Source organism: Anastrepha ludens, chromosome 4, assembly GCF_028408465.1.
Source record: "Anastrepha ludens isolate Willacy chromosome 4, idAnaLude1.1, whole genome shotgun sequence".
Taxonomy (NCBI): Eukaryota; Metazoa; Arthropoda; class Insecta; order Diptera; family Tephritidae; genus Anastrepha; species Anastrepha ludens.
In genome coordinates, this window is record NC_071500.1 from 129187535 (window position 1) to 129323021 (window position 135487).

General features: G+C 39.0%; 2 protein-coding genes across 2 annotated transcripts; both read left to right on the top strand.

Moving 5' to 3' along the window:
* The first annotated feature begins 16075 nt into the window (after positions 1 to 16075).
* LOC128861183 (limbic system-associated membrane protein) lies at positions 16076 to 80438 on the top strand. The gene is made up of 8 exons (XM_054099116.1): positions 16076 to 16195; positions 32547 to 32631; positions 34675 to 35013; positions 54096 to 54365; positions 63285 to 63382; positions 69007 to 69309; positions 69956 to 70126; positions 73234 to 80438. Exons 2-8 carry the CDS (start codon positions 32547 to 32549, stop codon positions 73387 to 73389), a joined length of 1422 nt encoding a protein of 473 aa, XP_053955091.1. The 5' UTR covers positions 16076 to 16195; the 3' UTR covers positions 73390 to 80438.
* Positions 80439 to 127656: 47218 nt separating this feature from the next.
* LOC128862002 (uncharacterized) lies at positions 127657 to 130266 on the top strand. Its single transcript, XM_054100376.1, has 2 exons — positions 127657 to 127712; positions 129687 to 130266. The coding sequence occupies exons 1-2, from the start codon at positions 127657 to 127659 to the stop codon at positions 130264 to 130266; spliced, it is 636 nt and encodes a 211-aa protein (XP_053956351.1).
* The last annotated feature ends 5221 nt before the right edge of the window (positions 130267 to 135487 follow it).

The following is a 135487-nucleotide window of genomic DNA, read 5'->3' on the forward strand; positions in this document are numbered from 1 at the left end:
GTGATAGGACAACGAAGACTCGAGGAGATGGCATTGCTTTATAATTTAAAAGTAATTTTAAATCGAAAGAGATCTGCAGGTCAGATTATTTCCAGGAGGTCGAATACAATTTCGTTGAATTTTATGATAATAATATCAAGTGTCTTGTTGCTTGCATTCACAGCCCTAGTAATAATTAGAAATGTCTTAACAGTGATATTTGATAAATTATCGAAATTCAACATCTTCTTTTTATATGGGGGCGGCACAAAGCATTAAAAGCCGAAAAGTGTGAGACTTTCCTTTCGGCTCACCCACTAAAAACCCACCCCAGCTCCGTTTCTCTATTAAGTTGATTGAGAGTAGTCCTGCTATAACCATAATGGCATCTTCTGATACTGTGCGAAACGCGCAGCACACTATGAGGGCACTCAATCGGTACACTGATTACATACGATTAACATATGAGCTGTAATTTGTGACTTCCCCAAATGCACCAGTATTAAGTAGTCTCCTGCAGCTTTGCCTAGGGCCTCTGATATTCATCATTCATCGTGTTAGCGCAGTTACTGCTTCTGCGCGTAGGCCAAGTGCTTCTTAAAATTAATCCTGCGGTCGATTATTACGCCCAGGTACTTAATGAATGGCTTCGATTCTATGCTATGATCGTCCACCATTATATTGGCCGACTCCACAATCTTCCTGCGCCGAATTAGCAGTGCTAGCACAATTTGTGACCCAGACTGAGCCTTGTGGAACTCCGCCAGTTATTTTGTGCTTTTTTACACCAACATCGGTTTTATAGCGCAGGGTTCTGTCAGAAAGGTAACTGGCGACAATCCTACGAATGTACATTGGAATCAAGCGCGATCAGAATTTTGCTCTATTTCGCCGTATTGAAGGCGTTCTTAACGTCCATTGTTGCAATTAAGCAGTACTCCTTGCTACCGTATAGCCATCATGTACCTTCAATTGCCTTCTGCGCAATGGTATTGACTGCAGATACAGCATCTGTTGTTGAATGGGCTTTCCGGAATCCGAATTATCGGGGTGATATACCGCCTACATCCTCCAGACGAACTGCGATCAGTCGTTCCAGGATTTTTCCAGCGGTGTCGAGCATGCACAGGGGGCGCTAGCCTGTAGGATTTCCCGCTGGCTTTTGGAATTAAAACCAGTTTCTGCAACTTCCACTGGGCTGGAAATGCACCTTCCTTTAGACATGTATTGTAGAGATCTACAAAAATATCAGTCCGACTTTGAATAGCAACTTTGAAGGCCTCGTTAGGGATTCCATCCGGTCCTGGAGCTTTATTATTTTTGATCAGTTTTATGATCATCAAGTGTGCTTCTTTGTTTGTTAACTGCAAATTTTGATCGCCTTCACAGAATCTTACCAATTCGTGGTCTCGTATAGTGTCTTGCACGAGGAACAGAGTTTCTACTACATTACGCAGTGTAGCTGGGCATGTTGTTGAAAATGGCTTAAAGACTAAGTTTTTTCATAACAAGCCTGTTCCTGAGGCCCCAAGGATCATTATCGGCATCGTCGCATGGCTGGAGGAAACACCGGCGTTTACTGTTTTTAATTGTCTTTGTAGGAAGGCCCTACCTTCTTTGCTTATATTGGAACTGGTTTTCTTGGAAACTCTCCGTACCCCTAGATCATTGGTAGGCTTGCCTTGCTGTTATACATTCGTTGCGCAATTCTGCAAAGTCTGGCCCTCGTTTTGGACATAGCTGCGTCGCATGCTTCTGTAAGGTGCCTCATGGTTTATGTAGTCTTCTCAGATGCATCCCCTGCCAGAGTTACATCTACCAGTATGATTTCAATAATCTCTGCATCCATTGTTTTAACTTTGTATCTCGTGTCGTAGTTATTTGGTAACCTTTCTGCGCCATGCTTCCTTATTTTGCAAATTATTGCGAGGTTATCGCTCCGAGTATAATGCTGGCTGACGAACTATTTCGTGTAGCGAACAAGACTAGAACTCACGAAGGTAAGGCCGATTATAGATCCCGTTCCCACCTTTTGATACATCTGTTGATATCCTGTGTTCATCAAGGCGAACGCTTCCTCTAGGGTTTGTCCGTGGGCATACCCAGTTAACAGTCCAAGCATTGAAATCACCAGCTACTATGACAGGTCTATACTCCTTTACATCCTGGGCGGGATTCTCTAGGATGCCTGCTGCTTTCAGCAGAGTTAAGCTGTGAGGTAGATAGCAGCTTTAAATGTATGTGCCGTCAACGCGCGCACGTACAAATCCACGGGCTACCTTCACGCTCATCAGTTGGGATATATTTGTTCCATAGTTCCAGATCGGTGCCTTGCGTGTTGTGTCAGAGGCCCAGCCGTTGCTGTTTTGTATTTATAGGGTTCACTGAGTATAGAAACATCTATTTTGTGTTCCCGAGAGTCTGCTCAAGTAAGTCCTGAGCGCTTTCACTTGGTTGATATTTAGTTGCAAGATCTTCATTTCTGCCGAATTTCTTTAAGATCTCTCAGATATTGAGGGTATTTGCTGCTGATCATTGCATGCGCTGTATCGCTTGCCTTTTTGCTTCTTGCACATTATGCAGCTGCTGTTTGTGTGCAGTTTTTCGCCTGGTGATCCTTATTGCCACATTTGAAGAAAGTGTTACTAAGATTAGCTGAGCTTTTACAGCTTACTGCCACATGCCCATATTCCATGCATTTGTAGCACCTTTTTGGTTCGATCTTCTCCCGTATGCGACAAATTACAAGGCCTACTCGGATTTTATTAGCTTCCGCAGGTTGATAGCGATTTCCGGTGTTACTTTTAGCGTCGCCGTTTGTGTTCCCCGTAAACTTTTCGCAAACCCAAAATGGCTGAGATAGGTACAGCAAGCTTTTGAAATTGTCTTGCTAATGCCTCGTGATCATGGTCACGAATTTCCACTTGCTTCAGCTCCGTACGTGCACTGACATCTACAGTTTCTCCTAGGGCCGCCTTAACAGCTCCATGAACCTTCGAGGTATTTGGGTCGAATGATTTTTCCAGCAGCAGCAGTAACTCTCCTTTGGTAGTTTTTTTGACTCCTTATATGTTATTGCTAAGCTCCAAAATTTCGGCATATGAGATGCTACCAGCACTTTTGACTACGATCGCCTTTCGTGGTGGTTTTCCCCGACTTCGATTGCTTTTAGCGTCGCTATTTTCCGCTTTATTTTCATCTTGCTTGAGAGTATTCTGAGTAGTACCCTTTTGGTTCTTCTTAGATTTAACTCCCATTTTTCTGTTCTTGTTTACTCGCTCGTTGTAACCGGCGTATTCCTCAAGACCGCGGTTCGTTTTGCTTCTTTTTGGTGAGCTTGCAGCGGTGTTAAAAATTGCCCTCTTTGGCGTGCAATCCGTGGTACGCTTAATCAGAGGTGATGTTTGGGTACCTTTGTCTTGTATAGCAGTTTTCGCTTTATTCGTCCCTCTTTGGGGCCTGGTTCCTCGGGGTAAGGATAGATCCTCCTAGTTTTTTATGGAGGTCCGTTATGTTCGCGATCAAATCTCGCATTGGTTGATTAATGTTTTGCTTCGGGAGCTCCATCATTTCCGCTTGCTCCTTAACTTCATCGCCGATACACGGTGACGCCGACGTACATGCACTATTGACGATTCCACGGTTATCTTTGCATGCAGGTAGGTCATGCTAGAGTTGACAAAGGCTCCTTATGGGAGCTAAAATTTAGAGCCGAATTAGTTTTCACTAGGAATATTACATCTAGACCTACGCCGACACTTAATGGCGACGGAATATGTTGCGTTCCTAGATATTTGTCATTATTTTAACGGGTCGGGGGCAACTGAACCATTAGTCTGAATGGCTTTTCTGCTGGATACCACTCCGCATACTAAGAAAACAGAATAGTGCAGTCATCAGTTCGAGGAAGTATGTCCAAACATTTAACAGTATACCATAATTAAGACCTTACTGGGCTCAGTTTTAATGTTGTTCTTGATGGTTTAACAACCGCACCTAACATGGTGAACAGAAGCTGGTCAGGAAACCGTCCATTATGGAGTCGTCGCGCCTGGTTTTTTGTATTACTCATCATGCCTACACATGATGAGGGGGACACCAATATCTAAGAGGCGGCGTCTTCTCACCACTGTCACAAGAACTTCATCAGATTTATGCTGGCTTTTATACTGCATCCTCCGCTCCTGGTCGCTCAATTGTTGGGGTTTGCTTATTTATTTAAACTTATTTCGCAACTGGCTTGCTACTAAAGGCTTTACGGCTATCCGCAACCTGCCGATCCCCATGGAAGATTAGAGCCCAGCTGAACAGTCCGCTGTGATAATTTAAATATAGACCTTCTGTGTGATGATTTTCCTTCCAGGAGTTTAAATTAGTAGGAATTTCAGTAATCAATTAATATGCTACTCGCCTTGCACCCCGCTGCAAACCAAGTCTTGTGGATGTATTTTGCGTCAGTGACAGATATTATGTTAGTCATATTGATCAGCTTCCTATGGCGGGAGTTCCTGACCACGAGTTAATATTCTTATCCTACAACATCCAGACAAACATCAACAGACAAAATCTAGTAAAGGAGTTATTTTTTAGAGATGTCAAGCTTATTCAACATGATCTCTTAAATAAGGAGGCTGCTGAGCTTAATTGGAATATGTGTTGGTTATTCACAACAGTGGATGAAAAACTGCAACATTTCAATGCTGTAGTCAGTCACCTATTTGATAGGTCTGTTCCGTTGCGTAAAGTTAAAGTCCATAGAAACAAGTGAGGTATTGTCTTTAATTAAAGGAAGTAGTAAAACATATAAAATATGGAAAAATTATTGAATGAAATACTCAGTCGTGGCAAAAATATCGTGTTGCAAGAAATAGAGTAACCGCTACAAGCACTACAGATGCCAAAAGGGCATATCTACAATGGGAGCTCCATGATAGTTTACTTTCGAAAGTCTTATGGAAAAACCTTAAATGCTTAGATGGAGGAGAGGATAAGCCCGTGTGCAGTTTGGATCCAGAAATTTTAAATACCCACTTTCTAGCATCTAACAGGCTTCCTTTCGATATACCTGTAAAAGTTCCTCTGCGAGATCATGCTGATGACGGTGAGTTTGTGTCTGCAATAGAGACGGATTTAATACAGTGTGTACATACTGTCAAATCTAATATAATACTATAGAGACCGACGGCATTTGTCTTAAGTTGCTTAAAATTAATCTACCACCTTCGCATATTATCTATTCACTTCACCTACATTTCCATATCTCTGGAAGATAGCAAATATAATACCTGTGCCAAAAATAAAATGTTCTACCGCTCCTCAGCATTTCAGACCAATAAGCATTTTACCTGCCCTATCGAAAGTATTTGAAAATTTTTTGGCGCGACAGACTACCTGCTACTTGGATAAAAATAATTTGCAGAGTTCCAGTCGGGTTTCAGAAGTCTGCATAGTTGCTTCACAGCTATGCTCAACATTTTTGAAGATATATATATATAATTGGCGCGTGCACCCTATTTGAGTGTTTGCCCGAGCTTCTCCTCCTATTTTTGTTGTGCGTCTTGATGTTGTTCCTCAAACAGAAGATGCTTATGACAAAAACTGTCTAACAGTGTTAGTATTACTCGACTTTTCAAAGGTTTTTGATACTATTGATCACATTATTTTGCTGCAAAAATTGTGTTATCACTATAAGTTTGAAGCATTTTCTCTACAACTAATAAAAAGTTACCTTTTGAATCGGCTACAACAAGTTAAGTGTGGGGGTAATTACTCTAGCAGGGTTCTATTTTAGGTCCCATTTCATTTTGCATTTTTATTAATGATATTGTTAAATGTTGCCAAAACTCGTCGATTCACCTCTATGCTGATGACCCTCAGATCTACCTGTCAAGGACAATAGGTCTTATTCAAGATTTGATAGCAAGGCTTAATGAAGACCTCACTCGTATTTCTAACTGGTCAAAATCTTACAACTTGATATTAAATGAGCCAAAGACGTAGGCATTTGATATTTCTCATTCAAAATACTACCTTAGCTCTTTGCCGCCGATGTTGTATTGTATTATCTAATATAGGTTTCAGAATAAATACAAGATTATCATGCGTTGACCACGTTAACTTTATTGTATTGTTTACTAGAATCATAAGAAGATGTACTACCACAAGACTTTCTCATACTATGTACAAAACCAAAAAAAATAAATTTTTAACTGAAATCTTTCTCTCAAAAACTCCATGGGACGCCTCATTGGATGTTGTCATCGTCCAAGCTTTTGCGCATACGATAGGGCGATCTCATGATGAGAGCCTTATAAAGTGTTAGTTTTGTTCGTCGGGACGACTTTACTATTCAATAGCCTACTTAGTTCAAATAGCATTTATTGCCAAGAGAGATTCTACGTTGGACTTCAATGCTAACATTATTATCGGTGTTAATGCTGGTTCCTCTTCATCATATTGGTCTCCTTCCCGCGGGGATGAGGCTTAAGTGGTGGTTTGACCCCAATATCATGGGGACCAACTCAACACGAACTAAGAGGGAAGCTCCATATGGGCGACGAAGAGCCCTTGTTACTCCTTAACCCCCGGCATCCCATTATTTCCTCCCGTAGCCAAGGGGTTTACCAGACCGGCTGTATCTTAACGGCGCCTCCCTAACACCGGTCCGCCTTAGGGAGTAACTGTGACCTTGCCACGGCATGGGGCGCTGCCGTGGTGGACCATTTAAATTCCCCTTTATGCCACATGGACCACTGTGCTTGCCTTGTCGAGCAGATGGTCGTACGCGAAGACTCGGATCCGGAAAGTGTTGCAAGCGTGAATACTAACGAAGAAGAAGCTTTACTTCGCTGTCCGGTGAAGCCCGATAGTGCCAGTTCTGTGAGTAAAAAAGGGCCTAGAGTTAAGCCAACCAAAGAGGGGATGAAAGCGAAAGCTCGCTACAAGGCTGCGGTCAAAATCAGCGACCGGTTTAGTCACATGACCAATTTGACTCAAGCTGGAGCGGAACGATTGGAATGAGCTAAAAAGGAAGTTGAAAAGGGTCATGTTCACTTTGCAAATCGCGCTGGGTGTGCTGCATCAAACCCGGAGTTCGCCAATAAGGTTGAGGGAAGACTGGCCGAAAAAAGGAAGCGACCGACTGAAAGTGAAGGTAGGACGCCCACCACAAAAAGAAAGTGCAAACCCGTTGCTGCAAAGCCAAACGTGAAGCACAGCAAAAAGGACGACGAAAAATCGACAACGTCGAAAGCAACGGCGGTGGCCAATGAGATTACCAAAAAGCATCTGACTGTTGCACTTATTGATCGTGATAACCCGCTGGGGCAAATATCGTAGGAGCACTGGAAAACAGTGGAAATGACGCTGTTGCAAGCTCTCTTCGCGAAAATGGACGCGAATCCGAACGCATATATGCCTACATTTGATGGAGCAGGATGATTCAGCGGCGTCAAAATCATAAAGTGCAAGGACGACTCCTCTCTCACATGGGTTAAGGAAGCTGTGAAGAAGCTTCAAGGCCTATGGGAAGCTGCCGCACTGGAAATAGTGGATCGCAGCTGTGTACCGTCGATACCAAAGATGAAGGTGTTAATACCGCGTACGCTAAACCCGATGCATGCACTGCGTCTACTACAAATGCAGAACAAAGATGTACCTACCGACGAGGAAGGTGTCGAAAGTGGCTAAATCAGCGAACGCAGATGGAAGCCAGAACTATACCCTCCAGATAAATAAAACAAGCGATTTGGGAAAATGGCGTGGGGCATTGGAAGCGTGTTTCTTCGTCTCAAAAAACGCTCAAACCTGGGGAGGTGGAGAAGGATCTCGACATTGAAGATATCCTCGAAACCTCTCTTAACATCTTGAACGAGAAGGTGGGTGAGCTGGAGCAGGTATCCAACCGCGTGAAGGCACCAAAGCCTGAGGCTGAAGGTCCTTCAAGCCTCAATTGAGCTCCTTCAAAATTTAGAGGTAGTCAACTACGACGTGGCTCTAGTCCAGGAACCATGGATTGGTTCGGGAAACGTAGTATCTGAACTGGACTCACCAAACTACAACACATACAATCCGAACTCTACGAACAGGGTAAAAGCAATAATACTTGTTAAGAAAAGTGTATGTTCGTACTTTACTTTACCAATCTCTTCACAGTTGACCTGACAGTGGTGACTATTCAGGGCTGCAGGAATGAAATACTGCTTCTTGGGTCCTGCTATATGTCACACGAGAATGAAGCACCGCTAGATGAGCTTCGTAGGATGGTTAAGGAAGCCGAGCGAAGAAAGCTAGCTCTAGTTATAGGCTCCGATGTTAACTCTTATCACTCTCTCTGGGGAAGCTCCGGCATAAGCCATAGAGGTGAGTACCTACTTAACTTTATTTTACAAACTAGCAAACCGGGGCGAGGAGCCAACATTTATTGGACCCACCTCAAAAAATATTCTACACTTAACTCTCTTTACGAATAACTCTACGATTGTGGAAGATTGGAGTGTATTAAAACGCCATCTTTTTCCAACCACAAATACATACAATTCAAAATTACATTCTTGCCCAAGCTAAAGAGCAAAAATGCAATTTCACTTTGGTGGGGCTGGGGTCAAAAGACCGTGTCAGGCGCAGCGTAATAGAATTCTATAAGCTGGCTCGAGTAGCCGATAATGAATCCTGCTGGGAAGAGTATAATGATCTACGAACATACAAGAAAGAGGTGCGTAGAGCCAAGATAGAGGTGTGGAAAGACTTCTGTGGCAGTATAGAAAGCACAAACGAAGCGGCTAGGCTCAGGAAATTGTTATCAAAACACCCGACTATGCCCAACTTAATTCGTAAATTCAACGGGGACTAGACTGACAGCTGTGAGGAATCACTACAAGATCTAGTCCCCACGTATTTTCCAGGATGCAAAGACTACTTAGGTCAGGAGCCTGTAAGAAAAAAACTTAATAAACATACCGAAAGACATTATTAATAGGACTATGAATAAGTTCGTGCGGTTTTTTTCGAAATTTGAAACTTTATTGACGTAAAATGGTTACAAATTTAATATTCAAAATATTGTCCATCGCTTACTACTACTTTTTCCCATCTTTCTGGCAATTCACGGATTCCCTTTGTGAAAAATTCGTTCGGTTTTGCCGCAATCCACGAATCGATCCATTTTTTGACTTCATCGTAATTACGGAAGTGCTGGTCAGCCAGGCCATGTTGCATCGATCGGAAGAGATAGTAATCGGATGGCGCAAGGTCTGGACTATACGGCGGGTGGGGTAGGACATCCCATTTGAGCGTTTCTAAGTATGTTTTGACCACTTGTGCAACATGTGGCCGAGCATTGTCATGTTGCAAAATAACTTTGTCGTGTCTATCGGCGTATTGCGGCCGTTTTTCTCGCAGTGCTCGGCTCAAACGCATCAATTGTCGTCGGTAGACATCCCCCGTAATCGTTTCATTCGGTTTCAGTAGCTCATAATACACAACACCCAGCTGGTCCCACCAGATACACAGCATAACCTTCAGGCCATGAATATTCTGCGCCGACGTCGATGTTGAAGCATGGCCAGGGTATCCATACGTTGCCCGACGTTTTGGATTGTCGTAATGGACCCACTTTTCATCGCCAGTCACAATTCGATGCAAAAAACCCTTTCTTTTGTGCCGTTGAAGCAGTTGTTCGCATGCCATAAAACGGCGTTCAACGTCTCTTGGCTTCAATTCATACGGCACCCAATGGCCTACCTTTCGGATCATTCCCATGGCTTTGAAACGTTTGGAAATGGTTGATTGATCAACTCCCAAAGTTTTTGCAACCTCTTCTTGCGTTTGAGCCGGATCTTGATCGAGCAATTCCTCCAATTCGGTATCCATGAACTTTGGCGGCGCACCCTCGCGTTCTTCGTCTTCCAAGCCAAAATCACCACTTTTAAAGCGTGCAAACCACTTCTGGCACGTTCGCTCAGATAGAGCATGCTCACCATAAACTTCCACCAAGATACGATGACTTTCGGCTGCTTTTTTCTTCATATTAAAATAATGAAGAAGAATTCCCCGCAAAAACACATTATTTGGCACGAAATTCGACATTTTCAAGTGTGGTAAAAATATTGTTGTTTACGCTTCAAATAAAAAACTTATACTGACGTTTGTGCCTTACGACAGTAGCTCTCCAATGAATGTTTGGAAATGTGGATCGATGGAATAATAATCAAGTTACGCCATCTGTTGTAAAACCGCACGAACTTATTCATAGTCCTATTACAACGCAAAAAATAGAAAGGGCAATAAGCACTTTTTCCACACAAAACACTTATGCAAAATATTCAACGTGTTGGTGCACTCTGCAGTACAGAGTAATTAAAATTACTCCTACGGCAGCACTTGAAAGAATACTCAACCTACCACCGACTGACATTGCGGCAGATGGTCTAGCAACTACACTTAACTCAACGGGTGAATTTACCTGTAAAATATTTGGACATAGTTCAATAGGTATGAGCTATCGGACCAATACGGACTATATGACTCCAAAATACAATTGGGTGAAGAGATTTCGAACAACAATAGAAAAGAGGGGTGGAAAAGAGGTATGAATCCTAGCCCCAATACGCTTAATATATTTACTGATGACTCGATAATGATGGACGGAGTAGGTGCAGCGATTTATTGCGCAAAGCTAGACATCAAGAGGCCAATTAATCTCCCTTACCACTTCAGTATTTTTCAAGCAGAAGTCTTTCCGGTAGGAAAGTCTGCGGAAATAGCACTAGCAAAGGCATCAAGCAATTCCAACTTAACTATATACGTTGACAGTCAAGCGGCAATAAACTCATATGAAATTTCATCTAAAAACCTTCTTAGGATCAGGGAAACCATAGAGTAACTAGACGCTAGACGGTTATACATCTTTTGGGTACCTGGACATAAGGGCATTGCAGGAAATTGCATGTAGATGAGATTGCCAAAAGCGTTGTTTACGTACGTGCGTTAGTTTCGTACTAGCCCTGTCTAGAAAGGAAAGCAGAACTGTCGAAGGTATACTGACAGGCCTCAATTTGTTAGCGGCACACGCATACAAGATGGGAGTTGCATACAATGATAGCTGAAGGTTTTGCAATGAACTAGAAGAGAGGGAAAATCTTGAACACTTTCTATGTTCCTGTCCTGCATTAGATAGAACCCGAACGAAATATTTAGGAGCGGTAAGAGGTTAGAATTTCTCTCGGGGTTAGAGCTTCAGAGCTTAGTTTGATTCGCAAAGGACGCAGGCTTATTACAAGAAGCCTACTACAAGGAAACGTAAGGGTCAAGCTCCATCTGGTACCACTAAGGACCAATAGGTTTATGTGGTGGCTTTCAGCCAGCCAGGTCAACCTAACCTAACCTAATGCTAAGTTCCTAAATAAACGAAGTCTGTAACAACCTCGAAATCATAACTGTCAACAGTGACGAGGATGCCGATATGCGAGTGCGCCAACTGTTTCTTTAATGACAGGAGGTACTTCGTTTTTAGAGCTTCAGAACATAGTTTGATTCGCAAAGGACGCAGGCTTATTACAAGACGCCTACTACAAGGAAACGTAAGGGTCAAGCTCCATCTGGTACCACTAATGACCAATAGGTTTATGTGGTGGCTTTCAGCCAGCCAGGTCAACCTAACCTAACCTAATGCTAAGTTCCTAAATAAACGAAGTCTGTAACAACCTCGAAATTATAACTGTCAACAGTGACGAGGATGCCGATATACGAGTGCGCCGACTGTTTCTTTAATGACAGGAGGTACTTCGTTTTGTCCTCGTTCACCACCAAGCCCATTTGTTTGCTTCTTTATCCAGTTTGGAAGAGGCAGAACTAACAGCGTGGTTGTTATCATCAGCATACGCCAATAATTGTACGCTCTTATAAAAAATTGTACCTGTACCTCACGATGTCTTCCAACATCAGGTTAAAGAGATCACACGATGGCGAGTCGCCTTGTCTGAAACCTCGTTTGGTATCAAACGGCTCGAAGACGGCGCTGCTGGCGCAACGTCATTTTGCATAGCCGTTTGCTAGGATGTTATACGCGATATTTAGAAGGCTAATCCCGCGAAAATTGGCAAAGATTGCAGTATTACCCTTCTTGTGGATTAGACAGAGCACACTCAAATTCCAATCGGCAGGCATGCTTTCAGCCGACCATATTTTGCACAGGAACTAATGCATGCACTTTACGTGTTTGAATGGGCTCAGCCGGCAGTTCATAGGATCCCTTGTTTTGAATCATTCTTGAGTATTTTTCTCGAAGAATTTGCGAATTGTGTAAACCTTTGTACATGAAGTAAACAAATTTATGTTTTTCTTAGATAAAAAGACTGATACAGATGGAAAACATTTTAAATTTATAAAATGAAATCTGATATGCAAAACATTTAAGTGATTTTATTGAAAAAAGTTTCATATGGAGAGAACTGTGTATCGTTCTTAAGTATTTTTCAACGGCTGTAAGTCCGCGCTTCTCGCAAGCCAGTCCAAAATAGCCATTTGGCTTGAGCAAAAGAAGTCCTTTGAATACCGGGAGACATGTATAACTGCATTGACCTGCTGGAACCGTATACATTTTTAAGTCCGTCTCTGATGTCAATAAGCACAAAGTAGTACATGAATGCATCCCAAACTATAACTGAGCCACTGGCAAATTTTCTACTCACCATGGGTTATTATTTAATTTCGTCGGAAAAAATAACTCTTTGCCAATTTTCCATCCAATGCTTGTGTTGTTTTGTGAATTTTATTCTTCGATGTTTGTGTTCATAGTTCTTCATAGGTTTTTGCATTTAATGTTTGGATCAGCTTTCAAAATATGTTGAGCACGCTGGTTTCCAATCCGGAGATTGCATTCCACTCAGTCTAATTTTTGTGGCTTATTATTTCAATTAATTGATTCGCCGACGACTAACCTTTTGATCCCGTTTGTTTTTCTTTGAATAAAGGCCATATTTTTCGCCCAGCCAAAAGAAATTTCTGACCATGTGAGCCGTACGCTTGATTTCCCGAGCGATTTCTCAAATTGGTTTTTTTCTTGTTTCTAAGTTTTTACTTTTTCTTCTTTGGTGAGGAGTTCACCTTTCCCATATTGATTTCCAACAAAATACTAGTTTGGAGGAAAACAAATCCATTATGTTTGCGTAAAGTTTTTCCGCAAATGGCTTACAACTGTTTTATGGTCGATTTTCAGCTCCTAGGTGATGCTACGACTACTAACATACTAACATGCCGGTCAACTTCGATTATTTCTGTGATTTCATCGACATTTTCAACATTATCGATATTTTCTTGACCATCAAAAATTCCTGAATGGAATCGACAAAACCAAAATTGAACGTAATTAGCTATACAGGATCGGCACAAGAGATTAGATTAGGTTTGGCAGCCGCATCGTACATAGGGATGCGATGCCACTTAGACCACGAAATGGGTCCGTTGTGAGCCGCAGGGGTTGGGCTGGGCTGCATGTCCCCTTCCAAATTAAATCATGAATGTTTAAGAAGTAGGTTTTTAAATATCGGTCTCTGCTTCTGGCTAGACTCGGGCATGTACAAAAAAGGTGTTGAATTGTTTCCAACCCCTCTTCAGTCCTACAGCTATGACAGAAATCATGCATGTAAATCTTGCGTGATTTTCTATGAGGCAATGTCCTGTGAGGGCCCCTGCTATGGGCCTAATTTGAAGTCTATATTTGGCCATGTTTGCCTAGCAATTTCACAGGTATTGGCATTAATCCCTCTTTGATTTACAGAATTGATTCGTGCGTTCATAACAAGAAGCTTACAAGTTGCGAGAGGTATCTTCATAAAATTATTTATTTTTGGCATACAGGTACCTTCTCTTGCAAGTTGGTCAGCCCGACAGTTCCCTGGTATATCTCTGTGACCTGGAACCCAGCCTAAGATAATACGATACTATTTAGCCATCTCATTAAGAGATTGGCGACAATGTAAGACACTTCTTGATGTTATTTGGAATACATGGCGTGGTTTTTATGACGCCACATATTGCTAATTCCGCTGATCTCTGCACCTTACTCAATAAATTAGAATAGGTATTTTTCTGCATAGCACACCACCAGACAACATTTCCATATAAAGGAATGGGTCTGATGACAGCAGTATAAAGCCAATGAGGAACCTTAGGTTTAATTCCCCAGGTCTTACCTAAAGCTCTCTTACAGGCATAAAGCTAGGTTCGTTTTCCTAACTCTTTCTAAGATGTTTGACTTCCAAGTCCATTTCCTATCTATGGTTAGTCCCAAGTACTTTGTTTTTTTTCCGAAATCACAAGAGTTTCCCCCTTGAGCATAATTATACTTGTGTTTTGCCTGGATTGACTCCTAGATCACATTTTTCTGCCCACCTAGACAGTATACTTAGAGCAGTTTGTATTAGGCCTCTTAATTTATGATAGATACAAATTTACCAGAGACCGCAATAACAGCATCATCGGCGTAAGCTATCACCTCACAACCTGCGTTCCATAAAAACGGTGAGAGGAATCCGCCTTGCGGTGTATCTCTACTCGTTAAACTCCTGAGTACCAATTCTCCTAGATTCACTTCAAAGATTCTGCTATTTAGCATGAAATCTACCAAGCCCGGTTTTACACCAAGATCAGTGAGTGCTGCACCGCCACTTCTGCTGTTGCCAGGTATTTCCTCAGCGCTAGCTTCCGTCGTACGAAATGGGCTAGATTGTATTGTAAGGGTAAGGGGTTAGATGTACTAACACTTTTGCTAGTCTGGGTTATCCAGGCTTACGTCGTACTGATAGAAATCTGGCTTGAACCAGATTTGGGGGTGGAAGCTATAGCTTCCTTTCCGTTTCAGAACTGCTTGTCCATAGAAGTTATATTTGTGAGAGACTTCATCAGTTTCTTACGATCAGCGTCCACCGTGGCAGACATGGTGATCTCATGAAAGGGAGGGGAAACATAATGGTCGACGGCAAGGTCATGGTTATACCACGAGGAGGCCCGGTATCGAGGTAGTTCCGTAGAAATACAAACAGTCGGAAACCCCCCTGACTGCAAACCACCCAAAAGGCACAGGGCTTACGACCCGTTTGAAAAACAAGCCGCACCCACTTCCAATGCACAATTGTTTCCAGCCGTCACCACGTGGAGGTGATAGATCTGACTTCCACCGAAACTCAATTACCCAAAAGTAATATGTTCATCCCCTTGAGTAACTAGTGGCACCATAAACACCATTCACAATTTCAGCGCCTGGCTTATATTTTCGCCTACACAGTAACCTATTTTTTTAGCGTGAAATGTCACCTTGACAATGAGGTTAAGCTTTAAATTGTTTGATGGATACTTTACGAGATATCGATCACTACAGCCATATACCATGAAAATAATGGATTTATTTTTTTCCAAAACTAATATAAAAATGTAGTAATCGCTCCTAAACTTACAAGTAATACTTTTGGGCCACATTCGACCTATCTTCGCAAAAAATACGTTCTTGTAAGACGCGCTGTTTTAAAAATGTGTCTTAAGGACAGTTATAACATGACCGTTATTAATGCCCTCTCATACACTGAACCGCTATATTTTAAAAAAATCCATGGTAAACGATGCAATGGTCAGTTGTTATAAATACAAGACAACAACTAATTTTGAGAAAAAATGTATGTAATTAAAAATGTTATTTTAAGAAAAATCCACATATTTAATGTATTTAAAACTATAATGGGCTTAACAAAACTTTCCTCCATAAATTTTATTTATTAACGAAAATCATACGATTCCTCATATTTTTAAGGGACAAAATTATTCATTGTACATGTGTATGTATGACACACTAAATAATTCATTGGTTTTGAATTTTACTTCTATTCTAGCTGATACAATTAAAAACGATTGGTGTATGGTTTTTTTTCTAATAAATTTTTATTAAATTAATATAAGGAAGATATAAGCGAACTCTACATTTTAAGGGTTAATATGGATAACAAATCGTTACTTACATATGTATGCAAAAAAGCTCATCAAAGCTCAGAAAATGCCGAGTCTGCGTAAAAGTTTCTAATTCTATAGAAGGAAGCTCAAAGAAATTTTTGTAAGTTATTATTGAAACTGTTGTATTTTTTGTGTCGAGCTATTAAAAATATTAATTATAATTAAGTGAATTTTAAAAGCCTCAAGAATCGGTGAGTGCTGAATTGTATCTATTGAAGTAAGTATGGTTGGAATGGTACGAAATAGTAAGATTGCAGTAAGAGAACAATGTAAATGCATGCAATAGGTAATGGTATTGATTTGTTCCTCCTGGGTATACTTTTATTGTGCGAAATATAAAATGCTATTAGCCTACTATATGACAACTAATTATAAATAGACCTGTGGACATATATACATACAAAATAAAACACTATTTCCTAATATCCAAAGAAAAATAAATGCATCATATGTATATACGGAAAACCCTTAAAATCCATACCGTTCAAGATACATAGATATGTATGTAGGATGTTGCTTATATATATACATGTGTACATGCACAATAAGTATGTGTTACCTGTTAACATTAGTGTACATTTATATTCATAGCAAGTGTAAGTGTAAGTATAACTGCAAGTATAAGTATAAATAAAAGTATCAGTAAAATTATAAAACATAAGTATAAATATAAAAATAAATATAAATATAATTATTAAAATTCCAAGTTGAAATGACAAGTGCTCAGTTATTCATTCAATTTTGTAAAATATTTGATATTTGTAAAATCATAATAATTTTGTAACATCATCTCAGAATTGCACTATGACAACACAATTAGCATACATGTTTTTTTTTTGTTTTTTGAATGTTTTCAGAACTATAATTTTATTTGAGCGTAAATGCTGTTAAAAATCACAGAATAGGAAAGGAAGGAAATAATTAAATATTATTATTTATTATCTTAAACGATTGGAATTTTTCGAACGGATGCTCTCCCCCTTAACCGAATCTAAAGGGCAATTGGCAAAGGGCAATCTGCAATTCTTATTTTATAGAGAATTGTGGAACACTATTTTTGTTTTAGAAGACCTTGTCATCCTTGAAGAGCGATAAGATATAGTTGAACTCTTCGATTTGACCACCTATCTGATTTCACCACGTACCATCTCATAAGTTCTTTTGCTATCGTACTGATCCTTTCTGTCCAATCCTGTGTTTTCGGCACATAAAAATAAGTTGATCGTAGAATTCCAAGTGATTGCGAATTGTTTATAGTAAAAGTGAATGTAATATTCTCCTCATTTTCATCGTTAGCCATGAAAAACTACTACAATTGTTTGAAATCAATACTCCCTTGAATCATCCGTTTAATAAATCTAACGCATTTTGGAAACTTAGTCCACTTAAAAGTTCTCCTTTTTCAGGGGTATTCGAAATTTTAATATCGCATTGAGAAGTGTATGCGGCTTCACAGCAAATATGAAAATAAATAGGATAACTTAATTGATGCAATGAAGAAAAGATCATGCTACTAAAATACATATTACTATGATTTTACAACACCAACAAAGACACAACGACACAATACAACGCAACATTTTCTACCCTAGACAAAAAGGACGGGCGAGCGTTGTGCAGCTATTTTAATTTATCAGTGCATGCAAGTTCATAAAAATAGTAATATGAAAACGATAATTATTAAAAAAACTGAAGTTAATCGTTAAATTTTATTATATTGAATATATATTTATACTACTCTAGGTATATGTATATTGAAAACCGTGTTTTTCGGTCCGCAAAGCTCGCGATCGGCTGTACCGATTTCTTTGAAAATTTGGTTTTGGATTTTGGATTGTACCATACACGACCACGTAACAGCGCTGTTCACTTGTAAATCACAAATGGCAGCGCTCCACTCCTGATAATGCGTTCGGTACACAGTGCAAAGCAGGAGTTATTGGTAGTGTTGACTTTTATGTTAAATAATTAAATGCACAAATATTGGAGAAGCACTGCAATATAAGGAATTATGCTAAGCCGTTTAGGTTACCACAAATGACTAACGCTGCAAATATCACTTACTTTTGTATGTACATGCATACACCCCGCGACAAAATGACGTACATCAACATTTTAACCAATTTTGCTCTTTTTTTGGAAAGCTTATTTTTTTTTGTATAACGGTTGGCTAACAAAAACCATATAAATTCAAAAAAAATTTAATAAATGAAATCAAAATAAAATTAAATTAGAGGTTAGGATAAAGACATCATACCAAAAGGATAAAATAAAGCTTTAATTAATCTCTTTATGTATGCCGTAACCCTTGTTCAAAAGAATTATTGCATATAATTATGGAAAAAAAGACGGAGATGAGGTGACGTATAATTCAAAAGATCGCCTGTTAAACAGTTTATGAAGACATATTTTTAAATATCTCGAGAGCTTTGGGATTACTAGATATCTAAATCACATCAAAAATCGGGATTCCGATAATATTTTTCGGAAATTTAAAACCTCATAGGTTGTAGAAAGGCACACACTTGAGAGTTAAAAAACTAGATAAGAACTCCAATTATCCCGAAAAATTATTCAAGCAACCTCAATTTCCGATTAGTTGTGTTTGTGTACGATCTGGCTTAGCTTGGTGCATCTTCTTGTGCTGGAGTTTGGTGCTACAGACTATCATGTTTCGGGCACTAGCGAAGTCGATCAGCCTCTGTCCGTTACCGAGTGTTTCGTTGTGCAGGCTGAATTTTCCGACTGTGAGACAAAAATTCCCTCCTTGCCGAACATTCCATTTGCATACCCTTAAATCATAGTCCTTAGTTCGTATGCAGGGTCGTCATTAGTATAGGAAGTTCTCATCCGAGACTTTGTTTGTATTTTCATTGGGAAGGATTTTTACGTGGCGGGTCCCAAACCCAGCGCACTCTCTCAAAAGCGACTCAAAAGCTAAGCATAGAAGTCCAACCATCCGCTTATATAAATTTAGCTCAAGAATTCAAATCACATTTAAATTGTTTAAAACAGTAGACATGATTGGCGTATGTTACTTGAATGAAGTCGCAGCCATCTCAAGCAGAGAGTGTATATATAGCCCGCCAGGTGGACGCTTCCCACTCTTCCCTGCCTTAAGACGTTAAGAAATTATAAGGATTAGTTGAACCAGGAACAAAATATTTCAATCGAAATTTAGATTTTCATATTTTTTAATTTGAGCTCATAATTATTCAACATATTTTTAAAATTTGTCTGCTCTTAAAACACATATTATTTTTCTTTTTTATCTGCCTCTTGACTGGCCTCGCGGATTAGCCTTTATTGCTACAGCGCCATCTGTTTTGTTTTTAAGTAGACGTGGGTTGTTAATTATATTTCTGGCCTTGGGAGCTTCCAGTGATAGTCAGGCGCCATCTGCCGTTTGATGTGTGAGCCATGTTAGTTTTGTTTACAGTGGCTTTCAAAAATCTCGACAAAAAATGGAACTAAACCGTGAACATTTCCGTGCGATTATCTTTCACAATTTTCGACTTGGATCAACAAATCAAATAAAATGCATCGATGAACTAAAATAATAATAAGCACAACCTCCCATATTGCTACCAGCAAACTGGTATAATGTATTTTCTTGGTTTTGAGGAATATTTGAGCATTATTATGATGAGCATCAATAAGGTTTTGGCAGGGCAAAATAAACGCTACTTGGAGTTGAGTTTTTGCCTTTATTTGTCTTCCTTTTTTCAACTCAAAAATAAATAAATTTTAATGTTTTCTTTAAATACCTGACTTTGACAATTTTTCGTGTTTTATTAAGTAACACTGCATTTTTCGTAATGCTCACGTCATCCTTAAGTTGGGAAAAACTCTTAATAATTATTAAAAACAGTGAAGAAAATTCCTCGCATTACGCATTTATACGAATATTTAATTAAAAATAGTTTGATTCATTTATGTAACTACTTAGTATCAAATAAAGAAAACAAAAAAATTCGAAAACAATTTGGTGGGAAATTAAAATTTGTTTAAGGTTTTTATTTCAATACCTTATTTTTACTTAAAACTTACGCCAAGTGACTTTCATTGAAAATTTGTACTTTTACTGTTTTAGGACTGAGTAATATATTTTTGGTGTCTGTTTCATTATAAAAGCAAGTAGGTATACTAAGCATAAAAATACAAAAAACATAAAATGAAATTGAAGTTAAAAAACAAAATATTTGTTCTCCTTTGAACCAATAAATTTACATCATTATTACTATCTGCTTTACTCTCTGTGTAATTTCCATATACGGAGATCCGGAAGTGTCAGATTGTACAGTTTTGTGTACGAGTATTTCTGGTTCTTCAACAGTAGTTCTCTTTAGCCACCTGAATGGAATATTTTCTTTTCTCCGTTGCCTTTATGTAGTTTCCATGGTTAAAACTACGTGGCGTTTACCTTGTTTATCTGATTCATTTGGTGCTTAAACCAATCTATATGGTGATGGGGGAAAATGGCCTTTACAGGGTGACAAAAAATAACTATATACAAACTTCTCTGTGCAATTATATTAGATGAATGTAAAATTTTTTTAGCGAATGCTCTTATTTTGTGATTATTCTGTGTGTTCTGAAGTACAAAAAAAAGTATTCGTTTCTGTTCCAGCTCTTTTTAAAAACTTTGTGTAATGATGTCAAGTAGTCGCTCAGCTATTATAGTCCTGCATCAACTAGGAGCACGCAACTACGAGATAGCACGGAAGCTTGGAATTGCACGATCATTGGTTTCTCGTGCAATCAAACGATTTAAGGAGCTTGGTAAAGAAGGTGATCGTACTGGAAGAGGAAGAAAATGAACTGTTAACACTTCCAACAACCGAAAAATCATCAAAAAAAGAGTTCAACGAAAGTCTATGGTATCGATGAGGAAAATTGCTCGTGAGACAGGCGTAAATCGTGAATCAGTTCCCCTTATAGCAAAAAAAGAACTTGGACTTAAACCTTATAAACTACAAAAATGCCAGTTGCTCACGGATGAAAACAAGAAAGTAAGACTCGAAAGATGTCGCTTCCTCCAAGGTACGGGCTGGGAAAAAATCGTCTTTACGGATGAGAAGCTGTTTACCGTTGAACAAGCTCACAATCATCAAAAAAATTGGTCTACAGAAGCCCCTGGACCTTCGTCGATTGTTGAACATCGTCAAAATTCGCCAACAGAGCAAAAACAATAGTGCAAAGCCAATTTCCCCTCTTTCATTACTTCCCAAGCTTTTCCACCCTACTCACCGGATCTGAATCCGCAAGATTATAGCGTATGGTCGATTTTGGAAGCAAGGGCCTGTACAAAACGCCACAAAACTTTGGAGTCCCTGAAGCAAGCGTTGCGTCGAGAGTGGGATCGCATAACGGTAGACGAACTACGGCCTATAGCTCAAAATTTTTTGAAACGTTTGAGCTTGTGTATTCGTGCTAAGGGTGGCCACTTCGAAACTGGCTGAAGATAATGTTACTCAAACATTGTCTATTAAAATTTCACAATTTGTTTTGAGCTACTATCAATGATACATTTTTTCCATTAAAAAACCCACCCAGTTCTTTAAACGATCTCTTCTTCTTCTTAATTGGCGCGATAACCTCTTACGCGATTTTGTATATTTGTATATTTATTTATATAAGTCTATGAAATACAATCTTTACAGACTATGATACAAAAGTTGCTTAGATTAAACTACGGATATATTACATGTATTTAAAAGCAACTATAATATAGAATTCAAGAAATTTAAAAATGCAACTCTTGAAAGCGAAAAATCGAGAACAACATCATTATGAACTGAATTTAATTCCCGTAAAGCACGAGTAATGGGAGCATTACTGGCATACTTAGTTTTAAAGTTTCCCCCCTAAAAGGGTAGAAGCTCCTAAGAGATCGCTGGAGAACATGAAATCGAATCCTTTCCAACAAGTAGGGACCATCAATTACTCCAGTAATAATATTTTGAGTAAAAGACAGACACAGTATAGACGAATTTCTAAGGACTTGAGAGTTATAAGCATGAGACGAGCAGAATATGATGGCATGGGATCAATAAAATTCAGAGACCGAAGGACATATTTGAGGAATATTTTTTGCACACGTTCGATTCTATTGATAGCTTGCTGACTACAAGGTCTCCAAATAAAAACAGCATATTCTAAATGAGATCTAACAAAATATGTATAGAGTAACTTAATGGTATAGGGATCAGAGAACTTAGTGGCGTTCCGCCTGACGAAGCCCAACATCGAAAAGATATGAGTTTATAAAAGAGAATTTGTTATCAAAGATAACGCCAAGATCCTTAAACTCGCTAACACGCTGCAGGACACATGTCGAGATACTGTACTTTAATTTTAGATGTTTTCGAGTAAGATATTTGAAAGCACTTAGATAAGTTCAGCGAAAGTCGTGAATTCTGGCACCACAAGTAAAACCTATTCATATCGGCTTGAAGTGTAATGGCATCCTCTTGAGTCTTGATCGCTGAGAAGATCTTAAGGTCATCAGCATAAAGCAAAAATTTAGCAAATAAGAAACAACTTTTAATGTCATTAATAAATCGTCAAATAAAAGCGGTCCCAAGATACTTCTTTGCAGAACACCAGAGGTGGCAGCAAAGTGGGTGGATGAAAGACCATCAATTCTTACAACACAACGTTTATTGTTCATTTTTTAACTAAGATTCTATGAGAAAATTTGTCGAAGGCTTTTGAAAAGTCGGGTAAGCACAGTCGACATGGAAGCCAGCCGAGAAAGAATCAATGCAGTATTCACTAAAAACAGCCAGATTACGTTAGGTTAGCTTGACCTGGCCGGCTGAAAGCCATCACATAGACCTATCATTAGTGTTACCAGATGAAGCTAGACCCTTACGTTTCTTTGTAGTAGACATCTTGTGATACGTCTGCGTCTTATGTGAATCTAAGTAAACTTTGGAGCTCTATCCCCGAGAGGTACTCTAACTTCTCATATTGTAAAGCTCCTAAGCATTTTAATCTGGTTCTAGCTAATGCAAGGTAGGAGCATAGACGTATTTATCTGCACTCTCTTTTGCAAGTGGCTAGATTATTCCACCTCCTATCTATCCGTATTTTCATGTCCGCAGCGATTTCATTGTATTCCGTATTTAAAGGTTTCAGTATGTCCTTTTCTTGTTCGAATTGTCTGTAAACAGCGCTTTTGGCAATCTCATCTACAATGCCTGATGTCTGCAATGTCCTTTTATCCGGGTACCCTATAGATATGCAACCGTCTGTCTGCGGCTAATCTCTCTATGGCTTCCCTGCTTCTTAGAACATTTTTAGATGAAATTGTATATGAATCTATTGCTTTTATCGCAGCTTGGCTGTCAACGTATATATTTATTTTGGAGTTGGAGACATCAAGTCTTTGGGAATGCTATTTCCGCATCCTTATCTACAGCAAAGACTTCTGCTTGAAAGATACTACAGTGGTCAGGAGGCTTAAATGGCTGCCTGATGCCTAGCTCTGCGCAATAGATCCCTGCCCCTACTCCGTCTAACATTTTCGAGCCATCAGTAAATAAGAGTATTTGGGTCAGATTTGATTCCTTTTTTTCATCCCTCTTCTTCTATTGTAGTTCGGAATTTCTTCACCCAATTGCATTTCGGAGTCATACAGTCCGTTTGGACCCTATAACTAATGCCTATTGAGCTATGTCCGAATGTTTTACAGGCAAATTCGCCTGTCGCGCTGAATCTTACGGCGGATTTAGCTGATAGGTATTCCGCCGCAATATCAATCGGTGACCAGTTGAGTATTCTTTCAGGCGCTGCCGTTAGAGTAGTTCCCAATGCAGCTGTTGTGTAGAGTGCACCAAGACGTTGAATACTTTCCATAGGCTCTTTATATGTCGCTTTTCTTAGCGCAGTCCACCACACCAGAGAGCCGTATAGTAATATTGGCTTTACTATAGCTGAGTAGCACCTATACATTATAGCAGGAGATAGACCCCATGTAACTCCCAGCATCTTTTTACATATGAATAGTGCGTTGCTGGTCTTTTCCTTCCTCTCTAATATGTTGTACTTCCATTATAGTTTACTATCCAAAATTACTCCAAGGTACTTTGTGTGGTTTTTAAGAGTTAGTTCCACATCGTTTAGCTTCGGGGGCTGCCAAAAGGGGATATTGTACCTTCTAGTAAAAAGTATCATATCCGTTTTATCAGCATTTATCCTTAGGCCTGCCTGTGTTGTCCATTGGTGCACTGCTGCGAGTTTATTATTCATTATGTCGCTCACGGTGTTTAGGTATTTGCCTGTCACTACTATCTGCATATGCCACTAGTTTCGATGCCATACCTTCAAATTTCTTTAGTAGCTCATTAACAGCGAGTAGCCAGAGAAGTGGTGATAGAACACCACCCTGTGGCGTACCCTCGCATGCTACTTTAGTGAGTTTAGCTTCGTTTCATTCCGCCCTTATTATTCTACAACCTAATAGGTTCTTTATCCATGAATAAACAGCGGGATCTGTATTCGTTGTATTTAAGCCCCTTAAAATGGCTTCTCTCGACATATTGTTGAATGCACCACTAATGTCTAGAAATACTCCTAAAGCATACTCCTTGTACTCTAGAGCTTTCTCTATAACTAACACTAGTGAGTGTAACGCAGTCTCTTTGGATCTGCCTTTAGTATATGCGTGTTGTGCCTTAGACATGAATTCTGACATCTTATTTTCTCTAATGTGAGAAGAAATAAGTTCAAACTAATGGGAGAGTATCAGCTTGTTCTTACCCGCTTTCGGTATAAATACAACCTTTGCTTCTCTCCAGATAACAGATAACAGACATCCTGTGTATATCGCTTTTAGCCATGGTACCAAAAGATCGCTCATCTTTTAGAGGATGGCTGGAAAAATTCCGTCTATGCCTGGCGATTTAAAGGTGTCAAAAGTGTTTAATGCCCATTCTATTTTTTGGATTGTAATAAACTCTTCCGTGATGTTTGCTACGTTATCTCTCAAGGGATCGTGATCTGAGTAGTCTATGCATTCTGGAAAATGCGTGGTGACTAGATCTTGTAGTGATTCTTCAATCCTATCAGTCCAGTCTCCGTTAGTTTTGCGAATTAAATTGGGCGTAGTGGAATGTTTCGATTACAGTTTCCTGAGCCTAGCGCTTCGTTTGTACTTTCTATACTGCCACAGAAGTCTTTCCATGATTCTCTTTTGGCCCTACATATCTCTTTTTTATATGTACGTCATACATCGTTATATTCCTCCCAGCAGGATTCATTGTCGGCTGCCCGTGCCAGCTTATAGAATTCTAATACGCTTGAGGGAGTGCATGGTGCGTGATATGCTTTATTAAGTGCCCTTGTCACCGTTCTAACACTCTCTTCCAGTTCAATACAAGAACTGAACCTGCGAGGTCTCAATGGTTTTTGCATTTGCAATTTCCTAAATAGATCCCAGTTTGTATTTCTAGGATTTCTGAAGGTATTGCTCTTTAGCTTGGGCGTGAATGTTATTCTAGAACATATGTATCTGTGGTGGGAGAAAGAAGGCGTTAAGAACACTCTCCAATCTTCCATCAGAGTAAGGTTATTCGTATATGTTGGTTCCTCCCCACGGTTTGCTACTTCTAGGCTACTTTGTAAAATGAAATTGAATAGGGACTCACCTCTATCATTTATGTCGAAGCTTCCCCAGATGGTGTGATGTGAGTTTCCATCGAATCCTACGACAAGCGCTAGCTTCCTTCGCTCGGCTTCCTGCATCAAATTGTGAAGCTCGTCCGGCGGTGCCTCCTTTTCGTGTGACATGTAGCAGGACCCAAGAAGTAAAGCTTTATTCTTGCAGTCCTGGAGTGTCATCACTGTAAGGCCATCTGTGAAGATATTAGTATTAAAGTAAGAACATACACTTTTCTTAACGAGTATCACTGCTCTTACCTTGTTTGTAGCGATCGGGAAGTACGTATTGTACAATAGTTTGGTGAGTCTACTAGTCCAGACACCAGGTTTTCCGAATCAATCCGTGGTTCTTGGACCAGAGCCACGTCGTAGTTGGTCCCTTCTAGATTCTGAAGGAGCTCAACTGAGGCTTCCTTACATTTGTGAAGATTTATTTGAAGGACCTTCAGCATCTGGCTTCAGTTCTTTTACGGGTTTGGATGCCTGCTCCAGCTCACCCTCCTTCACTTCTTGTAGATTTAGAGGATGTCTTCTATGCCGAGATCCTTCTCCACCTATCCAGTTTCCAGCGTGTTTTGATTAATGTTTGCCAGATTAGATACTGTAGATCTGTTAGCAATAAACCCATGCTAATTAGGGCAAATTAAAGATTTAACGGCAAAGCTCAGCTTTGCACAGACCGCGTGCTCAAAAATTTTGGATATGGTTGACAACTTTGAGATATCCCTATAATTTCTAACGTCATTTTTATTGCCACTCTTAAAAAAGGGGGGTAATGAAAGAGAGCTTCCATGCGTCAATGAAACACCCTGCCGATAAAGATTTGTTGAAAATAATTTTCAGGGGACAGGCCAAGGCCGGACAATTTTTTATCAAATCTGCTGAAAGTCTGTCAGCATCAGTTTGAGAGGATGATTTCAATTTTAATTTTGTAATATCCTTAGGAGAGAGGCAAATACCTCCAAAGTTCAGGGCATATACTAAGTCAGAAGAAAAGTCGGACGGAGGATCAAGTTCTTCGTCAACAAAATTAGATTTAAAAAACTCAGCAAATAAGTTTGCCGCTTCACTTGGGTTTCGCGCTTGACTATTATCGAAAAACATACCAGTAGGAACACAAAATCCTTCTAGATTTCATGTATTTCCAGAAGATTTCGGGATTTGCTTTAATGTTTAATTCCATGTTGTTAATATAGCTGTTACAGAGAGATTTATTTAAATCGTTGAAATCATTTAAAGTTTGCTTATATTTAACGAAATACAAATGATTCTTCGTAGATTTAAACTTCTTGAAATAATTATTTTTAAGATTTTTAAGCTTTTTCAAAGTCTTAGAATACTAGGGTAATTAATTTCTGAGCGGAATGTTATCTAAACAGAGTTTTGACAAAATGGACTTAAATGCAGAAAAATTACTAGATGTGTCAAGTTCAGGAAATAAATTATCCCAATTAATGTTCCAGTAATAAGTTATTGAAATTGGCAAAATCGCATAATGAATAATTGAATGATAGTCTGACATCAGACGGAATAGTAGCAAAACAGTAAAAGTCGAGTTTGACAACTAAGGGCAAATGATGCTTATGTTTAGGAGTTATGGGATTCAAACATTCATTGATCTTGCAGTTAATGTTATCACTTAGAAATATGAGGTCCAAGATGCTATTCAGAGAATTAACAAAATTATGAATTTGAAATAAATTAAGACTAAAAATATTATCAATAAAATATAATTCTTGATTTGGTGTGAGAATAGAGTTAGAGTTATGAGATTCAAACATTCATTGATCTTGTAGTTTATGTTATACAATAACTTACAAATATGAGGTCCAAGATGCTATCAGAGAATTAACAAAATTATTAATTAAATAAGCTGAGTTTAACAAAGCGCTCCAGTCGTTTCTTTTTCGTGCCAACCGGCGCCAGTTGGAAACATCAAATCAAATACTTTCAGAGCCAGAGCGTATTCATTCGGACGCCATGACTTTATTCGCTGCGCTATGTCTATGCCGTCGTAAAGCTCATACAGCTCATAGTTCCATCGCTTGCGTTATTCGCCGTTGCCAACGTGCAAAGGCCCAAATCTTAGGCAGAATCTTTCTCTCAAACACCCCAAGCGTCGCTTCATCGGATGTTGTCATCATTCACGCTTCTGCGCCATACGTTGGGGGGCATGATGAGAGTCTTGTAGAGTGTTAGTTTTGTTCGTGGAGAGAGGACTTTACTACTCAATTGCCTACCTAGTCCAAAGTAGCACTTGTTGGCAAGAGAAATTCTACGTTGGATTTCAAAGCTGACATTTTCATCGGTGCTAATACTGGTTCCTTATAAACCGCAAAATTATAACTGTCAACAGTGACGTGGGTGACGATACGCGAGTGCGCCGACTGTTTGTTTGAAGACAGCAGGTATTTCGTTTTGTCCTCGTTCACCACCAGACCCATTCGCTTTGCCTCTTTATCCAGTTTGGAGAAGGCAGAACTAACAGCGTGGTTGTTAAGGCCGATGATGTTGATATCAATGGCATACACCAACAATTGTACGTTCTTATAAAAAATTGTGCCTGAGCGATTAAGTTCTGCGGTTCTAATGATCCTCTCCAACATCAAATTAGAGAAGTCACACGGTAGAGGGTCACCCTGTCTGAAACCTCGTTTGGTATCAAGCGGCTCGAAGAGGTCCTTCCCAATTCTGACGGCACTGCTGGTATTGAGCAACGTCATCTTGCATAGCCGTATTAGTTTTGCGGAGATATCAAATTCAGACATCACGGCATACAAGTAACTCCTTTTCGTACTGTCGAATGCAGCATTGAAGTCAACAAAAAGATGGTGTGGGTCGATTCTCCTTTCACGGGTCTTTTCCAAGACTTGGCATATTGTATATATGTATCTGTTCGATGGTAGACTTTCCAGGTCTAAAGCCACACTGATAAAGTCTAATCAGTTGGTTGACGGCTTTTCACACAATACGCTCGCTAGAACCTTATAGATGATATTTAGAAGACTAATCCCGCGATAATTGGCACAGATTGCGGTATCACCCTTATAGCATTTGAATTGAATTGAATTTGAAGAGGTCGAGCCAAGGAGCACCAGGAGATTTGGTGGCTCCTAAAACACTCAGGCTAAAAAGCCCATTGTATTTAAAGCTCTGGAAAGGGGGTAGATAGTCAAGGAGGGAGGGAGAAAATTATCAAAGAAAGAGATAGGAAAGAGTAGAGACAGAGATAGAGATAGTTAGTCCTGTGAGAATTTTCCAGATTCTTTGGCAAATCTGTAAATATCCTCCAGTTTTAGAGAACGAATATTACTCATTCCCATGACATCGGAACCCAATACTCGTAGTCGCGCTCTAGCAAAGGCAGGACACTTGCAGAGAAAGTGCTCAGTGCTATCCGCCTCCTCCAAGCATGACAGGCATACCGGGTCCTCGATGATTCCAATGGTGGTCATATGCTGACCCCATATGCTGTCCTGTAATGATGCCGACCATCAACCGAATGTCTTTCCTTCTAAGTTTTAGTAGAAAGTTTGACAGTTTTCTGTTCGGACTTGTCACAAAACACTTTGCAGTTCTGTAGCGTTCTAGACCGGACCATCGCTCTTTATGTAGATTGCCTACATAATCGTTGATCCAATTCTTGATTCCTGCGGGACTGATTCCGATTATTGGCTCTGGCCCCTGTGGAGGCACCGCTGATCCACGGTTGGCCAATTCGTCGGCAATTTCGTTTCCTTGAACACCGCAGTGTCCCGGAACCCATATAAGTACAAGCCTGTTTTGTCTTGCGACAGAATTAAGCTTCTTCTTACATTCTTAAACAATCTTTGAGGTTTGCTTCGCGTTCTCCAGGGCCTTCAATGCAGCCTGACTGTCACTGAAGACTCCAATCTGTTTCCCGCTCCATCTCCTCTCGATTATCCATTCGGCTACTTTTACGATGGCAAAAACTTCTGTTTGGAAAACAGTTGCATACCCCCCATAGCATAGTGATACTTATTACTATCGTTTAAGTACCATCCGGCTCCAGACCCTATTTCAGTCTTGAACCCATCGGTAAAGAAAATATCCGCTCACGCAATGGAAATCTGACACCAAATTTCCTTCCGAATGAAACTGTGGGTATCAGGACATCTTTAGGTGCCAAAACCAGTGGATACTGCTCCGACAGCAACTTAAAGATTTCTCTGTGTCCCGAAGTTCCATCTTCGTGCCAGAAACCATATTTATGGAGTCTACACATTGCTTTTATTGCTTCCTGTTGTATCTTAAGATCCAGGGGGAGCAAATCAAGCATAGCATTTAGGGCATCACCAGAGGTTGTACTCATGGCACCCGTGATGCATAAACATACACTTCTTTGCAGCCTGTATAGTTCCCGGATTGTGGACTTAACCATGCTCCGTCGCCACCAGACCACAGAAGCGTAAGTGATGATTGGTCTGATAAGTGCTGTGTATATCCATAGGACCACAGCAGGTTTCAGACCCCAAGTTTTGCCAAAGGCTCTACGGCATTGCTGAAAAATCTTCAATGCACGATTCACCTGCAGTGAAACGTGTGTCTCCCAGGTCAGCTTCTTATCCAAGATTACTCCTAGATATTTAACTTCGTTGGAAAGACCAAGTGTCACACCTTTCAGTGTTGGAAGACTGAGTCCATCCAATTTCCGTTTTCTCGTAAACAAGACTATGGTTGTTTTGTTCGGATTAACGGAAAGACCTTGTCTCATGCACCAATCATCGATTTTGTCAAGAATCCTCCGCACTTTCGTGCAAAGCTTCCTTAAGGATTTATCCGATGTTAGCGCACAGACGTCGTCCGCATATGCTTGGACATGAAAGCCGAGTTCCTGCATCTCCGCTAATAGGGAGTCTACGACGAAGCATCACAGCAGCGGAGAAAGAACACCCCCTTGGGGACATCCTTGCTTGGCCCTGACTGTGATTTGCTCGTCATCGCTCCCACCAGCGGTTAACAGCCTCTCAGAGAGCATGGAGTATATCCATTTTATAATGGCTTGATTAACTCCGTGTCGTTCGGCAGAAGAACATATCGAGCCGAAAGTGGCATTATCAAAAGCCCCCTCAATGTCCACGAACACGCCCATTGTGTATTCGTCAGCTTCCAGCCCGGCTTCAATCTTGCTAACAAGATCGTGTAAGGCTGATTCACATGATTTTCCACTCTGGTAAGCGTGTTGATTTCTACTAAGTGGACTTCTCGGCAATACCCCTACTCGAATATGTTTCTCCACCACTCGTTCCAGACTTTTCAACATGAACGATGTCAAACTGATTGATCTAAAACTTGTTGCTAGGGAATAGTCATCTTTTCCTGGTTTCGGAATAAATACTAGTCTTGCTCGTCACCATTGGTATATAACCAAATGCAAGACAGGCTGTGAAGATCCTTTTCAGGGCCTCAATCAGCCTGTCTCCTCCTTTTTTAGCATACTTTACATACATAAAAATATCTGCCGTTCGGAGTCGGCTTGAAACTGTAGGTCCCTCCATTTGTGGAACAACATCAAGACGCACACTACAAATAGGAGAAGGAGCTCGGCCAAACACCTAACAGAAGTGTACGCGCCAATTATTTATTTATTTTTTTTATTATATGCATATTATAAAATTCATTATGTGCGTAAATGAGAGAAATGTTGAAAAACCTCCCTTTGATGAGTAATATTGTAAGTCGCTCGTCCACTGGAGTCAACACACGTACTTTGCGACGAAGCAACACCGAATTTGCGATCCTTTACATGGTAGCTGTTTACTATAGTCGCAGGGTCCAATGTTCTTCTTGCCTTGCTCCGTCCATTGCATATCTTGAATGGCAGTGATGTCAGCCTTTGCTCTTACGAAGACATCAACCAGCCGAGCAGAGGCACCTTCCCCATTAAGGGGCCGGAGCATGCTCTCAAATCATTATCCTTAGTTCATTTGCAGGCGTTGTCATAGAGTAGGCCGTTCTCATCCGAGGCTTTGTTTTGTTTTTCATAAGGGGAGGATGTTTACGGGTCACCATTTGTTTGTAAAATAGTAAATTATACCAGTTTTATGAGGCATAACCGTACTCGCTAGCGGCAAATCTTGCTCGATAACTTTGTTGTTGCTTGCACACGTAAATTTTTCGTCAAGGGAGCCGAGCCGAGAAGTGGGGAATAGAAGAGGTCTATATCTTGGCAGCGCTGGAATAGAGCCGTCTAAAATTACATTTTTACAGTGAAATATATCAGTTTTATGAGGTACAACTAATGCGAATTGAATACTTTCCAAAACCGTTAATTTAGTTTTCCCGATTTTGACAAGTCTGCAGTCAGGCTCTTTTCCAACACAAAACAAACAAAAGGAGGAGAAATTACATTTTTGTAAAAATTTAGTGAATGGCTTGGTAATATTGTGATTTGTGAGACTTAAACTAAACAAACTAAGGGAAACGAAGTGACGCGTGTTGAATTGTGAAAGCACAAATAAATGCCAATTTTTTTGTTGTTTTAATAAAACACGCATATATCAATACTCAATGGAATACAATACTCAAAGTTAATTATTGTATAATCAGGTTGTACTAGTAATTGATAGTATTGTAAAGTTTAAAGCGAGAAACGAATCCCAAAATCCAAAACCCAAATTGTACAACCCTGGCTTAGAGCGGAATAAATGCAACATTATTACAAGAAAACAAAACACAATCAAAATTGGACACCATTGGCATAGACAGAATATCACAAACTGTAATAAGATTTTGTGAAAAAACAAACCTTGTTTTTATTATTGGCATACAATATTTCAAATAAATGATGATCTTACCGCAAAAATTGGTATACATACATAATTAAGCAATTAATTATTCTCATATTATGCTCCATTACACACAGGTAATTTTTATTACAGATGGAATGCATTTCAAGTATGTGTCAGCGGTTTACTTGGACTATGCTTTTTTTGCTAGCAATTATTTTTCACATAAAAACAACGGGTAAGTATTCATTTATTTATAATTTTATGCGAGTTATTTACTTCACTTGCGGGAACCAGAAGCACAAAACAGAAATCAAAAATTAGTTTGGGAGTTCATAATTCATTTAATATGGCAAGCACATTTCGTGCAAACACTTCCAGATAACATTTAGTAAAGGGGGATCAATTTAGAGGTATCGATTTTAAACTGAAATAAAACAACGAAAATTCAAATTATTTGGGCAATCTTTATTATTTTTGTGTAGAACCATTAATGACTTTAATTTTTTAAAGATAATCCGTTTCAAATGCTGGCCGCAACAGCGCCGTAATTCGGTCAACCGTAAACACAAATTTTGAATGACTCACTGGAGGACTTCGGTCGGTATCCCGTGAATAATTTTAGTAATGTAGTAGTAATGTAATTTTAATAAAGTTCAATAAATACTGAAAAAAATTATGTATTCAGTTTGGCAGTAGTTACTCGCTATCTGTCAAAACAACCCTTTTGGAAAAAGGTCCTCCAATCCGATCACCCTTTATAAAGAGGACTGAATAGCAGGAATGCGTGGAATTTTGAGGTTTACTCGTTTTGCGAGATCAATAAACCATCGACACATTTTGCATCACAAAATAACAGCAAGATACTACTATATTTCTCATATTTAGCAGCAGTCCAGTATTATTCGTACGTAGTTAGGAACAAAGGATGTTAACGATGTAGGCTATCTCCCGTGCTATTATATTATAATATACCCATCAGTAATAATATTTTTTTTCTATTTATTTTCCATTTCATTTATAAAAGTTTCTTTTTGAATTATTTCATATTTCATTACTTATTTAATAAAATTTTAAAACATTATTAAAAAACAAGCATTATATTGAGGCTATTAACAGAAAAGGTGGAAATAGAGAAGCATCAGTTCCGTGCTGTTCCAGATTTTTGAGGGGAACTGTTACGTGTCAGGTTGATAGATTACCAGGTTTAGCCACTGTGCTATGGTGAAAAACGAAATTGTGCGAGTAACTTCAGCTGCTTCAACGGTATTCGGCAGCAGAATTCTGCCCGCTCATTTCACACACACCCACACATTCGTGTAATCATTCCTTGTACAGACGGCAATGAAGCAACATGAGTGGGGTCTGTGTTGATTTATTTCGTATGTCACCAACAAAATCTCAGTTTTTCTCATAAGCAACCCGCTGTCATGACCCGGTGACGACATCCAATCAAATGATTCTTTCAAATTCGCTGAGAACCGGTTAACGGTCTGACCTTCGCAATCCCATTATACCCTGTTTTAAGTATTCAACTACATAGAAAGTGTTCTCTCTCCATACAGGTGTGCGCTTCAAAATAATATAGCTGTAGGCAACAAGTACGAAGAAAGGGTAATTCTCTTTCTGATATCTTCATATTTACTTAAAATTTCTTTTTCCCCCCTATTACTTCTCTCTTTCTTAGGAAATATTTTTAAAACAATTATTTGGGCATATGTAGGTATGTTATATAAATATTTTTTTCTTTTTAAAGTATTAAAACTTTAGTATTAAGTAATTGTTGTTTTAAAAGTAGGTAAAAACACTCGCGGCCGCCGTAGCCAAATGGGTTGGTGTGTGACTACCATTCGGATTTTACAGAGAGAACATGGGTTCGACTCTCGGTGAAACACGAAAATTAAGAAAAACATTTTTCTAATAGCGGTCGCTCCTCGGCAGGCAATAGCAAACCTCCGAGTGTATTTCTGTCATAAAAATAAAAAAATATTTGCCGTTCGGAGTCGGCTTAAAACTGTAGGTCCTTCCATTTGAGGAACAACATCAAGACGCACACCACAAATATGAGGAGGAGATCGGCCAAATACCTAGAAATGGCGTGCGCGCCAATTATATATATGTATATATATAATATATAAATATAAACACTGTAACTCTTTGCCTTACCTCGTGGCTCTCCCACTTGCCTTACACTCTAAATTAATGCATAATATTAATAAAAATTAAGAGAAATATTTCCATTATATCACATTTATATTAATCTTTTTATTCTAATTTCTAGTATCCCATTCTGATGGATACTTTACCATGACAGATCATGATTCGCCCACGGTTTCACCGAAATTTTTATCGCGTGGACATTTATATAAAGTAATCGTAGGCGAAACCATAGAATTACCATGTAAAGTTCAAAACCTGGGATCATTTGTTCTATTATGGCGAAAAGGCTCTTCGGTTTTAACTGCGGGCCACTTGAAAATCACCAGAGATCAAAGATTTAAAATTGTTGGAGACTACAATTTACAAATAACAAGCGTTAAAACGCAGGATGCAGGCGACTATATATGTCAACTTGGGGATCAAGAAAATCGTGATCAAGTCCATACGGTCGAAATTTTAGGTATGTATTAACGCTTTTCGGAATATCATTAAATTTTGTCATATTTATAATTCGTGAATAAACAAGCCAAAATGCTAAATATACGAACTAACAAATCTGATGTGATGTACAAAAATTCGGTCTGGACTGACCTATACTATACGAGTACCCGGAACATTTTAGCAAAATAAAATTGGGCTGTCTAATTATTTCTTGGAATCTAATAAACTCATAGACAAAACGAGTTATAGCTTGTTACTTCAGAGGGACGAACAGAAATTTAGTCTTCAATATAAAAGTGGGTGTGGTTTTCATTCGATCTTAATAATTTTAAGTCCAATTTAGGTGAGGTGGATAGCATTACTATACCAATTTTGGACGCGTTTTATTACCTCGATGCCTCGTATTTCCGTTCAAGGGTTCATCATTTGTATCAATTTGAAGTAATTTTGCTCGTTTATAACGATAGCACGCTATTAAATTTACGGAGAGAGGGCGTACTAGTTGACCCATTTCGCCTATTTTTTTGTTTTGGAATTACCTTGGACAAAGTCTTCTCTTTTCATATACGTCTGTATCTATCTCTTTTATGCTGTCATTTATAACTATTATGTGAAGAGAGCTGCAGAGAACGTTAATGTATAGAGAAGTCTCAATGACGGGAACGCATGGAATTTTGAGGGGTACTCGTTTTGCGCGCGTAGTTCACCACAGACATATTTTCCACCAAAAGTTAACAGAAATATACCCACCTGGTCAAATTAAACAGCAGTTGAGTAAAATTCGTTTGTATGAAGGAAGAAAGAATGTTAACGCTGTAGGCTAGCCGCCACAGGCACTTTATCATAGAAAACAAATACATATGCTAAGTTCAATAGTGACTTAGTAAGAGCAAACTATCCAAAAATATATACATACATACATATATTATGTCTGTCTAAGGAATCTTCTGTAAAACTTTGTGGAGAATTGATTCATTACCAGGCACACAGGAAGATGGCATATGCAAATTTAAATATGTGTATGTGAATTTATATACATATGGGCTTATACATATAAATGCTGTGCGTATGTATATGAACTTGCCACAGCAAAAAAATATTACGATTCTCTAAAACTTCTCAAGAAATCCAGCGCACATTCATAGGCACGGCATTGTATGCACAATAACCTTCAAATTGTACAGTAACCTTAAAATGCTCTGATTTCAGAGTAAGTTTCTAACCTTACTGATATATGCATATGTTTTTTTGCACTTTTTATCAATTGAAGAACTATGTACATACGTAAAGAAATATACTAATTAACTATTTACCTACTATCAGAGAACATAAAAGAATTGTTTCGAAATTTTCTCCTAGTATTCAAATGTCCGACACAGAACTTTTTTATAAGCTACTTATGTAGTTTTCTGCAACTTACTGTATTCTCATGCGCGAGTAGCCATCGGGAGCTGGATGGGGTGTGTGTGTGTGCGTGTGGGTTTTGCCACTGCACATAAAACGTCTGCTCAATTCGGATGCAAAAACAGAAGTGATTTTTTATTTCAGTGTTTTCAGTTTCTTACATTTAAATGTGTTTGTGAGTTTTTCAAAGAATTAATGTATATGTGTTTGTGTGTTGTTGAGACCCGTTCCAGAGAGTTTTCAGTTTCTTACATTTATATGTGTCCCTCCCCAAAATGAAACGGATGGTTAGGAACAGGGAGTCCAGGTGAATACCGCTGATTTTTGTTATGTGGATTGGGCATAATTAGCGGTCCTTAGTGAGACTAACACAACACAAAAGGATATATGTATGCCATATTTTGTTTACAATGAGTTTAAGTACAATTAGTAACATATGTATATTGAAACCAAATTTTATAATAATTATTATTATGTTGTTCGTCTTATTTAAGATTTAAGGGTTTTTTGTGAGCGTGTGGTGATAAGTGTTTTACCATTATCTTGTAAAACTTTTTGTTTGGAGAATCTTGGTGTTACTTTAATTCTACGATTTTCTTTCCTAAATATGTTATCATTGGTGGATAAGGTAGCACGGATTTCCTTGCATCATTAAGTTTATCCAGATTATTTTTGGTATTTGTATGTAACATTTTTTTTACCATAATGTTGAATCAGATTAGCTTTGATGTCATCCCAGATGAGACCAATGTTGAACATTTTTAAAGCGTCTTAGTAGAAGAGAGCTGTATGGTGTCTGGTCGATTCCATTAATCAATGTGATCAGTTCTTCCACATTAACGCTGAAGTCTTGCAGTTGATTAGGGGTTCCGTCAAAGGTAAGTATGTAGCTCTTTGATGAAAGCAAGGATGCCAGTTGGGTTTGAAGATGTTTGTATGTTGGCCATGCTGCTCATTGTACGCGTCACGTTTGAACTCGATATAGTAGTGGGAAGTGATACCGAGGCGTTGCTAGAATCCACTGCGTTTTCGTTGGGTGGGCAAACTGAGGTTTCGCTTATTTTTCTTGGAACCCGTCTGGCAGATGTTCTTGCTGTGGTTGTTCGGAATATAGATCTTCTTGACATTTGATAAGATCTTCTTTATGTGATAATTGGAATAAATTAACTGAAATCGAATGAAATTTATGTTACGTTATTTATGTAACGTGTGAGTTCCTTCTAAATTATGATGTGCATTTGCATGTATTACTTGTACGATGTTGTCAATATTCGTTTGGAAACTGCATACGTTTTAAAATATTTAGTGTCACACATAATACTTATACAAGAACCATGGGTATGTCACAAGCGTATCTGTGGTCTAGGTGCTATGTCGTGGGGACAAATACTTCATTGTGAAGGGAATGTGAGACCGCGAGCATGTATTATCATGCCGAGGTTGATCGAACACTCGATGTTAAAAGAGCTATGCTCCTGAAATTTTGGAAGAGGACTCTCTATCTGATCATCGTCTTATCGAATTCCGACTGGGAATTGACACAATATCAATACCTTCCGGTAGGAATCCTCGAAATGTGGACTGGGACAGGTATGGTGAGCTTGTAACCGAGCGATTACCAAACCTGAAAAAATTCAAATCAGCAGAAATGATTGAAGATGCTACTAAGAAATTCGAAGGTACTTTAATCAATTGCTTTGAGGAACTGTGCCCACTCAGGCAAATCAGACAGGGGAAAGCGGTTCTTTGGTGGAACCCTGAACTGTCGAAGCTTCGTGTACGGTCCAGGAAACTTCTTAATAAGGCCTTGAAGACCAAAACAGAAGAGGACTGGGCTAATCATCGGCTTACACAGAGAGAATATAAGAAAAAAGTACGGAAAGCCAAACTTGAATTCTATAGAAATTACTGCAGTAACGTCGAAGAAATGAGGGAAACAGCGAGACTTTGTAAGGTCCTTCATTTAGACCGCTCAGTAAGGCTGGATTCCATTCGAAAACCTGATGGTTCATACATCATTTCCAAATCGGAAACGTTTAATGCTCTACTCGAAACCCATTTTCCGGGTAGTAGAACTCTCTCTGAAGTTGAGAGTGGCATCAACAATAACGGTAGCAACGGTGGAACCTCTTGGTACAGCTGGTATATTGCTAGTCGGATAGTGACAAGGGAATCGATAAGGTTTTCCTTGTCTTCCTTTGAGAACTTTAAGTCCCCTGGACCTGACGGAATATATCCAGCAATGCTTAAAAAAGAAGGAGACAGGCTGATTGAGGCCCTGAAAAGGATCTTCACAGCCTGTCTCGCATTTGGTTATATACCATCCCAATGGCGACGCGTAAGTGTAGTATTTATTCCGAAACCAGGAAAAGATGACTATTCCCTAGCAAAAAGTTTTAGACCAATCAGTTTGACATCGTTCATGTTGGAAAGTCTAGAACGAGTGGTAGAGAAACATATTCGAGTGGGGGTATTGCCGAGAAGTCCACTTAGTAGAAATCAACACGCTTACCAGAGTGGAAAATCATGTGAATCAGCCTTACAGGATCTTGTTAGCAAGATTGAAGCCGGGCTGGAAGCTGACGAATACACAATGGGCGTGTTCGTGGACATTGAGGGGGCTTTTGATAATGCCACTTTCGGCTCGATATGTTCTTCTGCCGAACGACACGGAGTTAATCAAGCCATTATAAAATGGATATATGGTTAATGGATAATGCATACATATATTATTCTCTGTAACAAAATGTAAATTGAAAAAAATTTCGTTTGCCAAAAGAACTAATAAATGCATATTCAAATGTAAATATGATAAGGCGTTGCGTCGTGAGATAGGTCATGTTTGCTGCAGTGCGTATGCACATACTTATGTACATATGTAACACTATAAGAATTGAAGATGCAATTGAACTTTTGCACAAACATAACTGATATACATACTATACATATATATCAATATACCAAAACACTTGTATTGGTACCAATTGGTGTGAGAAGTGGGATTGTTGAATAAAGTTCCAAGAACAAGATCATGAAAAAGTTGTTGAGCGAACTCAAAGGTCAGCAGCTTAAGAAGCAAATGGAACAGCGCGGATTGTTAACTACTGGGAACAAGGCAGAGTTACAAGTTTGGCTGCGCGGAGCTATGGAGACAGGGCAAAAAAGCGAAGAAGTCATCGACAAAAATGGAAGAGAAGACAGAACCTACAGGACCTTCACCAAGTATAGACATGGGAGTGATTATGACTGCATTGTCGCAGATGTCTTCAAAAATATCATCGCGGTATTTACAAATGGAATCAAAAATGTCATCGGAAATATCGGCGCATATATTAGCGGAAATGTCGTCGCAAATGCCACAAATGTCAGCCGAGTTGTCATCAAATATAAATATACAGCTGGAGAAACAAGATACGCGTATATCCAACTTAGAAGCAGAGAAGACACATTTGACGTAGAAAATAGAAACGATTGAGGCCGAGGTAGATGCAGTGAAGACTCGTCTCTGTGAATTGCAATTGAATCGCCCGAATATGTTAACCAGTGGTCCGAAAGTAAAATCACCATCTTTCGGCGGCTCTGTATCCTTTCCGATATTTAAGCTGCAGTTTGAAACAACAGCAACAACAAATCACTAGAGTACTGCAGAAAAAATTGCTGCATTGGCTGTCTCGCTCAAGGGTACCGCCGCCGAAGTACTGCCGTCAGTTCCAGAAGCCGATCGGTATACCTACGTCCTACTACTAGTCTGATGGCAGTAATAGAAAGACGTTACGGGAATGACCACAGGCAACGAGTGCTCCAGATGGAACTGACGAATCGCTATCAGAACACAAGAGAACAGCTTGCAGAAATACGCGATAGAGGTATACGAGATCCGGACACGAAACGGGCAGCATACTCAACTCCGAAGGCAATGTTTGCTGAAACAGTGTTATTTACGCTGACATAGGTATCAGCAGCTCTCTTGAGCAGGCCAGTGCACAAAGTCCATCGGGTTAATGTAGAAGAGCCCACCTCGACGAAGGAAATCATGAGGAAAGTAATGAGGGAGTTCTTTCCTCAGTTTACACGAAGAAGTTTGGATTTAAGGTGTTACAACTGCAGTAAGACCGGGCATATGGCCCGCAATTGCAGTATACCACGCAACCAACCCAAGCGAAACTTAAACAGAAACTGATGGCGCCCGATACACAACAGGCGTTTGTTTTTTTTACTGTAAGGTCATTGCACTTCAGGATCATTTAGAAATATGTAGTACATTTGTAAAATATTTACTATAATAATAATAAAGTAATTATATAAGCATATTTCTTATTATTATATTACAAGAGTTCTGTTGGGGGTTTTCGTTTTAGTCTCCTCTTATTGGATTTTTCTTCATCAGGAAGCTTCCTCATCGTCGGATTTGTGGGTATCAGAAGTCTGCTTATGTGCCTGCTGCCCGCAATTTGTATTGCTTCGTCAACTGTGTCGATGTTTAAGTCGCGGTAAATGTCAGCGTTTGGTATAGGTATACCATGGTGCATTTGTTATTGTCCTAAGTATCTTCGACTGCGTACGTTGCACTATTGTCAAATTGGATTTGGAAGCTGTGCCCCAAACTTCTATACCATACTTCCAAATTGGTGCAATTGCCGTTTTGTAAATTAAGGTTCTGTTTTGCAGCGAGAGCTTTGACTGAGGGCCTAGCAGTCAGATGGATGTAACTTTTTAGCATTAGAAAGTAGTCATATGGCAACCAAGATTGGAGTATGTGCAGTAATCCAGGGTGCCATACCTTGTCAAAGGCTTTAGCTACGTCGAGATATACAGCCAAGCATACTTGTTCATTGTTGAAGTCTTTATTAATTTTGTGAGTGACTCTGTGCATTTGCTGGATTTTTGAATGTTTTGGCCTAATCCGAACTGATGTTGAGGAATTAAATTTATTTTTGTTATAATGGGATCTATGCGATCAAAGAGTAGCTTCTCAAATATTTTTGATATTGTCGGCAGTTGACTTATTGGTCGGCACGACGATGCAAACGTCGCGTTTTTATAGGGTTTTGGGATCGCAATAGTTTCGGCAATTTTGCATGTCTTTAGGAAGTGTTTGAACTTAATAGCAGCATTAAAAACGTTCCTGAGATAAATTATTGCTCTGTCGGGCATATGCTTTAAAATTGTTCCCCAGGTGAGGTCATATCCAGGAGATTTGCTGTTTTTTAATGTCGAAATTAATTGCTTCATCCCTGTTAGTGAGGTTTTTTAGATGATGTGCTCGTCTTTATTACTCGTTGTATGAGTCAAATCGAATTTGGTTTTATTTTCATTTTGAAATATATTTTTAAAATGTTGAGCTAAGTAAGTCGCTTTTTCCGATGATATTCGGGCCCATTGTCCGTTTGTGGGAGGTGTACTCGTATTGTAGCTCCCACCATCTTTTTTGTCGCCTTCCACAATGAATAGTTTGTAGATTTTGTTGCGTCAATATTTTTAAGGTAATTGTTTAGTTTTTTGTCTTTTCATTGTTTCAATAGTTCTTTAATTTCTTTAGTTAATTTGTTACCTTGTTTTTTGTCATCCGGAAATCTTGTAGTCTGCCATTTTTTTCTTAGTTTTCTCTTTTGTTTTAGTTTCTTTTTTATTGCGTCAGGAATGTTATATTTTGTAGATTGAGGTTGAAGAGTTGGTGTGGGTCGGCTTAGTGACATAATAGTCGTGTCATTAAAAAAAGCTATTGCAGTTTCAATATCGTGGGTAGTTTTTAATGGGATTTTCCTGTCCACGTTTTGTTCCATTATTTCCATAAAAGCCTCCTAGTCTGTTAGATGGTTATAGGGTGTCCGACTAGGTGTTAGTTGTAGGCGTTTTTGAATTGTCAGGATATTGGTGAATGATCAGACGAAAGTTCAAGGCAGGATTTAATTGTCAGCATTTTTAAGTTTTCTGATTTTGTTATGAAAAAGTCCAGCAAGTCTGGTACTTTACTAAGACAAGTTGGCCAGTTAGTGAGTTCCCCTGTACTTATAAAATCGCAGTTCAATTCTTTGATGGCGTCAAGTAGAGCTTTCCCTTTAGTATTGGTCAGTCTTGAGCCCCATGTCATCTTCTTTCCGTTGAAACCACCCCCCGCTATAAATTTGTTTCCAAGTGTATTTTGGTAGTCGACATAATGGTTTATTTTATTATTAAATTTTGGTGGACAGTATGCAGCTGATATAGTCAATAGGCCATGAGTGTCATTAATTTGAATTGTCGTTGCTTGTAGGTGATCCATTTTGAATTGCTCCATTTCATAACATATAATATTTTGCCTTAATATAAAAGCTGTGCGTCCATGTGCTTTATTGTCAGTATGATTGGTACAAAAAATTGTATATCCTGGAATTCTTACAAAAGATTTATCGCTAAAATGTGTTTCCGATACCATTAGTATGTCAATGCTGTTTTGTCTGATGAAGTTTTGAGTTTCCAGTATATGTTGGCTTAGCCCGTTTGCATTCCATAAGGCTATTGTCAAGGGTCTTTTCTTGGTCATCCTTTTTGGTGACGAGAAGTGTTATGATGTTCATCATGTTCGACATTTGTTTGATTAGCTGGCTTATCATTGTTTTTAATTCCTGTAATCAGCGTTGCACTCTTAGGGATTTGTAAACCATGCAGCCTTTGTAACAGTTTTTGCTGTTTGGTGGGATGTTGTTTTGTCTTTTATTTGATTTATTGGTGGCTTTTTCACGAGAGCTGCGAGTACGTTTGGGTGTAATTTGCATTTCTTTTTGCGCGTTGCTCCCTATTGCATTAGTGCATGTGTTTAATGTCGTTGACATTATGCGAATTGAGTTGGATACTGATGCTTCTGTTGTTGTTTATGTTGTTGAAGTTGCTGCTGTCGTTGTGGTGTTGGTGTTTGTTGTGATTGTTGAGAGAAAAACTGCAGTCAGAGAAAGATAACTCATACTGTTTATTTCGTTTGCTTTTGTTCCTTTATCCGCGAGCGAGGGCATAAAGCCGCTTGATCGGACCGCAAGCGGTTGGTTTGAGAGAGAACTGTTTTTTGGTATTATTCAAGGCGGATTTATTAAGGTGACAGCATTCACCCAGCTGAATTTTTCGCCGTAGGTATGGCTTACGTCAAAATGATATGATTTGTTTGTATGTATTGGTATGTTTACATTCGTATGTTTACATTTGCTTGCTGATTTTGACGTGATGCTTGCACCAAACGCAACAACAAATACATGTAGGGTTTTACTTATATGTGTTTGCTGTCACCTGTAATAAATTCACCTTGGTATTATTGGTATTTTATAGGATTCACTGTGAAAAAGGCTCCTCATAAAAATATCTGCCGTTCGGAGTGAAACTTTAGGTCCCTCCATTTGTGGAACAACATCAAGACGCACACCACAAATAGGAGGAGGAGCTCGGCCAAGCACTTAACAGAAGTGTACGCGCCAATTATTTTTTTTTTTTTTTTTTTTTTTGATTTTTATGTTTAAATACACAATCGAAAAGCAAAGCAAAGCTTAACGAGTCAGTTGGCACTTTTGATGGTTAGAGTCACTATCTCAGATCAATTGTGCACACTAGTTATTGGCTATACATATTATTTCGCTGAGCGATTCGAAAAACACGTTCGTTCACACTTACAGTGAAAAGGCGAAAAAAAGGCGTTCAACTAAAATGAACCAGCTCTAAGGGGCGAAAACTGGTTCCCACAATTGAATGCCCCGTAGTCTCTGTCTCGCAAATGGTACGGAAAAGCAACAACTTGAGAATAAGGGGAACTATAAATGGTTTTTGTTGTTGTAGCATTAACACTCCCTATACATATACAGGGAATGCTGCTGAAGTGACAGGTCTTGGCCGGATATAGGTTTAGTTAGGTTGATCTGGCTGGCTGAAAGCAGTCACATAGATCTATGGGTCCTTAATGGTACCAGATGGAGCTTGACCCCTACGTTTCCTTGTAGTAGGCTTCTTGTAATAAGCCTGTGTCTTTTGCGAATCTAACTAAGCTCTGAAGCTCTAACCCCGAGAGAAATTCTAACCTCTCATATCGTAGAGTTCTTAAACATTTCATTCGGGTTTTAGCTAATGTAGGACAAGAAAATAGAAAGTGTTCAAGAGTTTCCCTCTCTTCTAGTTTATTGCAAAATTTTCAGCTATCATTGTTTGCTATTCCCATGTTGTATGCGTGTGCCGCTCACAAATTGTGGCCTGTCAGTATACCTACGATGGTTCTGGTGTCCTTTCTAGACAGGGCTAGTACGAAACTAACGCATTTATTTGCATTCTGTGTACACATGATTTTTGCGGTTTTATAAGTGGCTAGAGTATTCCACTTCCTGTCTATCCGTGTTTTCATGTCCGCAGCGATGTCATTGTATACCGTTTTTAAAGGTTTCAGTATGTGTATATCGTTTTCTTGTTCGAATTGTATGTAAACAGCGCTTTTGACAATCTCATCTACAATTTCGTTTCGTGCAGTGCCATTATGTCCGGGTACCCAATAGATATGTAACCGTTTGTCTGCGTCTAGTCAGTTTTAGATGAAATTTCATATGAGTTTATTGCCGCTTGACTGTCAACGTATATAGTTATGTTGGAATTGCTTGATGCCTTTGCTAGTGCTATTTCCGCAGACTTTCCTACCGGAAAGACTTCTGCTTGAAAAATACTGAAGTGGTAAGGGAGATTAATTGGCCTCTTGATGTCTAGCTCTGCGCAATAAATCGCTGCACCTACTCCGTCCATCATTATCGAGTCATCAGTAAATATATTAAGCGTATTGGGGCTAGGATTCATACCTCTTTTCCACCCCTCTTTTCTATTATTGTTCAGAATCTCTTCACCCAATTGTATTTGGGAGTCATATAGTCCGTATTGGTCCGATAACTCAAACTTATTGAGCTATGTCCAAATATTTTATATGTAAATTCACCCGTTGCGTTAAGTCTAGTTGCTAGACCTGCTGCCGCAATGTCAGTCGGGGTAGCTTGAGTATTCTTTCAAGTGCTGCCGTAGGAGTAGAGTAGTTTTAATTACCCCTTTCGTGCAGAGTGCACCAAGACGTTGAATACTTTCCATAAGTGTTTTGTGTATCGTTGTTCTTAATGCAGTCCACCACACTAGAGCACCATAGAGTAATATTGGCTTTACTACAGCGGAGAAGCACCAATACATTATTGAAGGAGATAGACCCCATGTAAAAGTGCGTTCCCATATGCATTAATTACCAATAAATCCACAAAATGAATTTACCCGTTCACATATGGCAGATTACAATCAGTTGTCAGTACTGTTGTGAATGGTTTTTCTTCATAGAAATTATTTTGGTGGTATATTTTGGTGTTTTTGGTTTGTTTAATTATTATTAACGATATGAAAAAAAGACAAGGAGAAGGTAATTTAATTGCACAATTGGCTGCTAATACCAAATAGTTGGAGGAAACCCGTAAATGAAGTTTACTGAGGTTTCAAAAAATGATGGCAGCAACACGCATTTAAATTTCGATATTATATTTTATAATAAGTAATAAGAGGACACTGCCGAACAAACCGGCATGCACGAGCAATGGAGCAACATTTCTCGTACCCTCGTACGTAATCCCTACGTACCGTCGCCGAAGAAGAAGTCGGATTCCGGCGAGCCCGAAACAGTTGGTACGACGAGGAATGTCATGCTGCCGCAGAAAGAATGGATGCCGCCTATAGAGCCGCGCTGCGATTGGGCGCAACGCGAGCCATGTGGGATCGCTACAGAGAGCTAAAAAAGGAAGAGAGACGTATTATCCGAAAGAAGAAACGAGAGCCCGAAATACGTAAGTGCGAGGAGCTTGAGATGCTGGCCAATAAGAACAACGCCCGAAAATTCTACCAGAAAGTTAGGTTGCTTACAGAAGGTTTTAAGACCGGGGCGTTTTCCTGTAAGAACAAAGACGGCGATCTGGTGACTGACGTACAAAGCAATATTAAATAATGGAGGGAACACTTCTCGAACCTGTTAAACAGTGACAGCTGCGCATGTCACAGAGAATGTCTAGATCCCGATGCCCCAATCGTTGACGACGGAATTGTCGTTCCGTTACCCGATCATGATGAGGTTAGAATAGCGTTAACGCGTTGAATCTCTCTTGCCAACAAGTGCCACTTTAAACTAAGTAGGCAATTGAGTAGTAAAGTCCTCTCTCGACGAAGAAAACTAACACTCTACAAGGCTCTCATCATGCCCGTCCTGACGTATGGCGCAGAAGCTTGGACGATGACAACATCCGATGAAGCGACGCTTGGAGTGTTTGAGAGAAAGATTCTGCGCAAGATTTTTGGACCTTTGCACGTTGGCAGCGGCTAATATCGCGGGCGATGGAACGGTGAGCTGTATGTGCTTTACGACGACATTGACATAGCGCAGCGAATAAAGATCCAGCGGCTACGTTGGCTGGGTCATGTCCGAATGGATGGAAACGCTCCGGCTCAGAAAGTATTCGATGCGGTACCAGCTGGTGGTAGCAGAGGAAGAAGAAGGCCTCCTCTGCGTTGGAAAGATCAGGTGGAAAAGGACTTGGCATCACTTGGTGTGTCCAACTGGCGACGGTTAGCCAGAGAAAGAAACGACAGGCGCGCTTTTTTAAACTCGTTTATGGAAACACGCTTTTTTCTGTTATATGTATGAATGCATAGATAATAATACCTAACAAACATTTTATTAGAATTATGTCAAACCTGTTTTCGTTGCCGACATCCATTTTATTTAGTTTTTACTTCGACGTTTTTCTTTACACGCGTAAAAATAATGATCTATTACACAGAAAACACAGCGTTGTATGTCAAAAAGTATGGTTATTATCTAGGATTATTTTATAATCTCAGATTTTGCGGGCGAAATTTTGTATGGTAAATCTCGCTTCTTAATTACGGATTGGGAGTTAAGCACGAAAAAGTAGATCATGTTATATGTGAATGTATTATAACTCCTCGCATTCTTTTAAATGCATATAGTGCGTTACTGGCCTTTTTCTTCCTCTCCAATATAGGTATAGTGCTTCCATGATAGTTTGCCATCCAAAATTACTCCGAGTACTTTGCGTGTCCTTAAGAGTCAGTTTTACGCCATTTAGCTTCGGGGGGTCTCAATTCGGGATCTTGTACCTTCTAGTAAAAAGTATCATACCCGTTTTATCGGCGTTTATCCCCAAGCCTATTGAACTAAAGTTAAAAAATTGCTGGAGAAATACGGCTACCTATTCAACGGGGATTTTGAAAATTCTGCCATCTTGAAAAATCGAATAGATAGAAGAGATACAAAGCCAAGATAATCAGATAATCCAGGATATGCAGCAAAGTGGAGCCATCAATAAGCTCGAGGAGCTCTCCGGTTGTACTGCTAAGGAAGAAAGATGGAAGCACCCGATTTCGTGTAGATTATAGAAAGCTGAATGAGGTCACGAAAAAGGACAGCTATCCATTACCACGAAGAGAAGACACTCTCTACACTTTATCCGGCGTGAAATGATTTCCACGCTTGATTTAAAAAGTTGTTACTGTCAGGGGGAAATTCAACATAGGAGATGGGTTGTGGCCGTTTTCTGTGATGCCTTTTGGATTGTCTAAAGCACCAGCAGACTTTGTGCGCCTGATGGAGCATATGCTGAGGAGACTTCACGGGAAAACGTCTTTGGGCTATCTGAATGCCATCATCGTCATGGGTAAAAAATTTAGCGGCCATCTGAAGAAGTCCTTCAGCTAATGGCCTCAGCGGGATTACGATTGAATTCTAGGAAGTGTGCCTTGTTCAAAACAGAATCACGTATCTTGGACATCCAACCAAGGTGACAACCAAGGGCATCTTGGTGACAACCAAGGGCATCTAGACTGACGAGGAGAAAATAAAAACAGTAAAAGATTGGCCAGGATCAAAAAATGCACACGAAGTGCGAAGTTTCCTAACTGCACACACATTATCGTCGCTTTGTTCCAAGGTTCGCAAATGTTGCCCTGAGTTTCAACAATCCCACTAAGAAGATTGCGCGTTTATGTGGCTCAAACATTAAGAAGATACAGATGCTAGCGCATATGAAATAGATGGAGCTATGTGACAGATCGTCTATGGGCAAGAAAAAGTGATCGCATACTATAGCAGAGTCCTCGGATAGCCGGAGATGAATTGCTGTGTGACCAGACGAAAGCTGTTAGCTGTAGTTGATTGCGCAAACAATTTCCACAAATACTTGTACGGTCAACGATTCCAGTTAAGAACTGACCATACGGCAATAAGATGGTTACTCCAGTTTAAGCATCCATAAGGACCAATTGCACAGTGGATTGAAAGATTGCAAAATTATGATTTCGAGATCAAGCACCGAAATGGGTAACAGCATGGAAATGCTGATGAACTATCTCGGCGACCTTGTGCTATAGAGTGTAAGCATTGTTCCAGAGTCGAGAGATCTGAAGGGGTAGTTGATATCAGACTAATGATGAGTGGGAACCAAGTGCAATAAGAAGAAATCAATTGAATGGTGCTGATCTGGGAAAAATCATGGAAGCGAAAGAAGCTGGAGAGACCATCTAAAAATTAAATGGTGAAAGAAAATCCTGTGGCTAAGGCGAATTGGGTACAGTGGAAGAATGTTACAATAATTGATGGAGTTCTGCGTCGCCTATGGAAAAGTGAAGGTGGAAATCATTCCCGTGATCTGATTCTAGTTCCTAAATTCAGAATTGCATTTGTGTTGGAAGAATTCTACAACGGGTTAAAGGAGAAGATTAAGCGCGGTTTTAGTGGGTAAATTGCAGATAATGACTGGCCGAATGAATTCGAAATTGCGCGGAGTGTATGGCAGCGAAAGGTGCAAAGGGGAGAAGTCGTGGTTGATTACAGCAATACAACACAGTTTTACCATTTGAACGAATGGCCATAGATGTTGCAGGTCCGTTTCCAACAAGTGATTCCGGCAATAAATATGTGTTCGTTGTTATGGTCTACTTCAGTAAGTCGACAGAATTATACGCTCTACCAAACCAAGAAGCCAAAACTATTGCTAAGGGTTTTGTGCAGAATTCAGTGACTCGGTTTGGAGTACCTATTGAGTTGCATTTAGACCATGAAATGAACTTCGAACCCGCAGTATTCAAAAAAATGTGTTGCTTGTTGGGAATTAAGAAAACACGTGCAACACCCTTGCACCCTCAATCAGATGGAGTGGTCGAAAGATTCAATAGCACTCGGAAGGAGCACTTGCGAAAGGTAGTTGGAAAGTGTCAAAGAAATTGGGATAAACACATCCAAATGTTCCCGTTGTCCTATCGCTCATCTGTACATGAAACTACAGTCCAATCGCCTGCCAGAACCAGTTTTGGAAGCGAGTGCCGCTCCTGAAATGGACGTAGGCAGTTATTAGGAAACACTGCAGGATGACATGGAAGAATTACACCATCATGTGAGGCAGCATATCCGATAAAGAGTAACAAGATGAAGGACATATTTCACCATGCTGTGGATTCAGCGAAGGAAGTTTGGTACTTCTTTATAATCCACAAGGAAAGAAAGAGATTTTTCCAAAACTAGAAGATTCCTGAGAAGGTAAATACAGATTAAGAGTGCAAAGAGAGGCTTCTGTATTGATCCTTGAAACCGTGACGGTTTGGTTTGGTTTGTGATGCTGGTTGGTTGTGCCAACATATTTGTCGAGGTAGTAGCCGTAGAAGCTGATAACGCCAGATGGCGGTAGCAACACCACCACACTGATTGCACTAGACAGGGCTAATTTACTGGGGCAGCAGCCTTTGGTCGAAAAAAACCCGAGTCATTCCCATAAGGTAGAACCGGTTACCATAGGAGAGTAGTGATTGCTCTTGTGCTTCGTTTATGGTTATGAAGATAGCAAGATGGACGGTAAATTACAAGCGCTTAAATTCAAATGATATGTTGAAGGGAATCATAAAAACATATACTTTTGTTTGGATTTACTATTGAGAATTATTCGCTTCTATAATGATGGGCGACAGTTTTTTCTTAGCAAGTGTAGTTCTATTGGGTTGACAACTAAGTAATTGCGAATTTCACTCAAAGATGGTTTCAGTTGAATTTTCCGGTTTGCAGACGTAGTACAAATGTAAAACACATTTTGTTATTTGATACAGGGTTTGATTGAAAAGTAATGAGCCTTCCCGCGCGGAGCGTCTGCCAAGCGATCAACCGAATCGGCTGGTTGGGGAAAATGATCGTTGGACCTTCCCCTTCTCTAGAAACTGGTCCCAGTTCGCTGGCAACAGCGGTGCAGTCAACATCGCTCCGCGCGTGAAAGCTGTTTTAAAAGTGTGTTAGGATTTTGCAGGGGCGAAAATGCAGCGATGGTTGGAGCAACGTTACTCGATCAAATTTTGCGTAAAGCTAAACAAAACGAGTACCGAAACCATTGGGCTACTCAAGGAGGCTTACGGGGACCAATATCTGTCCAGTGCCCAGGTAAAACGGTAACACAGTCGTTCAAGGAAGGCGATCTAGAAGGCCTTCGACGGCGCAAACAGACGAAGATGTGAACCAGATTCGTGAATTTTTGAACATTAACCGTCGTGCTAGTCTACGTGACATAAGTGAAGAGTTAAATTTAACTTATTACAATGTGCGGAAATCGTGACCGGAAAACTTGAGATGCGACTCCATCAAGGTGATCCAAAACACTGTGACAGCCGAATTGAACACGATTCCGGCGGATGAGTTTAAAAAATGTTTCCTGCAGTGGAAGGACCGCTACCAGCGGTGTATTGACGCTCAAGGGTCCTATTTTGAAGAATATTACTTGTATAAGCCAAAAGGTTTAATACAACTGCTTAAAAAAAATAATGCTCATTACTTTTCAATCAAACCCTGTAGTTGACAATTCAGCTGTCAATCAGTAAAAAAGTTTTTTGATCGACTGCTTTTTGTTTTTTTATTTCCGCAAAGGGAAAACCGCATTGCAAGCTCATAAAAAATTATGTGCTGTTTATGGTGACGAAGCCTTAAAAGAACGGCAGTGTCAAAATTGGTTTGCCAAATTTCGTTCTGGTAATTTTTCACTCAAAGATGAAAAACTCTCTGGTCGTCCAGTTGAAGTTGATGACGCCTTAATCAAAGCAATAATCGATTCGGATCATCACAGTACAACACGTGAGATTGCAGAGAAGCTTTATGCATAACATACATGCATTGAAAATGATTCCTCACGAACTGAAAGAAACGCATTAACGCAACACTTTAACAGCTGCGATTTGCTAAAGAAACATAATAAATATGATCCATTTTTAAAACGATTGATAACTCGCGATGAAAAATTGGTTGTTTACAACAATATCAAGCAGAAAAGATGGTGGAGCAGGCCAGGTGAACCAACTCAAGCAACATCAAAAGCTGACATTCATAAAAAAAAGGTTTTGTTATCAGTTTGGTGGGATTACAAAGGAATTGTCTACTTTGAACTCTTACCACCCAACCAAACGATCAATTCTGATGTCTACATTGAACAACTAACGCAATTAAACAATGCAGTTGAAGAAAAGCGGTCCGAATTGACAAATCGAAAAGGTATTGATTCCATCATGACAATGCAAGGCCACACAGCAAAAATTATTGGAGCTTGGTTGGGATGTTTTGCCCCATCCACCATATAGTCCTGATCTTGCACCATCTGATTACTTTTTGTTTCGATCTTTACACAACTCCTTGAATGGTAAAAATTTCAATAATGATGATGATGTCAAATCATATCTGATTCAGTTTTTTGCTAATAAAAACCAGAAGTTTTATGGACGTGGGATTATGATGCTGCCTGAAAGATGGCAAAAGTTCATTGATCCAAATGGGTTATACATTACAGAATAAAGTTATTTAGTTCAATGAAAAAATTGTCTTTGATTTTCTAAAAAAAATCCGCAATTACTTAGTTATCAACCCAATATTATATAACCGATGTGGATATATGTTGCGGAGGTCAATTACAAGTTCAGCAACTAGGAGTGAAAGCAGAACTATGCGGCAGAGTTCCTGGTAAGTTAGAGGAGTTAAAATAGTTAACAATCTCATCCGAATGCATAATAGTGTCCGTTGTTTGTATGTATTTATAGTCTGTTCTGCATATGTAAGTAACGAAATTGAGTGTTAGATAAACAAGCAAGTAAAGGTTTCTATTATGCGGAGTTTTCATAAAAGAGAGAAATATTCTTCATGGATTTTCGGACCTTGTGTTAGTAGCGCAATTAGGAACGTAAATAGTTATTTTAAAATCTGGACTCCAATATGACTTAATACACTTAATCTCGAATTAAATGAACACGCTTTTTAGAAATGCATGTACTTCTGCGCAACCTAGCGGGTGTATGTACTTACAGTATGTCAGTAATGTTTTTGGACTTTGAAAATAAATTCAAATTGTCGGCTTCAGTAGCAAAAACTAGCGCTCTTCATTTATCTTTGACTTCTTTTTTGTACGGATTCATATTTATTCACAGCATTTAAAGGAAATTAACAAAACAAAAGTTCAAATTCTTTGGAAAAACAACAACTAAAGTAGCAAAAACAAATAACATACATCCGACACTGTCAATAAACTGTTTTTACAAACTTAATACAGATTTTTTTATTAAGTACATAATGTGAGTACGTCATTGAATGATTAATTTAATATTTCGTATGATAACCGTTAGCTTCAATAACAATTTGCAGGCACTTTTTCATGGAATGGACCAATTTATTATATCATATACGCTCGGTATACTCTGCTATTCCTCAATTATAGCAGTTTTTAATGCTACTACTTTCTTTTCAAGTTTTTTTTTGACTCTTTTCTTCAAAAGGCATACAAATTTTGAATCATTTTTATGTCGGGACTCTGGGCTGGGAAATTCTCGGGTTTTGATCCAATATTCGAATCATCGCGCATTCTTCTGCACGTCCAGTAATTTTAGTCATAGACCTACCTGCTTTTGCTCTAATTTACTCTCTTTTCCGCTCGACTTGTAACATTATATACTCAGACAATTCTGGAACACTTTTACCCATGTGTTAATTATAATATAATATTATAATTATAAGTATAATTATAATATAATTATAATACAATATAATATTATAATTGTGTAATATTAAGATAATCTTTTGCCAGGCATTTTAAAAACACCGTATTTAAATTTGAAGTCCGAATAAAGCAAGAATTTTTCACTGAATGATAAAACGAAAGCATCAACATGATCATTGCAAAACAGAGGTAACGGTAAATCCAAGTTAATCGCGCAACATATTCTAAAGAAATTGAAAAGGCAAAGTGTAAAAGCAATTTATTGACAGTGTCAAAATAATTAGTTATTTGTTTTTGCTGTTTTGGTCGTTGTTTTCCCAAAGAATTTGAAGTTTTTTTATTAATTCTGTTTAAATGCTATGAATAAACATGATTCCGTAAAAAAAGAATTTAAACATAAGTAAAGAGTGTTAGTTTTCGCTACTGAAGCCGACAATTTGAATTTATTTTCAATGTCAAAACTCATTATTGGCATACTGTATGTACATATGTGTATGTTACATTAACATCGCTTTTATATTATAATATTCTTCTAAACATGAGCAGAATCGGACAGTGAATATGATTTTTTCATATACATAAACCCAATACGTAATTGAATTTATAAAGTTAAGAAAATATAGTTAATATTCTGAACATTTTTTTTATTTTTTAGTACCACCAACACTTCGTGCTTTGCCTCATAATGGTCAAGTAACAGCTCGGAAGGGCAGCACTGTCACTTTAGAGTGCAAAGCTTCGGGAAATCCAGTGCCCACAATTTACTGGTTTAAAAAAGATGTATTTTCGGGCCCTACTCATCTATCGGATAGCTCAACTTTAATATTGGAAAACGTAGATAGACATCATGCTGGAATTTATCAATGTTCTGCTGACAATGGTGTTAAGGAACGAGTTTCAATGGATATACAGCTAACTATTTTATGTAAGTTTATGAACATTTTAACTTATTTAGTTAATCCGGAACTTTTTGCATATACAAAAACCTGCTATTTTTATCAATTAAGAGCCTTATTGGGACGGTACCTCATGAAATATTGTTATATAATAATCTTATATCAATCAATAAAAAGCAACAATTATTATTATTATTATGTTATGGGTTGGTGCGTGACTACCTTTGTAGTGCGCGGCAAAACACGGGTATAAATCACCAATTGTTAAAAAAACTATCTTCTAATAGCCCCTCGGCAGGCTATGACAAATATTGGAGTATATATCTGCCATGAAGAAGATCCTCATAAAAAACAATTTATCATTCGGAAGCGGCATAAAACTATAGGTATCTCCATTTGTAGAAAACTATCAAGACGCTCACCACAAATAGAAGAAGGAGCTAGGCCAAACACCCGATAAAAGCTGTACCTATATAGTACACCTATAGTACATACATATACAGAGTCCGGCACTTTAAGTGTAACCAACTTTAGACCGCTCGCGCAGCTGGTCCACGGGCATCAGCTGACTATTAGTTGACTAAATGACAGTCCGGAGTATTGTTTACCAGCGCGCGGAAGCATTTTGCCGATATTAAATGCGAAAAAAGAAAATCAGTAATGGATTTCAAACGTAATAGTGTGATTGCATTAGATTTGGCTGGAAAATCTCCACCAGCGATTATTCGTGAGCTCGAGCACCTTAAATTAAATAAAGTTTTTGTTTATCGCACCATTAATCGCTACAATGATACTGATAGCATCGCGAAACGTCATGGAGGTGGCCATCAAAAGACTGCAACGTCACGTGAAATGGTTCAAAAAGTGAAGAAGCGACTTGACCAAAACCCCCGACGAAGTGCCAATCGAATGGCGAAAGAACTGAAAATATCTGACCAGTCGTTTTCATCAAGCCTGGCGTGAAGGTAAAAGCGAAATATTATCGGGAAAGTAATCTGGAGGTTGCTTTGAAGCCGTAGGCAGACAAACATTTTGGTGGCAGACCATGGACGTTTCAACAGTACTCGGCACCGTCTCACAAAGCTCGAGTAAACCAAGAATGGCTAAAAAACAACGTTCCGAACTTCATAAAGTCCACACAATGGCTCTCAAATTCACCAGATGTGAATCCGATGGGTTATTCTCTTTCGGCTATTTTGGAGAGCAAGGACCGAATTAAAAGATTCACCAGTCTCGAGGCGTTGGAAAAAGCCATTGTCCGCGAGTAGGGCAAAATACCTGCAAGTCACATTCGGGCATCTTGCGATTCATTTCTGGAGCGTCTCAAGGCTATAGTCAAGGCAAGAGGTGGTCATATCGCAGTAAAAGTAAATTTATTCTTAGTTTTATATTATTTTCACACATTTTTTACTTTGAATTGAATAAAAGTAATTTTCCTAACTAAATTTATGACCTTTTTAATTGGTTACACTTCGAGTGCCGGACCCTTAAATCTCAGTGAGATTTTGGAAGGAGCTCTGGGATTACTCAGCAATTGGGCCACAGACTGTGGTTTAAGTGTAAACCCGAGCAAAACTGAGCTGATGCTATTCACTAAGAGAACCAAGATACCAAACTTTAATCCCTCAAAATTAAACGGCATTAGTCTTATGCTAACCCAACAGGCAAAATACTTAAGTGTTATCTTAGATCCCAAACTCAGCTGGAGATCCAACGTAGAGTCCGGGGTCAGGGTCTCCGACAAAACAGTTTCGGCTTTCCTTACCCGTTCTTCAATTTTTAGTTTCCAGCTAAATTTGTAGTCCAAGATTACTCCTAAGTACGTCGCGATGGATGACATTGACTACTACCAAAGGTGGTTTTTAGAGCTATCCATATTTTTAGGGAAGTTACAGTGTTGGTTATCTTCTTGTTACCTCGACTGACTGCGTCGATTATTCATATGTGTTTACTCATAAGAATATACAAAAAAGAAAATAAAATCAATACAGAAATTATTAATACCTTAGTGAAAGCAGGAGGCAGGATATTTCAAGTGAAGGAAATAAACCAGATATGTCTCAATTTGCACCAATGGTGCAATCCATAATGTCAATAAACTTAAGAGCAACTAATCAGGTGGTTTCGTAGAAAAAATGGAAAACGCAGTTTTCTTTTTTAAAGGGAGTTCTGATCTTGAAATTCACGGGGACTAAAAAGGAGTTGTCATTTAGGACCTGAGTCTTTAGACATTTTTAGTTCCTTTGATAATGACATTAACACAAGATCATATTAGCACCAACTTTTAAGGTTTTATTAAACCAAGGGGAATATTGCAACGAAGGGACACGAGTGTTTTATACGTAAGCAAACAAGTGAAGAATCAATTGATGCGTATGACACACGTTTGAAAAACGTTTGCGATCTTCATATTAGCTTGGGCTATCATCGAACGTAAGTCACATCAAATAAAGTTTACTACGAGAAGGTGACATAAAATTGAAATTAAGGTAGTCAGAAGCAATGCTGGAGAGCTATAAAATTCCTTCGAAAACCACCCTGTAAATGCATACTAAGGCAAAGTAGGTTGTACGGAGGACTTTCATTTTTTTTATTTTTTTGTCGGGACATACTAGCACGTACAGCACTCAGACACAATTACGTCCGTAGTACTGCACTCGGGTTCCCTTTTTAATTTTCTTTAAATCTATTCGACCTCCGAAGAGATCTGAGTTGATCTTGTAGTGCCAAGGAGCCAAGGTGCTCGCTTGTTAACACATCAGTGCCAAAGACCTCAAGCCTGATCCGAGCGAAGGCTGGGCAGACCCACAGAAAGTGGTCCGCGTCTCATCCTCCTCTCCACATGCTGGGCAGAGTGCACTGTCTAAGATGTTCTATTTTTCCATGTGCTTTGCCCATAGAAAGTTACCCATAATCAGTCCCACCAGCTGCCTGCAACCCCCTCTGCTTAGTGACAGGAGGAACTGCAACAGTCCGTCGGACATGACAGGTAACATCAGTTTAGTCCATCTGTAGCTTCTCTCAGCTTGCCAAGATTGTGGGTTAGAGTAACCCGTTTGCTAACCGTGGCTTTGATGGCTGCAAAAGGGAGTGGCCCAGAGCCCATCCTAGCTAAGGAGTCAGAGGTCTCGTTACCCACGATACCCACGTGTCCCTGGACCCATATTAGCTTCAGGCTATTATGTCTACCGACATAGTACCGCCTGGATTTACAGGACTCAACTACCTTTGAAGTGGTTGCGGGGCTGTCTAAGGCCATGAACGTAGCTTGGCTGTCGCTACAGACACATATGTATTAGGCTGGTCCTTAAATGTACTGCATGAAATATTTTGGTGACTTTTCAATGCAGGAACCTCTCAATATAATATTTTTGATAAAAAAAAATTATTCCCAAAGTTTCATACCGATAAATTACCGTTATCACGTGCCGCAATGCCACTGAAGTTACGTTGTCAAGGCAATAGTGACGAAATTGTCATACACTGCTGTGTTGCTATTTTGCTATCTTCTGGTTTTCTTTTTACCGTTATCATAATTAGCGTAAAAGAAGCAAGCAATAAAGGGCATATTGACTGCTTTAAATAACACATATGTGTTGTAATTATTTTGCGAATAGTTCCGTTATTCTGTTAGCGTTGTAGTTGCATTAAAAATTTTTTAAGCTCCACGCAATTTGTGTGATTCATTATAAGTGAAGTGAAGTGAAGTGAAGTAAAAATTAAGAGGCATAAATTTGTCATTTAAGAAAAACTTTAAAATGCCGCGACAAGGAATTTATTTAGTGGGTGCAATGAAAAATCAAATTCTTGGCAGCAAGCTGCCTTCTGATCAAGATTGCTTATCTGTTTTATTTAATAATATGCGAAATGTGCGCTTGAATTTATCAGAAGCGGCAAATTTAGTGATCGACGAGTGTGAAATATTTTGGCGAAAGGCAAGAATTCCGACCAAAGACAAGAGTGATAGTGTGAAAAAGTTAAAAAAATTGTATGAAGGATGGCGAAATTTAGAAAAAAGCTGTAAACGAAGAACAGATAACCAACAAGGTAAAGAATGAAGTTTATAAATCATCTCTGGTACTTGGCAGATGAGGCGGTCGTGTTTTCATTATTTGATCACAATGCGCCAATTAAAGAAAGAGAGAAGATGGCGCAAAAGCTTAAAAATATAATGCAGGATAAACAAAGTGAATCAAAAAATGAAACCGATGCCTCGAAAAAACTTTCTGTTCAATACAAGGACCTGAAAATTTTTTTACAAAAAGACCTTCCAAGTTGTTTAATAACTAAAAATTCAATGAATTTATTTGAACGCTTCAATATAAATCCCGCATTTTTGAATGAAAATGCTGCTGAATGGCATCTTAACCCGAAATATATTGAAGGGAAAAAAATCTTGGACAACATTAATGTAGTCAACAACACAGTTGAAAGGGGGGTGAAGTTGATGGAAGAATTCAACAATTCTTTCACTAAAAATGAAAACCAAAAGCAGTTCGTTCTTCAAGTAAGTAAAACACGTCATACAAAATTTTGTTATTTATTAAAAATTAACGATTTTCATTTATATTATAATTATAGGTTGTGGAGAAATATGGAAAAACTTACCCTAAACACACCAGAGAGGCTATGAGTGTCGACTTCAGTAACAAAAATAACAAGTGAACTAAGTTTTTATTCAAAAATTATTTGAATTTCTTTTTATTTATGTTTTTTTTTTTAATGAGAATTTGCATAAAATAAAAAAGCAAAACAAAACATATCGTCAATTTTTCATATATCTTTTCTAAGTATGATTTCAATGGCATTGCGGCACGTGATAACGGTAATTTATCGGTATGAAACTTCACGAAATATTTTTTTTTATCAAAAACAACATAATGAGAGATTCCTGCATTGAAAATTTTGATTTCGAAAAATAAGGACCATATTATGTATATGTAGATCTGTCTCTATATCTGTTTTGTACAACAAAGCTCACTGCTTCTTGAACAGCATACACCTCCGCTTGAAACACAGATGCATGCATTCCAAGAGCAAAAAACAGTTTTTTCCCGCCATATAGACCCCAGAGGCGGAACCGTGCCCGGTCCTAGAGCCATCCGTGAAAATGAGGAAACAGTGTTTGCCGGGCTCATTTTCCGAGTTTTACCACAATTGAGCCTCTGACAGCACCACACTGTATCTCTTTTCAAGCTCGACTCTGATGGCATGGAGTCAAGGGGCATTGAGAGGAGTGTTGGATCGAAGTCCATGCCTACTCTGTTGTCCAATGCCGGATAGGGACCGTACCAGTCCCTATTGGGTTTCAGCCTGCAGATGGCCTTCAAGGCCTCTCGTTGGATGAACGCATCAAGGGGTGGTAGACCAACAAGAGCTTCTACTAGTAATGCCGGGCCTGAAGTAGTCGGAAAAGTTCCGGTGCAACAGATGGCCACAGTACGTTGTAGTCTCGATAAGGTCCTCTTGACTCCCACGAGAGAAAGTCTACTCATCCTGACCACTGATGCAAAGGAGATAATATGTCTTATCATAGAAAGATCCCACGTTTTCTGAAATACACCTTTGCACTGCCAGAAGGCTGTCAGTGCTTTGGATGCCTCTGTTTCAACGTGTGACTTCCAAAGGAATTTACTATCGAGGATTACTCCAAGATATTGGATTTCTTTAGATAGCTAGATTGTGACTCCGTTTAGCTTAGGCAGAACGGGCCCATCAATCTTCCTCCCTCTGGTGAAGAGGACAATAACAGTCTTGGCAGGGTTTGCCGATTGGCCATTCGCACAGCACCAAGCGTCAATCAGATCCAGTGTTTTCTGCACTTTGCTACAGATGCTCATAAGCGAAGGGCCTGTTACCAAACAGGCAACGTCGTCCACATATGCTTGTGCGTAGACTCGCCGGATCGCTTAAGGGATCTGTCTCCATGCACCAGAGCCTCTATTAACCCCGGATGATACCAGCAGATCTTCCTTTGCTCGCACCGAGACGTTTTTTTGGGTCAGCATCGGGTGAAGGCGGCCCTCACCAACCTCCAAGAGCGTGGTATATAGACCAGTGGCAGGCATGCAGTAAAGATTTTCTTCAGGGACTCTGCGACTTCCTTCAGCATGACAGGCTATAGCCCGAGCGTTTATCCATTCACCACACATCTGGCAATGTACCAGCATGCCGAGAAGGTGTAGCAGCTCTGACATCAGCCTCTATCAATAAGAGCTGTTGCTGGCCGAGGTTTATCAGATTATCGGGAAAGTGATAAGCTGAGTGTCTCACTTTGCCTCTCCGTGAAGGAACCATCAGATTTCCTAAGTGACCCCAGCTTTGAGGTTGAGTCCCTTTTTAGGGTCCTAACTAATTTTGCCGTGCCACTCAAAGATTCAATACCGAATAAGCCTCTTGTAGTTCCTCTGAACATGACGATAACGCTCCCAGTCCTCACCAAGATTAATCTTGAGGGCCGGGTTTAGAAGTTTTCTGAACTCACGTCTCAACGTCTGGAGCTCTGGATTCCACCAAGGAACGGGAGTTCAGTTAAGGAGAGGTCGAATTGGACAGGCTAACTCAAAAGATTCAATGCCCTGTTCCTTCCGAAGTCTTGGTGGCGTCACGCAAAGGTCGCGCAACGCCCCCTAAACTTCTGCCAGTCTGTTTTTCTGGGGTTTCTGATGGCAATGACATTTGTGCCTCCTCGCCTCTCCTCCAATCACCCTTTCCTCTTAGTAGTTAGGTGTTACAGAGGAACTCTTTGATATCTCTAATCTATAATCTCTATCTATATGTATAGTTACGATATACATAATATTTACATTTATTTATATATAATATTTCTATATAAATTATATATAATATTTACATTTATGTGAATGTCTCAAACCGAAATTGTAGGGCAATGGTCATACATTTTTAGCACTCTTCCAATCTTGCGCCAAAATTAGTGTCACCTTTAAGCGTTGTTTGATTCAGTTTGACACAATTTTTAAATTGAAGTGCAAATATCTACTATTTGTATTCGAAATAACTTAGGATTTTGCCTCAAAATGAAAATCTACATGAGCAGAAAGAGACTAACCTACTAACCATACTCAGACCTTTCACACGACTTCGTCTTGGTCATTGTATTATACACAGGCCAGTCTATTACATCCAAACATGATCGGCATCTATCCGCATGCCGCAAGAAATTTTTGACTTTGCCGACCACATTGAGATCCTAAAAAATCCCACTTTTTATTTTAATTTCTATGAAGTTTAACTATTATTTATGAACCAAATATGATGAATATAATTAAAATGCTTTTAAAGAATATGAATGGACAAAAGTGATGAAAATAAAATTCCAATTTGGATGCAAATAGACTAACACAGCACTATTTAGAACTAAAACAATTTTTAGTTGACAAAGAAATTGACATAGCATTGATTGCAGGAACACACTTCACTGACAAAAGTTTCTGAAATTTCCTAATTATAAAATGTATGTGACAAACCATCCTGATGGAAGAACCCATGGAGCTATAATTATTAAATCAAGCATAACTCACATAGAACAATTTCAGTATTCGACGCCTCATCTTCAATCCGCGACATTACAAATATATGACAAAAATGGACCAGTATCTATCTCCTCCATTTATTGCCCAGCTAGACATATAATAAACTTGGATCAATATGACAAATACATAAGAACGCTTAACAATAGATTCATTGCAGCTACTGAAAAACTGCAGCGATACACAAAAGCATTTAAGGAATGGTTCGATAATTGGTGCCTAAAAATAAATGAAGACAAAACCGCACAGGTTATATTTACTGCCAAAATAAAATTTACTGCAGTTCCAATTAAAATAAATGGCAAAGCAATTGCAATAAAATCAACTACTAAATACCTGGGAATACATTTGGATTCGAAACTAAATTGGAATCACCACATTAAGCAAAAGATCAAACAAATAAAAGAAAAACTTCGACAACTTCATTGTTAGTCAGCACAAAATCCAGACTTACTATACAGAACAAGCTATTAGTGTACAAAGCCATGATTAAACCAATCTGGCTATATGGACTACAGGTGTGGGGAACAGCTAAAAAGTCTCATATAGTAAAAATTCAACGATAATCAAAGATTCTTCGAATTTTAACCGTACACGGACACAGGACTTTTAATACAGCAACAGTAAACGACGAACAGAAAATAGCAAGGAGGCACTTTGAAAAAATACACGAACACAATGATGCAGAAATCAACAAACTTCTGGAAAGGGGAAAAAACACAAAAAGACTTCTAAAGAGAACACGACCAAGCGACTTAATGAATGCTAGAAAACAATAAATATGTAAAAATATTTAAATTGCTGTTATATTATTGTACAATTGTAATTATGTAGAGGCAAACTTGTATTGAATATTATTTAATTGTATATATATTATTTCGCTTATTTTAATTTTTATCGTTTTGGCACTGGTCATTAAGCGATGTATGTGAATCCTGGCCAAATTGTTAAACAACGTACTTAATGTCAATAAACAGATGTATAAAATAAAGGGAAAAGAAAAAAAATAAAAAAATGTATGAATGTTTCAGTTTTATTTTTAATTATGATATTTGAATAGTTTGCTTCGCTATTTCTGCAAGAAACTAAGTAAATATTTCTTTTTTGACAGATCTTTTAGTTTGTTTTTTTAATGTTTTTTTCAAGATTCAATATTAAAGGGGCCATTATTTGTAATTTAATTCTTATTTCAAAGTTCCAATTTTCTGTTCTCAAAATTTTCTGATTTCACACCTATCAGGGCTACCAGATTTTTTTGTTATTTTAACTACTAAGGGCCAAATCTTATACCTTATGAGATTATAACAGATTGCCTTAACTTATTTATTTTATATGAATTATTTATTTTAGCGCAATTGTATTCATAAACCATTTAATATGATTTTCTATATTTTAAAGCTCCACCTGAAATAACTGTGGAAAAGTCCTGGGTGCATGCAGCGGAAGGTCATGATGTGGAGCTTGCATGCATAGTTCATGGCGATGTAAACTCTGAGGTAAAAAAATAACTACTCTAATTTAAAATAACTCAAGCATAGATCACATATTTGGGACTCAACTTATCTTGTAAATTTTGCGACTCAAATTTGGTAAAATATTTCCCTTGTGACACCGCTTGTTGTAGACCTACCACACCACGACACCCATTTCTCGTTAGTAAAGGGCCTTTCAAAAGTGACGCCTAGAAGTCAGTAGTGAATAGTTCCTAGACGGCACATTTCTGTCATCTTTGACACTTGTCAAGAGAGATGCACGGGAAAGACATTTTAGCACGATAAAAAACCCCGTCAAAATTATTGAAAATCATTATGAAAGTGGTCAATATTTCAGAACAACATATCGCAAAATTCGGTTTTTTTTTGGTGGAAATAATCGTCCGATAAGTCGGCAATTCTGTCGAGGATAGAAAAAGTACTGGACGTTCTGGTGATAATATTACTGCTAATGCACTGTTGTTGCTTAACTACGTTCAACATCAATAATTAATAATTAGGCATTCCGAAACAGTTTGGTGGATTTTATATATGGATTTGCATTTACATGGTTTTTTACGCAAAATCATCTTTAGTGATGAAGCTCATTTCACACTGGAGAATTAATCAGCATACAAAACTGCCGCATGTGGAGAGAAGAAAACCCAAGAGTGATTTCAGAAAAATTATTATATCCACTAAAAAGTATTGTTTTGTGGTGGAGAATCTCCAGCTAAGTTGGAACGAGATCAAAACTCATGCAAATCACAGAAAAGCTTGGAAAAAACTTGTTACGGTCCTTTGCTCCTTAACGGAACGATAGGAACTTATACTTTATATACAATATATTCGAAGATGAAAATGAAATAACTGTTATTGTCAATGGACATCATTATAGACAGCTCATTGAAGATTTTTTGTGGCCTGAGCTTGAAGGAATCGACATAGACGATTTTTATTTTAACCAGGATGGACCCACAAGTAGAGTTGGGTATTTCCCGAGAAAATCCCAATCTCGAGAATCGGGATTTCCCGAAATAACGAAAATTTCAATTCTCGAGATGCGGGATTTCCCGAAAATAATTTTTGAGATTTCTCGAGAATTCTCGAAAATTCGGGAAAAATTCCAAAAAATTTAAAAAAAAAATCTAAAACCAGTGTAAGAGCAATGAATTTCATAAAATATTATTTTTATTTATTTTTATTAAAGTATAAATTACATAAAAAAATATTTGAAAATATTACAATACTTACTATTTCAATTATTGCAAACAAAAAAGTGAAACAAAAATAATTACAAAAAAATTCAAAACAAAAATAATTCAAGATTATACTTATTAAAATAGGGGAAAAAAGTGATTGTAAACATTATTTCCCAAAATGGTGTTTTAAAAAACACAGACTGTCAATGGCTTCGTCTGACAATCGCGTACGCTTTTTGGACACAAAATTACCCGCTGTAGAAAAATTCCTCTCATTTTGAGTCGATGTTGGCTTAACAGTGTTAAAAGCCCCGATCAGTCTTTCAACATTTTGTGTTTTCTCTCCAGTTTTTTCATATAGTTTTAGCTCGTTTCTAAGCGACGAAAACATCTGGTTCGCCGCATGTTGCGCAATGTCTGCTTTCGGTTTTGAGCATTGCTGAACGTATTTTTCAAGCTGTTTCGCCATATCTTCTTCATCGACGTTGTTGGTTGCAAATACGTCATCATCGTCAGAACTAGACACTGCTTGGTCTTCTTGAATGCTCGTAGAAAATAGACGAACCAAGTAGTTTTCGGCTTCTTTTATTAATTCTGTTTTAGAACAGGTGTGGAAAAATTCAGATTTGTCACTAGAGCTGTTAACTGGATCGTGTAAATATTTAAAGGCCGATAACAAACGGCTAGATCTACGAGCTGTTAAGTTTTTTTTTAGGCTGGATAAGAATTCATTGCCCAATTCGGTGTGCTGATTCTCCAATTTTGTGAACAAAAATTTGAGAATAGAATCCGCAGCAAGTAAGTTCACATTTTGGCGACTAAGTGCTTCTACAGCAACACATATAGGTTTAAGAGCATTTATGATATCCTCGAAATACTTTTCTTCTGCGTCAGTAGTGGCCATAAAATTTAAATTAAGAGTGTCGAGCGCCTTACGAACATGCTTGCTGATGCAAATGTATCTGGCCAGCATAGTTTCCAGGCTATTCCAACGTGGTTTGCAATCCAACAGCAAAAAAAGTTCTTTCTTCTCGACCTCTTTAACATAATTCTGCAAGATGGCATTCCGTACAGGCGAGTTCTTGAATTTCAAAACTATCTTGCGAACCTTTTTTACGATTTCAAATGCAGACTTTATAGTGACCGTCTTGTCATCAACAAATACGATATTGTCGTCCTCGTCATCGGAAGCGTTTTCCGCATTAATGTCGGAAAATGAAGTACTGGCTGCATTGTTTTCATTTTCATCGGAGCCTCTATCATCCGAATCGTCTCCATCGCTTACGTCACTATCGTATATCCTGTTTGCGACTTTTCGTTTCTGGTACATTACCTCCATGCCCGCCAAATGTATGCCGTGTTTGTAGCAAATCTGTTGATGCGCTGGTGATAGTCTCCCAAATTCGATCATGACACTGGCACCATCACTTGTAATAGCCACGATGTCGGACTGTAGTTTTATATTGAAGTCTGAAAGCTTTGCATTTACGAGCTCATATACTTTTTCAGCGGGACATGATTCCTGAATGCGAACCAGGCCAAGGTTGTCAGATTGTCCATCGTCATAATATTTATGGATGTTCATGTAACGTCGGTTTCGCACGCTTGTCCACTCGTCGATGCTCAAGCTGAACTTACGCTGTGCAGATTTAAAATTTTCAATTTTGATCTTCAAATCGCCAAACCCAGAACAGCTTTGTGACACTTTGGAAGATGAAATCCTAAGCGGCTGATACTATTACGAATGAACTCACTTTTTGTTATCGCGTTTATTGGAATTCCATCTTTTGCAGCCAATTTTGCAACAATTTGTTCAAGCGATTCAGGCGAGGAAGAAGTATTGAAAAAGTTGTGAAGAGTTCGGGTCTTCTTGGCTGGTGGCTGTTCTTTTGGAACCCCATGTTCCCTTAGCTTCATGTTGTGTATCCTCTCCATGTGACGGTGAAGTCCAGATGTTGACGATGACTTGCATTTCAAACATGTTGCTTCGTCGTCAAATCGCTTGAAAAGCTGCCAGACTTGGTCGTATTCGTATTCTGAACTCATGATTTTTAATGCTAAAAATTCAAAATTTGTTTTAAATTTTGTTTTTTAAAGGAAGTAACTAACCGGTACTCACAGTCAACGATACGTCGATTCAAAACTTAAAAATAAGTAATATTTGGACCACAAAATATTTTATTATACGGTGTATAATTTATACTTAATCAGGTACCACAAAATGAAATGCACCCGCTCACTACAAAAAATAAATTTACAAACGTCGTCTGTGCAGTCTGCGAACAAATTGAAATTGCTTGACTATTTTCAAAGCATTTCTAATTGCTTAACTGCTGCTACATACATATAAGAAACACATAAAACTAAACTTCATTAGCTTGATGTTACTGTGCTTTCCCTCGACATAGCATAGCAACGCATCTAGCATTTACTCTGTAGTCACCCTAAAACAAAAAAAAAAAAAACAAACAAACAAATGGAACAGTTATACTGTTGTGGCTTTTCGCATAGCAATTGAAACTATGGTGTGAATTGTATGTGATTCTGCGAAACAGTATGTAGTGTGCGATTCTTTGTAACATAATGGCCGTTACAGTTTGGTGTTTCCAGGTATTAATCATATGTATGTGTATTCTTTTACTTTTGAAAGAATTGTTTTTTCTCTTAATATTTGACAACAAAAATTAAAAAAAAAAATGGATTTCTCGAGAAATCTTGAAACATTCTCGAGATTCGGGATTTCCCGAAATGCTAAAAATTTCAATTCTCGAGATTCGGGATGGAAAAATATCGAGAATTTCTCGAGAATTCCCGTCGGGAAATTCCCGAAACCCAACTCTACCCACAAGTCTCACAATACGGGAAAACTTCGGATTATTGCGATCTAAGTTTCTCGGTCGATTAATTTAAAGTAATGGTGACATAAGCTTTCCACCTAGATCATGCGATCTAACTCTACTAAACTAATTTTTGTGTTTTTTTTTTTTAAGTAAAATCTATGTGAATAAGCCAGCAACGAGCTGAAACACAACATTCGGATCGAGATTTCCGAGATTAATGCGATTATGTATGAGCGAGTCCTTGAAATTTTTAATTCTTGTATGACAGCCTGTAGACGTGCTCATTGTGGGCATTTAAATGATGACAGATACCCGTTCTGTGATTATGACAGAGCTGTCTTAAATTACATGTGTTTGTAAGATAGGGAGTTTTACAGTTTAAAGAGGTATATCCATACTCGCTAGTGGCGAATCTTGCTCCATAACACTAACAAGTGTTAACCACACAAATAATTTGCTGTCTACCTTTTCAGTCCCTGTGTGAGAGTGGACTGCTCAATGCCAACTAGCTGCTGTGCAGCTAAATGTGTCGAAAGTCTTGGTAAAATCAAATGCTACTAGAACAATTGCTCTAGCAAGGGCCTTTTTGGTTATGGGGCTAAGTGCAGTGTTCATACCATGATTTTTTCAGGACCAATATTGACGTGTAGCTAGTGAAAGTTATTATGCAAATTCCGTGAGGGCTCCAAGTGACTTCCGTACTGGGGATAGAAAAGATCTACCTTGGCTGGCGGGTTGTACAGGTTTCAACAACGCTTTAAATTTATATAAGTATGGCCATTCGTAGAAAGAGAGTGGTGTCTTATGCTACGGATAGCATCTGTTAGGTCTGGCAAGCTGTTGCAGCTGCCCACTATCCTGGTAGGGATGTCGTCGTTTACCGTGATGAATATGGAATCTTCTATCTGCTCAGCCAAATGTTGTCCGCTACGACAACCCCTTGAGAGCCAGTGATCAGAAGTCAACATCTACGAGCCACTTTTCACCTCGCGCGATTTTTGCCGTGCATGCCAGCGGGAACATCACAAACCTATTGATCTCAAACCTTTTGTTGATAATCTGAGAGAGCTTCGAAGCTCATCAGTTTCACCTGAAGTCAAACCTTTTGTACTACTATAGAGAGCAATATAAGTTTCTTGACATTAATGGAAGTACTTATATACTTGGCGTAACATGCTCTAGAAGCCATACACTTTTTTCATTGATGTCTGTGCCACTCCAAATACCCACCGTATTAGCATCGCAACCAATAAAGTACTTTTCTTCGTGTGTTATCAAAAGACTTCTATTGGAGTAATGTTGGATCTTCTCCCCATACGATCTTTTGACTAGTCTGATTAAGCCTTTTATTTGGCCTCAGATGTACACGCGACCAAATTCGACCGAGTTTCTGTCATTTTGCCCACCTGTGTACAGCCAGGGGCTTCGAAATCTCGCTCCGTATATTTTTTACCAACCTTGTATGTCTTTGCATAAGAATTAGTTGACGGAATCTGTAAGCAATTCTAGATTGAACTTCGACCAAAAGAACCATTGACTTAACAAATATTTTTTACTAAACTTTAATATTCTAATTTTCTAAGGTCACCAAATTTCATTTTTGTAGATGCTGTGGTATCAAAACTCGTTTTTATTAGATCCTACGGACAGGAGGGCAATGCAAGCAATTGATGATAAATATACCTTAATAATCAAGAAATTTCAGCCATCTGATTTTGGAAATTACAGCTGCGTTGCCGATAATGCGTTGGGAAGAACGAAAAAATATATTGAAGTATCTGGTCGTCCGGGCCCAGCGAATTTCATATCTCCCGCTTTAAGTGGATACCTTGATCATTACAATCTAACCTGGACTATTGAATCCTTACCCCCACTTGACGAAATAAAACTTTTATATAGACGACTATTGGTAAGACACTTGGAGTTAATAGCTGTGCTCCTGTGGTATATGATCCTGACTTGAATATTGCAATAAATCAATTGTTAGCGCGATCTATGACAAGTTGCGCCATTAGCTGATTAATTTTTGAAAACAGTATGGCTCGATTCACGGTAATGGCGTAACCTTCCTCATATCAAAAGAAATAAGGAGCGATGATATCGCCAGTGCTCTATGAACTTCGCGAACACATTTTTCCCCAAAGTAAATTTCCACAATTTGAAAACGTTCTGGCGTTAAACGATTCATGATGACTTGCCAAACCTTACTGAACATTCTCAATTATGGAATCATAGTTATCTATATCGATAGTTCTTATGCAGCATGATTCAATGATAATGATAATAATTGAATCATGCTTATGCAGCTAAAAAAAACCTATATGTACTTATGTTGAAGAGCGATAAATACTAACAAGTAAGATATACCAAAATATGGTTGCTACTGTTAAAAAACATTTGCTTGGATTAAAAATATCTTGCTAAAACTGTGGCATTTAATCATTACAGCGTTGGCTGTACCACAGGAGCCACATATTTTCTCGCGGAAGAGAAGGGATTTAATTTTAAAATGTAGTTAGTTTGTAAAGGTATGTGAATATTATCATTTATTTCAGATGAATGAAACGTATCAGCACCCAGGGAAATGGCATGAAAATCATATAAATCCAACGTTAATCCGATTTGATAACACTCATTTCATTATGTCACATGTAATAAAAAATTTGGAGCATAATGCGGTATATGAGGCCATTGTACAAGCTAAAAACAAATATGGCTGGAATGAGGTAATTACGTAATTATGTATATTAGAATATAAAAATGTGTGAATAAATGTGAAAGTTCGCGATCCCACTAGCAATACCGACTTAATGAAAAATCGAAAAAGAAATATATAAAAACAAGATTCCAGGTTGCAATTTGCCAGAAGATATGAGTTGCTCCATCTAGATATTACGATTCTTGTTAAGCACGTGCATATAAGCACGTGATGCACACAAATTAATATTTTATGTTGACCGTGCAAACGTGTAACCGTGAAGTAAATTGATTAAGGATTGAAATAAAATAAAGCAAGCAAGTTGTCTTGTCATTAGTTTGTGAGTTTTATTTAGAAATCCAATTATCGAACCACCGCCGAAGAAATCGGATTTCGGCGAGCCCGAAAAAACAACGCCCCACTGCCATCGAGCGCAACGCGAGCCATATGAGCTCGCTACCGAGGGTGAAAAAGGAATAGAGACGTATTATCAGAAAAACGCCCGAAAATTCTATCAGAAAGTTTGGCGGCTACAGAAAGTTTCAAGACCAGGACGTTTTCCTGTACGAAGGTCATACTTAAATTATGGAGGGAACACTTCTCGAATTTGCTAAAGAGTGACAACTGCGTCTGTCATTCCGCTACCCGACCATGACGAGGCTAAATAACTTCAAAGGCTGCGAGAGGTGGTAAGGTGTATGCATATGCTCCCTTGGAAAATATAGTCAGATTGGAATTTAAGTGCACTCTAACCAATCCATAAAAAGAGTGATTCTGCAATCTATGCGAATTACCCGGAATCTAAATATCGCAAATAAGGTTCTAGCGAGCATACTATTTGAAAGGCTGAAGTCCACCATCACCCAACTGAGTAAACCTTATCTGTGTGGCTTTAGTTAGGTGTCCCTTAAAGTGCTTGAGAGAAAGATTCTGGGACAGGTTTTTGTACCTTTGGATAGCCAATAAAAATTCAGCGGTCCTGTCGTTCGAGTAAATACAAACGCTCCGGCACTGAAAGTTTTCGATGCGGTACCAACTGGTGATTACAGAGGAAGAGCCATGCCTCCTCTGCGTTAGAAAGATCGACCTGAGAAGGACTTGGCTTCACTTGGAGTGTCCAACTGGCGCCGGTTAGTGAGAAAGAAATGTCTGATGCGCTTTGCTATACTCGCAAACTGACAAATCTAAACATCTATTACTTTATGTCGTCAATTGAACGGCAGATGGCTATTTATGAGAAACTATTTTTATGGTATCAGCTTGATGGGTCCCATCCATGTGTTTTTGTACCATAATCGAACCTGTTTTAAAATAGCCTTCAATCGCTTCCAAAGATGGTCCTTGCAGGCGATTGGACAGTAGTTTCATGCACAGCTGATCAATAGGGCAACAGGAACATTTGGATGTGTTGGTCCCACTTTTGTTGGCTATTTCCAACTACCTTTCGCACTGCTGCTCCAGAGTGGGGTTGAATCTTTCGACCATTCCATTTGATTGGGGGTACAAAGGTGTTGTTGTCCGTGTTTTCTTAATCTCCAACCAGCAACTTATCTCCTTGAATGGTATGGTCTGAATGTAAATCAATAGTTGCTCCAAACCGAGTCACCCAATTTTGCACAAAAACCGCAGCAATGGTTTAGGCCTCGTAGTTTGGTTTACCCAGTAAAACCGCTACATAAACTTCTACAGCGTTTTAGTAATACCCAGATGCAATTCTGAATTTAGGCACTATAATCAGATTATGGAAATGATTTCCATATCCGCTTTCTCATACGCGATGCAGGACTCCATCAATTGTTTTAAGACTATTCCACTGTACCCAATATGACTTAGCCAAAGGACTTTCTTTCACCATTTCAGTTTTGGATAGTCTCGCTCCATGATATTTTCCAGGTTGGCATCATTCAATTGACTTCTTCTTATCGCACTTGGTTCGCACTCATCATCGGGATGCGACTGCATTGATCTGATGCTAACTATTCGCTCGGATCTCCCGATCTTGGGAATATTCTTATACTCGATATAACCAGGTCGCCGAGATGGTGAATCAGCTGTACCATGTTCTTCTCCTTTACGATGCTCGATACGTGCTTTCAAGCGTATTTTGCTTCCTTAGGTCTGAGTTCATCTTCGTTTGGGGCAAAATCTGCCAACCGCCCAATCTCAGTCGCGATTCCTGCGGGGTTTCATTTGTCCTCAGGCAGCGATTTTTCAGTTCTATCTAAAACATTTGCTACCTATAGACTCCCACCCGATTGGCTTCTGGAACTGTCTGCAGTTCTTCGGCGGTGGAACTCTTTGCAATTTTAACGATCCTGCTCTATGGGGCTTTATTCAACGAATTACCCATATAAAATATCTCACAATAATTCCTCTGAGTTCTGTCGCTAGATTGTTAAATAAAAGTCACGAATTAATGGCAACACAACTTGCTTGCCATAGCGAATCACTTTATTGATTTACCATTTGTTTACTCTTTCACACATTTAACTTAACTTATATACAGTTGGCAACTCGTATCTTCTGGGCAATTCTGTCTCGCCATCTAGTGTCATGCCGAATTCATGTTTTTGTTTTAGTATTTCATTCGCAAATTCATGATTTCTGAGAGAGTAATTTCAAAAAGTTAGCCCGGAAGTTAATTTTTACGAGAAAAAGTTTTCTGTTAGGAACTCAAAAATAAAAGATAGCTAACTAAAAGATTAACATCCGCAGAAGTCTGGTAGTAGACTGACTTAAAATATAATCATTTACGTAAATATGTACTTTATTGCAGAAAATTGAAAATGTTTTATATTTTCCAAATTATCATCCGACCTTTTCGGTCAAAGTTTATAAATTTCGCGAAAGTGATGTAAAAATTTTAATTTTTTATAACATCATGCAATAGTGCAACTATGAAAAAAATCTTGTATCGGGTTCTTATTTTCTTATATCATTAAAACAACGGTTCTCAGTATTAAAAAACGTCTTTTAATAAGTTTTCTTACGTATCTAGCGGTATCTTTAATTTTGAGCACCAACTGTTCGTCGGGAATTGATTAGGGTTTTTTGCCAGACTTACACGCACAATAACCTCCCTGCTAATGTATTTTAATTAATATTTGATCTTATGATAATAAATTTTTCTTTCAGATTAGTGACATTCATCAGTTTTACACCAGAAATCACGACCTACTTCTCGACCTAGATATGGAATACAAAATGGGAATCTCCAATGGAACAGGATATTCGTCTGTATACATTGTTTTAAAGGGGGTAATTGCTTGTCTTTTTTTTCTAATTTTTTAAAGTTTTTTAAGAAACTGAATACTTTACTATTCATTAAGAAAATGTGCCTTATGCTTTAGTTAAAAATTTCATTTTAAATTCATATCAATTTTTTCGCTTAACTTCGTTATTTTATTTCACTTCCTCATAATTCTTTAAGTAGCAACTTACAAACTTCGTCCTATAATTGGATAAATTCCTAGTAAACATTTTGTCGTCCAAGAAAAATGTAGTGCATTGTATAATGGTCTCTTTGAATCGTTATCTTAAACGTTGGAAGAACTGGTGTCGGATTTTCTAAATTATTTGAGACGAATGTCCAAATTATAATTATTATTAAATAATTATTTATGAAATAGATCTTTCTCAACACACCAAATTTTTCGAAAGGCAAAAATTATTATTGGGTAATGGTTAATACTATAACTACTTAGAGAGATTAAACAAGCGTCAAATATTACGCATATGCAGTCAAGGTAGGATGACCGCAAACGTTCTCTCCTCCACCTTACTTAGCATTTACACTAAATGGTAATGCCTTGGCATTTGAAAATACGCACACATTTCCGCCCAAGGTGGATCTTTTAGAGGTGGTAGTAGTAGGCCAGCTGATTTGTTTTTTTTTTCGCCGTGGACCTGCGGATATTAGCACATAATTGAATTACAAAACGTATTATTTACATCCAAATTTGTAATTTCATAATTGAAATTTTGTAATGAATATAAATTCAAAAGGATTTTTATAAAAAAATTAAGTAATGAGAAATTGCGCAATTTGTTTAAAAAAAGACTAGAGTAATCAGAACGGTTGAAGAAGTTCAGATCATGCCAAACACAACTTAAAGGCAATGATTTCATTTGTGGGGACCACTTTTCACGTGCAGATATAGTATGCTCAGGTACAAAGTCCAAATTACTGACAAACACCATTCTATCGTCCATCGTATGATTCTATTTCTAACTGCATGCCGGCCGTTGAACGTAATATTCCCGGCGACAAAGGTTTCTATTTTGCACAATCAATTTAATGAGAATGCTTGATAATAGCATATGTGTATATTTATAAATGGCAGGCAATGGCAAACATCCGAGTGTATTTCTGCCATGAAAAAGTTCCTCATAAAAAATATCTGCCGTTCGGAGTCGGCTTAAAACTGTAGGTACCTCCATTTGTAAAACAACATCAAGACGCACGCTACAAATAGGAGGAGAAGCTCGGCCAAAAAAGCTTGTAAGCACTAATTATATATATATATATAGGTAAATATGTATACATATATGCATATATATATATATATATATTTATAAATGTTATATTAATAATTATATTTTGCCTTCACAAATAAATCGCTTCTTTGTTTTCTACTTTGACCCGACATTACAAAATGTTGCTTTTGGCCTAGTACCACGTCCTTTAATGAATTCGCCTTGTTTCCACCATAATTTTCTAGACTACTTTCCGTAAAACTTTGGAGTCAGTAGAGTAGGCAGTGGTGTGTATTTAGGAACTAAATTGGTTATTATGGTAATTTTCAAAAATCGGTAGAAATTTGTGGCACGCGTTTTTAATGTTGTTCCGCAAATGGCAGATAGTTTTTGATTAGGAGCTTTTTCATGGCATAAATACGGATGTTTCCTTTTACCTGTCGAGTAGCGTTCGCTGCTAGAAAAAATAGTTTCTTTCATTTGCTGATTCAAGCACAGAAACTCAAATATGTGCCCTTGGGAATTTTCAATTAGCTTGCAGTGAGCTACATCATAATGATCATTTTCAAGGTATAGTGATCATTTCAAGATTTTGGGGATTAATACATTGGAGCTACTGTTTAGTGTAATAGTGGTGTTATGAACCAGAATTGCAGATTTTTCGAATCTGTAGAACGTGTCAGCCGATGTGCATATGATATATCTAATGAGAGTGTCATGAAATTCAAAACTTGTGAACGCAGACCCGTAGAGAGATAAAAACTGATTGCGTTTATCTAGACAAGGTTGCCAGCTTACACTTATCGAATCTATCTAATATATACCTGTTTTTGTTTTGTTTTGACAAAATCGCGAAAGTGTCAAACGATCAGCTAATTTTTAATATTTTTATTCGCAAAATGGTAGTACGTAATAGAATTAATTAATTTAATAATTAATATATTTCGTTGTTAAAAATAATTTGTTCACTAAACAAAGATGCATACGAACGGCTATCAATGTTTAAAAATAAATTAATATGACAACAAATTAAATCCAAATTCCAATGGAACAAATAGACATTTAGTAGCTTAAAATAAAAGTCATTGAAATTTGAATTCGACTCGGTGCTTGTATTCAACAATTTTTTCTAAAATTCTTACCACCGTGGGTCTAGATACATATACATATAGATATTTCAACAGCTGCAACAAAATTGTTTTGCTAATAATTTAATTATGTTCCAAGAAAAGTGACAAACAATATTCTTCTCTCAAAGATAGGTCTAAATTGAAACCTATTTTACCTCGTGTGATAGTTTTTGATTCACTAAGGCCGCAAAGGGAAATGTTAAAGACGTTTTGATGGTATTTCTTTTATGTGGTGGTATTTCTTTTATTTATTACTATGTATGACCGCAATTCTTTACAATTACATCGAAAATGCGACTTGGAATAGTCATAAAGTGATTGAAGGTAGTTTAGGAAAAGCAAAACCACCTTAATCATTTGAATTAATGAATTTTATTTGCAAACTGTTTGCTTCTCTCATACACTTTTCTTTCACTGTCGCAAGCTGTTATGGGAAGACTTAATATAATAATGAAGAAATTATATTTATTTATTTGGGCAGTGACTTTGAAATCTTTGTTTTTGGCCTTTCCTCGGACTTCCTATTGCAAAATTCCCAGGCAAATTGAGTATATAAGGTGGCGCCATTAAAAAACAGTTACTTCATTTTTCGCGATGTTGAGAAGTCTGACATCAATACAAAATAAACACAAGTAGGAGAAATTTGATGTTTGTGAAAATTCAGCTTGGTAATATTGTGATTTCTGAAATTAAAACTAAGCAAACTAATGCAAATGCCGCGCTACGTGTTAAATTGTTAAAGCACAAATGAATACAGTGAGTCAAAAAGTATTGGCACATTCGAAAAATCAAAGTTCTCTGTGCTATAACTTTTCTTCGAAGGAAAGCATAAAAAAATAGAAAGCGGGATATTCTAAATGTATTTATTTATTAGGTATCTGAAAAAAAAAAAAAAGAATTTCGACTTAGGTTTACAAACTCTACCGTGAAAGGTAAAGAAGGCACAAATTCACATCAAAAAAGTATTGGCACATTCTTTATGTTTGCTTATGCGTTTGGCGTTATAACGGTATACTCTCGTTGTTTTCACTCTTGCTTTTTACTTATTCGTAAGTTTTAGGAATTGCATACGGCTGCACTCACTTTTAATCGCGATTTCAACGGGCATGGAACAAAATGGGCCGTGGTTCGGAAATTTCCCTAGAACTACGCCAATTAATGATAAAACTGCATTTTGAAAAAAAATCCTACCGCGAAATTGGCAAACTTATCGGTAAATCATGGTCCAGCGTTTGAAACATCGTTAAGCATTATTGCAATACTGACAAAATAGCTCCGGAGAGCAGATTTCAGATTAATTGCCACCACCAACAACATCTCAACAGTAAGGACCCCTCACGCGTAACACAACTCCCTCAACGACCCACAACCTTCCTGCTCCTATCCCAGTGCGGGGACAAACCAGCAGCTCTTGGTCCCCGCACAATCTGCCCCGTGTGTCAGACCAGGTTCCCTCGTAACCTGACAACAGTCTAATTAAATTCTTCTATTGCTATTGCAACTAAAGTACAGAATCGCAAGAAGGTTCTCAAGTCGCTCGCCGGCAGCACTTGGGGCAACGACAAGGAAATGTTGCTGTCGACTTTTAAAGCAATAGGCCATCGGGAGACTCTCACCACCTGCTCAAGCTCCCGACCCCTGAATGCCGTTATCGGAGTCCAACCATCACCAATCGCAGACGAAGAGCTCCAACTTCCCAGAGAGTCTCGCGTAACCTTTGCATAATTACGTTCTGGATATTGTAGGAGGTTAAACTCCTACTTATCCAGAATCGACCCCGACATACTTAACATATGTCCGGCATGTGACACACGACATTAACCACCTATTTGCAAGGCTCATTAAACCCACTCATCTAACACCCCTCTCCCTCTGGACCCAACCCGTCGAAACAGCTAGTTTCCTGGGCCTACCGTTAGATGAGCTAGACGAAGACGATCGGTGATTACGCTACACTGACAGGGCAAAGGTACTGCTACAACAACAACAACAGCGAATTTTGGTATCCACGGTGGCACAAAATTCAAAAACTTCGGCTGTAAAATTGTGCGCGACCCTGCAAAATTCATTTGAAATCAATTTCATCCCCCAAACTGTTCGGAATACCCTATATAAGGATGGGTGTCATGGCCGGGTTCCTCGACGCAAACCCTTCATTTCGAAGGTAAATAAGAAAAAGAGGCTAGAATTTGCTAAACAGCATTTCAATAAGCTCAACGCTTTTTAGAACACCACCATATTTAGTGATGAATCAAAATTTGAAATCAAAAATATTTGGCGAAAGCCAAATAAAGAGCTTCAAAAGAACAATCTGCTTAAAACAGTTAAGCATGGGGGAGGAAATGTGATGGTTTGGGGGTGTTTCGCAGCATCTGGTGTCGGAAGACAATCGATAAGCATGTGTATCCCGTCATTATTAAAGAAAATTTAAGTCCAAGTGTCGAAAAACTGGGCCTTAATGGACAACTTAGCAATTTCAACAAAATAATGAGCCAAAACATTCATAAATCTTATTGAGCATGTGTGACATCTTCTGGAACGGAAGATACTATCTCACCACATAATAGCAAAGGATTCTCTAAAGAGGCAATAATTGCTGAATGGAATAAAATAACACCTTCCGAAACTTCAAATCTGGTAAATAGTATGAAGAGACATTTGCAGGCCGTTATTCAGTCTAAATGAGGACATACAAATCAGTAGCGCGTTACAGCTTCAATGGAGCAAACTGATTACGCTACCTGTGCCAATACTTTTTTATGTGAATTTGTGCCTTATTTTACCTTTCAAGGTTGAGCTTGTAAACCTAAGTCGAAATTAATTTTTTTTTGTTCAGATACCTAACAAATAAATACATTTAGAAAATCCCGTTTTTTATTTTTTTATACTTTCATTCGAAGAAAAATTATAGCACTGAGAACTTTGATTTTTCAATTCGTCACCAGTTATGGCCCTCTGGAGCAAATTTGGGTCGTCGCGGACAGAGTCCAACAGCTCATTAGCAATGTTCATGCGATGCTGCCTTTGGTCGAAATTGAGCAGTTTTGGTACGAATTTTGCGGTGTCTCGTCTCATGCTCAAATCATTGAAAAAAATTAGAATGGCGTGAGCCAATCGATATGTCTAGGTCCTCAGCAACTTCACACAAAATTTGATACAGGTTCTTTGATCCATCTTTTTGAATAGGTAAAAACCGAAGACGAGCCGGAGCACGAGCAGGCAAAGTACCTGTCAACAATTAACTGAACATTCAAAATGGCCGAACTCGTCGACATGAGGGAGAGACTTGAGTACCAACATATCGCCACAAAAAAATCGAAATTCGAATATACGTAACCTGCGAAAATTCAAAATTCGCCATACTTTTTGAACACACCTCGAATATTTTATTCCGCACACAATATTTAAATACGAGAATTGGTTTTTCAGTTTTTTAAGACGTATCCTCATTTTATTATAGTGCTACTATAGTACATAAGCTAGAAAAAATAAATGAACGAATTTCCACGATTTTTGATCTCGAGACATTTCGATTGAGATATACAGCTAATGTGTCCTTAACTTACATACATGGTGAAAAGATCTAGTCGCGGAAGATTGGCCGTATGGAAGTACAGATCTGAATTCATTGGACTACATTTTGTAATCAGGATTGGAGAACATGTCAAAGACCTCACAGAAATTTGAAGAGTCTGAAACAAACTTTGGTTCGAGCAACGACGTGAATGTCCATGTGCGTGTTGCAATAGCTGAATAGCCTAATAGCCATATATCTATATATAGATATTTCATATCTATAACGGACTTAAAGCTAATGGACTGACGCTAATTTCATTAAAAAAAAGTATTATAATTTCATATCTATGACGGACTTAACTTGTAACGGAGTTCAATAGGTATATAGATATACATACATATGTGTACTGGAATGGATTATCATTGCAGGTGTGTGATTTCACCGTGAGCGATAAAATTAATTTATTGAAAGAAACATACATTTGAAAAACGATTAATTTTACGAAATGGACTGACCACTTTTTTTCAAAGGTGAATTGAGTACTGGAGGTGGCGTCTTCCCAAAACAGTTACTTTATTTTTCGCGATTTTGATAAGTTTGACGCCAAGTCCCTTAACAATACAAAACAAACAAAAGGAGAAGAAATTACATGTTTGTGAAAATTCAGTGAATAGCTTGGTAATATTGTGATTTGTGAGATTTAAACTACAAACTAATGAAAACGAAGTGAGTTAAAGACTTGAAAGATAGTTAAGGACTTGCTTGGCTTTGGAAAAATATAAAATTTTTTTTTTTTGAATTTAATTTTAGGGTAGTTCTGAACACTATGTTAATACTGGACTGACTGCCAACATATTTGACAGTCGTATTTATACTTATACCTCATCTTACTATTTTATATACGCGACTTGTATATATTAGTTTCTTTGTTTGCTGTTTATCTCTTGTTATTCTTAAAATACATATGTTTATCTTCTGATATTGACTCTGCACTGTTTTTGGCTTCTGTAGGAAATCAAATTGACGAATAGCCGACGGCATTTTGCAAGGAATTTGCTTGTGCATTTTTATGTTCCCTTGCTAAACGTAATTTTATTCAATTGATATTTAACAAATTCAAATGTACAATCAAAGGATACATACATATATTTGAATTATATGCGACAACATTTAAAATCAAAGTAGCTTTAATGTTTGTTGCTTTAATTTAAAAAGAAGAATTTAAACAAAATACATTATAAAACGACCTCACATGTGCTTTAGTAAATTTAAAACTTTATACAAATTTGATGAAAATTGTTCTTAATTTTTTGAGTTGAAATTAATTTTTAGAAGATATTCAAGTGTTTTGGTATATTGATATATCAATATATACATACATACATGTATTATTTGTACAAAAGTTAAATTGCACTCCATTGAATTCTTATAGTGTTACATATGTATGTATGTACATACATATGCACTGCAGCAACCATTACCTATGTAACAGGTGGCGCTAAAGTAATGCTCCTATCAGAAAATGCTATAAATTTCGCGATTGGCCCCTAATGTCAGTTCTGTTTTGACATTTGTGTAGTAACCACATGCGAAATACACGTTAATAAACAATGTTACGCTACACTGCTCCAGAACGCGGAATATTGCTGACTATTTATTTGACCAATAATCGGTCGGTGATTTTGGCACAACGTGAATTTCGTCGCAGATTTCCTCGCCGTCCAACGCCTACTGGTGAAATACTGCGACGTTTAGCTGCTGACCGCCAATCGCGTCTAACATACGTTCAAGTCATCCTTAATCACCACCTAGAGGAATATGATTTTTCATCAAAAATAATCTTGAGTGATGAGGCCCATTTCCATCTTAGCGGGTACGTAAATAAGCAAAATTTACGCATCTGGGGCACTGAAAATCCGCGTGTAACCGACGAAGAGCCATTTCACCCGCTCAAAGTCACTGTATGGTGTGCTGTTTTCGCTGGAGGAGTCATCGGACTTTTTTCTTCGAAGACGTCGCGGGCCAAACGGTTACTGTGAATGGTGAGCGCTACAGAGCAATGATCAACGAGTTCTTTTTGCCGCAACTTGATGAATTGGGATTGGAAAACATGTGGTTCCAACAGGACGGTGCAACGGCACACACTGCTCGTGCCACAACCGATATGCTGAAGGATGCATTTCCCGGGCGCCTAATCTCCCGTTTTGGCGATTTGCACTGGCCAGCAGGTTCGCCTGATTTGACCGCTCCAGACTTCTTTTTAAGGGGCTTTTTGAAGTCGTGGGTTTATGTCAACAAGCCTCAGACTCTTGCAGCTCTTAAAGACAATATCCGTCAAGAATGTGAGGACATATCGCCGGAAGTTTTGGCCAAAGTGATGGAAAATGCCATAAAAAGGGCTCAAATGGCAATCAACTGTGGCGGCGACCATTTACATGACATCATATTCTCGACTTGATGTAAAAAAAATTAAAAGACCAAATAAAAAGAATCCACAAGAAGAATCAAAGTTTTTCATTTTTTTTTTTTAAATTACAGCCAAAAAACATCGCAAGGTTACTTTTGCGCCACCTTGTATCTCCGTATCGCCTTATCGGCATCGCCTTATTATATTTGCATGCAATAATTAGGGAGTAAAATAACATAGTTATATTTTTCATATGCATGTACATATTTGTATGTGCGTATGCACACTTGATACCCTAGCCTATGTACGTATAATTTTTCTGAACTCCCAGCAAAACAATCCTTATTAATATAGACATATGCATGTACATACAACCGCAGATACGGGCCACTCACTTTATTCCTAAATGCTTATGTCGCCCAAAGCTAAAATTGTATACCTAAGGACTACAAGAACAAAATGCATTAATACGCGCAGCCGTAGTGGCCATCATTCTAGTTGCCATGGTGCTGAACAGCCTAAAATGTCCTGTCCTGGCACCAGTTTCGGCGACTGTTGGGGATATGGTTAATCGGAGTCCACGCTCAGAAAGTACCAGCGCACCAATGGCCACGGAACAGATGCCAACTCCAGGAGAAAATGTCTAATAGACAGAAGAAGCGGCAAAGGCAGAGGAACGCGTTGAAGGCAAAAGAACAATAGGTATGACTACGGCTAAGGTAGCTATGCCAACTGCCGACTCATCTGTCTTCGTCCACTCCTGTAGCCGAATCCGGCAAGAGGAACAGATCTGATGGTGACCCATCTGATCTGGCCACCTTGACAGATGAAGGCACGGTGAGCGCACCAGTTGTCACGAGGAAGAAGAAAAGGAGGAAGGGTAATAAACCGGAATCCGAAGTAAGCAACCTCAGACAACAGGTTGTAGTGACTGCAGGAGGAGCCTCTTGCAGCAATCAAGTACCTGGTAGTAGTACCAACGAATCCCGTGGACCAAGTGCTGCGGGGGCTAAGAGCGCAGTAGCGAGCGCGAAACCGGGTTCGCCTAGTGATCCACTATTGTCCGTTGGAGGTAACTATGCTTCGGCAGCAACCAGCGGCATGATGGTGGAGATCTGTGGCGATGGGCATATCCAATTGTCCCAAAAACAATTAGATTTTGTCGACAGTGAAGTCTGGGAGGCAATCGGGAAATCGAAAGATGTACCTAGATTCGAGCGAATGAGAGTTGAGCAAGGTATCTTGAAGGTGCAATGCTCAAACATTCAATCGCTCGAATGGCTGACCAAAACTGTGGCCAGCGTTTGAAGGATGTAAGTTTGTCTTTCGGCAAACGAACAATATTCAAAAACTGGTGAGGGTGAGCATGCTGATCCCTGGGCCTCCAAGGGAGCCGCATGCGATCATCTCTAGGCTTCATGCCGTGAACGAGGGACTTGATACGAAGCACTGGAGATCATGCCACTATACCAAAGCGGGGACGGATCCTAAATATGGAAACTGTTCCCACTTGGTTCTTGGTGTGGATCCAGAATCGTTGGTATGAAATGCGCCTATATTTGAATCTGGGACGGATACTAGTTACCGTCCTCGACTCAAATATAGGAAAAGTGTAAGGTTGGAATTATGGCTATCCATATGACATCAAATATTTCATTTACGTAAATTAACTTGCAGCATAGCATATCGGTTACGGCTCTTTTATGCCGCAGTCAAGCGAAACTGCACACAAATCCTCACATAATATTAATTCAAGAGCCGTGGGTATCTAAAGGACAAATACGGGGCTTGGGAAATATAAAGTGGGGGTCTATCCTTTATAAAAAGGGAGAGGTCCGTCCGCGTACGTGTATTATTATGCCGAAAGCGGTCAATTGCATTTTGTTAAGACAATTCTGCTGTCAAGACTTAGTTGCGGTCAAAATAAAGTATCGATTAGAGGGGAAAGAAGTAGAGACAATTGTCGTCTCGGCCTATTTTCCTTGTGACTCCATTCTCCCTCCCCCTACGAGGGAGTTTATGGAAGTTGTAAGATATGCTGAATCCATGGGATTAGGTCTAATTGTAGGATGTGACGCAAATTCACAGAACACACTCTGGGGGTACCACAAAATGTAACTTCAGTGGGCATAAACTCATGGACTTCATTCTGTCACCTCGCTTGGTACAGAACGTTGGTATCAGTCCGACTTTTATGACCAGCAGAATGCAGGAAGTGATTGATATGACGTTACCTAACTATAAAATATCAGATCATATCACTGGTTGGAAAGTACTAGCTAAAAATTCCCTGTCGGGAACCAACCTCGACCCCAGCAGGCCGGAATCCTCGAAAAGCGGATTGGATACGATATGAGAATCTCACTAAAGAGGAAATCCGTGACGTTTCCAAACTCCGGACAATAACTGCGATTGAAGAAACCACAAACTCATTGGGGCGAACTTTGATCGAGTGTTATAACAAGGTGTGCCCGGAACGTAGGAAAAGAGAGGGTAAGACAGAAAGAGAGGTAAGAAACTTCTCAACAGAGGTCTTAAAACTCAGTTGGAAGAAGATTGGACTGCCTACCGAAAGCTGAGGAATATAAAAAGAAAATTAGATCATCTAAATTGGACTCTTATAGAACCTTCTGTAGTGAACTGGAGGAACGGAAGAGTTCAGCGAGGTTATGGAAAGCCCTCCAAAAGAGACCGGACGGTTTGGCCAGACACACTGCTCAAACCAGATGATACTTATACGGACTCAAAATCAGAAGTAAACGATGTTCTCTTCTCAACACATTTCCGTAGCTCGAGGAATGTTGTTGGTCAAAGCTCTATCAATCAATCTGATCATGTCAATATAATTACCAGCAGACGTCATTGGTTTATTGCATCCAGGATAGTTAACGAGGAAACGTTACGGTTCGCCTTCTCGTCATTCGACAACTTTAAGTCCCCAGGGCCCGATATCATTTGCCCAATCATGCTCATGCGAGGCGAAGAACAACTAATAAAGGCTTTGAAAAGAATCCTTACGACATGTATTGCGCACGCTTATGTTCCACAATTGTTGGTGAGAAGCACATTAGGACGAGGGTTCTAAGTCGAAACCCTCTCAATGTCAGACAACAAAGTGGGAAATCTTGCGAATCGGCTCTGCGGGAGTGCGTTAGCATAATCGAAAAAGGGCTGGAAACAAGAGAGTACACTCTTGGTGTGTTTGTGGGTATTGAACGAGCTTTCCACGATGCTACTTCTGACTCTATGTGCTCTTCTATCAGAAGTCATGGAGTGGAAGAAATCATTGTCAGATGAATCCACTCTAACCTATCCAAGAGACTGCTTACCATGGATAGAGAAAGCGATGAAGGAGTCAGGATTGAGGTGAAGAAGGGTTTTCCACAAGGCTGTGTGCTCTCTCCCCTACTTTGGTGCTTCTTGGTGGACTCTCGTCTTAATGATCTGCAGGAAGATGGACACATCCAAGCCTATGCAGACGATGTGTGCGTACTAATCTCAGGACGATCACTTGAAGTTATATGCAATAGAATACAGGTAGCTCTAAATAAGATTGAGTATTGGTACGAATTGCATGGTTTTTCGGTGAATCCTACAAAAATTACCTTAGTGCTTTTCACTAGGAAACGCAATATTGAAGGCGTGTTACTACCCACATTGAAAGGGGTAGCACTGCAACTGTCTTCTGAGGTTAAATATTTAGGAGTAATCCTAGATAGTAAACTTGTCTGGAAGAAGCACGTTGAGCAGAAGGTCTCTCGAACACTAAAAGTCTTCTGGCAGTGTAAGGGAACCTTTGGCAAGACACGGGGTCTAAGAACGGCGATAGTACACTGGCTGAACATCACCCTGATTAGACCCATTATTACATACGCCTCTGTAGTATTGCGAAAAGCCACAATGGTTAATTCCAGAGTAAGACCCCTAAACAGGCCACAGAGAAGTGTGTCCTTGGGTATCACAGGTGCCATGAGTACGACATCTGGTAATGCCCTTAATGCCATTTTGAACTTGAAATTCGAAAGGAACCAATGAAGGCGGCGTACAGGCTCAAGTTAAACAGAGTCTGGGGAAATGAAGTAAGCACTGGTCACTGTCAGATATACCACCAGTTGTCGGAGCGCTGCACATCCTTTTCGATGCCGGTGGACAATCGGGTGCCTGTCGTTATCTTCGGTAGGAAATATGATGTTTTCTAAGTCTATGCCATCTTGTATGTAGCGTACTGGCTAATTGAGAAAAAGTGGCGGGGCAACAGTATTGAAATTTGTAGTGACAGTCAAGCTGCACTGAAAGCCCTTGCTAACCCATGCTGTTCTTCGAAGTTAGTCCTTGAATGTAAGACAAAACTGAACAGTGTTGCAAAACACTACAAAGTTAGTCTTATTTGGGTGCCTGGACATTGTGATATTACAGGGAACGAGTTAGCTGATAAATTGGCAAATGAAGGCTCTGTGAGTATGCCACTAGGCCCTGAACCCTTTCTAGGTGTCAATTCCGCATCGATTCAACTATAGATTGAGGACTTCATTACCCACAGAGGTCGTTGGTCTGAGTTGAGCTCGTGCAGAGTTGCCAAGTGCCTTGTGAAAGAACCACACAGGAAAACAGCGACCTTTCTCCTAAAACTCAGCAGGAAGGACCTGAGAGTACTGGTGGGTGTAATCACAGGGCACAACGTCTGCCCGATATACCATGCTGTCTTGAAGATGACGACACTGCAGAGCATTTTCTCTGTAGCTGTCCTGCATTTTCCAGAAACAGTCTTATGATATTAGGTTGCGATACACTGAATATGGACAAAGTTCATACTCTTCCTCTTCCGGATCTCTTAAAGTTCACCAATGAATCCAGTTTTATGATATTAGGTTGCGATACACTGAATATGGACAAAGTTCATACTCTTCCTCTTCCGGATCTCTTAAAGTTCACCAATGAATCAAAGAGATTTGTGGAAGAGTGGCCTCAAAGTAATTTATCCGGTTTTACCATCCACCTTTTATCTTTCCTATCTATATTCCTTCTACTGATATCTATCCGGGTGTAGTACAATGGTCTACTGAGTGAGTGCTTGGACTTTTCCAGCCCCCAACAAATCTAATCTAATCTAATATAAGCTAGGGCATCAAGTGTGCATACACACATACAAATATGTACATGCATATGAAAAAAATAATTGTTTTAGCATTTGTTAGGCAGGAGTTCACTCATTCGGGTATTTACTCCCTAATTATTGCATGAAATATGATAAGGCGATGTTCCCGTCAATGAGACTTCATGTATAGAGAAGGCGCAGACGTAGCGGCCATCATTCAAGGTGCCACAGTGCTTAACAGTCTGAAATAGTGGCGGCGGCGCTGAACAGTTTCAACAAAAACTCATCATCAAAAAATTCATTGATAAATTCGAGCTCGTAGTTCTAGGAGCGAAGTACTTTCATTCATAAAACGAGGCGCCCAAATGCCAATTTTCTCGAGCATTCGAAAATAGTCAATATTGGAATATTTCGCGTTGAATTAGAAGTATTTTAAGATTATTGTACACATTTGAAGGTGAATATGAATGTGCGCCGGGCCTATGAATGCGCGATGGATTTCTTGAGAAATTTTACCGTAATTTACCGTAAAATTTTTGTCTGTGGCAAGTGCACATACATACACACATCATATATATATGCGCATATGTGTATGTATATAAATTCACATATTTGAATTTGCATATGCCATCTTCCTGTGTGTGTGCCTGGTAATGAATCAGTTCTCTATAAAGGATTTTGATTTGGGAATTTAATCAACAAGTTTAACAGACCGACATAATAATATATGTAAACTGTTCAGCGCTGTTCATAAAAACATATACCGTAAAATTTTTGTCTGTGGCAAGTGCACATACATACACACATCATATATATATGCGCATATGTGTATGTATATAAATTCACATATTTGAATTTGCATATGCCATCTTCCTGTGTGTGTGCCTGGTAATGAATCAGTTCTCTATAAAGGATTTTGATTTGGGAATTTAATCAACAAGTTTAACAGACCGACATAATAATATATGTAAACTGTTCAGCGCTGTTCATAAAAACAGCACAATGCTGTGCCTATAAGTGAGTGTGCGCTGGATACCTTGGACATTTTCTGTGGCAAAATCACACGGCCGCATGTGTGTAAATTCACAAATTTAAATTTCCTTCCTCCTGTGTGCCTGGTAATGAAGCGTTTTCTATAGAGGATTTTGATATGGTTGAAGGGATTCAACAAAGTTTACAGAGCACCTTACAGACAGACATAATATAAGTATATATTTTTGGATGCTTTGGAAAATATTCAAATACATGTCATATTAAAAAGCTACTAGCATTATTTTCTTCTAATCATCAACAAATTCTTATCGACTGCTGCTAAATTTACATAATTCAGTCCCTTACTGTTATTATTGCTTGAAATATGCGATAACCGCTTACGCGATTTTGGCTGTGTTTAACAAAGCGCGCCAGTCGTTTCTTTCTCGTGCTAACCGGCGCACATTGGACGCACCAAGTGAAGCCAAGTCCTTCTCCACCTAATCTTTCCAACGTAGAGGAGGCCTTCCTCTTCCTCTGCTACCACCAGCTGGTACCGCATCGAATACTTTCAAAGCCGGAGTGTTTGCATCCATTCGGGCGACATGACCCAGCCAACGTAGCCGCTGGATCTTTATTCGCTGGGCTATGTCTATGTCTATGTCGTCGCAGAGCCCAGACTACTCTATACATTAACGTATATATATATGTATATGTATATTTGTATATATGTATATATAATTGGCACGTACACCCTTTTTGGGTGTTTGGCCAAGCTCTCTTCCTAATTGTGGGGTGCGTCTTGATGTTGTTCCACAAATGGAGGGACCTACCGTTTCAAGCCGACTCCGAACGACAGCTATTATTTATGAGGAGCTTTTTCATGGCAGAGGTTTGCCATTGCCTGCCGAGGCGTGACCGCTATTAGAAAGAACTTTTTCTTCATTTTAGTGTTTCACCGACCGCATCCGCATATATGCGAATTGATTAATAGTGTTGTAAAGTAAAACAAAGAGCCTATTGTGTATTGACCGCTGAAAAGTACTAGGGAAGTTACAGGTAAACGTAAAACTGCTGGGTACATAAATAAAACCAAGGCGCATATAGGTATGTATGGTGGGAGCGGTATAATGGCTGATTTGTTTTTTTCTTGCGACTTGGTTATTTCAACATCAAAACCATTTGGTTTTTTTACTGTTGTTTCGCTTATTTGTTTGCACTCTGATAGAAATTTTGACATTTAAGCCACCAAATTGCAAAACCAAGTAAAAATTGCGTACAACTGCTTTCACCATGTATAGATTCGCCTTGAATAAAGCTTCCAACTACAGAATACACAAATAAAACAATATGGAGCAATTGTAAGTAAATGCAAAATGTAACCGATTTCTGGTGCAAAGGAATTAGGCAGCTACATGTTGGTGATTAATAAGATCGAAATTGGTTAATGAACAGGATAATATGTATTTATTAATTTGCTTTCCAGTGTAAAACTTTTGAATGTCCACAATATACGTAAACAAAAATAATTTGATCAAATCTCAACTATGTAAGTCAACACTATACATAATCAAACAAGCATTTATTTAATTTTACGGACATAATATACATTGCTTTTATAACAACGAAGCTTTGAAATATTGTACTAGGCAAAATCATACTTTTATTGGTTACTAATTGGTTGTTTACAGATAATATAACCACGAAGTAAATCAGAAGATTAACAGATTATAACTTTAACCAGATCACATAGTGTGTTATAAAATAGTTTCATCATCTATTCATCAAAAGCTCTGTTCGAATACTCTCCCTTGCGTCGATAAGTAAAGTGTCTTTAATGCTTATGCATGGGTTTAAAATAAAATTAAACACATGAATAGAAATTTAATTAAGAACCATATTTTCTAGTAGATAAAACGGTATGTACATACCTAATTATCCCCAAAAATAGTTTATACAATGCAGCTGCTTTCTTGTGTAACCGACCTGCTCGGTAGTTTAGCAAATATCGTGCAAAGCAGCAACACAAAATATACGCGTCGAGTTGATATTAGCAGTTTGAGTTTGACCTTGCATAAATCAAGCCACACTATGAAATATGAAGAACTAAAGGTGAAAGCCAGCGGTTAAGTATCATAATAATTGCTTACCGTTACATAGACCTATGCTTAATTACAAACGTACATAAATAAAATTAAACAAGGACTCTCTGTATGTAATAATATATAATATATATGTAATAACTAAAACACAAAAGTGTCCAAAAAATCGATGTATACTGAGCGCGACCGAATTTTAGCTTCGACTTCGGTCACGTTCGGCCACAAAATTTCAGTTCGGGTTCGGTTCAGCTTCGACCAAAAGAGAGCCCAACGTTTCGGCCAATGTTAAAATTGTATTAACTTTTGGTTCTTGTAATTTTTCTTTTAATACGGGTATCAAAACCCACTCAAAAGTGAATGTAAGTGAGACGTACTATACGTACCTCTTTTCTTTTGTATTAACTGGATTTTTATTGCTTATTATTTGTGCCCAACTTTAAAAATCGATGTACATTCGCTCTCTAGTCACATGCTCCGCCAGCTGCCAAGAATATAACCGAAAAATATCGCTTGATCATGCAAGAGCTTGTTAAATATTTATAGCTCGCTGTTGTAGTACACACAGTTTGGGCCAAAATTAATGGGGCTCGGTAAAATATAATCGAAACAAAACAGTCTGGCCAGACCATTTGTAGTATACGGTATACTCATATTTGACTTAAATAGACTTTTTTTAATTTATACTTTTTTTCTTGATTAATTACTTGTGAAGGACAATCCAGGCGATTAAATCATTAAATATCACTTCCTTCTGGTAACTAACTAACTAAGGTAATGGGATCTTATTAATAGAATTTCCAAGTAAAACAACGAAACCACTGGGGATGGACCCCTGGAAATTTCAGCAAAACGTCAAACTTCTGTAAACACAAATACAGCTACGAAACAAAATGGGACAACTATTTAATATTCATGCATCAACGTTCCATAGGTTTTCTATAGAAATATGAAATAATAATTTAGAATTAAATAAATATCATATATTTAGCAACGAACGTTCTTTTGTTGGCCGGCTGCAATTTGTGTATGTGGTTGTGTATTACGAATTAGAGCATTTTCGGTGCTAACATCTTTCTTGGTTCCTTTAAAAACGGCTGTTAAATGGAACTGAAAAAGATTAAAAAAGAGATTATACAATTTGCAAATTTCGTAAGGGTATAATTCTATTGAAGAATATCCACAGCAAAGGAATTTTCTACGTCTTCTTATTTTCGGCGGCTTAGGTTAATCATTTCTGATGTCGGCAATGACCAAATTAGACAACCGACTAAAATTTTCCTTTTTATCTCTACATGTGTAAGTAATGTTCAGTTGTTCTTTGTCAAAAGAAACATAAATCTCTTTAATTTTGTTCAGTGGGAGGTACGTTATTGTACTCGCCACACTACTTAGATCTATCGAAGTGATAACTGTTCACTTCAACTAGCCACTGACGTATGATTTGTTAGACACATTTCTCCAATAAAGTATGACTTGTTCGCGTACCACGCCACTAACGTGGAAAAAGACAACGAGCATGGATGAATCAAACGGATTTGTTGGACGCTAGCGGCTAGCTGTAGTTATTCGTTTGTTTTCTTTTTCCCTCTATAATTTCTATCTCATGCAGTTAAATGCTAATAATAAAACATAGTTTTCACCTCTCCCACTTTTCGTGTTTTTGTTTCAAATTAACAGTAAAATAAATTAAATTTGTAAATATAAACTACTGCTTTTAAATATATAACTAATATTCAAAAAATGTGTATACTTCACCTTCATGAATTTTGTACATCATATTTTTTCAAACTTAAGATTTGTGTTTGTTGTGTAAAATTACATTTAATTGCAATGCAACGAAAACGCAGAGCACGAACCACATACATACATAGGTATGTAAGTATACATATTATACATAAATTGTTAAGGAAGAAATCGCATACTTTTACTATTAAGCTGTTTACTGTTGATTGAAGAATAATTTAATTTAAAATTTGTAAATATAGAAATCAAATTAGTTGGAAATTATTGTCAAAACGTCTTCATAACTGTATAAAAATAGAAATGTGTAAAATATATTTTTAAGAACGAATACTTACTTGCATATGGAACTAGTCATATATATGACAATGTCTATTCCTGCAGGAAAATTTATGTAGGACTCACATGCAAATTTTAATTTAAGTATTATAACTGAACTACTACAACAATTTTAAGAAATCATAAGCATGTCATATTGTCACACATACATATGTATCATTCGAATGTATGTATGTATGTAAGCAATAGTGTTAAGCATATTTAAGGAAATTCAAAGTGTAAAGTATTTATTTCTAAGTAGACTAATTTTAAAACCCCAATATAAGTATGCTGAGTGTTGTAATTAGCACCTTAAAGCATTTCATTTAGGTAAATCTAGAAATAGAAATAACTTAAAAAATTAGACAAGATTGTAATTGTCGATATTAAGGAGTAGTATGTTCAAAAACCAATTTATTTAAAAGCAGCACAACTTCTATTAATCTTGGATATTAAACACTTAGGGTAAAAGGAGTAAGTATATAGCAAGTAATCGATATTTCAGCTGCTTTTATTATAAAAGATATTTTCAAATAAAAGTACCATATCAAAATAGATTAGACTTTTATTTACCGGATGTGCGAACTAATACACTTCGCCTGTCCGAAACCACGGTTACCTATATTTCTAAAATATGAACTTAACTCCAAAGTATTTTAAAATTAGCTTTCATTTTCATTTATCTGATAGTTAAACGAAATTTGTCTATAAAAACAAAGGAAACTGGTATGAAAGTTTCAAAAAATACCAGTAGTGCAATTCACTAACTTTTAACAGTCCACAGTATTTCTCGTTTGCACTAACGATTGTGCTACTCACAGACTTATGTGAACTAACACTAAATAGCTGTCTTCTTTTATTTATTCAAAGTGATAGAAGATGACATCTTTGTCAAATTAAATATCAAAATATTTTATTTAATATCGACAACTCTTAATAGAAGCCGCAACCGAGCTACTCAATCGTATGCTTGACTACTTAATGGAAATCCCGGGTCTAGCAAGATCCAGGTTCTAGGAGCTTCATGGTAAGTTCGAATACGATAATAAGTGCAGCGAGCTAGCAGCAATGTTAAATAGTCTTAGTGAATAAAGCCCTGCAAAAAAAGAAGCTCAGAACCCATGAAAATCACGGACTTAAAAGATGGAAATCTTTTATTAATGGTAAAAAACCCCAATATTCATAAGAATTTTCTGGCAAGCAAACATTTAAATGGCCTTCACAATACCCTTAATTATTCCAAGGGCACCATTTACGCTCTGTGCTTACATGAAATACCGCAGAGGGAAATAGTGGAAAACCTTAACCCTTTATATAACCTTAACCCCTTATATATATTCCGCGCGGCATTGAATCTGTTATAGCGGTAAGATTTAAATCTTTTGACCATGCCTTTTTGAGTTGAGGCAATTTTAAAACACCCATGTACAACAAAATACCATATAGCGTTTAATATCTTTAACAGTGCATTTAAGCTCAATGCCGTGTTCTTTCAGCGCATACTGTTTGTTGTGTGATCAAATCAAAAACTTGGCTATTCAAAAAAGTGCAGAAATATTCTACTGGCGTCATCACATCGTCGACCTTCACAGTATTTTCTTCCCAACTGGTATCCGAAGGTACAAATGGCCTTTTTCTCCACTTTAGTGTCTTGGGGTCAACTTTTTCAAAGCAATTATCAGCCACACAAAATTTCGACTCACATTCTTCTGCAGTCATATTTTCGAGGTCAATCTTTATAGTTCCCCTCTTTGCACGATCCCTTCCAAATTCTTCTCTAGCACTGCAGAAACCTCATCCATCTCGTCATCACTTTCGTCGTCAGAAGAGGCATCCCAATCAAAGTTCACAATCCTCTCAATATCGTCATCTGACAATCCTTTCTCTTTCGGTCTCATAACTAAGTACAAAAATATTTATTACCACAATGGCCCAAGGTGGCCCCCAAGCAACATTGCAACTTTGCAAATTACTCACCTAGTTAATATTTTTAACAAATCAAAATTAAATTCAGTTAAGTAAAGTTAAATCCTTGCTAAAAAACATGGCATATAACCTTTTTTAAATTTTTTCATTGTTATAAAAGTTAATCACTCACTTTAAAAACTCTTTTAAATTTCACAACAATATTTTCTACGCTGCACTTGCTGTTTATTCAATATAACTTCGCTAAATGATCTACAAATGATATTTTTTCCTTGTTCATATTTTGAGTAGATACATAAAAGTACCGTTATCATATGTGACGAACAGACAAAAACAAAACGAACGCTTTCCGTAAGCTGTTAAACTGCTGAAATTGCTCACAGGTCGAAAGGGTTAAAGATCATGGGGTAGTAAGTGTTTATAAATTCCTGAAATACCATACAGGACAAAACATTTCCCAGCGAGATTATACTCCTTTCATTTGAATCTTATTATCTTCCAGAGAAAATCGGTGTATCTTGGTATACAACTAAGGTAAGAGCATACGCGGTGTGTTCAAAAAGTATGGCGAATTTTGAATTTTCGCAGGTTACGTATATTCAAATTTCGACTTTTTTGTGACGATATGTTGGTACTCATGCCGACGAGTTCATCCATTTTGAATGTTCAGTTGATTGTTGACACCTACTTTGCTTGCACGTGTTTCGGCTCGTCTTCGATTTTTATCTATTCAAACAGATGGATCAAAGAACCTGTATCAAATTTTGTGTGAAAAACGAGATTAAGTGCGCAGATGCATTCTGAATGTTGACTGTGTCATAAGGAGAAGTTACTTTGGACCATAGCAATGTTTATCGGTGGAAAAATTTTTCTTAGAAGGCCAAGAAGATGTGACGAAACAACAACAGACGAAAAAATTAATGAAGTGACATATCGATTGGCTTGTGCCATTCTAATTTTATTCAATGATTTGAGCATGAGACGAGACACCGCAAAATTCGTACCAAAACTGCTCAATTTCGACCAAAAGCAGCATCACATGAACATTGCTAATGAGATGTAGGACTCTGTTCGCGACAACCCAAATTTGCTGCAGAGGGTCATAACTGGTGACGAATCGTGGGTTTATGGTTATGACGTTTTCTTCGATTGCAGTGGTGTTATGCATCATGAGTTCTTGTCACAGGGTAAAACGATCAATAAGGAATATTACCTGAAAGTTATACGAAATTTGCGCGAAGCAATCCGCCAGAAACGTTCGGATTTGTGGAAGAACAAAAAGTGCCTCTTGCATCACGATAACACCCCTGCTCACACATCGTTGCTTGTGCGCTACTTTTTGGCCAAAAACAACACACTAATGATGACACAGCCCCCATATTCCCCAGATCTGGCCCTCTTAGACTTTTTCTTGTTCCCGAAACTGAAGAAGCCCATGAATGAATAAATAATTTTTCAAAAAAACACAAAATTCGCGATACTTTTTGAACACACCTCGTTTTATTCAAACCCAATGATTTACAAAAGCTGTCAACTACTTGGACACACAGCTAAACGCCGCCAGAAAATACCTGCAAGCGGTGCGTGCGCTCTTCCTCCACGTCTGCGTAAACTGCGCTGGTAACCACCACGCTTCCAGCAAACTTTGTCCGAAATTTAACCAAATGAAAGGGATTATTGTCATAAAAACAGACAACAAATGCTTAATGAGAGAAGCAATTAGAATACATAATTTGCAAATTCCACAACGAGTACTCTACTTCTTTTTGTACTGTAACTAAAGATTCTCTTACTTCTTCTCCCCTCCCTACTGCAGCTACAAACAACATATTAAATATTCAACAGCAAACTAACATGAAAACTTCATCACTTCTTTCTTCAGTCTCTACCAATATTCCAAATAACCAACAACAAAGTGACAAAAAACCCCAGATTAAACAATGAAAAATTTGCAATGGATACTAAATAGTCTACTAAACAACGATCCAGACCTTAATCTTATATAAAATAAAGTCAACTTTTTGTGTGTGTTCGCTAACCGGCCGTGTCTTTGCACCGAATTAAACCAAACTTACACACATTGTTAAGTAGGTATTGAAGATGGTTTACGTATAGTTTGGATGCCTATTGGTGGATAGGGCTCGAGATATAGGTCAAAACGTGGACCCGGGTAACCTTCGGATGTGTATGTACAATATGGGTATCAGATGGAAGCTGTTGGTGAATGCTTTAGTTCAGAGTATTTTTCATGCCGCTCCGTGACTAGGGTCTCGAGATAGAGACCAACACGTGGACCCTAGAATGTGTTTGTACAATATGGATATAAAATTGAAGCTGTTGGTGAATGCTTTAGTACAGAGTATTTTTGATGCCGCTCCGTGACTAGGATCTCGAGATAGAGACCAACACGTGGAGCCTAGAATGTGTTTGTACAATATGGATATCAGATGGAAGCTGTTGGTGAATGCTTTAGTTCAGAGTATTTTTCATGCCGCTCCGTGACTAGGGTCTCGATATAGAGACCAAAACGTGGAACCTAGAATGTGTTTGTACAATATGGATATCAGATGGAAGCTGTTGGTGAATGCTTTAGTTCAGAGTATTTTTCATGCCGCTCCGTGACTAGGGTCTCGATATAGAGACCAAAACGTGGAACCTAGAATGTGTTTGTACAATATGGATATCAAATTGAAGCTGTTGGTGAATGCTTTAGTTCAGAGTATTTTTGATGCCGCTCCGTGACTAGGGTCTCGAGATAGAGACCAACACGTGGACCCTAGAATGTGTTTGTACAATATGGATATCAAATTGAAGCTGTTGGTGAATGCTTTAGTACAGAGTATTTTTCATGCCGCTCCGTGACTAGGATCTCGAGATAGAGACCAACACGTGGACCCTAGAATGTGTTTGTACAATATGGATATCAAATTGAAGCTGTTGGTGAATTCTTTAGTACAGAGTATTTTTCATGCCGCTCCGTGACTAGGATCTCGAGATAGAGACCAACACGTGGAGCCTAGAATGTGTTTGTACAATATGGATATCAGATGGAAGCTGTTGGTGAATGCTTTAGTTCAGAGTATTTTTCATGCCGCTCCGTGACTGGGGTCTCGATATAGAGACCAAAACGTGGAACCTAGAATGTGTTTGTACAATATGGATATCAACTTGAAACTGTTGGCGAATGCTTTAGTACAGAGTATTTTTCATGCCGCTCCGTGGCTGGGGTCTCGATATAGAGACCAAAACGTGGAACCTAGAATGTGTTTGTACAATATGGATATCAAATTGAAGCTGTTGGCGAATGTTTTAGTACAGAGTATTTTCCATGCCGCGCCGTGACTGGGGTCTCGAGATATAGGTCAAAACGTGGACCCGGGTAACCTTTGGTTGTGTATGTACAATATGGACATCAAATGAAAGCTGTCGATAAGTGCTTTAATACGGGGTAATTTTCATACCTATTGATGACTAGGGTCTCGAAATATATGCTAAAACGTGGACCCGCCGTGTCTTTGCGCCGAGTTAAACCAAACTAACACACATTGTTAACACTTGATGATCATGAAAAAAGAAGATTTTTTTTTAATTTCAAATCAACGCAAATGAATAACTAAGAAACAATCGTCAAAAAGAAAAAAGAAATTTATTATTTTTTCAATTAACAATCGCTCACGTGCTTATATTTTTCTTATACATTTAGGAATTTTCACGTGGTAAATTGGAATTAATTAATGTAAGTTTTCATCAAATTAAGTGGATTTATTTTTTCGGTTCATATGCGATAAACTACGTTGCACCATGAGTGAATCAAATAAAAAATCAAAAAATATAATCCACAAAATTTCAGAATACCATAATTGCAATAATGTTTATTACAGTACAAATGCCAAGACAATCGCGTATTCATATTAGTCGCTCGACAAATAATAATAGGCGCATGAGAAATGCTCGGAATAACGCGACATCAGAAAAACGTCAAGAAGAAAATGAAGCAAATCGGCAACGAATGGCACGGTCCAGATCAAATCGACCAAGAGACATCAATTTGAACAAAGCTGCTATGTAACGGAACTAGACTTGTAGTCAAACGATTGATGAATAATGTTATCGAAGCAACTATTTTAATTGGCAAATTCAAGAATGAAGACGTTCTAATACTGAGAATTCCAATGATTCCACCTGAATTGCCATTTGAATTCAAGCGTTTGCAACTGCCCATTCGTTTAGCATTTGCAATAACTATCAATAAATCACAAGGGCAAACTTTAGAAATATGCGGGATGAATTTAGAAGAACCAGTATTCACCCATGGTCAACTATACGTTGGGAAGCCAACAGCATTATATATTTACTCAAAAACAAATAGAAAAACAAAAAATATTGTTTATGCCAAAGCGCTTGAATAAAGAATAAAGAAATAAATAATATGAAAACCATATATTTTCTGTTCTAAACCATATCTATTCTATTTTAGTGTGCCCAGCGAAGCGGGCGGGGTTTGCTAGTATTCTCATAAATGAATTTTCTCCCGATATTATTGCTCTGCAAGAGACACACCTCCCACACAACAAAACAGCTTTTTCCCCAAACATGTACAATAGCTATTTCCGCAAATTATTTGTTAGTATCAATAACTACAATTCTAATATTTTAAATTTAAACAATGGCATACCACAAGGTTCCCCTCTTTCAGTAATATTGTTCATCATAGCTCTCAATGAAATTACTTCCTTAATTTGCCCCCTCCCATCTATTAGCCATTTTGTTGATGCTGATGATCCGGTAATTTTCCCTGACTTAAACGACCTTTCCCAGATAAAAACTCATTTTTTAAATATTTCAAGTCATGTCTCTGAATAGTCTAAATCCTCAGAAGCTAGCATTACTTTGAAAAAGTGTGCAACATTCCGCATCCGCCGAAAACACAAGTGTATTTTCCCTCCCCTTTCCATTTCTAACACAACTAACTTAAAACACACACATAAGTAACATCACTTAGTTCTGCGTGCTCTTGTGTTAGATAAACATCGAAAATATTCTAAATAAATATTATATTTGCTTTAAGGTACTTGACCACCTTGGAAAGCTAAAAAGTACAACATATTCAATAATTTTTTTTTCATGTTCTGTATAATATATTAAAATAAATTTTTTTTTTTAATTTTTATTTAGAGCTTATATAATATAAAAAAAAATTGATTTATTAAAATTTCTTTTTTTAACATATATCCAGGAGGCGCCAAAGTCGAGGCCTGAAGAAAATCATGTCTTGCGGCGGACAGTTAATCTTAGAAATGGTAATTCTAAAACAAAAGAGAGAAACAAAATTTTCAAAAGGAAGGTTCCTTGCGTGAGAATTTACCACAAACTGACAAAAAAAAAAAATAATAAAAAAATGGCGGATGTTTGAAAAAAAGTTAAGAAAACACCCCTGTTTTTCACAATGTTATGCTTAAAAAGCAATACTTTATTAACTTTTTTTTTGCAAAATGTGGTAAATTGGCATACAAAACATCTTAACAAATAAAACAAGACCAAAATCATTAAAATCGGCTAAGCAGTTTCGGAGATAAAGTGTCCGCCATTCGAAAAAAAGTAATTTCTGGAAAAACGCGTTTAAAGTTAAAACTTGCTATTTTCTTTCAGCTGAGTCAGCAAGTAATGAGTGCAGGATGCGCCTGCACATTTTCACTGATTTCACTTTGTTAGAATTCGAATTTAAAAAAACAGTTTCAGGTGATGATTTTTAAAAGTATAAGGATTGAAAAAATTTAAAAAAAACAAATTTAATTTTTTGAAACTTATAAGGTGGTCAAGTACCTTAAACAAAAAAAAACTACCAGTCTAACGGTTAGACGCGATAGAAGTGAAACCTTCCGTAAAACAAACTGAGGGAGAATGAGACGAAAGCAGCATTAGGAGCGGGATAATTATAGGTTCATTATAATATTGCTATAAAGTTCATATTTTATTTTCTTCATTTTATTATTATTCATCCTCAATGTTTTCAATTTCAACAAATGATACGAGTGGCTTATGATAGCTAAAATATGATACAAATGCTTTGGTTTCGATGTTGTCAACATATCTTTGAAATACCGCGTCAATTGTTGTTTTTGATCGTGTTGTCGATTCAGTGCGATTGTTACACATTTTTAAATTGAATGTTGTATTGAGAAAGTCCATTAAAGGAACCGCTGTGTCCAATGGAAAATTTACGTTAAAATCGCCACTTAAAATCATTGGAACTTTATCGTAATCTTTTCTAGGTATCCGCAATACTTTTGGTGTATACTTTATTAAATTTTCGTGAATGAATTCCGTGATGCTATTTATGGATTGATTCGGTGAAATATAAATTGCCACAATTAAAACTGTTTTTCCATTGCTCATATTTCTTCCACTTTAGAGAGCTGAACAGACAATGATTCTAGTTGCTGTGCATTCAGATCTATCTGTGGAGTTACAATACGAGCACCGTCATTTTGTTGTGGTATATTGCAACACCGCCTGCAATTGCGGTAAATATTTAAAAATGAAAATATTTACGAATATAATAAAAAATAGTTTAAAAAAACTAAAAAACACGCTTTTATTGCTAATCGAACTAGAAAGTAGAAAATAAATTTTAATGACAAAGGGACCTATAATGAAGTAATAGCAAATCGAACGATCAGTCATAGTCAACTACCTCAGAATAGAATTATAACAAAAATTAAGATACAAATAGAGTAATTCAAATTAGAGTTAAAAGCGTGAGATGCTTGATATAGTAATAATAATAATAATAATAATTTATCCTAGTAGGTGGTCCAATGACCGACACTGCGACCTAAAAGATCTTTTGTGTCAAGCTACCTAATTTAGTATGGATGATCCTTCTGATCATCCGCGAAAGTTACCCGACCACTACATCAGGTTCTAGTTTGCCTAGTTGTTCTCTGCCTTTGGAAAGGAGTTGGTTGAAAGCCATGTTCTTCCAACAATTTTTCTGCTATACGTATAAACCTTAGTATATCTGTAATAGGAGCTTTCTTTATTTCTTCCGGATCCAGTTGATCACGGTGGAAAGTTTGCATTCTGGTTCTAGCCAGTGCAACGCACTCGCACAATAAGTGCTCCGTTGTTTCATCATCCTCAAAACAGAGTCTACACTCAGTGTCCCTGAGAAGTTGAATTCTGTTAAGATGATAGTTTAGATAGTAGTGGCCCGTAAGAAAGCCTACTATTTTCCTGATATCTACTTTCCGTAAGTTAATCAGTTCCTTTTTGTAGGTAAAAGGTCTAACCAACCTCTTGGCTTGACGAAGTTTCAGATTATCTTCCCAGTAAGCTATTCTGAGAGTATGGTCCCACTGGTCTACCCTAGATTTAGCTTCCGCCCAGTTGATACCACAATATGGTTCTGGTCCTATAAGGTCTGATGTCGATCCAGCCCTTGCCAGTTCATCAGCAATTTCGTTACCCTCGATTCCAGAGTGACCTGGAACCCAGCAAAGTACAACCGTATTTTTTGTACTTAATTTTTGAAGATTGTTTACACATTCTTCCACTAGTCTCGACTCCAAAGAAAGAGACATTAGTGCTTTCAGTGCCGCTTGGCTGTCCGAATATATAGTTATGTGGGCCCCTTTGATACCTCTTTTTAGATTTGTCAGTGCACAGATCGAAATCGCTTGGATTTCGGCCTGGAAGACACTGGGCCATTTGCCCATGGGTTCTGAAATTTTTGTGTTGGGTCCAAAGATCCCGGCACCAACTCCAGTATTTGTTTTTGAACCATCAGTGAACCATTTCAGACTTTTTGGGTTAACCCAAGGTCCTCCAATTTCCCATTCATCACGGTCTGAGATAATTATCTCATAATTTCTATTGAAGACCCGTTTCGGAATCATGTAGTCTGTTACTGAACAGCTAATATCCCTATCCGGTATTTTTCTTAGAATACTCATATGACCAAAGTCATTGTATTCCTTATTTGACAAGATTTGCATTTTTAGTGCATTTCTAGCTGCACATTTCCATATGAATATATGCAGTGGGGATAATCCTACTATCGCTTCAATTGCAGTTGTAGGACAACTTCGCATGGCACCTGTTATAGACAAACAGGCCTGCCTTTGAAGACTTGCCAGTGATTTCTTGGCTGTTTCTTGTGTGGTTTTGGGCCACCAAACAAGGGACGCATAGGTAATGATTGGTCGAATCATCATTGTATACATCCAATGAATCATTTTGGAGTCAATACCCCATGTTCTCCCCAGGAGACTGCGACATGCCCACATGGCTCTGGTGGCTTTATCTATCACCGATTTAAGGTGAGAGTTCCAATTTAATCTTTTATCCAGAACAACTCCTAAATATTTGACCTCATTGGAATAGTTTATATTTGTTCCTTCGACAGTAGTTGAACCAAGGTCCAACTTATATCTGTTTGTGAAAGGTACAATAATAGTCTTGCTGGGATTTATAGAAAGTCCTTCTGCACGACACCAGTTTAGAATGAAATTTAATGTTTGATTCATAATGCTGGATATTGTTCTGTCGAATTTGCCAGGAATAATCACTGCAATATCGTCAGCATAGCCAATTACCTCCAAGCCTAACTCACTTAGTTTGACTAGGAGGTCGTCAATAACCAAGGACCATAATAAAGGTGACAAAACACCACCTTGGGGGCATCCTTTTAATGCTTTGACTGAGACTGATACATCTCCTAGAGATGAGCTGATTTCTCTGCTTTCCAGCATTGCCTTTACCCACCCTATGGTCGGCTTGTCAATGTTTTTATTTTGTAATGCTCTATCAATCGAGCGATAATCTGTATTATCAAATGCACCCTCGATATCTAAAAATGCGCATAAGGCGATTTCCTTAGAATAATGAGCTTTCTCTATCTTTGATACGAGAAAGTGAAGAGCTCCTTCTGTAGATTTCCCTTTATTATATGCGTATTGCGATTTATGCAAAGGTGTGTTCTTTTCTAGATTTTCTCTAATGTGAAGATCCACCAATCTTTCCATTGTTTTTAGGAGAAACGAAGTTAAACTAATAGGTCTATATGACTTTGGAAGTTCACTGGACCTCTTGCCCGTTTTTGGAATAAATATCACGTTGACTTTACGCCAAACGTTTGGTATGTGTTCCATACTAAAGCTATTCCTAAAAATAGCAACAAGTGGTTTTATTAGTATTTCTATCCCTCGTAAGAGGAGGGCTGGAAAAATACCGTCTACCCCTGGTGCTTTAAATGATTGGAAGGACCCAACGGCCCACCGTACTTTGTTTGGGGTAAAGATACGTCCTGACAGACTCCAGGATTTTTTGTTAGCCACGACCCCTTGGTCTGGTGTTAGCTGATCATCCCTCACTGTCGATGACGTATCTATAGATCCCGGGAAGTGTACTTGAAGCATATATTCCAAAGTATCTTTCCGATTTTTTGTATACGACCCATCTGGTCTTTTTAAAGTTGTAACACCGTTTGAGTGTTCCTTGCACAAAGCTTTATGGAGCCTGGCGCCCTCTGGCGCCTCGATAATACTTTCACAGTATCTTCTCCATGACTCGCGTTTAGACTTTCTCAATTCTTTGTTGTAATTTGTTAGAGCAACCCTGTAGTCGTCCCATACCTTTGTATGTTTACAACGATTGAAAAGTTGTCTTGTTTCTTTACGCATTTTGGCAAGCTTATCATTCCACCATGGGACCTTTCTAGTCACATTACGTGTTTTGACTACGTTGCTTTCGTGGTATGCTGAAATTATTGTATCACTTAGTTGAAACGCTGCCTCATCTAGTTCACCAACAGAACTTATGTTGATAGGCAGTGAATCAACCTTTGATTCTAGTAATTCCTGATATCGTTTCCAATTTGTTCTTTTAGGATCGAAGACCTCATTTCTGAGATCATTTCTACCTGGTAGATCAAACCTTATGTGTAGATGGTCTGACAAAGAGGCTTCGTCAGACACATGCCAATTTCTCACAAAGTTAGCAATGTATGGGCTTGTTAGAGTAAGGTCTAGTACCTCCTCTCTAATAGCGTTAATAAACGTAGGTTTAGTACCTTTATTACTAATGTTTACGTTTTTGCTTAACAGATAATTTAAGAGAGACTCACCTCTATTGTTGACATCCGAGCTTCCCCAGATACAGTGATGCGCGTTTGCATCGCATCCGATCACGAACTGTATGTTCCGTGAGTGACAGTGCTCAATAAGCGCCTGCACCTCTACGGGAGGTATATCGTTGGAATCGCCCGGGAAGTAGGCAGACGCACAAACAATTTCCTGTGTCCCCTTTTCCGTTGCGATTTCTATTTGGATAGCTGCCAGATCCTGGCTGGCAAACTCTGAAAGTGGAAAGTAGTTAGTGTTATTGTCTACCATTATCGCAGCCCTTGGACGCGGACAATGATAATAAACCAACTTACATTCCTTGCTAGATAGTCCTTTAACTTGACCACCAAATACCCACGGCTCTTGTAGTAGAGCTATGGATATTTTTTCTTCGGCGAATCTCTTGCACATGGTGGCTGATGCTCCTGTGGCATGGTGCAAGTTCGCCTGTAGCACCTTCAATGTGCTCATTTTTGGCTATTTTCTGCCACAAGGTGCTGGAGCCTTGCGCCCCGAGGTCCCTTGTTTTTGTGGTCCTTATGACCCCCCACCGGCCGTGGTTTTGCTTGCTTTGGCACCTGTGTGTGCCGAGCTGCAGCGGTAGCTTTTTTCACGACCTTTATCGCGTTTTGTCGCTCTAACGCCGCTTTGCTTGTTGAGGGTTTCTCCACCTCTTTGGGTGCCGTTTCATCAGTATGCCCAACAGCACTACTTATGGATGTTGCGGCAGGTACTTCTTGCGCGCCCAGTGGCTCTGCTGTACCAACGCTTTCCTCTGCCTTTACCCCCGCTTTATTGTTTTTGAGGATAAGGCGCACATGGCCGAAGCGATATGCAATTTTGCCTTTCAGCTCTGTTAGCTTACTCAGTGATTCGTCGTCAACCGTCATGACAAGGTGAAGTGAGGCACCTTCGGTCGACCTTTGAATCACTTTCCAGTGTTTGGCTGCCAGATTGTTTTGGACCCCAATGGTCGCAAGAATTTTCTCGTTAGAGAGTTCAATACTCTGTGGGAAGAAACCTCTCACGATGAACGTTTTAGGAAAATCATTTTCCTCCACGAGCATCATTTCTAACCCACATTTCTTCTTAATAAGATCGAAATTGCTTCGCATCCATTTGGCCGTGTCATTATTGGAGCAAAGAAACAGCAACCAACCGTTCCTGTGTATTGCACCCTCAAATACTGGCTTGTTATTGTCGTCGACCTCGATCATTACGTCAATAACCGTTTCTTGAATAAGAACCAATTGTTCTTTGTTAAAAGGTGACTTAGCTAGATCAGAAGGGACAATACCCAGCCGAACAATGCTAGCCACTTGGCTAAAAGTTGGCCTTCCCACGTGCGAAGACGTCTTGGGTTTTTTGCCACTTGGCGTTTCTTTGGCTGACTCTTCCGAGCGCACTCTTTTCGCCGTGGAGCCATTTCTTGCTATTTCCAGAGCCTTCTCTCTAGAGTGACCACTTGCCATCGCTTGCTTGAAACGCCTTTTCTCAGCTGACTTCATTTTGACGAAGCCAGATGTTAGGTTCAGTTTACCAAGGTCTGAACCAATGACCGTGCATCCAGATCTTTCTGAGACAACACTATTGTTGTCTCCACACAGGGTGTCGGTATCAGAGGAGTCCATTGACTCATGACCGGATTCTAAATGTTCCGACGTTGGCCTAGGAGCCAGGAAAGGTCGGTCTTCATTAGACTGTGTGGATGTTGATGCGGGGATTTTCTTATCAGCAGCACCTGCCAAAGTTGATGCTGTTGAAGGTTGACTAGGCGCATGTCCAACAACGCTGCGCGCAGCCGAAAGAGGGTTATTCAGCCCGATGGCTGATTCGGTCGAGTTGACCGACGACGATTGCCCAGCAGCAGATTCGTCGTGTTTGGTTTTTATTTTTTCTTGTTTTGTGTCCATGTGATTCCCACGAGTGTTAGGGAAGGGAGGTCACCCACGGCAGAGCCCTTGTACCGCGGGAAGGCATTTAATTAAAACCGGAGGTCACCAGGTATCCGGAGTTCGCATATTCACGACTAAGCATCCTCTTAGCCACGCATCCCTCGGCATATGCTGTTCCGCCTTGGATTAGGAGTCTGTGTATCTTAGCCGTCTGCGTATTTATCGATTAAAGCATTTGTTAACAAAATAACAAACTACGTCAACCAACAAATACACAGACGTTTCCAGCCGTTACCGCGTGGAGGTGATAGCTCAGGCTTCCATCAGAGAGTCAATTACGGCACGCTCCAAAAAAAAGCATGTTATTCCCCTTAACTCACTGATGGCTCAACGGCCTGCTTGATATAGTAAATATTACAATCATTCTATTGGCAACTACCTATGTACAGAGGGTTATGAAAGTGAAGCAAAATGCATATGTGAAACAGCTGCACTGCAAGAAGTAGTAATATTTCCCTCCCAAACCAAAATCCGTTATTAAGGCCTTGCATAACCCAAAAAACGGTATGTTACTCATCAATATGATATGAAATATTATATATGAAAAAAAGATGCAATAAAAATTGTGTGGGTTCTTGGTCATGCTGGAATCAAAGGTAACGAAGTCGCTGATGAACGTGCAAATGAAGCATGGATGCAGCCATTACATTTTTTAACCGCCTCACTCCTAAAGATCTACGGATGTACGCGTCAAATTACTTAGCCGGAAAACTTACGCATTTTTGGGCCACCTATCAACACAACTACAAATTAAATAATCCCCGTGGAACTAAACCGATTTTTCCAGCTGGCTCTCCTTGCGGTGGGATAAGATTTTACTGATTGAGTTAAATTTAGCTGGAAAATCACAACCAGCGATTATTCATGAGCTCGAACACCTTAAAGTAATTAAGGTTTTTATTTATCGCACTATTACTCGTAATAATGATACTGGTAGCATCGCAAAACGTCAAGGAGGTGGCCATCAAAAGACTGCAACATCACGTGAAATGGTTCAAAAAGTGAAGAAGCGACTTGAGTGAAATCCCCGACGACGTGCCAATCGAATGGCGAAAGAACTGAAAATATCTGACCGTAGCATCCGCCGTATACTGAAAAATTATCTCAAAGTCAAGCCTTACAAGACCTAAAAGGCGCATTATCTCACACCAAGTCAGACTTGAAAGAGCGAAGGAGTTGCTTCGCTTGGCCGAAAGCGGTCAATTTCCGAACATTGTGTTTTCTAACGAGAAAATTTTCAAATTGAGCAATTCGTAAACTCCCAAAATGATAGGGTTTATTTGACCGACCGTTCATACGAGAATTTGAGTCATCGATTGGCCACCAGGAGGCAGCACCCACCATAGGTAATGGCTTGGGCCACTGTAACCGCAGATGGGCGCTCTCCAATCGTTTTCATCGAGCCTGGCGTCAAGGTAAAAGCGAAATATTATCGGGAAAGTATTCTGGAGGTTGCTGTGAAGACTGTGGGTAGACATACATTTCGGTGGCAGACCATGGACGTTTCAACAGTACTCGGCACTGTCTCACAAAGCTCGAGTGAACAAGAATGGATAAAAACCAAAGTTCCGTTCATAACGTCCACACAATGGCTCTCAAATTCACCAGACGCGAATCCGATGGATTATTCTCTTTTGGTCATTTTGGAGAGCAAGATTCACCAGTCTCGAGGCATTGAAAAAAGTCATTGTCCGCGAGTGGGCCAAAATACATGCAAGTCACATTCGGGCAGCTTGCGATTCGTTATCTCAAGGCCATAGTCAAGCCAAAGGTGGTGATATCGAGTAAAAGTAAACTAATGCTTAATTTTGTATTATTTTCACACATTTTTTTTACTTTGAATTGAATAAAAGTAATTTTTCATACTAAATGCATATACCCTAATATACCCTGTATATACCAGGGATGCCTACCCGGGATCCCGATGGTTTTCAGACCACGAAAATCTCAGGATTACCTTGTAAACGGTGTCCGGTTACTTATGATACAAGTTTATTTCAATAAAAAAATTATTTCTTCTAAATGTTGACCGTTACGTCGAATCCGACCTCAACACTGCGCTGGAGAAGTGATGTCCGGATGCCATTGCAAACGATATTTTCTTTTATTGCTGAGATGGCCGCTGTACTTGTTTCATTGATTATAGGTTACTGCCATTTTAGGTGTACGGGTAAGTACGGGTGTAGGGGTAAGTATCGCCAAGGTCTTTTTGGCCGTGTGCGACGTGGAACCATCTTGCTGAAACCAGGTATGTGTACTGAAGGAAGGATGTTCTGTCATTATTGGTAGAAAATAATCGACAAGATAAGATAAGAGGAAAATTGTTTGCTCTGCTTGCACTGCTTGAAAAAGCACACCAAATCGTCACTTCGTGGCTGTAAAGTGGACGTTAGTGTTCTAATAGTGACATCATCACTCCGAAACGTGTATGAATGTTTATTCTGATAGAAATAGAATTATTAATTTTCAATTATAGGCTTTTATTTTTGCACACTTTCTTCACTGAATGAACGTTCTAGATTAAAAGTGGTTTTATGCAGCACTCTTATAAATGTAAAAGGAAAAGAAAATCAAAAGGAAAGGTTCACAACCCAGAGTTGTACCCAAGAGTATCTTAAAAATAATTTTAACAATTATAAGGTTCAGGACTACCAATTTAGTACCATATTTTTCCATCCTTCTTCTTCAGATGGATTGGCACCACAGTTAAAAAACCACTCCCTTGGTTGACAATTCGCTTTGTACTCGCTCAGTATCAAAAATTTCAAAAAACCGTTTTCCTTCTCCCTTGGCCCCAATGGAATGTTTCCAATTGTCGGCTCGTAGACCTGCCCCTCTCCGATTCCAAGTTGCGCTTTATGATTATTCCGGAATCCATTGATAAGTCGTGGACAAGTGGCGGGTTGCGCGCACCGTGAGGCACATAAACAGCACGACCCAACGCTTTTCAGTTCGCCGACCGATCGTAATAGATTCTGCCTTCCTGATTCGACAATATTTACATCCGGCTATTGCACGTCATAACAGCTGCCTTATTCGGGAAATCCAGTGTTTCTGACGTATATCGCTTAAAATCGCTTCGTGATTCTGGTATTTCATCTGGCAGGGATGATAATAAACTACCTACTGCTGAAATATACATATGTGCGTACAGCAGCATGATCGGTCTTCTGATTTTAGACGCCAAGAAGCTAACTGCATCTATGCCCTACCACACAAAGTAGTCCGATGTCGTTCAGGTATGATTTTAATGCGCTGTCATTTGATATGACTTTACCAATTTCGATATTGTTGCGCTTTGAAGCAAATAATTCCGACTGAACGCGTAGACATAGTAGGTGTTCCGCGGCTTCCAGTTCAACTGCAGTGAATCCATATTAACGATGTTTTAGTTCCCGTTTTCAGCAGCGATTTATGAATCAAAGCCCCCACGCTACTTTTCTTCTTAATTCAAGTAAATTTGAGAAACGATTGGAGTCTACAAAAATGTAGTTGTTGACAATTTGGAACGAAGTGCTTCATTTGCTTCTATGAAGATTTTGCTGATGTTTTCTTCAGCAGGTCAGGTCTCTTTCTGTCGCTGTAGCCAGCGAGATTTTAATGAGTAATCAACGATTCTATGGCTTTTTGGGCAATCATCGCCTGCATTGTCTTCGCTGGTAGGCATTGTCATCCGTGAACTTCACGCTTTGATGTTCTCTTCCAATCCACTTTTAAACAGATCTAGCGTTGCTCCATAAGAAGTATCGTGGAGTTTCGCGACCCGACCCGCAACAATAGCGAACGAGAGGCCACAACAAAAACATGAATTAGTCTTGATGGCGACAGCAGATAGCGAAATGGAGCATTCTTTCTGGGTCTATCGCTAAGTGAGTTAGATGAAGACGACAGGAACTACATCGCACAGACGGGGTTAATAGTGCGCACACTGACGGACGCATTGTAGTCCCTTACCGCAGCTCGTAGAGAACACTAAATTGAGCAAAACTTATCCCGTAGAGAACAACTGCCTTCTTTTAGTTACATATTTACACAATAAATCGGTTTGTGTGTGTTTGTGTTTGGTTGTAGCTACACAATGTTGCCATTAATACTTTTGCTTACATACTTTTACAAACATCCGCGTTATCAGTTACAATTTTCCATTGTTTAATAAACCAAAGCCAAAAACCAACAAATGCAAATAGTTCATTTATCTTTATTTTATTATTATTACTTATTTATTAAAAAATTCGTAACAATCAGAAGTGAGATTGTTGAATAAAGTCCCAAAAACTGGATCGGGAAAATGGTAAAGTTGAACGAACTCAAGGTTCAGCAGCTTAAGAATGAATTGGAACAGCGAATATTGTTAACTATTGGGAACTACAACTAAATCGCTATCAGAAAACAAGAGAAGGGCTGGCAGAAATACGCAACAGGGACTGAGCGGGTGGCATATTTGGCATATGCAAAAGAAACAGCAGACTTCGTTGATAAAATGAAGTGCCAGGCATTCAAAAGAGGTATCCGGGATCCGGACACGAAACGGTCAACCTACTCAGCACGTTTGCTGAGACAGTGTCGTTTACGCTGACCCAGAAAACAGCAGTTGAAGAGCCTACCTCGCTGGAAGAGTTTTAAGAGAGTTATAAGAAAGTACCTTCCTCAACTCGGAGTTGAAGTGCTACAACTGTGGTAAGGCTGGACATATTGCACGCATTTGTAAAATACCACGTAGCCAACCGAAGACGAACTCAGGCGGAAGGAAGCAACAAACGCTGGAGAAAACCATGTTGAGCATCGTAAAGGGAAACAACAAGGTAAGGCTAATTCACTACCTCGGCGACCTGGTGATATCAAGGGTAAGGATTTCCCCGAGGTCGAGAGATCGGGGCGGATAGTTAACATCAGATCAATGCAGTCGCATCCCGTTAATGAGTGGGAGCCAAGCACGAAAAGGAAAAGTAAAGTGAACCTGGAAAAGATCATGGAAGCGAAAGACGCTGGAGCGAGACAATTTAAAGCTGAAATGGTGAAAGAAAGTCCTATGACTAAAGCATATTGGGTACAGTGGAAAAGTCTTAAAACAATTGATGGAGTCCTGCATTGCGTATGAGAAAGCGAAGATAGATCTCAACCCCATAATCTTATTATAGTTCCTAAATTCAGAATTACATCTGTGTTGGAAGAATTCCACAATAGGCCACGTGGAGATCATATGGGAATCACTAAGATGCGGGAAAAGATTAAGCAGTGGATTACTGGATAAATTGATGAAAACCAGTTGCAGAATGGATTCGAAATTGAGCGGAGTATATAACAGCGAAAGGTCCAAAGGATAAAAGTCGTGGAAGATTGCAACAATACAAAGTGGGTTGCCCACACGGATAACCTTTGAAAGCAATTCTAGACTTCCGAGTGATTTGGCGTTTGGAAGAGTAACATGCTGTCAACTCCGAAGGGTTCAGCGCTGGTGGCTTGGTACTTTCTTATAATCCGCAATTAAAGAAAAGAATTTCTCAAGGTGGTTTAAAGAATTAATGATGTAGTATATCGTATACAGCAATGCAAAACTGGACATCAAACAGTTAAGTAGTGCATCTGGAGTGATTGGCTCTATTTTGGTCGAAGGATTTGGTGTCTAATAGGGACGGTCAGACTTAAGTTTCGCTAACCGACTGGCAAAAATAGCGAACGAAAGGCCAAAACAAAAACTTGAATTAGTCTTGATAGTGACAGCAGATACCGAGAGAGAGCACGCTTTCTGGATTTATCGATAGATGAGTTAGACGAAGACGACAGAGGACAGGCGACTACATCACACACATGATTCATTTATAGAAGGTTAGGTAAGTAATGACAAGGGAATTTTGGCACTCCGATTAAGAAAATCGGTACATTGCGTTGCATTTACGAAGGATTGAGAAAGAGGGAAAAAAGTTTACCCTTCTTTCCTAAAGGTATTAAAAAGTAAGCAAAGTAGCAATTGGTAATGTAATAAAAGATGAAGGAAAACTGACAAATATAGATTCAATCTACATTAGAACAAAACAACAAAAAAATTATTGTTTCCTTTATAAAAAATGTAATATTTACTTACTTTGTCAGGATGACTAAATCAAATTAATTAAATCGATTAGGATTATTTTATGATTAATGTTCTGAAATTTAACTTTCTTTATAACTATTGTTAATGCAAGCATGTATCTGTGTTAATTATTTTATTAAATGAATAACCAACATAGTAAATACATCATTACAAGACTGAAAGCAAGTATTGGTCTCTTAAGCCGTCTCATAGTAAATTAGCACGTGTTTGTAATGATAAATTTTATTAATACAAAATTAGCTAAACTTATTACATCATTTTGCCAACTAAAATTATTAAATGTCTAATATAGCCCCACTTGACTAAATTTATTTATTATTTTTTCTATTACATTTAAATTATTTGGAATAATAAATTATTACTCTGTGATTCCTCAATGTCCTAAATCTGATCCAAAAAAATTCTTCTTAATTGGCGCGATAACCGCTTACGCGATTTTGGCCGAGTTTAACAAAACGCGTCTGTCGTTTCTTTCTCGAGCTAACCTGATCTTTCCAACGCAGAGGAGGCCTTCCTCTTCCTCTGCTACCACCAGCTGGTACCGCATCGAATATTTTCAAAGCCGGAGCGTTTGTATCCATTCGGACGACATGACCCAGCCAACGTAGCCGCTGGATCTTTATTCGCTGCGTTATGTCTATATCGTCGTAAAGCTCATACAGCTCATCGTTCCATCGCCTGCGATATTCGCCGTTGCCAACGTGCAAAGGTCCAAAAATCTTACCCAGAATTTTTCTCTCAAACACTCCAAGCGGCGCTTCATCGGATGTTGTCATCGTCCACGCTTCTGCGCCATACATTAAGATGGGCATGATGAGAGCCTTGTGAGTGTTAGTTTTGTTCGCCGAGAGAGGACATTTCTACTCAGTTGCCTACTTAGTCCAAAGTAGCACTTGTTGGCAAGAGAGATTCTACGTTGGATTTCAAGGCTGACATTGTTATCGGTGTTAATGCTGGTTCCTAAATACACGAAATCTTTTACAACCTCGAAATTATAACTGTCTACAGTGACGTGGGAGCCGATACGCGAGTGCGGTGACTGTTTGTTTGAAGACAGGAGGTACTTCGTTTTGTCTTCGTTCACCACCAGACCCATTCGCTTTGCCTCTTTATCCAGTTTGGAGAAGGCAGAACTAACAGCGTGGTTGTTAAGGCCGATGATATCGATATCATCGGCATACGCCAACAATTGTACGCTCTTATAAAATATTGTGCCTGAGCGATTAAGTTCTGCGGCTCTTACGATGCTCCCCAACGATTACGATGCTCTGAAACCTCGTTTGGTATCAAACGGCTCAGAGAGGTCCTTTTCAATTCTGACGGCGCTGCTGGTGTTGAGCAACGTCATCTTGCATAGCCGTATTAGTTTTGTGGGTATACCAAATTCAGACATCGCGGAATATAAGTAACTCCTTTCCGTACTGTCGAATGCAGCTTTGAAATCGACGAAAAGATGGTGAGTGTCGATTCTCCTTTCATGGGTCTTTTCTAAGATTTGGCGTATTGTAAATATTTGGCCGGTAGACTTTCCAGGTCTTAAGCCACACTGATAAGGTCCAATCAGTCCAAAAAAAACCACAATAACGCCAGAAATGGTTCGTAAAGTGAAGGCTCGACTTGAACGAAATCTACGTCGAAGTGGAAGAAAAATGGCCAAAGAATTGAAAATATCGCAAGACAGCATTCGACGCATATTGAAAAATGAGCTCAAGGTCGAGGCTTACAAGTTCCAAAAAGCACACGATCTTTCACCCCAGCAAAAAAAAGTTCGGTGCGAAAGAGCAAAGGAGTTGTTGCGCTTGCACGAACGCGGCGAATTTCCTAACATTGTGTTTTGTGATGGAAAAAATTTCCCAATTGAGCAGTTCATAAACACTCAAAACAATCGTGTTTACTTGACCGCAAGTAATGGTTTTGGCCGCAGTGACCGCTGATTTTTCGGTTGTAAACCATGGACGTTCCAACAGGACTCGGCACCGACTCATAAAGCTCGTGTGAACCAAGAATGGTTAAAAAATCATGTTCCACACTTCATTTCGTCCACACAATGGCTTTCGAATTCACCAGACGCAAATGCGATGAACTACTCCATCTGGTCCATTTTGGAGAGCAAGGTGAGGACTAAAAAATATGCCAGTATGGATGCGCTGAAAAAAGCGATTATACGAGAATGGGCCAAAATACCTCAAGATCACATTCGTGCAGCATGCAACTTATTTTTTGACCGTTTGAAGTATATAGTCAAGGGAAAAGGTGGCCATATCGAGCTAAAGTGAATATATGTTAAAATTGTTATCATTTTTGAACAATTTTGTCTTTGAAATCAATAAAAACTAATTTCACACAAAAAAGTTATGGTGTTTTGAATAGGTCACCCTGTATTAATATAACATGAGCACAACACAGATTAATAAACTGTAATCACTATTAAGTTACACAAGGATTATCTTTTACAATAAATAGGAATTTATTTGATTAGTGAACTAGCTTATGTAAAAAGTATTTACAATTCCCGACTCAATTTATGGATCTACGTTTTTCAGTGCACAATTTGCTAGTATAGGTGCATATATTGTAAATGCTGCTAAGGGATAATTTTTTATCCCCCTTTATACTAAATGATAGACTGTTGCTCTGAAATGTATTTATTGCGGAGTACCACCTTGCACTCTAATGCTAGGATACACTCATTGCATGTGAATGCTACATTTATCATAGAGCATAGTTTTTTTATTGTATCGCAGCGACGTGCCAAACAGTCCACATTGGCCCATGATTCCTTAAGTCTCTGAGGTCCAAGCAGTCGGACCATCGCATAAGTACAGCGAATAAGGTTCTTAGGGCTGAACTCGATAGGACCACTTTCACGAAGATTGTCTTATCGAAGAATAATTGTTCAAAGGAATGAACACGTGAAACGTGTGATTATATCAACCAACCCAAATGCCTCCTAGTTTAAGTTCCTCTTCAGCTGATCCTAGAAGCTAGAGAGCAACTGTAAAACAGTTCGTCAATAGTAAAAAAAAGTGAAGTTTGCCCAAGATTTTGAAACTATGACAGTAGTCATAGTGCTTATGTTGTCTCACAGCCTTGTGCGTGACTGAGCTGCAGCCTATTTCCGGCTGCAGACCAATGAATTTCTCCTTCAAAGTAGTTCTTTTGAACATTTCTTTATTTTTTCCGTTTCTAAAAGTGTATTTCTGCCATGAAAAAGCTCCTCATAAAAATATCTGCCGTTCAATGTGTTGAGCTAATATACTTTCAAGATTTTGAAATAAACAGCGAGCTACTTGCACAAGCCAACATAAATTAAATAATACACAGTTATATTCGACATACAATACATGTATTTATTTTACTAATATACGTTCTATATATAATGAACTTATGACTTATAGTGCTTATACTTATGCATAACTACATCCATGTTCACACCTATCAATCGTAACAAAATTTTTTGCAGTCATAATGGCAAATCACAAGCGACTTAAAAAAACAACAAACCAGTAATAGTACATTATTATATAAATAAAATATGGGCAGATAAAAAGAGCATATTTAATGAGAAGGTTGGCATTCTGACTCATCGATAATTTTTTTAATATTTGCAGTATAATTTGATACAGTCATTGGAATACAGTTGTCCAAATGTATATCTGTAAGCCGATTGCGGTATTTATTTTTAATAAGTTTCATATTGGAAAAAGAAGATTGACACAAATAAATTGAACTGAATAACGCTTTCACTTTCAACGCAACACGACATAAAACTGAATACTTATCTTAACTTACTAAAGTCCATATACATTTTGTATTTGAGCCTAAAGATTTTAAAGTCAAGTCACTTTGAAAAGCAATCAGTTCCATTTCTGTCACAGCAATGTCTTCGCCAAAGTTGTTCATAACACAGGTTGCAAACTGTTGTATATCAATGTCCATGAAGGGTGAAACAACAAATTGCGTCACTAAAGCAATTTTGCTGAAATCCTTGAAACGATTTTTGAAGTTTTCCTTCAAGTTAGAAACTATTTCCATATGATATTTACTGTCATAGGGCTCTAATAGATTTTTGGATATCTTTTCGGAAAGAATAGGAAAATGCTAAGTATCGCGGTTTTTTAGGTTTTGTTCCCAAAATTCAAGTTTTGTAATAAATGCATTTATATCAGAAATCATTTCCGCTAATTCTTTATCCCTGCCTTGAAGCTGCAAGTTAAGCTCATTTAATTTCTCTGTAATGTCCACAAGAAAACCAAAATCTCTGAGCCAAGTCGAATTTTCCAGTTCTTTGAAAAATTGGAGTATAGCAGGCAGGTGAAGAAGTAGCTCTCCGTATTGAGAGTCAATTTCATCAGCCAAGGTTTTAAATAATCTTCTTTGTAACGCTTGAGCTCTAATCTTGTTCACAATTTTCACCACCAGTTTCATAACGTTGTTCAAGTTTAGAAAATCTCCACATAATGCTTGCTGATGTATAATACAGTGGTAACTAAGAAATTGTGGAAAACTTTCATCCTTATGACATAGCGCCACGAGCCCCTTATCACAACCCACCATAGCTGGAGCACCGTCAGTTGTCAGGCCTACCATTTTTGATATTGGAATTTTCTCAGAAGAGATGAGATTTTTTAAATGAGAAAACAGTTCTAGCCCAGTAGTATGTCCTTTGAGTGGAATAAACTTCAAAAGATCTTCTTTAATTGTAAAATCACTAAATGCCATCCTGACAAATATGGCCATCTGTGACACCTCCATCCCTCACCTCACCTCTGTTGATTCATCCAGTTGCAGTGAAAAATAAATACAGTTATCTAAGTCACTTCTTAACTGTAAAAAAATATCATTGCTCATTACTTCTACTCGCCTCATCACTGCATTAGCAGAAAGTTGCATAGATTTTATAGCAGACACTATTTCGTCTTTATTTCTAAAGTTGGCAAATAAAGAATCTGCAGCTTCGAAAAATGCTTGTTTTATGATTTCCCCGTCTTCATAAGGTTTTTTCTTTTGAGCAATTATCTGGGAAACACGATAAGCTGCTTCAGTTGCAGCCTTATTTCTGTCGATTGTTTTCAAAAATATTGACTGTTGTCCAATTAACTGGATTTTTAAATGTTTCAGTTTTTCTTTTCTGGTAGCAGAATTTAACGGGAATGCCTTCTCAAAATTCGAATGTACAGTTTTATGACGCCTCTCAATATTTCCTTTTTTAGGAACTGACAAAGATGTAAATATTACATAACAAACAAACACTTTTGCCTTTAGCTTCTGTGAAGAAGTATTGTTCTTCCCATTCCGAATGGAAATGGTATGTCTTCGCCTTCTTACTCTTGCTTGCCATAATGTTTCGAACTCTAACCCAACCGCTGCACGCAGAACGTTGCTAATGCCGTTCAGTATTAAACTGAGCGCAATGTCGACGTGCATTGCGTATATATAAAGCCAAAAAATTCTCGAACACGCTAATCGGTTCCATCCGATCCTAGAACGGAGACGCGACTTCGCGTCGTGTTTGTCGGCGCGAAATCGCTTACCGCAGTGTTGCCGCTGTTTATCTATTTATTATGAAAATTTCTGAAATTTGCTAATACTGGAATGATTTTCAGACTTTTGGATTTTTTGCAACGTGAGCAGCGCGAGCTACCAGAATTGCCTTTGCGAGCTACCGGTAGCTCGCAATCGACGGGTTGGCGACCACTGCCTTAAACCATCAGAAAGTGAATCCATCAATGAATTTTTTATGTGAAAAATTACCTGAGTATAAAACAGGCAAAAAATATAAATTTGTGTAAACACGATTCAAGAAAATTTCCTTAATCGGTAGTGTATAAAATAACATACAAATAGTGTACAATAAACGCGAATTTTCGTTATTAAAAATTTGGCGCTCAGAGCTTGGAAAAATGAAAAATAAAACAATAACAAAAACACCAAACAAAGTCGTCAAAACATTCAAGCATAAATCGAACCCAGCCAGCTGCAATAAGCTCGGCATAAAAATATGCAAGCTTTTTGTGCTTCTGCATAAATAAAATTTACTCAGTATTGCCAACTGACATTTCCCTTGCGCCTTAAAAACAAAAAAAAAAAATGAGCATGCAAAAATAAAAGTGAATAATGCATATTTCACATATTCACACTCACCAAACCACACCAAATATAACAGTTGCCTTAACGCGCCTGATAGAGATACCAATATCTATACTCTCTCCCTTCCCTGGAGTGTCCAGTGCGCGTCACCATCAACTCCAATTCTCCCGCACATATCAAAAACAGCAACTGGTACACCACCTTGTTAACAATACCAATCCACCAGGTCGCTCTCTCCACTCTTCCGCTCACAATGGCGTCAACAACCAGCCCAACAACAACAGCAAACACAGTAGCTACAACATCAGTATGCTCCCTGTCACATCTGATCTGCTCTTCGGAAGCAACTTCAAAAACTTCCACAACATCGCAAGTACAAAACATCAACATATTACCCCCAAAGAACCAAATAAGAAATAAAACTTACAACGGCACCGTGAGAGAAAGTCCCCAAACAACTCAAATAAACAGTAATAAAAAACATAAAAACAAAACTCAAAACACTGTACAAAAAACACTCAAAGAGTACTGGCTGGACAAGCCCAATTCAAACAACCGTTTTGAGTTGCTAGCACAAGAAGCTGTAGAGAGTGAACTACATACTGACAGTGGGACAGAACCGAATGTTGTAGTTATCTATGCATTCAAATCTTTAGCCATAATAGTTCATACGTGGAAACTCTCCTGTGAACTTATATTATCGTTAATTATAGTTACTTTCGATACATTTTTGTATTCCCTACCTTTTATCTGTCAGCATATAATCTTCTTTCCTTTAACACGCGGTATATAGGTACATCCACTTTAATTTATCATCATCAATGGAAGTTAAATAAAGTTATATTGGTACTTTGCATTTATATTAGTGCTTTCCATTATTCGTACAATTATTCGGATGCTGGTTAGTTCTACAGGTTTATGCAACAGGTTATGGGCCACTTCAAGACGTAGAAACATTTAAAATTACTAACGAGCAAATTCTATTGTACAGAATGGCAAAATCTAAATATTCAATAGCAAATAACTGGCACTACAAAATGCAAATGCTGCTGATCGAAAAAGGCGTATGGAAAGCGTTATCTCAGGAGGTGCCAAGTCCAGTAACATCACAGTGGACAGAAGCAGATCAAAGGGCTCACTCTACAATTGCGCTTAATATAGAAGACAGTCAAGTACAACATATAAGGAACTGCGAAACAGTGAAGGCAGCTTGGAGTGAGTTAAAAGAATTTCACGAAAAAGACACACCAGGAAATCGAGTAAGCATTTTAAGAATGATTGTGAGGCAGAAGCTTGAAGAAGAAGGGAACGTCAAAGATATAAATGAGTTATTTGAAAAATTATTGGCTCTTAGTGGCGAAATAAAGGCGGAACTTTTCATAAGTACTACATGATTGGGCTCGTTACCGGAAAGTTACGATACTCTCACAACCGCGCTTCAAGCTCGTAACGAAGAATTGACATCGGGTTTGATAAGCTCAACGGTAATTTCTGAGTATAAACGCCGAATAGAAAGAGACAGAAATAGTAAGTCGGAAATTGCTTTAAAAACAGTGAGCGACAAAGAACGAATGTTTTTTTTTTTGTTAAGAAGATGGACATTTTAAAAGCACATGTAACAAGTATAAAAAATATGGTTAGCAAAGAAGGGACATAAAGAAAAGGCAAATTTTGCTGAAAGTGTCAATACCGAGTAATATTTACTCGCCACATCAACTGAAAGCGGGTGGATAGTGGATTCAGGAGCGACTTGCCATATTGTAGGAAATAAAGAACATTTTATAAATTTTAATCCAAACCACCATGAAATTGTTTTTGTTGCAAGCGGTCAACGAGTACTACACACAGGCAAAGGAACGGTAGCTATCAATTTTATAAATAAATTCGGGAACAAAGGTTTAGTCAATATTACGGATGTATTGTATGTTCCTGTAATAAATGGTAACTTAATTTCTGTAAAACAACTCACAGCAAAAGGGTACACGTAACCTTTTCAAGCAAAGGTTGTGAAATAATTAAAGAGAGAAATCATGTTGCTGTTGCTTATATCGATGTAAACCTCTACAAATTGCGAACATTTAACAAGATTTACAGTACTGAGAACCGTGATTTAACTTATAGTCAAGGGTGCGTTCACGAATGGCACAAAAGGCTCAGTCATAGAGATATTAACGTAGTCAGAACTTTATGAACTGAAAACCTTGAAGAAAGTGTAAAATTTCAGAAATGCAGCAGCGGTTGCAAAAATATCTTAAATTGTGAGGTATGCTTAGAAGGCAAAATCAGAAGAATGAAATTTCCTCAAAAATCGTCTACAAATACAAAAGAAGCACTTGATTTAGTACATTCAGACGTTTGCGGTCCTATGCAAATACCACACCGTCGGACAAAACATATGTACTCACATTTATCTATGACTTATCAAAATATACCACCCTTTACCTTATTAAAGAAACATCAGAAACATTCGAAAAATTTAAAGAATTCGTAGAAATATGCAAAACGTTGTTCGCCAAGAAACCGAAAATGATTCGGACTGATAGAGGTAGCGAGTATATGAGTAGAACATTTCTGAAATATTTAGAAACTCATGGCAAACAGGATCTACGTACTGCTCCGTACAGTCCGCAACAAAACGGGGTTACAGAACGTAAAAATCGTACTCTAATAGAAATGGCTCGCTGAATGATCGTAGAGGCCAAAGTCGGAATTAGGTTTTAGGGCGAAGCAGTAATGATGGTAAATTGTATCCAAAATCGTCTTCCTGCTATAGGCATACAAAAGACACCATTTGAAAGTTGATTCGGTACAAGACCAAATATAGAGGACATACGCCGGTTCGGATTAAAATGCTATGTTTTCGTACCAAGTGAGAAGAGACAAAAACTTGTTTCAAAAGGCATCGAATCTATTTTAGTTGGCTATGACTACACATCCAAAGAATTCTGATGTTATGTTCCAAAAACTGGTAAGGTTATTATTAGTCGTGATGTGAAGTTCTTACACACGGATAGCGAATTAAAAATAAACCAGATTCAGGAGGAGAATATAGTCATACTACAAAATAGCAGAATGATCAGAATGTCACGAATGAAAAAGCCCATGAAGAAATTACCAACGATATAGACACACTACAAAAGGAAGAAAATAAGGGCAGAAGTGCTACGAGGTGGGCTGATGAAATGGTAAATTATAAAGAAGCGGATTTACTGAGTAATTTAGAAGCAAAAAGTTTAAAGGAAGTTTTGGCGAGCAAGCATAAAGGAGAATGGTTAGCAGTAATGCAAGAGGAAATGCAATCACTTCGAAATAATAGAACATGGGAGCTGTGTGAGTTACCACTCAACAGAAAAGCCATTGGTTGAAAATGGGTTTTTAAAACCAAAACCAATTGTCAAGGTAGTAATTGAACCCGAGCTACAGGGCTCGTTTAGTCGCAAAAGGTTTTTCGCAAAAATTTAGAACAGATTACGATCCCATATTTGCACCTGTAGCGAAACAATCAACTTTTCGAATTTTACTTACTATTGCAGCGAAAGAAAACCTTATAGTGCAACATTTAGACGCAGAAACAGCATTCTTAAACGGGGAACTTAAAGAGACAATATATATGAAGCAACCTCCAGGATTCGGAGTAGAAGAGGATGAGTATTTACGGACTTAAGCAATCAACCTGAGTTTGGAGCCAAGCACATAAAGGTACATAAAGTTTTATTAGATGCTGATTATATTCAAAGCAAAAATGACGCATGTTTTTACACATACGCAGGTGAGTTTTGCTATGTACTTATTTGTGTTGATGACTTGATCGTAGCAAGCAGATCAGCGGACTTAATCAGAATGTGTGAAAATGCTTTGAAAGCAAAATTGGAAATTCGGAATCTAGGAGATATACAAAATTACCTCGGACTGACAATCACAAAAACAAATGGATTTTATACACTCAACCAAAAGTCATATAGTATAGGTGGTCGCAGTGCGTAAGGGCCTTCTAATACGGTAAAGGTGAAAAATCAGATCCGCTAATTAATAACGGAAAGTATAGACAACTGGTTGGTAGTTTACTGTACTGTACGTTAGCAACTGAACAAGTTCTGGAGGATGTGGAGATGGCGGACAATCTCTCAGTAGACTCAGATGGATCAAACCTGGTGCGAATCAGGTAAGTACCGGTAAAAAGACTGAAGTTAATGGTGATTCGAACGCAGGTATTGGTCTATCCGCAAGGCAGATCAATCGAAGAAAACAGAAGGCGAAGAAAGCCGAAGCATTAGCTAAGGTAAGTACTCAAGCTCCGTCAATTTCGACACCTGTAATGGAAACGGGAAAGCGTGGCAGAACAGAGGATTCCTCTGTCACGTTGCACTTTCCCGGAAATGAAACGGGGTCTGTGCCAACGATCGGGAAGAGGAGAAAGTCAAAGAAGAGGGAAGTCGAGAGACGGAATTCGAAAATGTCTGCATCCTCGACCCAATCCAAGGCAGACAAACGTTTGCCTGACAAGGCAAAGGCTAAGGGACCTCAAATGTCGAATCACACTCTTCCGTCAACGAATCATTCGCGAGAATGGCAGCAAAAGCAATGACGGTGGAGATACATACTGACAAACAAAACAGTCTACTGTCCAAAGGGCAACAAGACTATCTTGACAGCTATCTTTGGAAAACTATCGGTGAGACGAAAGACGCGCTGACTTTCGAGGGGAAAAGTGTGGTGGACGACATCGTAAAGGTGCACTGTTCCAATGTTTTTTCCCGAGAATGGCTGGAAAAAGAGATAGCAAAAATTACCGCCTGCAAAACCAGCAAGTTCATTCTTGTTGAGAGTAGCAAAGAAGGCTGGTACGAGCGAGTGTCTGGATTCCGGGCCCTTCCTATAGTTCAGCAGAACTCCTCACCCGAATCCGTGTTCAGAACAAAGATCTTGACACGACTCTCTGGAGAGTATACTCGTGTATCAGGCAGACCTTGGGTCCCTCAAGGTGCTGAAGGCGAAGCACGGGTGCCGTCTTCACCTACATCTGGGGCGAATCCATTTCCGTGTGCAGGATAAAGTGGAGGACAAAGCGCTAAATATACTCAGTCTCATGACTAAGTAATATTTACACAGATAAATCTGCAGCATAGCAAAGCGTCTACGGCTCTCCTGTGCCGTAGGTATGCAAAATTGCAAACAAACCCACACATAATACAATACTAATACAAGAACCATGGGTATGTCACCAGCGTATTTGTGGTCTAGGTGCTATGTCGTGGGGACAAATACTTCATTGTGAAGGGAATGTGAGACCGCGAGCATGTATTATAATGCCGAGGTTGATCCAACACACGATGTTAAAAGAGCTATGCTCCGGAGATATCGTTGTTGCAAAAATAAAGTAATTGAAGAGTGGGAACAGTGTCGAGACTATCATAGTTGTGATGGGCTGTGATTCAAATTCACATAACACTGTATGGAGAATCAGCAAATGCAACCGTAGAGGTCTCAAGTTACTGAATTTTATCTTGTAATCCGATTTGGTCATTCAAAACACTGGTAACAAACCAACTTTTGTGACCAGAAGGAGACAAGGTGTGATTGATTTAACACTTACTAATAGGTCAGTTGGAAATCAAATCAACCGATGGCGAGTTTTGGAAGAGGACTCTATCTCCGATCATCGTTTTATCGAATTCCGACTGGGAATTGACACAATATCAATACCTTCCGGTAGGAATCCCCGAAATGTGGACTGGGACAGGTATGGTGAGCTTGTGACCGAGCGATTACCAAACCTGAAAAAACTCAAATCAGTAGAAATGATTGAAGATGCTACTAAGAAATTAGAAGGTACATTAATCAATTGCTTTGAGGAACTGTGCCCACTCAGGCAAAGTAGACAGGGGAAAGCGGTTCCTTGGTAGAACCCTGATCTGTCGAAGCTTCGTGTACGGTCTAGAAAACTTCTTGATAAGGCTTTCAAGACCCAAGCAGGGCTAATCATTGGCTTACACAGAGATAATATAAGAAAAAAGTACGGAAAGCCAAACTTGAATCCTATAGAAGTTTCTGCAGTAACGTCGAAGAAATGGGGGAAACAACGAGACTTTGTAAGGTCCTTCATCTAGACCGCTCATTAAGGCTGGATTCCATTAGAAAACTTGATGGTTCGTACACCATTTCCAAATCGGAAAAGTTTAATGTTCTACTCGAAACCCATTTTCCGGGTAGTAGAACTCTCTCTGAAGTAGAGAGTGGCATGAACAATAACGGTAACAACGGTGGAACCTCTAGGTACAGCTGGTATATTGCTAGTCGGATAGTGACAAAAGAATCGATAAGGTTTTCCTTGTCTTCCTTTGAGAACTTTAAGTCCCCTGGACCTGACGGAATATATCCAGCAATGCTTACATAAGGAGGAGACAGGCTGATTGAAGCCCTGAAAAGGATCTTCACAGCCTGTCTTGCATTTGGTTATATACCATCCCAATGGTGACGCGTACGAGTAGTATGTATTCTGAAACCAGGAAATGATGACTATTCCCTAGCAAAAAGTTTTAGACCAATCAGTTTGACATCGTTCGTGGTGAAAAGTCTAGAACGAGTGGCGGAGAAACATATTCGAGTGGGGGTATTGCCGAAAAGTTCACTTAGTAGAAATCAACACGCTTACTAGAGTGGAAAATCGTGTGAATCAGCCTTAAACGATCTTGTTAGCAAGATTGAAGCCGGGCTGGAAGCTGACGAATACACAATGGGCGTGTTCGTGTACATTGAGGACGGCTTTTGATAATGCCACTTTCGGCTCAATATCTGCTTCTGCCGAACGACACGGAGTTAATCAAACCATTGTAAAATGGATATATTCCATGCTCTCTGGGAGGCTGTTAACCGCTGGTGAAAGCAGTGACGAACTAATCACTGTCGGGGTCAAGCAAGGATGTCCTCAAGGGGTATTCTTTCTCCGCTGCTGTGGTGCTTCGTCGTAGACTCTCTACTAGTGGAGATGCAGGAACTCGGTTTTCATGTGCAAGCATAAGCGGACGATGTCTGTGCGCTAACATCGCATAAATCCCTAAGGAGGCTTTGCACGAAAGTGCAGAGGATTCTTGACAAAATCGATGACTGGTGCATGAGACAAGGTCTTTCCGTTAATCCGAACAAAACAACCATAGTCTTGTTTACGAGAAAACGGAAATTGGATGGACTCAGTCTTCCAACACTGAAAGGTGTGACACTTGGCCTTTCCGATGAAGTTAAATATGTACGAGTAATCTTGGATAAGAAGCTGACTTGGGAGACACACGTTTCATTGTAGGTGAATCGCGCATTGAGGATTTTTCAGCAATGCCGTAGAGCCTTTGGTAAAACCTGGGGTCTGAAACCTGCTGTGCTCCTATGGATATACACAGCACTTATCAGACTAATCATCACTTACGCTTCTGTGGTCTGGTGACGACGGAGCATGGTTAAGTCCACAATCCGGGAACTATACAGGCTACAAAGATGTGTATGTTTATGCATCACGGGTGCCATGAGTACAACCTCTGGTGATGTCCTAAATGCTATGCTTGATTTGCTCCCCCTGGATCTTAAGATACAACAGGAAGCAATAAAAGCAATGTGTAGACTCCATAAATATGGTTTCTGGCACGAAGACGGAACTTCGGGACACAGAGAAATCCTTAAGTTGCTATCCGAGCAATATCCGCGGTTTTTGGCACCTAAAGACGACCTGATACCCACCATTTCATTTGGAAGGAAATTTGCTGTCAGATTTCCATTGCGTGAGAAGACCGATATAAACATTCCAAACTTCGATATTTATTATACAAATCACATTGACAACAAATCTCATGGAGGCACGGCTATCATTATAAAAAGAGCAATAAAATGCGTAGAAATGGATGGCTATAAAGCAGAACATATACAGGCGACTACAGTCTGCATCAACACTTTGACTGGCCCAATAAATATATCAGCTGTTTATTGCCCACCCAAGTATAATAATACAAAACACCAATACCTCGATTATCTTCAATCAATTGTAAACCGATGCCTAGCAATGGGAGACTACAATGCTAAGCACGTAACATGGGATCTAGGATAACAACCACTAAAGGAAGACACCTATATGAGGCCATTAAGGCAAAGAGTAACACAGGAGAACCGACGTATTGGCCAACTGAGAAAAAACGTCCTGACTTAACCGACTTCTGTGTTATGAAAAACCTGACGCATGAAAACATTACAATAAAATCATGCCAATAAAATCACCAATAATAATAACGCTCCAGGATAGACCTGCTGGAAAAATCACCTCCTCGCTATATAACCATAAGGCAAACTGGAATATATTTCGTGATGTCATAAAAGAAAACATGGAAGCTAGAGTCTCTTTGAAATCCTCCACCGAACTGGTCTATGTAATTGTATACTTAAACGATAACATAATAAAAGCAGTTGCACAATCGACACCAAAATTAGACACTTTAACAACAAAGAAAGTCCTTGCTTTTATTTTAGACAAAATCAAACAAAAACGCAAACTTAGAAAAGACTGTCAACGCTCCAAACATTCAGCCGATAAAACTAAACTAAACAAATTATCAAATGAACTCAAAAAAATTCTCCAAGAACATAATGACAATTAACTGAAGAAGTACCTTACCAGACTCGAAACAACTACATCTATCAACTATTCCTTATGGAAAGCAACTAAAAAACTCACTAAAACCACCATACACAAGCCTCCAATAAAAACATATTCCAACACATGAGCAAGAACAAGAAAAAAAGGCTGGAACATTAGCTGACCACTTTAAAACCATATTTACAAATAGCATGGATAGTAAAAACATTGAGCTTCCAAACACAATTGAAAATGCAGAACACGCAAAAGAAGAAGTAAAATATTATATAAAGAAACTTGAAGACAAAAGACACCGGAATATGACCAAGTAAACGAAAAATACTAAAGGAGCTACCCGATACTATAATAAACTACATACGAGACCTCTTTAACGGAATAATTAGGCTACCATACTTTCCAAAAGCATGGAAAGTTGCATAAGTTATGTCGATCCCCAAGCCAAACGAGAACGCCACTGTTGCTAGCTCGTACAGACTAATTAGCTTGCTGCCCATCCTCGCCAAATTGTTTGAAAAAATACTGCTTGACAGAACTGATCCGATTCTAAAACAAAAATACGCTATCCCCTCAGACCAGTTTGGTTTCCGAAAACCACCTTCAACTGTGCAACAGATTCACAGAGTAGTAAACAAAATTACAGACGACTTCGATGAGAAGAAATATTGCATTGCCGGATATTTGGACATCACGAAAGCATTTCACACAGTATGGCACAAAAGACTTCTATATGAGCTAAAAAACATTTTACAACTTAACATGTTTAATATCCTTAAAGCTACATAACTGATAGACACTTCTTCATAAAATACGAAGATGAGTGCTCTGAAATCTAGACGGTTACAGCTGGAGTACCTCAAGGAAGCGTACTGGGCCCCATACTATACTTAGTATGCACAGCAGATATACCAACGCCAAATACTCGAGGATCAATGATAGCTACAATACATTTGCAGACGACACAGTTGTAATGTCAGTTGACAACAATGAAGAAGCAGCAACAAAAACACTACAAGATACGCTACCATTGTGTTGTAGAATGGTTTGAAAAATGAGGCATTGAGGTCAATATAGACAAAACACAACATGTTATATACGCGAAGAGAAGATCTGCAAGACATCCAATCCAAATTAACGGAGAAGACATAAAAATACACTCAAGAGCAAAATGTTTAGACATCACGATTAACTCAAAACTCACATGGAAATAACACATAATGAACAAGAGAAACGAGATGAAAAACAAATTCCGACAACTCTACTGGCTACTAGGAAAACAATCAACCCTAAGCTTATTTAATAAACAAATGATATACAATGATATGCATGGATCTACGGACTAGAAATTTGGGAGACTGACAGTAAATCAAACCTACAAATTATACAGAGAAGTCAATCTAAGATGCTAAGGACCATCACAAACGCAAATTGGTACATAAGAAATGACGATATTCACCGCGACCTTGGCATAGACGCCGTCACTGAAACAGTAAAAAGAAGCAGCAGTAAGCATATCTTGCGACTATTAGACTACAAAAACTAAGAAAAGAGACTGATACCGAAAACGGAACTTCAACCAAGGAGACTAAGCGCAAAGCACCCACAGATCTTGCTCGCACTGTTAATATAAATAAAATTATAGAAAACTAAACCACCAAAGACAATAATGTTCTCTTCCAAAGGGAAGGGACATTTTAATTCCAAACCCTAACCCCAATTCTTCTTCTTCTTAATTGGCGAGATAACCGTTTACGCGATTTTTGCCGAGTTTAACAAAGCGCGCCAGTCGTTTTTGTCTCGTGTTAACCGGCGCCAGTTGGAGACACCAAGTGAAGCCAAGTCCTTCTCCACTGGATATTTTCAACGCAGAGAAGGCCTTCCTCTTCCTCTGTTACCACCAGCTGGTACCGCATCGAATACTTTCAGAGCCGGGGCATTTGTATCCATTCAAACGATATGACCCAGCCAACGTAGCCGCTGGATCTTTATTCGCTGCGCTATGTCTATGTCGTCGTAAAGCTCCAATTACTTCTTGTTAATATTAACAGTTTGTAGTTTATAATGGAAATAAAACAAAAAAAAAAATAAAAATTAATTCGATTTTATTGTAATACTTACTCAAATCTTTACAATTTGAATGTTTACGATTTTCAGCGAATAATAATAAGGCCAAGCGTCAAAATGGAAACGGTGTTGCCGATATAATAATTCGCACCAAAAATTTTAATTCTACTACAATTTAAAAGTGTTTTTATAAAACATGTACGCATACTTGTAAATAATATGTTGATGTAAGATAGTTTGTAATAACACTTTATATTATATATATGTAAATAAAAAATAAATAAATAAATAATGGGCGCGTACACTTCTGTTAGGTGTTTGGCCGAGCTCCTCCTCCTATTTGTGGTGTGCGTTTTGATGTTGTTCCACAAATGGAGGGACCTACAGTTTCAAGCCGACTCCGAACGGCAGATATTTTTATGAGGAGCTTTTTCATGGCAGAAATACACTCGCAGGTTTGCCATTGCCTGCCGAGGGGCGATCGCTATTACAAAAATGTTTTTATTAATTTTGCTTTCACCGAGATTCGAACCGACGTCTCTCTGTGAATTCCGAATGGTAATCACGCACCAACCCATTCGGCTACGGCAGCCGCCGTATTGTAAATAATAATAATAATAAAAGGGAGCCGATTTGTCAAGAGGAAGCGATAAAGCTGCTTACTTACCTAACCTTCTGTAATTGAATCATGCATCACAAAGACGCAGTGAAGCTATAACAACAGAGCTCGCCAAAAGATACGAGCTGTGAGATCTAGAAATTTCGATAGCTATTAAGCACATGTAGTGATTCAGTCTTAAGGTGAACGTGTACGAGTATATGTAAAATAAAGTGTCGGAAATAAAGTAAAGCAAGTATTTGACAATCTAGTAATCGAACTCAGAGGGGTTATTATAAGAGATTAATTTGAAGTTTATCGTAAGAAAATTCGTAACAATATATTCATTTGCAGGCATCTGGCAATAGAGTACTGTTGTCAATCCAAGCTCGTGCTAGACAAGCATGTGGTTGGAGCACAGGGCGGAACTCTCCCTTCCTTTGATTCTGCAGGAGTACTTCGCGGCTGTAGAGTTATCAAGTGCGACGACGACTGGTCAAGGGTTGTCCTAGAAAAGAGTGTTGCTGAGATCAACAGCACACTGGAAGGCTTAAAACTTAAGCTTATTCCGGCCAAGGACATCCCTTGCCCTCCTCGCGCTCGCATTTGGCTACCGGTGATGGACTTGAGCGGTGCAGAAGTGCTGAAATACCTGAAGTCGCACAACCCTGCGGTGCCGATGGACGACTGGGCAATCGTGAAGGCAGAAAAACCGCAAAAGAGCAGCATGTCATTCGTTCTGCAGATCAACGATGAGTGCCTGCCAATATTAAAACAACAAGACAACAAAATGCGGTTTGGTCTGAGAAAGGCCAAACTGAAAATTTTCAAAGCAGACAGCAATGAAAATGAGGAAGACCCAGATGAGGTCGACAACAACATTCAGCTAGAAAAGCTGGACCTAGCTGAAGACAACAATAAACCCGATGCCTAGAGCCATACAGGTGAATCTGCAGCACTCGAAATGTGCTACAGAGAATCTGGATGTCTTCCTCAGGGAAGGGGACATCGACATCGGTTTCATACAGGAGCCCTGGGTCAGAGACAACGAGATTAAGGGGTTCCAAAACAACAAGAACATCAACTTATTCTACAACAAAGCTGACGGTAAGCCATGGTCATGCATAATCACTAAAAAACACTTAAAAGCTTTTCTGTGTTCTAATTTCAGTACTCCCGACTTTACGGTGGTGAAAGTGGAGCTGCAGAAATCGGCGATATACCTGGCATCAGTGTATATGCCACATGAGAAACCGGCGCCGCCAGACGAAGTGGCTCGATTCCTGTCAACACTAAACAACACAGACAAACTATTGATGGGCTGTGACGCAAACGCCAGAAACGAGCTCTGGGGCAGCTCAGAGACGAATGAAAGAGGTGAGTCACTTTTTGAATTCCTATTAAACACCAACCTAGACATATGTAATGTAGGGACCACCCCAACCTTCACTTTTCCGAGCTCGGCAAACTTTCCAGGCTGGGAAGAGGTCTTAGACGTTACCCTATGCCCAAACAATAATTCCCAAATAGTCACAAATTGGAGAGTATCCGACCAGAAATCCTTTTCGGACCATAGCTGGATCCTCTTTGATATCAATCTTAAGCTTGAGAAACCAATCCCATATAGAAATCCTAGAAGAACAAACTGGCACACATTCCGTAGAGTGACCCAGTCTAAACTTCAACACATAAATAAAACCATAACGTCAAGGGAAGACCTAGATGAGAAAGTAAGAGCTTTCGAAACTTCCCTGACGAAAGGACTTGAAGCTTCATGTCCCGCCACATATGGCAAAACAACCTATCCTACCTGGTGGAATGAAGATCTAAGTAAACTCAGAAAAATGGCAAGAGAAATCTTCAATATCTGCTACAAACATAAATACTTCAAACCCTACAAAGACTGCCTTAGGGAATACAAGAAAGCAATCAAAGAGCCTCGGACAGAGGCTTGGAGAGATTTTTGTAGTTCCATAGAATCGGCCAAAGATACGGCCAGACTAGGCAAGCTTTTATCCAAGGAACACTCCTGCCCTTCCTTCTTGAAGAAAGATAACGGAGAGTGGACAAAATCATCAGCCGACACTCTAGAACATCTGGTAAATACACACTTCGCAGGCAACACAGAATATATTGAGAACAATACTGACAGTGTTCAAACATCCAAACTATCACCCATTGTAATCAACCACATCGTATCCCAAGACAGAATATTATGGGCGATAAAAAACTTTGAACCATATAAGGCAGCCGGTCCAGATGGGATATTCCCAGCCATGCTGTGGAACACTCGAGAAACAACGATTCCTTGGCTGGAGGTCTTTTTCAGGAAAAGCCTTATGCTGGGGCACATACCAAAAAGCTGGAGAAGGGTTAAGGTAATCTTTATCCCTAAAGCTGGTAGACGCGGTCATGATACAGCGAAAGATTTCAGACCCATCAGCCTATCCTCCTTCATCCTCAAAACTCTCGAGCGATTGTTGGATGTATATCTCAGAAAGTCCACAGAGACAGCTCTTCATGAGGTTGTAAGTGCGATTGAGAGGAGCATAGAATACAAGCAATACTCACTAGTCGCTTTTCTCGACATAGAGGGGGCCTTCAACAATGTTACGACAAGATCTATAATTGAGGCTCTTAGCATGTTAGGCATAGACATAGGGCTCAACGAATGGATAGAGAACATGCTCAAAACTAGAATAATCATCGGCGAGGTAGGCAGCAGCACGATAAAACGCTCTGTCAACAGCAAATATAGCACTTTACACGTGTAAGAGAATGTTGGGAAAAAAATGGGGTCTCCAACCAAAATTATCCAACTGGTCCTACACAGCCATTGTAAGGCCAATACTAACATATGCGGCACTGGTTTGGTGGCCTGCAACAGAAAGGAAATACAACAAAACTAAGCTGAACAAGATACAAAGAACAGCGTGTATCCTAACTACAGGAGCGCTTAGCACCAGTCCTACTGAAGCGCTCAATGTACTAACACATCTATTGCCATTCTTCTTCTTAATTGGCGCGATAACCGCTTACGCGATTTTGGCCGAGATTAACAAAGCGCACCAGTCGTTTCTCTCTCGTGCTAACCGGCGCCAATTGGACACACCAAGTGAAGCCAAGTCCTTCTCCACCTGATCTTTCCAACGCAGAGGAGGCCTTCCTCTTCCTCTGCTACCACCAGCTGGTACCGCATCGAATACTTTCAAAGCCGGAGCGTTTGTATCCATTCGGACGACATGACCCAGCCAACGAAGCCGCTGGATCTTTATTCGCTGCGCTATGTCTATGTCGTCGTAAAGCTCATACAGCTCATCGTTCCATCGTCTACGATATTCGCCATTGCCAACGTGCAAAGGTCCAAAAATCTTACCCAGAATCTTTCTCTCGAACACTCCAAGCGTCGCTTCATCGGATGTTGTCATCGTCCAAGCTTCTGCGCCATACGTTAGGACGGGCATGATGAGAGTCTTGTAGAGTGTTAGTTTTGTTCGTCGAGAGAGGACTTTACTACTCAATTGCCTACTTAGTCCAAAGTAGCACTTGTTGGCAAGAGAGATTCTACGTTGGATTTCAAGGCTGACATTGTTATCGGTGTTAATGCTGGTTCCTAAATACACGAAGTCTTTTACAACCTCAAAATTATAACTGTCAACAGTGACGTGGGTACCGATACGCGAGTGCGCCGACTGTTTGTTTGAAGACAGGAGGTACTTCGTTTTGTCCTCGTTCACCACCAAACCCATTCGCTTTGCCTCTTTATCCAGTTTGGAGAAGGCAGAACTAACAGCGCGGTTGTTAAGGCCGATGATGTCAATATCATCGGCATACGCCAGCAATTGTACGCTCTTATAAAAAATTGTGCCTGAGCGATTAAGTTCTGCGGCTCGTACGATGCTCTCCAACATCAGGTTAAAGAAGTCACACGACAGCGAGTCACCCTGTCTGAAACCTCGTTTGGTATCAAACGGCTCGGAGAGGTCCTTCCCAATTCTGACGGCGCTGCTGGTGTTGAGCAACGTCATCTTACATAGCCGTATTAGTTTTGCGGGGATACCAAATTCAGACATCGCGGCATACAGGTAACTCCTTTCCGTACTGTCGAATGCAGCTTTGAAGTCGACGAAAAGATGGTGTGTGTCGATTCTCCTTTCATGGGTCTTTTCCAGGATTTGGCGTATTGAGAATATTTGGTCAATGGTGGACTTTCCAGGTCTGAAGCCACACTGATAAGGTCCAATCAGTTGGTTGACGGTGAGCTTCAGCCTTTCACACAATACGCTCGCTAGAACCTTATAGGCGATATTTAGAAGACTAATCCCGCGGTAATTGGCACAAATTGCAGGATCGCCCTTCTTATGGATTGGGCAGAGCACACTTAAATTCCAATCGGCAGGCATGCTTTCATCCGACCATATTTTGCATAGGAGCTGATGCATGCACCTTACCAGCTCCTCGCCGCCATGTTTGAATAGCTCAGCCGGCAGTCCGTCGGCGCCCGCGGCTTTGTTGTTTTTTAGCCGTGATATTGCTATTCTCACCTCGTCATGGTCGGGTAACGGAACGACAATTCCGTCGTCAACGATTGGGGTATCGGGATCTTCACATTCTCTATGACATGCGCAGCTGTCACCGTTTAACAGGTTCGAGAAGTGTTCCCTCCATAATTTAAGATTGCTCTGTACGTCAGTCACCAGATCGCCGTCTTTGTTCTTACAGGAAAACGCCCCGGTCTTGAAACCTTCTGTAAGCCGCCGAACTTTCTGGTAAAATTTTCGGGCGTTGTTCCTGTTGGCCAGCATCTCAAGCTCCTCGCACTCACGTATTTCGGCCTCTCGTTTCTTCTGTCGGATAATACGTCTCTCTTCCTTTTTCAGCTCTCTGTAGCGATCCCACATGGCTCGCGTTGCGCCCGATCGCAGCGTGGCTCTATAGGCGGCATCCTTTCTTTCTGCGGCAGCATTACATTCCTCGTCGTACCAATTGTTTTTTCGGGCTCGCCGGAATCCGATTTCTTCTTCGGCGGCGGTACGTAGTGAACGAGAAATGTTGCTCCATTGCTCGCGCATGCCGGTTTGTTGGGCAGTGCTCTCCAAGAGCAGGAGTGAGAGTCGAGTGGCGAATCTTCTGGCTGTCTGTTGTGATTGCAGCTTTTCGATGTCGAACATTCTTTGCGTAGGTAGATGTACGTTTTTTGCTGCACAGAGGCGGGTGCGCAGCTTGGCTGCAACAAGGTAATGATCCGAGTCGATGTTGGGCCCTCGGATCGTACGTACATCTAATACACTAGAAGCGTGTCTTCCATCTATCACAACATGATCGATCTGGTTTCGCGTTTTTCGATCAGGAGACAGCCAGGTAGCTTGGTGTATCTTTTTATGCTGGAATCTGGTGCTGCAGACTACCATGTTTCGGGCCCCGGCGAAGTCGATCAGCCTCTGTCCGTTACCGGATGTTTCGTTGTGCAGGCTGAATTTTCCGACTGTGGGACCAAAAATTCCCTCCTTGCCCACCCTGGCGTTGAAGTCGCCAAGCACGATTTTTATGTCGTGGCGGGGGCAGCGCTCATAGGAACGTTCCAAGCGCTCATAGAAGGAATCTTTGGTCGCATCGTCCTTCTCTTCCGTCGGGGCGTGGGCGCAAATTAGCGAGATGTTAAAAAATCGCGCTTTGATGCGGATTATTGCGAGACGCTCGTCCACCGGAGTGAACGACAGTACTTGGCGACGAAGTCTCTCTCCCACAACAAATCCGACACCGAATTTGCGCTCCTTTACATGGCAGCTGTAGTAGACGTCGCAAGGTCCTATGGTTTTCTTACCTTGCCCCGTCCATCGCATCTCTTGGATGGCAGTGATGTCAGCCTTTACTCTCACGAGGACATCAACCAGCCGGGCAGAGGCACCTTCCCCATTAAGGGACCGGACATTCCAGGTGCATGCCCTCAAATCATATTCCTTATTTCGTTTGCAGGGGTCGTCATCAGTAAAGGCAGTTCTCATCCGAGGCTTTGTAATTCTTTTCATTGGGGGGGATTTTTAAGTGGCGGGTCCCAAACCCAGCGCACAACCAGCTATCCTGGAATGCTTCGCCTTCTCACGTTAGCTCACTCCCGAACGGGTGTTCGGGAGCTACCCAGAGGATACGTGGGC

What these genes read in the sequence shown, in the direction of transcription:
- LOC128861183 (XM_054099116.1), top strand. Translation starts at nt 32,547, where the DNA reads ATGGAATGCATTTCAAGTATGTGTCAGCGGTTTACTTGGACTATGCTT. An exon ending in ATGGCGATGTAAACTCTGAG is followed by an intron (nt 63,383 to 69,006) that starts GTAAAAAAATAA and finishes TCATTTTTGTAG; the next exon opens with ATGCTGTGGTATCAAAACTC. An exon ending in ACAAATATGGCTGGAATGAG is followed by an intron (nt 70,127 to 73,233) that starts GTAATTACGTAA and finishes TTTTTCTTTCAG; the next exon opens with ATTAGTGACATTCATCAGTT.
- LOC128862002 (XM_054100376.1), top strand. Translation starts at nt 127,657, where the DNA reads ATGAAGAAGCAGCAACAAAAACACTACAAGATACGCTACCATTGTGTT. An exon ending in TACCATTGTGTTGTAGAATG is followed by an intron (nt 127,713 to 129,686) that starts GTTTGAAAAATG and finishes ATTCATTTGCAG; the next exon opens with GCATCTGGCAATAGAGTACT.